Source organism: Epinephelus moara, chromosome 18 (assembly GCF_006386435.1).
Source record: "Epinephelus moara isolate mb chromosome 18, YSFRI_EMoa_1.0, whole genome shotgun sequence".
NCBI lineage: Eukaryota > Metazoa > Chordata > Actinopteri > Perciformes > Serranidae > Epinephelus > Epinephelus moara.
Genome location: NC_065523.1, coordinates 14,329,473 through 14,473,097, shown reverse-complemented (window position 1 = coordinate 14,473,097; position 143,625 = coordinate 14,329,473). Strand labels below are relative to the sequence as shown.

The 143,625-nt window shown below is 41.2% G+C and overlaps 9 protein-coding genes across 21 annotated transcripts in view; 3 read left to right on the top strand and 6 right to left on the bottom strand.

The window, feature by feature from the left end:
- Nucleotides 1-24,657, bottom strand: part of asic2 (acid-sensing (proton-gated) ion channel 2) — a 540,319-nt gene extending 515,662 nt beyond the window's left edge. The window contains exons 1-2 of the mRNA XM_050069916.1: nt 24,452-24,657; nt 23,079-23,700 (exon numbers count right to left, since the gene is read on the bottom strand). Coding sequence (XP_049925873.1) covers nt 23,079-23,654 — 576 coding nt within the window. The 5' untranslated portion in view covers nt 23,655-23,700; nt 24,452-24,657. The remainder of the gene's footprint in view (nt 1-23,078; nt 23,701-24,451) is intronic.
- A 15,661-nt stretch (nt 24,658-40,318) lies between these two features.
- hrob (homologous recombination factor with OB-fold) lies at nt 40,319-55,444 on the bottom strand. 2 transcript variants are annotated; one of them, XM_050070076.1, is made up of 10 exons: nt 54,950-55,442; nt 54,703-54,753; nt 53,560-54,555; nt 53,223-53,306; nt 51,104-51,238; nt 48,634-48,742; nt 45,848-45,933; nt 45,615-45,737; nt 45,261-45,483; nt 40,325-40,778 (listed from the first exon to the last, which is right to left on the bottom strand). In XM_050070076.1, the coding sequence occupies exons 1-10, from the start codon at nt 54,959-54,961 to the stop codon at nt 40,723-40,725; spliced, it is 1,875 nt and encodes a 624-aa protein (XP_049926033.1). In that variant the 5' UTR covers nt 54,962-55,442; the 3' UTR covers nt 40,325-40,722. The 2 variants fall into 2 exon arrangements, with proteins under 2 accessions (XP_049926034.1, XP_049926033.1); XM_050070077.1 differs by lacking the exon at nt 51,104-51,238 and having other exon boundaries at nt 40,319-40,778; nt 54,950-55,444.
- A 15,886-nt stretch (nt 55,445-71,330) lies between these two features.
- Nucleotides 71,331-76,085, top strand: asb16 (ankyrin repeat and SOCS box containing 16). Of its 2 annotated transcripts, none has more exons than XM_050068600.1 (7): nt 71,331-71,495; nt 72,450-72,791; nt 72,866-73,133; nt 73,428-73,836; nt 73,983-74,066; nt 75,489-75,599; nt 75,688-76,085. In XM_050068600.1, the coding sequence occupies exons 2-7, from the start codon at nt 72,455-72,457 to the stop codon at nt 75,871-75,873; spliced, it is 1,395 nt and encodes a 464-aa protein (XP_049924557.1). In that variant the 5' UTR covers nt 71,331-71,495; nt 72,450-72,454; the 3' UTR covers nt 75,874-76,085. The 2 variants fall into 2 exon arrangements, with proteins under 2 accessions (XP_049924557.1, XP_049924556.1); XM_050068599.1 differs by having other exon boundaries at nt 72,416-72,791.
- A 563-nt stretch (nt 76,086-76,648) lies between these two features.
- Nucleotides 76,649-84,122, top strand: tmub2 (transmembrane and ubiquitin-like domain containing 2). Its single transcript, XM_050068604.1, has 3 exons — nt 76,649-76,798; nt 78,358-79,022; nt 79,444-84,122. Exons 2-3 carry the CDS (start codon nt 78,373-78,375, stop codon nt 79,835-79,837), a joined length of 1,044 nt encoding a protein of 347 aa, XP_049924561.1. The 5' UTR covers nt 76,649-76,798; nt 78,358-78,372; the 3' UTR covers nt 79,838-84,122.
- On the bottom strand, nt 82,792-92,142 carry atxn7l3a (ataxin 7 like 3a). Of its 2 annotated transcripts, XM_050068602.1 has the most exons (14): nt 91,916-92,142; nt 90,907-90,949; nt 90,686-90,785; nt 90,412-90,544; nt 90,144-90,315; nt 89,950-90,047; nt 89,828-89,850; nt 89,672-89,717; nt 89,075-89,112; nt 88,894-88,962; nt 88,724-88,767; nt 88,093-88,164; nt 85,465-85,601; nt 82,792-85,237 (listed from the first exon to the last, which is right to left on the bottom strand). In XM_050068602.1, exons 3-14 carry the CDS (start codon nt 90,734-90,736, stop codon nt 85,029-85,031), a joined length of 1,092 nt encoding a protein of 363 aa, XP_049924559.1. In that variant the 5' UTR covers nt 90,737-90,785; nt 90,907-90,949; nt 91,916-92,142; the 3' UTR covers nt 82,792-85,028. The 2 variants fall into 2 exon arrangements, with proteins under 2 accessions (XP_049924559.1, XP_049924560.1); XM_050068603.1 differs by lacking the exon at nt 88,093-88,164.
- Nucleotides 92,143-94,609: 2,467 nt separating this feature from the next.
- ubtf (upstream binding transcription factor) lies at nt 94,610-104,569 on the bottom strand. Of its 9 annotated transcripts, none has more exons than XM_050069888.1 (21): nt 104,194-104,569; nt 101,738-101,811; nt 101,232-101,404; nt 101,044-101,127; nt 100,795-100,950; nt 100,638-100,702; nt 100,408-100,534; nt 100,212-100,322; nt 99,959-100,092; nt 99,723-99,864; nt 99,592-99,633; nt 99,375-99,482; nt 99,073-99,228; nt 98,817-98,963; nt 98,490-98,600; nt 98,314-98,402; nt 98,026-98,215; nt 97,888-97,935; nt 97,740-97,793; nt 97,520-97,636; nt 94,610-97,423 (listed from the first exon to the last, which is right to left on the bottom strand). In XM_050069888.1, the coding sequence occupies exons 2-21, from the start codon at nt 101,787-101,789 to the stop codon at nt 97,295-97,297; spliced, it is 2,235 nt and encodes a 744-aa protein (XP_049925845.1). In that variant the 5' UTR covers nt 101,790-101,811; nt 104,194-104,569; the 3' UTR covers nt 94,610-97,294. The 9 variants fall into 9 exon arrangements, with proteins under 9 accessions (XP_049925845.1, XP_049925848.1, XP_049925847.1 ...); XM_050069891.1 differs by having other exon boundaries at nt 101,753-101,811; XM_050069890.1 differs by lacking the exon at nt 104,194-104,569 and adding an exon at nt 103,946-104,158.
- A 1,544-nt stretch (nt 104,570-106,113) lies between these two features.
- slc4a1a (solute carrier family 4 member 1a (Diego blood group)) lies at nt 106,114-118,451 on the bottom strand. 2 transcript variants are annotated; one of them, XM_050069883.1, is made up of 21 exons: nt 118,324-118,451; nt 117,029-117,097; nt 116,734-116,789; nt 115,159-115,256; nt 114,729-114,775; nt 114,460-114,625; nt 114,217-114,352; nt 114,036-114,105; nt 113,911-113,953; nt 113,644-113,828; nt 113,321-113,528; nt 111,810-112,013; nt 111,548-111,696; nt 111,254-111,448; nt 110,892-111,137; nt 110,703-110,792; nt 108,942-109,108; nt 108,609-108,850; nt 108,346-108,515; nt 107,240-107,413; nt 106,114-107,131 (listed from the first exon to the last, which is right to left on the bottom strand). In XM_050069883.1, the coding sequence occupies exons 2-21, from the start codon at nt 117,050-117,052 to the stop codon at nt 107,054-107,056; spliced, it is 2,748 nt and encodes a 915-aa protein (XP_049925840.1). In that variant the 5' UTR covers nt 117,053-117,097; nt 118,324-118,451; the 3' UTR covers nt 106,114-107,053. The 2 variants fall into 2 exon arrangements, with proteins under 2 accessions (XP_049925840.1, XP_049925839.1); XM_050069882.1 differs by having other exon boundaries at nt 118,304-118,443.
- A 153-nt stretch (nt 118,452-118,604) lies between these two features.
- Nucleotides 118,605-140,686, top strand: si:ch211-214j24.15 (GTPase IMAP family member 8). Its single transcript, XM_050069881.1, has 6 exons — nt 118,605-118,717; nt 131,812-132,085; nt 132,606-133,292; nt 135,879-136,589; nt 136,759-137,400; nt 139,521-140,686. The coding sequence occupies exons 2-6, from the start codon at nt 132,061-132,063 to the stop codon at nt 140,228-140,230; spliced, it is 2,775 nt and encodes a 924-aa protein (XP_049925838.1). The 5' UTR covers nt 118,605-118,717; nt 131,812-132,060; the 3' UTR covers nt 140,231-140,686.
- LOC126405887 (migration and invasion enhancer 1-like) lies at nt 123,160-126,432 on the bottom strand. The gene is made up of 4 exons (XM_050069895.1): nt 126,296-126,432; nt 125,983-126,080; nt 125,742-125,818; nt 123,160-124,169 (listed from the first exon to the last, which is right to left on the bottom strand). The coding sequence occupies exons 1-4, from the start codon at nt 126,358-126,360 to the stop codon at nt 124,086-124,088; spliced, it is 324 nt and encodes a 107-aa protein (XP_049925852.1). The 5' UTR covers nt 126,361-126,432; the 3' UTR covers nt 123,160-124,085.
- Nucleotides 140,687-143,625: the final 2,939 nt, after the last annotated feature.

Sequence of the window (143,625 nt, the reverse complement as noted above, 5' to 3'; positions counted from 1 at the left end):
TGCATGCAGCTCTTCAGTAGATTGAGATTTTAACACTTTAAATAGTCAAATTTGTAGTTAAATTGCAATGATTGGACAAAATTGCAAGGTCGTGCAGAATTCCAAGGGATTGGCTAAATTTGCATTATTGCTGCTGCACTCTACTGAGTGCACTTCTCAGTGCACTTCTTAAGGCTCATACAGTCCTTAGTGATGACTGCCATGCAGCCAGCAGGCCACATAGTCACGTGTATCTATCAGCAATGTAAAACAATCAATAACAGCAACTTCTGAAAAATGTGTTGTGTTCATGTGTACAGAGATGAATCTCCCCTAAAATTTCAACTGTTAGTCGGCCAATGTATCTGACCTGATACCTTAAAACAGCATCAAACATAACTATTACAAATCTGTCAATTTTAAGACAATAACAATAGCTGACTTCCAAAACTTACTTTGAAAGTTTTTGTATTCTTACACACATATAGTTACTGGGACTGCTCAGCGGGGGACGGAATAATCACATCAACACACATCCGGCCAAAAATTAAGTAGCAGCAGAATAATTGTTGCTAAGTTGCTAAGTCATCACCTGGTCAAATACAACAACAAAAAAATCAGACTAATGACTGGTCACTAATATGTACACTGATGGCCAAGTTTAACAACAACTCAAAAATTCAAAATTTAACCATGTAAATGCACAGTGGAATATACACTATACTGTAGTTTATTATATATAGACATGTTTAAAGTCAAAATGTTATCTTAGTCCTCTGTAGCTGAAAGTGGGATGACAGACAGAGTTAGGAAAACTAGATTTACCGGCCCCCGGTAGTACGCCTCCATGCACCAGCCAAGTTGCACTTACAGATTGCATCTATGTCTGTGAAACATGGATGCTTCAGCGAGACATCTTCCCCCTGGGCAACACAGACGATCTATACAATCAGCACAGTTTCAAGGTGATGAGAGTCACCAGTGTCTGACCAAATGTTTCCCCTTCTGTTCCTGAGATATGACACTGAATAATGGCCAGAAAACATTATGATGTCACAGTTAAGTTGACCTTTGACCTTTAGGATATAAAACGTCACCACTTCATCATTATCTCTACTAGACATTTCGTGAAATTTTGTCATTATTAGCGAATGAATTCTTGAGTTATGGCCAAAACGTGTTTTTAGAGGTCACAGTGACCTTGACCTTTGATCTTCAACCACCAAATTCTAATCACTTCGTTGCTGAGTTCAAGTGGATGGTTGTGCCAAATTTGGAAAATTCCCTCTAGGTGTTCTTGAGACATTGCGTTCACAGGTAGGGGTCAGAGGGATGGGCAACCCGAAAACATAATGCCTCTGGCCGTGGCTATCGCCAGCACGGAGGGATAAAATTCCAGGAACTTGCCAAGTCTTTGGAAAAATGGGAATGAGAGAAATATTGCATTGCCCAGTATCAGCTGCGCTCATTTCTGACTGGCCATATTCATCTTGTCTCTGCTGAGAGATAATGTTTTCTTATACAGAGCACCAATTACTTCAAATAATTTCATCTACAATGATTTAAGAGCAGATTCAAGATGGAAAATATGAACAGAAACAGATTATAATGTGCTAATCCACTGCCCCACACTAATTACTGTGCACACCATAAAAAAAATTAAAGGCAGCCCTGTGGTCTCTGTTTTCTCCTTCACACCACACACTATGTTCTCTGTGATGGGCTATCTGTGCTTTGTTTTTTCTTGTTGTTTTTCAGATCATTTTATGGGCATTCCTGCTTTATTTTTGATAGCAAGAGAGAAAGAGGAAAGGCAGAGGAGAGAGTGGGGATGACATACAGGAAAGGGTCCCAGCAGCTACGGTAAAGACTCAGTCTTAATGGTACACGCCCTACCTGGTGAGCTACCAGAGCACCCAGGCTCTCGGATGGTTTGACAGAGAATTGCTGCAAATTAGTGTCTCATTAAACGCGATGAGCTTTACCGAGACTTAGCTTATGACCCGTGAGAAAGAGGAGGTGGACAGGGCTGACACCCACTGCACTAACAAAGGAAAGCTCACAGCTGGCACACGCACACAGAAGTTGGGATAATGTATGAACGGTTGTGTGATCTGCTTCAAGGGAAAATATTAGTTTGTGTTCAGTCATGTTGTGGTTGTATTTAGGGAACGTGTACAGGTGTTTTTATGTATGTCTTTGAGTCATTCAGGTCACGTACACCTCAGTACATTCGTAACAAAGTGTATTGAAAATATGACATTAAATATCTGGTCAGATCATATTCTTCAGTCTGATCATTACTGGGTTTAGCACACATTTTGCTTATCTTAGACTGTAATTAATTTAACATTTAAAGGCCTCGGCTTTTAACAGATAAAAAAGTTTTATAGAGTAATGTGTTTATTTTCACATAATAATAAAAGTGCCAAGGCCTTTAAGACTAGTTCTGAATCCCTTTTAATGAATGAGTTAACCAACAATAGACAATCAGTTAAGTAATTTATCAAGCAAAATGCCAAATATTTACTGCTACCACCTTCTAAAGAGAGAGAAATTCTGCTCGTCTGTTTTATAACACCATAAATTGAGCACTTTGGCATTTTTAGATTGTTTGCAGGTACTGCTGCCAAAAGTAGCTGTTAAAATAAAATAAAAAAAGAGAAGAAAAACACACACGAGAAGCTGTGATGGTGTGAACATGCTGATACAGGTACAAGTCAGAGGATCAAATACAATCCATGAATTCCAATTTCGGTGATGTATCTATGATTTTCACAGCTAATCAGACGCCAAAACATCACACAGTCGCCAGGATTTTAGAAATACTGAAATATATATTCAAATTTTATTTTGCAACATGAAAAACAAATGCAGTTTCAAAGCCCTCTCCATACTATCAGGAATACTGAATATTGAAACTTTCACAATCATCTACTTATTCTTGTTGCCTGAAAGTTTTTAAATTTGAATAATCATGTCTAGAAATACTGGAATGTGCATTTGGAAAACCTAGTATGTGTACAAAGTTTAAAATTGCAGGATGTAAGGGTGTGTGTCCACATAACATTTTCTCTGGCAGAAAAGCGCTGGCATGGTGCGCCATTATAAAAGGAATTCAAAGTGTTCTTTAATGACATACTACACGTAGGTTTTGTCTCTAAAACAACAATATTTTGACATTAAGGTTAGCCAGGTAGCTAAGGTAACGCCATGTTCACACGTACAGTAACAACTATTGTCCAGCTGATCCGGGCTTTTTTTTCGTCTTTGTTGTGATAGAGTCATACAGCTCAGGATAGACAGTAGCTACAGTAACAGCAGTGACGACATCAGCACCTTTCTGAAAAGTTCAGTTAAAAGGTTTTCACCTTGAAGCACTTGCCACGCAAGAAAGCCAGAGCACTCTGACTAAAGATGCTGGGCACAGCACTTTTTGTGTAGTCAGTTGTATAAGGTCACATATTCTATCACTTCATTGGGAACAATTGAAAAAAGATGCTGGAGGATGCAGCAGGTCCTAAAATTTCTTCCCCATTCTGATGCTCGGTTTGAACTTCAGCATGTCGTCCTGATGCCTAAATGCATTGAGTTGCTGCCACATGATTGGCTGATCAGCTATTTGTATTGACAAGCAGTTGAACAGGTGTACCTAATTAAGTTTATTAGGTACTTTATTAGATTAATTCATTAGTCAATCAGCAGAAAATTAATCAGCAACTATTTCTGTAAAAAAATTCATTGTTCTAGTCACCTTTTCAACTAAAATTGCCAAATATTCAGCCAAATATATATGTGATAGGATCTTTGGGTTTTAGACTCGAGACAAGATGTCACCTTGAACTCTGGTCAATTATAAAGGTTAATTTTTAGTATTTTCTATCCTATCCAGCATTCCTTATGATACACACTTCACAGCATACACAGTTGCCAACTGAATTTCCACACACTCACATACTGCGCCTCGTTCTCTCTCCGTTTGTCACACAAACAACCTCACAAAATTTCACAGTCTCTCCATCTTCTCCGCTCATCCTGCCCTTATCAAGAAGTCAGCCAGGCGTGAGACGGCACCACTTTGGGTGTCAGCGGCCTTCTTCAAGCCCGCAGTAACATAAACGCACACGTTCAAACTGAGCACCCTGCTCTATTCCTCCACCCCTGCCCGCCCGCCTGCTCGCCCGCCTGCCAGCCGTCTTCACGCTGAGTAAATGTCCGTGTAGATACCAGATCAAACACTGCCTCTGCTGCTCGCCTGCTGTCAGTACATATTCATAACAAGTCAAACACTACAACCGCCGACCTCTTCGCATCACGGCTGATGCTGACAATGAGCTGGCACATTTGCTTCACAGGGATGCACTCATCTCGTCAGAAACACCAGCCGGTATCACCGCCAGCGGTACGGGAAGTGTTGTTGTAGCATGACATGATAGAGACAGTTACTAATGGTACTAGTCGCCCTACGGTGCCGCATGTTGTATCTCAGGATGGAGTTTGGATCCAGATCCGTGGACATCCAAGCAACCACTCGTTGAATAATAAATGGGGAGGGAAAGCGAGGCGGCAACTGCCAAAGCAGAACTGAGTGTGAATGCTGAGGAGGGAAAGTAAAGAAGGCAGGACTGACACAAACTTAGCAAGATATTATTAGACTGAGAAAGACTGATAGAGGTAAAAAGAAACAAAGCACGAGGTGAGCGCAGTATAAAGGGAGGTAAACAAGTCAACACATTTGTTTACACTGCCGTTCTGCCGCTCATGTATGTGCATTTTGCAGAAGAAGGACTATTTTGGCACGTTTCGACTGCTACTGAGGTACTGACAAATGTTTTCTTTGAAATAAAAGTTTCACCATTGAAAAAGATTAAAATCTTGAAGTTATGATGCAGAGTTGTAAGAAAGGATTAGGCTTGGTGAAATATTCATCCAAATGAGCTCTCAAAGGATTCTCAAAGTGCTGGTGAATCCACAAAAGCGCACACTGGCCCATTAAACGGAAGGTCACAAGTTCAGATTTATGCGAGACGGCATATCAAACACCGTCTGAGATCAGATCCTTTTGTGTTTTTCGCCAGGTTGCTCAGTAAACACGGGAGCATATTGTCGGGCAGTTGCTTCAAATTCTGTGTCATCTTTTCCCTCTAAGTGAGGAAATGGGGACATGCTGCGTTCTGCCTGTGATATCAACTTGTGGTTTCATATGTCTGTGTTGTTTATCTCCGGTGTCCCCATGGAAACAAGGTTTATGTAGCTGGTCTGTGCTTTTTTCTTTTGTTTTTTTTGTTTTTGTTTTTACAGATTGTTCACCTGGAGGTAAGGTCTGGGAAAACAGTAGTAGAGAAGTGGACTGAAGAGACTGAGGATATAATAATACAGGGTCTACTCATTCAGCGGTTTCTAATTATACAGGCAAACATTAAGCACACTGTTGTTCATGCAGGCTTTGTTTTATTTCCTCCACATTGCAGCTGCTAAACCAGAGAGGAGAGCAGTGAAGGAGGCTGGAAGTGAGACATTACGCGGTCTCAGCAGAGCAAAATTTAAATTTTTAAAACAGCCATAAACATCAAGTTTTGGGGTCAGAGCAAGAGGCGAAGAAAAAAGACGTGTTTTTTTGCTCGGGACAAATTTCTGACAGACGGACCAGATTTCAACACAGCCACGAGACACGTTACATGCTGGTTACATTCACACGCCCACATGCACACTTTTGATTGATAGCAGTAATTTTACTTTGCCTCTCTGTGGCTTGTCAGAAAGCTTAATCGGATATGTAGTGTAACTGACTGAAGGAGAAGTAGACAAGGCAGATTTAGGAAAAGTGCTTCAGAAAATAAATCACAAGGCCTAACTCTAAATCACTAAGTAGCTAAGAGAGGGTGTTGAATTTGGATCTGTCTTTTAAATTAAAAATTAATTTTTTATCACTCCGAGGCAGCGGAACACGTTAATAGCACGACACTGACATATGATTACTTTGAGTTGATATAGTATGGTATGAAACAGCTGTCTAACAAAACCATCACACACACAGCAGCACTAGCAATCACATCGCCACGTGACGATTACTGTTTACTCTATTTTTAGCTTTGTTTTGGGTCTCCACTGACTCCTGAGAGAAATATCTGGTCCTTAACTCCCAAATGCTCCACTATGTTCACCAGCTAGTCGCTAACTGTGTCTTTCTGCTGTTTGGCACAAGGCAGTGTGTGTACAGTGGTTTCTTCAAGCTGAGAACAGCTGCCTGCTGCCACTGCTGAAAATGAGGTTAATAAGAGAAATGAGAGGGAACCAAACCACAGCAAATCTGTGGGCCAGAAAACCAAAACAATGAGCTGAAAGATGCGTAAGTGCTCTGTAGATCTGAGGGAAGCCTGTGTAGCCTGGGGACCAAACAAATCTGCAAGCTCTTGTTTTATTTTCTCTGGCAGATGTGTGTGATCAACCCTCCCGTTTAGACAGATTTCAAGCCGACCTGGCCGGTTTGGGCCAGTCATAACTGTTTATGGGGCGGTTTTGAGACGATGACTGACAGCTTGGACTTTCTATATCCAGTTATGACGTGAAAGGTACGTTGTAGGTGGGTGCGTTGAATGTTGAAAGCCATGTCAAGGTATGCCTGGTACATGCATTGTCTTCTTTCAAAATACATTTCAGTTTTCACAAGAAATTTACAGTTTACATACAGTCTCTTTCAAAATAAAGGCACTACGTCAGTAAAACACTGCGGATTGATATTTTTTCTCCTTCAACAACTAACACACATGGCTGCATTTAGGCAAGAAAAATAACTTTATAATCTCACAAGAAGTAAACTCCACTTTCCCGGGTGAAAGTCGGTGTTTGCTGGACCCATCCACCACCCCTCCAGCCTTAAAGGCACTGTATGTAAGAATGTGGCCAAAACGGTTACTGCACTCAAATTCAAAATACTGCTGTGAGTCGTGTCCGCCCCCCCTCCCCTACAGATTCGAAGTTGCTGGACAGCGGCACGCTGGAGACTTATTTGTTTGCCCACGGGCGGCTGCCGTGGTAGGGCCGCGTCACCGCGTCCTTGATCTTCGGTTTTCCAGCGGACTGTTCGAGCAAGTCCAGCTTCTCTGCTGCTAACGCTGCTGCCGGGATACAGCTGAGGAGAAGCCGGCTGCTAATGCTATGTATCGGGACACCGCTAACGCTGCTGCCGGGATACAGCTGAGGAGAAGCCGGCTGCTAATGCTATGTATCGGGACACTGCTAATGCTGCTGCCGGCATACAGCTGAGGAGGAGCCGGCTGCTAATGCTATGTACCGGGACACTGCTAATGCTGCTAGCCGTGCTGCTGTAGCATGACTGGTAGACGGCGGTGGGTGGCGCAAAAGGCCAAAACACAAATTCAAAACATAAACATGATTTGCGGACTGTAAAAATGTTTTTTAAATGCGAATATTCTGGCTGTACTATTGTTGTCGGTGAGATCAGTATGTTATATGAACATTATTCCTTATTCTCTGTGACATATTAGGAGGATTTTATGACTATTTGCTTTAGATTTCTTACATATAGCTCCTTTAACTTTTATTCGTGTCCCGCTGCATTTCCCCCTGATGCCTAGGCTGACCAAACGTCCTCTTTTGCCCGGACATGTCCACTTTTCACGTCCCGTCCGGGGCGTCCGGGNTGTTCAGGACAGACAATAGGATTTTATTTATTTTTACACTACATTTTCACTGAAAGCCGACTGAATCCGACCCGAGCCCGAATACAATTTATAGCTACATTTTTGACCAAACCCTGCCGAATACAATTTATAGCTACATTTTTGACCAAACCCTGCCCGACCTGTCGGGTACCGTCGGGCTCGGTTCGCCACACTCTAGTGTGTGTATGTGTCCCCTATAGGGGCCTATCTGAATTTCTGTCTTTGAGAGATATTATTTTGTAATATAACTGAATTTTCTATCCATACATATAAATTTTAAATATATTAACATTATAAGGCATCTCTGAGTAAACTGCGAGTATCATTTAAGTAGGCTATGTCGTGGCCGGCCTAGTGTCCTCTTTTTTGGAAATCAAAATATGGTCACCCTACTGATGCCGCCCAGCGCCATTAAACTATAACGGCTACTGGCTGCGTATCATGTCGACATTAAACCTTTTTTGTCAGTGTCTGACACCACGACTCATTGCCCAAGCGACCGGATTTCGATGACTTCGGAGTGAGACCAGGTTGCTATGGAGCCCTAGCACTGTACGCAAAATACTTAATTAAGTAATTTTTGGCTAGCGCACCCTTACACACAGGATACTATGGTGAGCATAGAGCTAGCTTAGTAAAGAAGAGCACCGCTTTCTGAAGTAAAACTTTCTGCTGAAGTACTATTTTCAAATTCTGATGGCAAAAATGGCAACACTTAACAGACATATTCATGGTACATTAATATTCATGGTACATCATCACAGCTCATCTCTGCATGATATTACATGTTTAAATTTGTCCTTATCTCTTTTCTACGTCAAGTTTCTTTGCTCTGATTGGTTGTAGTTCTAGCCAATTGCATTCAGAGCCATTTTAGTCCACAGCCATTGATAACACATCTTGGAAATCGAAAATGAACTGAGAGGTTCCAGACTTACTCACATTTGTGATTTGGCTGACGTCAGCCTAGAGTTCATCACTATCAGCATTACACATTTTTTCATATGAATATATTTAATAGTGCAGCCTCAAATCATAAACTATTCAAGACTATACAGACGAATCTTTCTGTTTCTACCTCTGTGAAATTGTTACACAGTATATAGTTATGAATTAATGATCAGGAAGCAGCAATGTTCATTTTACAATAAAGCAGTGTAGGCTATGTGTGCAAGATGCTGCAATCTATATGTTCTCATGCATCTGTTGCTAACGTTAACAAGCAAGTCAAATGGCCTAATGGTACATGATGAAGTCAGCTGACTGCACAGCTCAAGTAGCATTTAAATATACTTATGTTATTCTACAATGACTGGCAGAGGCCAAAATACAATAAAAAGAAAGACCCGGGTCAAACAGAAATAACCGAGACAGAGAATCAACCCGATATTGGCCTCGTGGGGCCAATGTCTGTGACTTTAAGTCATGCTGTCCTGCACACAAGCGTCATTTTGACAAAAAGAACGCACATTGTCCTGACACCAACGTGAGATCTTTCCAGCAGGACGGCGGCCGTACCTGGAGACAGGGAGGGCGCCGGCCCTGGCAGGTGGAGCTGCTGAAGGGATATCTTGACATTTAAAGTTTTCGTCTGGTATTTCAACAGACTGAGAAGTCACACTGCGAGGTGAAATAAAATGTGCCTGTTTTGCAAATTACAGCACCTCTTCAGATATTTGCTGCATTCTTCCAACAAGAAGGCATCATAGACAAGCAACCTCTAAACTCTTAACAATGTGAAGCACCCTCACATTTTGGGGAATGTGAAGTTTGTTTATGAATAAAACACAGAAAAATGTGAACTTGTACATTCAACTGCAGAAGTCCTTAGTCCCAAAATGTGACAAGTGCTGAGTGAAGATAACAAAAGACACTCCAACTCAACATATCAAGGTATCCATTTAAGCAGTGGTCACTTTTCATTAAAGCCGCCTAAATCTCTTTACCTCAGCAAACAGCCCCACGAGGCCCAGAGCGCGCAGCTCTCAGGTGAGTCTGAACGCTGAGATCAAAAGAGCTCCTGGGCAGCTTGCAGAGATTAAAGAGAGAAAGACAGGTGGACAAAAAGGGAGTCTAAAAGAGTCTGTCAGTCTGTTTAAGGAGGTTGTGTGATTTTGTTTCCCCCCCCAACATCAGCCAGTCACTTTTGAGCATCTAGCACTCAGTTAGATGTTGAGTAAACTCTTATGTTCGGGTAGCTTATCCAGAAACCTGACAGAGCCGAAAACCTCTAACACTCTGCAGCTGCAAGAAGCATACAAATGTAATGCCAACACACAGGCACCCACCCACACCAACATTTTCTGCTGACATCCAAAAACCATTTTGTGAATTTCTCACCAAAACATTAATTTGCTATGATTTGCTCCGGCCTATCATTCAGACTTTTTATCACATGTAATTCAGCAGAATCAATTTTGGAATAAGTCCTCAGTTAAAGCTATTACAGTTTCAACAGAGGAAAAAATAATAGTTACAGTTTGGGGGTGGAAGTGCAACCTAGTAGTTTCATTTCTGAATGCACTCATACTTCAAATCGTCTAGCTGAACAGCCTCAGAGCCGGTCGCTTTGTTCTCATTATGCCCAAAGATGCTGACCTCACTGTCTGCAGGGGTAGGTAAACAAAAAGGGGGTTTCCTAAGCAGATCAATAAAGCACAGAATAATCATTATCATGCAAGACACAATGTTTCTTGGAAGCTAACTACTGATGCTGACAGGCAACAGCTCCCAATTTTCACTTTGCAGCATCCAGACAGACCAAGAAAATTCAAGTTAACTAGCCAGTTGACCTTTGATTTTATAACCATTAGTCAATATCTGTTGAAAGCAACCGACAGCTTATGTATTGAGCAGCCGCAACACACACACACGCAGAACAAATGAAGACTGACTGCATGTGACAGCACATTACAACACAAACCCACACACATAAAAATATAAACATACCCTCAAGCACATTAAAAACACACACCCGTGAACGAGCGCACACATAGACAGACACACACTTGAGTCTCCTCCTCCTCCTCCTCCTCCTCTCGTGGCTGTGATGAAGTAGGTCTCCAGACAGGCTGCTGAGGTAATGGGCCGTACTCTGCTCCTCTCTTCCAGCTTCCTCTTCTCTCTTTGCAGGCGTGAATGCAAGCCAACATCAAGCCATGACTTCCTGTCCGGACTTCTCTGATCCTCCGTCACTGACACAGCTCTCTATCTCTGCCATAAACCTCTCGTTTTCTGTCTTGCTTAAGAGACCGCTGGATAATTAACTAGGCCATGAAGTGGAACATATATATCAGGGATACTACACGTTCGAGACAGCGGCTGATTTGGCCTTTTTTTTTTTTTTATGGATTTGTATTGACTATACGAAGCCCAATTTATTTCCAAACCACCGTTCAATCACGCTGCACTGCGCTGACTGCACAGTGACGTGAATGCACAAAGTAATTTAAAGCATTCCAGCAAAAGGGTGGTTTTATGTCTATTTCTGCGGCACTCTGAAGGTGACCCACACCTCGTGAGAGTTGCAAACTGCATTTGAACTTGACATTTTGTTAATATTGGGTGTAAAGAAAGTGTGTGTAAGTGTCGTCCACAGTTTCTACTGCTATAGCAGATCCATAGAAACAAGCTGTGTCTACAAATATTTAACGTTACAGTGCATGCTAAGAGTGGCTACTGTTCACATTTGACCTGATAGCAGTATCAGTTACAGTGCCTGGAAATCAGTGCCGATGCCCGAACAAGCTGCAAGAGTGACGTAGTAAACTAAAACACAGTTTTGCTACTCTGCTCTTTTGTAAGCACACATAGAGCTGATCTTTCATCTCTGTCGTCTGTCTGCTTGTGTGTATAAGGGGTGGGAATCACCAGAAGCCCCACGATACGATATTATCACGATACTTCACAATACAATATTATTGCGATTTTAAAAGTGTTGTGACATGCCCAGTATTGCAATATATTACAATTATTACCTTTTTTCAGCTGCAACTTATGTCACCAAAGAAAACTTTTGTCTCTCTTACTTCGATCATTTAATTGCAGCAAATTGTATCTCGTGGACTGAAAATGCAATTGATTTTATTATTCTAATAGGCTACCAAAAGAGTCATTTGTATTTGTAATATCAAAAATTTAAGTAATGAAAAAAAAAACAATACTTAATATTGCCAAACAAAAATATCGCCATACTATACAGTATTGACTCCCCACCTAGTGTGTTTGTATGTCTGTGTGTGTGTGTGTGTGTGTGTGTGTGTGTGTGTTTGTGTGTACCTGCTTGTCTACCAGTGACACTAGGCTATTACTAAAATAATGTAGAAAAGAAAAACGACCAGACACCAGAACTATCGCAGCAGATCGGCGTTGCAGCAATAGTTTTGGCCAACAGAACAGCCGTGGAGCTCTGTGGCCGACCTCCAGGTTTCGAGGCACTTTGTGGCACTTCTGCTTCCTGTGTTAACTCAGCGTTCTCACCCAGATATGCTCTCAGGTACCAACATTTGGCACCGATTGATTTAACGTGAACTGGTACTCAGGAGTAAGACATAATTTGGTACCGAACCCTGGTGCATACTGTGGCTATTTAGCTGTGAAACATGTATGAGTTCCTGGATATTCATTGTGCATACCTCAGAATCTCAGTACTTTTTTGGGACTGACTGATATGCGAGTATCGAAACCTTCCAAAAGCACCAAAAGTTGGTGTCCAGTCTCAGGTCAGATTTGTGTTCTTCACTCTAAATGATGATCTCATCTGTCCAGGTCAATTTAAAGCTTATTTCTCATGTAGATAACCATCTAACTGCATCTTCACGATTTTCTATTTGCTATTTAGCATGTCAGCCTCACCATCCCGCACCAAGGGCCCACTTAGAGAGGCATTATGGTACTGGGTATTATCAATCCACATGACGAGGGCTTTCCCTGTGCATATTCGTTTTCTGTCTCCATCATTAGCAGCCATAAACGTTGAGGAGAAAACGTTTTTCATTGAGAGAAAATTAATTTCTTTTTGCTGTCATGATTTCAATGTGCACACAGCAGCAGCCTCAGGTAGCCGACAGGATACCATGAGACAAAAGATCATGACGGGATTAAAGGGGGAAAAAAGAAATAGAATTAACGTATTTTTATTTTTTTTTATTTTTCCTTAATGTCATGTCTGAAAATACCCAAAATGAACACTGTGAGCAGACTAACTGATTACTATAAGCTAATTATTTCAACAGTATATCCTGTCCAAGCTTTTTGATCCATGTAAATGGTTAATTTTTGTTTTTTCTTACCCTTTGAGTTACAGAATGGCTGCTTGTGTGTTGTTACATAAGAAAGCATTTTTATATTTCTCAGAGTGATACATTAAAATTTTTTTAAAAGAAATTTAAATATTGTAGTGGCACAGATATCGAAACTTTCAAATTATGCCCAGCCCCCCATCAGTCTAAAGCGAATTCAATCAAAACACAGAGAAAGAGGAGCCCTGCATTCATTGTTAAACTGTTTTGTTCCTATACTTCCTGGGAAGCTCAGGTCAGGGCGAAAGAAAACCTTTTCTGCATTGTGTACTATGTTAGCTCCCAACTACGTCGAGTCTGCAACATCATTTGACATTTCCCTTTCAATATTAAAGCTCTGAAAATGAATGAAGAACTTCAGAGTTTTGCTGTTGGACCGGAAAACAAGCTGCATTACTCTGTTTCAACACGTCAACCAAATTAATCACTTCATTAATCACTGCGCCAATAATCTTCAGCACAGCCCCAAAATCACTATCAGTTGTTTGAGGGTGAGGAAAACCCTTCAGGGGAAAATTACTGCTCCTTTAAGCCTCACCACAACACACACTTTATCATCAGCCTACCATAATCCACCACTGCAGACAGCTGCAGTGTCTACCACATAAGCGCCGTCCACACTGAGCTGTCTGTCTGTGGCTGCACTCCAGCTTTTCTTCCGAGCTGGTTAAATAGCACAGGTTGCCGCTGCCTCTCCAGGGCGTTTTAGAGAGGCGGGCTTGTGGGTGGCAGTGGTGCTTTCCATGCCCTTTAAGAGACTCAGACATCATGCCTGCCGGGACTGTAAAATGCCATGGTAATGCCACATTAGTGATTAATACAGTGCATCCACTAAAACCTAATGTGATGCATTGGGTTTTTCAAATGTTGAGAAATTAATCTGAAAGTGATAAAATGCAGTTGTAGCGGCCAGAGGAGGAGGAGGAGGAGGGGAGGAGGACAGATTAGAAAGCACAATCCTCCCCGATGGGTGACTGACAGTAGTCTTGTGGTGCTCTGCTGGCGAAAGCGAAGAGAATCAAGCCATGCAATAATCAGCCAGTGGAGTGCTCAGGCCACAGGTTGTGTGTAATGGCTAATTACTGTTGCTGTAAACAGCCAGCACCATTACATTTGCTGCGCTGTCCCAACAAGGCTCTGGTCAGAGGAATAAACGAGTGGCTAATTAGTGTCTGTGTGATACAGAGCGCAGGGTCTGGCTGATATCAGGTTTCACATTAAGGCTGAGAGTGTGTGATAGGGTCCTCCCTGGCCTGCAGTGCTCTAGGGGTATTTATACATATAAGCGAAGCACACAGAGAGCGCAGGCCGGGCACACTGAGCTGATTCACTCTGGCAGACACTGATGTGGCTTGTCAGTGTGATCAATCAGCATCTAATGGTGGTTGTAATCACACACGACAAAACAAACACAGGCAAGAGGAAGTCCACTAATTACCATATACGAGATCCACTCACACTGATATCATTACACCTTCTTAAGGCTGGGCCATATGAATAAAATCAAAATTACAATAAGGTTTACTACAGGAAAATATTCAGCTGAAGTAATAAGGCACCCACATCCTGCCACATCTCATGATTAATTTAGTCATGGCGGCCTAAATGATTGTATCACATGACATCTGGCCTTTGCTCTTTTCCTCAGAAGGATAATGATTTATTAAATCAAAGTGTATTAATTTTCTATTATATTAGCAGGGTTTTTTTTACATGCGAGGTGGCCAACATCTGCTATTAATCACTGGGAAAACCCCGGATTTCTTTTTTTTTTTTATATATATATGTGCGAACCAAAATGTCTCTGAAACACACAGTATTCCAAACTGCCAAGTACCGAAAGTTGGCTCTGTACAGCTGGTCACATCCATAATATTTTTCACATATTCTATAATCAGATAGTTCCTGATTTAAACCACAATTAGGTGAAGTTCTTATGTGTCTGCTTGTGGTAAGACAACATTTACTTTTATGAGAACTGGCTGCTTCTTCCATTAAATGAAAAGAACTGTTAGTAGAAACCCTGTATTTTTTAAATTGAGGTGGTTCATTACAAACTGCAAGGGAACTCAGAGAGTGCAGTCCTCTGCCAAGGCCACATGTCCTATCTCGGAGAAGTAAACAATAATTTGAGTATCTGCACGGTGATTCAGATCTGTTCCAAAATTGTAACGGGGTCATCCTTGGCCCAAGCTACACCCTTCCACCAAGTTTCATGGTCTGTTGTTTTTCTATAATCCTGCAGACAAACAAAAAAGGGACAAACTGAGCCAAAAACATAACCTTCTTGGCGGAGGCAATGACACACATACATCGGAAAAAAGGCTTTGAGACTGTAAAACAATGAGGAGGCCCAGAATACAATACCAACTAATCAATTTTACAGATATCTACAAATAAGAATTTATTTAAAAAGTAAGCAGAGAAAGAGCATACAGGACATTCATCCTGTTGAAACATATTATGAGTAGCTATTATGGAAACCACAGAAACACGATGAGCAAACAGACGAAATTCTACAAGGCAAACAGGAAAAAAAACAACCAATATCATGAAGAACAAATAGGAAAAGTTGGAAACACGAATAACAGATACAGAATAAGAACACATGTTCACTGAAATTCACAATTCCTTATTTTGGAGAGACTTCGCTTGGAAATTAAACATGAGATACTTCTTGACCCCAGAAATTATCTCAAAGTATAAGAGATCAAGCTCTCAATGCTGGAGGAACTATTTAAGTAATTTCTACTAGTGTAAATTATTAAATACATATTGGTTTATGTTGATGGAAGAGATTTTTAAAAACAACTGTATTTAAAAGCAGAGCATATCATTTTGGGAAAACCCCCAAATGAAAAAGCAGAAGCAGGCGAGAAATAGCTATTTAGAATCTTGAGAATCACAGCACTGAAACAGATGGCCAGAGGGTGGGGGTTTCCAAAATGGAAACGTATGTTTCAAGATCTTGGGTTAAAATTAATAGCTTTCTGACAGAAACGGCTTTCTGGCAGCAAGCCTTCAAAGCAAACTTCTCAGTATACGTTCTGCTGCTCCCAGAGTGTGGTGCTCTGAAGAACCAAACAGTAATTGTGTTCTAAAAGTGCTCCTTTGTGTAAGTGTGTAAGTGTGTGAGAGAAGGAGAGTTTGCCTTGCAGGCTTTCTGACAGAAATTTCCTGGTTACGGTTAGGAAAAAAAAAATCCTGGTTTGGGTTAAAATTGATAGATTTCTGACAGAAAGGGCTTTCTGGCAGAACGTCTTCAAGGCAAGTAAAGTTCAAAGTGACTAACAAAATAAGGAATATGGAAGATGTGTTTGAGAAAAGGTGGCTTATAAAAGATGGGAGACTGTAACTATACTTTTGTTGTATTTAATGTATAAAAATTTGTACAGTGTATGAGATATTAGAACTTATTAGTTATTATCTTCTACTATTAGTTAGCCCACACCTCTTTAACTGTTCAGCTTTTTTCCCTATTGTTATTAAACTGTGAATGTATGGCTGTTTATATATTTCATATTTTTCCTTATTTATTTTTCCTTTAACACTGACCAAAAGTTTAATTTGTAATGAATTGAAAACTAAAAAGCAAATAAGCTGTGTATATATGAACATGGGCTTGAAAAATAAAGTATTAAGAAATAATGAATAAATAAGACAAAACAAAAATGTCGAAAATAGCCTGACCAGTGCTGCATTTTAAGGCTGCGTCAAAAGATAATTAAGAGTTTTAAAAACTAAAACTAACTTCTTTTTTTTTTTCATAATAGGCCTATCAGCATTTCTGATAAGTATTCCCTGAATTTAATTATTCCAAACTGTGACCATCAACTGGTCATTCAGCAGTTGGAAAATGTAAATGTTGTCTTTGTGAATGTTTCTAAAACTTCTTTAAACATTTAATTATCATTTACACAGTGCAATTTCTCATTAGGTTTACTAGGTTCAATAATTTAAACATGAGAATTTGGTTAAGACAAACAATAAATAAACAAAGCTGCTTATCACACCTTATGATAGCAAGTAAGAAAGTAACTTACTTTATTTATGAAGTTCCTTTTGGGAGCAAAACATCACAAAGTGCTTCACAAAAGAATTCAGGCAACCAACATTAATACAGACATAAATATAGGTGAATATAAGTCTGATGGGCTCTTGAGCTACACAATGCTAACTGGGATGGAGCAGTACTCTGACCACTCAGCATCCTTACAGAGACGCTGTATTGAAAGAAACTCAAAACAGGGTGAAAGCAGCTTTTGTATTGTTCAGCAGAAGGATGCAGCATTTAGTAAGAGGTATGCTCTCCCTGTTGGCATCCTTGAAAAAAATAAGTGCCAAAGTGCTTATTTAGGAGCAATCATGTCAGAAGGGTTACAGACGTGCTCACATATGAACTTAAATGAACAATATAAGCAGTCGGTACGTTTGAAAAATGCTAAAAAGCTATCCAAGGCTGCACATAATACATGCATATAGGTGGAATTATGCACACTGATGCTGCTGTTTCTCTTTTGTGCAGCGCTCTGCTCCAGTTCCATCAGTCACATCACACCGACTCCTGTGTCCCACAATCCTCCCTACGGTCATTCATCACAATGTCAGTCAAACGCTGACTCGGGTCCCTGGAGTGTCATGGTAATGTCGTTCCGCCGTGCGTGCGCGAGTGTGTGTACTCATTCATGTATGCGTATATTTTGATGTGTACGCGTTTGTCTGAATGCATGTGTCTGTGTGCGTTCATGCATGTGTTTTTTCTATTTTTGGGGGCCCTTTCTTGTTTTTTTTCTTTCCTCTCAGAAGGCGCCGGAGATATGAAGGTGTGTCGCTGCAGTGACAGAGAGAGAAGAGACAGAGCGAGTCGACAGAGAGTAGTGGGGAGAAGTCAGGAGGAGCTCAGCAGCAGCAACAGGCAGAGGGCAAAGAGGATGACAGTGCCTTCTAGTAGCCTCACTGTCAACATGATTATCTTTGAACCCAGCTTCAGGTCAAAGGCGTGTCACACAACATGCAAGACGGTTACTAAGGGGAGTCCAGCAGAGACTCATTGGGCTGCACCGGCAAGGCTAGCTTTGCATTAACTCCCTGAAGATTCAGCAGAATGAAATTATGAAAATGTTCTCCTGGCAGACTTTGCTGCGGCTCACTGAAATATGGATCAAAACTCCTGGGGATGCATCCGTCTCAAGGCATGACTAGAAAATCACTACAGCCAACATGTGATGCACCATTGTTGTTTTTCCAATTAGCGCCTGTGCATCGAGTATCTCTCAGGATGAAACATGGAGATATCAATCCAACAGACACAGACCTAGATGCTTTAATGTCTTAGATTACACACAGCCGAGGCGCAATAATGCTTTTGATGTGGTCTGTTAATGACAACCCAGTCTTCTCTCTACAAAATGAAGACCTCATCAAAGCAGATCCGATCCCACAGGCAGTTCTATATAGTGCTGTGTGCATTGTGCATGCTTCACTGGTCACTTCTGAGGCCAACAACAGACAAAACATCTCGTTAATACAGATCTGTGTCCGCTGCAATCTGTACAAGCTTTCAACAGAAAGTCAGGCTGCTAGTTAGCCAACTGCCCATTACGTGACTGTGTGCCCTGTTACTTATAGAACGAAGGAACTGAAGCAAAACATAAAAGCTGATTGCGGCTTTGGTTACATTTTTCTACTGTACCAGGAAGTCATTGGTTTTCACTCATTTCTAAACAGTGAAAAACAAACAAAGTGAAACCAACATTCTGGTGCCATTCCACAGGTTAGACCCAGTGCTGGACCACAGGGTGCACAGCTTCAATGGGAATGCAGCCAGTTTTAGCCAAAGTAGGATGGAAGAACTATAGAGACTGGTTGTCAGTGGGTGCGTTCATAAATCCAATCTGACGCTCTACACTAAAATGAGAGTGCTGTTGTTCTAAGAAATAAGGCACTACGTTTCTATAGATGAATTAACATCAGTCACAATTTAGTTTCACCAGGGTTGATGCTACGGTTGTGACAATAACCACATTGCAGCAATACCGGGACTCCATTTCCTCAGACAGAGTGCCCAGTATACGTTCTGCTGCTCCGAGAGTGTGGTGCTCTGAAGAACCAAACAGTAATTGTGTTCTAACAGTGCTCCCAATGCGTCATTTGTGTATGTGTGTATGTGTGTAAGTGTGCAAGAGAGGGAGAGTTTGCCTTGCAAGCTTTCTGACAATTTCTTGGTTAAGATTAAGGGGAAAAAAAATCCTGGTTTGGGTCAAAATTAAAAGATTTCTGACAGAAACGGCTTTCTGGCAGCAAGCCTTCAAGCTGTTTTTTTAACAGCAGGAATATGTTGCTTTTCTGTGAGGCTTCAACAGAACAGTATATGTGTTCTAACAGCGCTCCTAATGCATCCTTTGTGTATGTGTGTAATTGTTTGAGAGAGGGAGAGTTTGCCTTGCAGGCTTTCTGACAGAAATTTCCTGGTTACCGTCAGAAAAAAAATCCTGGTTTGGGTTAAAATGAATTGATTTCTGACAGAAAGGGCTTTCTGGCAGAACGTCCTCAAGGCAAACTTCTCCAATGTGCTACGGCGCAGAGATCCAAAGACAGAAAATCAATATGTGGAGGTGGATGTTTATAAAATATGAGTGTGTGGGAAACCATGGGATTTGCTGCTTCCTCTCTGTCATATATAATAGTAAACTGAATTTCATTTGTTTTTTATTTTTTACATCAGGCAAAACAAGACATTTGAAGATGGAATCTTGCTTTGAAAAAGTAGATTGTAGAATAACAGATAATGAAAAAACTGTTTATTAATTAGTCTTATTGATTTAATCTTTGTCAATCACAATTTGCCTCACAGGGCTTTACAGCATTGACACTGAAAATCTCTTTTACAAGAGAGACCTGGCCAAGGTAGAGGATAATCAAAACACATTAAAACTGCAACAAATACAGCATATAATACAAAAATCCACAAAAACAACAACAACAACTACTCAAACATAGCGGCCTCTCAAGGAAAACAAGCACAACTCTGTCACCACAATCTTTAAGATGCTCCTAAATTCGTCAATTGTTTTTAGTTTTAGATCTTTTTGAAAACTGTTCCGTGTGCAAGGTGCACAGTAGGAGAATGCAGTTTTCCTCAGATCTGTTAAAACTCTGGGTACAGAAAGGTATCAAGTCTTTTATATTTCCTCACAATAAGTGGAACAGAGCACCGTACAAATTATCCATCTGCCAATATGGCCTTGTACTTATCTGATATCAGTGCTCTGATTTCCAAAATCTGTACACAATGAACATAACAGATAGTATACACACTACACCTTGTAGGACTATAACCATAGAAACAGTTGCATCCATAACAGAAATGTCACTCTGTTACACCAGCCTACAGCCATGGTCTAATATGCATCACATCAATTTCAGGAGGAGAAATCTGCCACTTACTGATATCTTTTGCTTATCAGTTTACCAGCTCTAAATCAGGACTTTCTGTATTTAAATTAAAGGAGCTCATGAAATAAGAGGTGTGAAAAGGTAGTACGCAATACCCTGATGTGTCAGTGCTGCTCTAAATTTGAACTAAATAAGGTTCTCACTTCAAATAACAGTGTTTCTGTATTCCCAGCTTCCAAAAGGTGTTGATTACAGATCTAAATCTAGCCTTTGGGTTTAAATTATTTTTAACTTTTGTTACTTGTAAATGTTGATAGTTGCACCAATTTCAATTTAATAAGGGTTTGATGAGACCTGGAATGCCACCAAACCCCACCCCTCGTGATAGTGTCATTATTATTGTGAGGGAATGCAATGCAGTCTTTTTAAAATCAATCTACACTTGAACTGCATTAGCAGGCAATAATAATGCAACACAGACAAACCTAATGCAGACTCGGTGCTCGATGTGATGGATTACACAACTCAAGAGTCTGCAAACAGTCTTAAACAGCAAAATTAAAAAAAACTCCTGAAAAACATTTTAAAATGGTCTGCAGAAATGTTATGTATACATGATTTGTGATAGTGGGGTAAACCTTACAGAAGTACCAGCAGCATAATCCTTCACAACACTTTCCAAAAGGCGTCTCAGGAGCCTTTTAACATCCTGTTTGTTACTGAAGAAATGACCAACAGGCTTTTCATTCATGAGGGAAGTTTTCTCAGCAGAGAAACTGAGTTATGTGCTATTAAAGCTTTACTATTCAGAGCTTTCCATAAGCGCTGGCAGCCGGCCAAACAGCCAACTACTCATTTAAGTCCAGCTGGCTGCTTTATTATATTAATATTTAATTAGAATAAAATTGTTTTGTCTAACAAGTTGCTATCCGTTTGGATTGTAAAAATTCAGATTTATCTGACATTATGAACTGCAAGCTGCCAGATGGGCAAAGTATTACCTTTTTTAGCGACCAAGTGTGTCACCCCTATCGTGAATTTGCCAAAGTCACTTATCTGATCACGGCTGACTGACATTTTTTTTTAATTATTCATTAGTGTGTACAGCACAGGGGTCAAAAAGTGACAAAGCAGTGATCCAAGAAAGTTATTAATAACTTCAAGTGACACTGCATGCAATAGTCCACCTTCACCCTCTATTTCTCTGTCTCTTTATCAATCAAACTCACACACACACACACACACACACACACACACACACACACACACACACAAACACACACACCTGCACTCTGTCCTTGTCTCAGTCCTGACAATTGTGCAACTATAACACAGTTGGCAGTTTGCAGGTCGATTCAGGTGGTTGATTAAGGCATATTTTTGCATCGTCACCCCCTCCCAGACCCAAACAATGACATCATCGTGATAATGATGTTTCTCCGTGGACATCGTTATATGCCAGTTCGGAAGACACTGCCCAACCCTAATACGTGGTTAGAATTATTAATAGCTATTTAAAGACTGTGTGGTATAACATGCACAAGAAGCCTAATTCTCCTTCACAATAATTCAATACATGCAAATGTATTAAAATATGCAATGATTAAGATCAGTGTACATGATTACATAGTGTCATTACAATGTGCCAGGGGCCACCAAATTTGGGCATTTACAGCCAGAATCCTTCTCCATGGGGGGTATACTCCCGGACCCCCCTAGCTGGCTACTTTTCCCACTGGCTTCATATCCTTGTAGAAAGCCCTGACTGTCCTTTTCTCTAGCATTCACATACTGCATGCAGTGTGCACTTCACCTACCCACTGATGGTGTTAGTTAACAATCAGTCTGAAGAAGTCTATGTATGCAACAAGTGGGTGTTCAGAATACTGTTTTGGTGTCAAAACCAACTGGTGCCAGAAATTACTCGCTTTGATCTGCCAAAAAGTAGAATATTTGCTCTAACATGCAGGCCTTAAATCAGTGCAACAAAATGTACTGCATTTCACCAACATAACACCACCTGGTTCCGGTGCATGTAATCAGGTTTTACAAGCACGGTATTGACACAGAACAAATGAAAACAGCAGGCTCAATCGCAGGCCAAATTAGAGAGAGAAATTAACAACAGCAACTATGCAAACAATAATACATACAATTTGACTGCATTTTTTTTAACCAAACAACCCAACAGGTGCACAGTCATCCTTTGAATGCTCTGGTTTCTTGTAAAAAGAAATAAAAGTCCTTAGCAGGAGAAATAAAGAAAGGGATTTGGGGGAATGTACTATTCACTACGGCCCCAGACAAAACAATTACTTTCCTTCAGTGACCAAAACACTGAGGACCTGTTGCAAAGCTGTATATGCCAGTAAGCACAATGCTATTATGTGAAGACTGAGGACAACAACAAGGCAACAGCAGAGAATATATTTGCAGAACAAAGCTTGAGAGCCGACCTGTGCAGCCAAACACGAGAGTCCCAAGGAGAAAGACCCAGCAGGAGAAAACCCAGCGTAGCAGCGTGGGAGGGAAAGAGCAGCTATCAGCATACATCAAGTCATTTTGCTGGCAGGAAAAAAAAAATCATCCATCTCTGGGAGCTTACAAGACTCAAAACACGCAACCTGAACACCTCACAAGCAGAGTCCTCTGAGGGATGCTGCAGACAGGCTTTGACCCCAACAGAGCTGACATTTAAAGAAGACATAAGCGAACTCACGGTTTTGAAGTCGCTGTGGCTGCACTCCTGGCCTTGGTAACGGCAATAGAGCATCATCTCTTTGAGGTCGTGCCCGACCCTCTCGATGAACTCCTTCATGCTGAATGCCTTGGGCTTGTAAGCGGTGAAGTTGGCTTTTTCCTGCAGGAAAGCCAGCACGTCAGGCTCGGCCAGGTGCGGCTGGGGGATTGTCAGGTGCACATCCAGCAGGGCCAGCAGCTCCCCGGCGTGGTACAGATCATTGCGCGTGAGGCGGCTGAAGCGGTAAGCGTTGAGGTTACAAATGGTCACAGCAGGGAAGACCAGGCTGCTCGACACCACGGCATCCAAACTGGTCACATGAGGGTAGGAGAGGAAATAGGCCAAGCGCTCAGCACTCTCCAGGGCTAACAGTCCGAGGCAGGCCAACAGAGCCGCAGCCCAGAGCAAGCGGCGTGCACTGGGCTGACCATAAGGGAAGATGAAGCGCAGGCCGTGCAGCGTGCTGGTGTGAGCGAAGGCCTGCCAGGAGGTGGGGTGCAGGCTGGAGCTCTCTTGGCTCCCCTGACTGCCACAGCTCTCCTTTAGATCCATCATCAGCCCTCCAGCCCCTCAGCCTGGGAGCCCCCCGGTGCACTCACACCTGCACAACACAGAGAGGGAACATCAATAAAAGACCCTACAATCATATTGAGCATATTGATAAAGCAAGAGAGGAGAAAGGAGAGAAGGGGAGGAACACAGAGGCATCAAAGAGCAAAAAGACAAAAAGTATGAGGTAAAAACAGCCCTGCTGCAACACTGACAGAAAGCATGATAAAACACTGCAAAATTAGAGCAAAGCAACAACTGGCAAAGAACAGGAAGTATACACAAGGAGGCAAAGATCTCCACAACCCAAATAAACTACTACGGAGTGTGAGAGACAGAGGAGAAAGATGCTCCCTGAGGGGCATCCCTCTCCTCTCCACCTCCACCTCCACTCTCAATCACTCCCTTGAGCTGAGAGTTACTGTGGCTGCCAGCCTGCCTGTGGCTCCTATTACACCCCCAACACCCACACACACACTCTACCTAAATCCCAAACTGCCTCCCCACCACCACCCCCCGTTCCCCTTCATCCTCTGTCGCCCTCTGTGACTGCTCGATTTCATTGACAAAAATCCCAGAGGTAAGTCCTCTGTGACACCCAGAGCGAGAGGTGAGTCACTTAAGCCGCAAGCCAATCAAAGCTGCCTCTGTGTATTTAACGTCCCGACTCATCTCCATTCAAAAACACACACACACACACGCACTCACGCGGTAACTCTCTCATGCGCGCAAAATGACACACACACATGCGTCCAGGCTTCTCAGGATCTCCCGTGCGCCCAACTAATGACAAACCTAAGCACCTCTGTTGTTCAGCCTAGTGAGAAGACATCCAGCCGGTGTGAGTCTGAGAGCGCACGTGTGTGTTTGTGCGCGTGTGTGTGTGTAAAAGAGAGAGGGAAAGAAAGGGAGAGCCGTTGATGATCAGAGCCACTGGTTAGTCTCGCATGCCGATCCAAACTCCTCCCGTTTTCCTCTGGCCAGATACATCCGCTTTCCCTCCTCTTCCCAGCTCATCTGTGGCGGCGGCGAACAACAGCGGAGCCGGGAGAGACGGGAGGCGCACACACACACCAACACACATGCTCGCACAGTGAGGAGAGAGAGAGGAGAGGAGAGAGGATGGAGAGGAGGGGGGGGGAGGAAGCGAGAAGGGAAGACGGCGCTCTCCTCCTTTGCTCTCTCTCCTCTCCACAGCAAAGTCTCTTACTGAAAATGTTTCCTTCCTCCTCCAACACCGCCACCTTCGCTCCTCTCCCTCATTTGTCTCTCATATTTCCACACATCATCCGTGACCACAAACAGAGTGATGGATGGATGGAAAACGGGAGGTTGTCGGAGAGACAGATAGTACCGTGAGAGGGGGGGGGCACAGTGGTGGGTGCTTGGCTTGGTCGAGGTGGAGGTGGAGGGGGTGCATGTCATGGGAAGTGAAGCAGAAGCGGAGACGGAGGAGCAAAGGAGGTTGAAGGAAGGCATGAGGACAGAAATAAGATAAGAAAACTAAAAAAAAAAGGAGTGAGCGCGCGCCAGTGGAGAAGAAGTGTGGTCACACAGGCTGCGCAGCAATGTCACACAGAGCAAAGTAATTCAGACACATAACGTCACACTCACAGGAGAGCAGAGGGATACAGATGTAAAGGGAATAATAAGTACACAGAGTGTGTTTGTCATGTGTAATGACACACTGAAGCTGTGCACCTATATCAGGCATATCAGTGTGAGCAGCAGTGTGTTTATCAATCATGAGTCAGTGTGGGAGGAGATGAAAGGAGACAGTGCGGTGTGAGAGTGTTAATAGGTGATAAAGGAGAAGTGAAATCTGCTTCAATGTGTATTTGGGTGAAATTAAAACAGGCAGGGTGTCGACAGTATCTCTGACAATAACTCTGTTTATCACTTCATTATTTCAGCTGGAAGTTAAAAGCTTAATAAACTGAATTATGGCAGATATGTAGAAAAAAAACATGTTTGATAATGAGCCCTTAAATTTATCAAGCACAAAGTGAAGATTGAATCAATAAGTAGACTCACAGACTCAGATGGAAGTTCAGGGTTTTTAATCAGGCAAAGGCTGGTATGCTGGGAGTCAGTCACACAGGCAAAAAGGGTCAGGAAGGCTAGGGAGACACTAGAACTCTCATTCAAGGGTAAAGACAATCTGGCAGCAAACAAGCGGAAGACAGGGACTTAAATAAACTAAGACAAGGGAGGAAATGAGACACAGGTGAAACACATTAGGGCGGGGCAAGTAATCACAGAGGAGGGAAACTTGACAGGACGTGGGATCTGAAACAAGATAGACAGTGGTTACCAAAATAAAACAGGAAACACAAGGATGACAAATGAACATGAATCTAGGTAACTTGATGGGTCATGACAAAATTAACTCTCTTTACCAACCCAGAAGTCCGGTCTCACTCTGAAGTCGTCGAAATCTGGCGCTGGGGCAGTGACTTGTGGCGTCAGAAACCAACGAAAAAAAGACGTCCTTTAATGTCGGTTTGATATGTGGCGGGTTGCCGTTATAGTTTAATGGTTCCCAGCATCATGAGTGGGAAACGCGGCAGGACAAGGAGGAAAGTTAAGGCGCCGAAAGTCCAAGGGGTGGTGGATGGGTCCAACAAACAGCAACTTTGAAAATAGTGTTCACGTCCCACAAGATGCTAAAGCCAAACCTTGTTCTTTTTTTCTTAACCCCAACCAGGTGTGTTTGTTGTTGAAGGAAAAAAAATTCAATATGCATTGTTGTACCGACGTAGTGTGTTCATTTTGAAAGAGACTGTAAATTTCTTGTGAAAATGGAAGTGTATTTTGAAAGACAACAATGCACGTAACAGGCAGAACTTGACACGGTGTCCCAGAACGTCACCAACCAACGCACCAATGGTACCTTGCACATCATATGTGGACATGGAGAGTCCATGACCAAATGTCAATATGTGACAAGATCGGAGTGAGTTTGTGTTGAACCCAGAGGGGGCATTCCACCAGTTTCCGGCAGAAAACCATGGCCTCAGATTTGGAGGTGCTGACTCTCATCCCAACCGCTTCACACTCAGCTGCAAACCACCCCAGTGCATGGGGGTCACGGTGTGATGAAACCAACAGAACCTCATCATGTGCAAAAAGCAGGGATGCAATTCTGAGGTCCCAAAACCGGACCTTTCCTCCCCCCAGCTGCGCCTCAAGATCCTGTCCATGAATATCACGAGCAGTGACAGCATGAAATGGATCGGTGGTTTGGTGCCACTTCTGCAGTTATGTAGTCGCTGCAGCGGACTGTCGAGGTGAAGAGGGAGCTGAGCAGGAAGGCAAAGCTTTTGATTTACTGGTCCATCTATGTCCCAACCCTCACCTATGGTCATGAGCTCTGGGTAGTGACCGAAAGAATGAGATCACGGATAGAGGCAGCCGAAATGAGTTTCCTCCGTGGGGTGGCTGGGCTTGGACATCCGGAGGGAGCTCAGAGTAGAGCCGCTGCTCCTTTGTGTTGAAACGGGTCAGTTGAGGTGGTTCGGGCATCTGATCTGGTGCCTCCCGTGAGAGGTGTTCCAGGCATGTCCCACTGGTAGGAGGGCCACCAGTTACCCTGCATGTCTTTGGGAGGGAGGGAGCCGGAGCACCTGGAGAAAACCCACGCTGACATGGGGAGAGTGTGCAAACTGCCCCACCCTGGGTTTAAACCAGAAACCCTCTTGCTGTGAGGTGCCAATGCCAACCACTGCACCACCTCCCTGAAATATCCACTATACCTACAACTTTTAATACACATGCACACATGCATATACTGTACATAACCACCTACTTTATGTATATTTAGTAATCTATTACATTAATCATTCAATATTTCTGCCAGCATCCTTGCACTATTGTATTATTGTTTGTTGTCTGTTTTTGTTCACTGTTGCTTTTTGTATTCATATATGCATCCATTTTCAGCCACGTGTATGTACACAATAGTTCTATGTTTATTTTAACCTATTTTGTTCAGCTGTATGTCTATTTCTATCTTCCTGGAAATTGTTCTCGGAGCATGGAGCACACTGAGTACACAAAAAACCCTTGTACTGTATGTGTACATGTACTTGGCCAATAAAACTGAATGTGATCATTTTTTGTCACCAGTAAAAAAGAATAAATACAAAAGGAAAACCCGATCATTATTTATGTCAACAAATTGAATTCCAGTAAAATTTGATGTATGGGATATTCTATACTGCTATTTTCATGTTACTTAAATGCCAGCAAAGGCTCTGATACACTGTGATGAGGTAAAATCAGCCAATCGATTCTCTCTGGAGAGAAAGCCATTAGAGTCATAATTTGAACATATAATCAGGGATGGTTGAATTACAAAGGAAGCCACCCTGCACATACACACACACACACACACACACACACACACACACATTTTGCCGTATCATGTTGAGATTAAGTATGATTATGTTTAAACAAAGGTCATGTGGATTATTATCATGGACACTGCATGCATTACACCTGCTCCATTTGCAACCACACTCACTCCCGTCTTCTGTAACAGCCTAGGTTACAGGTCATTCCAACATGCCACCATTACATCCATTAATCTGATATCTTCAAACACAGCAACAAGCAGGCCTTTTCACAATAGAAACCTGGAATTAACAAATATAACACATCGCAACTCAAATTAAAAATTCAGATTCACCTCTGGTAAAATGTCAACGTGCTGTCAACTGTGAACATCATTTTTCTCAATATGATTAGGCAATCACTGTTTAATTAAGGGATTAAAAGGTAAGGGGTAGCCACGTGACATAGTCTTCAGATCTCTCAGATAAAACCTTTCATCATCAAACACAAGTCTGGGGAGTGCAAAGTTTAATTAAGTCTTGCTATTGCCATCCATCTCTCCAACAACTCTCTAATAATGATAAAAAAAATTCATGTAAACTAAAGATTGAACAGCAGTTAATAAATCAATTGTTGCTCATTGTCTTCTAAATAAATGTATCTATTAATGGTTAGGTGGAAAAGAGTCTTAAAGCAGTATGACCTAAACAATATACAGACAATCTTTCATGAGCTTGAAGGTCTCCAAACTAAACTGAAACTGGCAGACAATTCAGACGGTGGTGGCTGGAAGTGATTTGTTAGAGAATAAAAGCAAATCAGAAAGAACGGAAGACTAATGTACAGTATGTAAATGAACCTCACAATAAAACTGAATTATGATGATGAATAATGAACAAGGACATTTAACTTCCATCTACCATCTTTGTTTAACTGAACAATAGTCAAAATGTGTGAAAATGTGTATGACTTTTTTTTGTTTATTGTTTAGTTGAATATAAAGGCATATTGTAAAATCTAAAAATGTCTGACTGACCAGACTGTAAAAGTAAAAATTATCCAGCACTTGGGCAGTGACTTATTCAACACTTATCCAGTTCCCACACCAAATTCTGAAGCGTTCAGAGCATTTCAACCAAAATTATACTGATTCAGAACCTGAAAAGTTGGTTTTCAGCTACTCAAAACTGCACCAAGGTTTCAAGAATCCTGAACTGAACCGGTTCAAGACCCAGGCTAATCTGGTGTTAAAGGGGGTAAAAGTGTGACTGACTTTTTTTTTTACCCAGGAATATCACACCTCCCCTAACTTTGTTTTGGAAGTCCAGGCCAAACAATACGGAAATTTTATTTAATGATTGTTTATGATGAATCTGTACTTACCGTAAAACTTCAGTTAATAGCCCAGGCTATTATTTGCTTAAATCACTTAACTCAACAGGCGTCTTTATGGGACAGGCCTTTAATTCCTCTCAAATAATCAAAATTGTTTATTTGAACCAGTATGGAGATAACTTGTATCAAAATTAGGCTTCGAATAATATTTATGTGTTACGTTATGGCACTCGTTTTACAGAACTTGAGGATAACAGTACCCAGCATACTGACACAACACCACTTTATCCTGCTAAAACAATATTCATATAATGGATTCATTTTTATTTAATTATGTTTTTATTGAAGGATAATTGAAAATCAATCAAAATTACAATTGAAACAATATTTTTCCTTCCATCTCCCACCCATCCCGCCCGCCTCTACCTTAAAAGTCCATGGAGGTACAGGTTCAATACACAATGACATTGATTCCACGTAGAAAAACAAAGTATGGTAGAAATAAAAGGAGGAAAGTAAATAAAAAAAAGGAAAGGAGAAAAGAGGAGAAGGTCTTTTGAACAACAGTGCATGAAAGTAAATGGCAATAATGTACAATTACATAGTGTTTCTCTCCTAATCAGGAGGGAGTGTTAAGGCTATTGAAATACCCCATCAGGCATTGACTTTTAGTATAAAAACGGTCTTCAGAACCCCTAAGAGTGAATTTTATCTTCTCAAGTTCTCAAGTCTCAGAAAAAATACCAGGTCTTTCAGCCAGACAGAGAATGATGGGGGGGGGTTAGGGGAATTCCATTTTAACAAAATACGGCAACGAGATAATAGAGACGCATATGCCACTATATCGGCCTGTCCGGCAGTCAGAGTAGTAAGGTCCTCTGGAGCCCCAAACAATGCCATCAGAATGCAGGGTTGTAAATCCCTTTTTAAAATTTCAGACAGACATATAAATGTTGGCCCAGAAGCTGTTTAATTTGGGACAAAGATAGAACATATGGGCAAGGTCTGCAGGGGTGTTACTGCATGGATCGCATCTATTGTCAACACTTGGGTAGATCTCTGCAAGGCTTGCCTTACTAAAGTGGATATGGAGCAGGGCCTTGAATTGTATGAGCCCTAGGCGTGCTCAGGATGATGATGAATATATCCTCTTAATGGCTGAATCCCAGAAATCGTCCATAAGTTTTGATCCCAGTTCAGTCTCCCAAGATAGTTTTGTTCTGAAAGAGTATGTGTATTATCCAGTGACATAAGATGATTATATATTTGTGAAATAATACCCTTTTGGTTGGGCAAAATCCCCAAACATTTGTCCCAAGGTAACTTAAAAGGTGCATGATCTGTCCAATTAGGCATCCAGGGCAGAAGGTTTTTACTCACAGAGTCAGTGATATCCAAACGCAGATGTATTGCGTAGCCAATCCAGGGGCCAATATCAATCTGAGATTAGCTAAAAGACAAAAAAGCCCTGTGTTTCTCCGACCCTTGTCTTACCATATTTTAGGGTAGCACTGTCTGTGTCTTCTGGGAGGACAGGCAGTGGCAGAGGATGAGTGTGGGGCTCTCACCTCAGCCACAAACCCTGCATGTCCCTCGTCAACCTTTGGATCTTTGCCAGTGTCATAAAGATTTGCTTTCTTCGGCATGTGCACATATCAGTTCATGTATTTTTGTCTGTTTCACTTGCTTCACTTGTCACTCATCAAAGGGCATCTTGAGCAATTCCAAAGACTTACTCAAGAGGGATCCACCCCTTTATTGCGGTTATTTCCAAATCCCAAATTTGAACTGGGAATGTCTGGAATTCGAAACCTCCTGCGGATGCTTCGTAGAGTTTTGTTTGGATGTTCCAGGCCAAGACCACTTTGCACTTTTTCACATATTGGGAAGATGGGAACTGAGTTTGAACAGAACTAATTTGAAAATACCGAAAAAGGTTGTGTCCAGATAGAGCATGTTTGTTTGTTTGTTTGTTTGAAAGCGAGAGAAAGCACCAGATTCATAGAGTTATGAAAAAGTCTTTTGTTTTGGTGGACCCTTAAGGCCCCAACATACTCGGGTGGAACGTACGCGGAACGGACTCCGCGAGGAATGTCCGCAGTCATTTGGGCTTTCATAGTCAAGCGCACTTCCGTGTTGTAGTTTCCTGTAAAAATGTCCATGAAAAATCCCCGCGATGTGAAAAATACATGCTGAGCAGTCACTGGCAGTGTTGCCAACTTAGCGACTTTGTCGCTATATTTAGCGACTTTTCAGACCCCTCTAGCGACTCTTTTTCAAAAAAGCGACTAGCGACAAATCCAGCGACTTTTTCTGATGTTATTGAAGACTTCTGGAGACTCTGTTGTGAGAGCACGTATCAGTCTTGTTCTTCTCAACGAGCAGCGGGTGCTGCCGTGGGCTGCTCTCTCGCCCCAAAGCACTGACATACGGCCCAGTCCTCCCTCTCAGCTGCAGTCAGAGCAGGAGACGTTAACCCCTCCACGTCCAGACTGCAAGTGAATCGCGCATGCGCGGAACCGCCGCTGGCTGAGGGCGGGATGTAAATGTAAAATTGTCTTTGTCTAATATAGATGCCGCTGGCTGAGGGCGGGATGTAAATGTAAAATTGTCTTTGTCTAATATAGATCACTGAAAGAAGGTTCATTTGTAGTTCTAAACATATTCAGGGTGTTTTTTTTACACAGTTTTTGTCTCTCCCATGACGTTTTTCCTCTCTCCTACAGCGTCCATTACAATTACTTGCATATGGACAATTATGCAAATTAGGCGATGACGTCATTTAGCGACTTTTAGCGACTTTTAGGACAGCCAATAGCTACTTTTCTTACTGAGGAGTTGGCAACACTGGTCACTGGTTCGCGGAGCGGAGTCCACGCGGTCGTAAAATCTGAGCTTTGCGCGAACAGGGCTTGCGGATGTCCGGTTTGAGTCCGCGCGGACCTCAGCGGAGTCCGTTCCGCGTACGTTCCGCGCGAGTATGTTTGGGCCTTTATGCACTAACGAAATTTACTGGGTAATCCAGGAACGGACACATATTCTGACTTTCTGACAGCTTCAGAGGAAGGGAGTCTCCATTTGTTTTTTCGTCATGCTGATAAATCTGAATGAATTATGGTCCTCTCTGGTACTCGTGGTTTCAGTATAATGAACTGAACTGAGCTAATGATGTTTAGTATCCCCATATTGACAAAAGATTCAGCATTTATAACTAACGTTAGCTCAAGTGGGCAGTCAACAATCCGGTTTTATACATCCAAAGAACTTCTATAGAAACAAACTGCTTGGCAGACCAGGCCTCTAATTGAGACAGGCCTTTATTTGTCTAAGTAGGCCCGTTTCCACTGAAGAAGTTCCTGGTACTATTTGGGGGGCAGGAACTACTACAGGAACGTCCTCCCGCTCGTCCCTCTCAACTGCCGTGTCTCCACTGAGAGAGCGGAGTAGGAGGAAGGTTCCTGTAAAGTTTCCACTGAGAGAGCGGAGTAGGAGGAAGGTTCCTGTAAAGTTACCAGGCTCTGTATGTGACGTAATTGTTGCGCGACCATTTTGACCGGGGCGACGTAGGGGCGTAGGGACGCTGTTAGCCATTAGCGGTGTCTGTAATAACTCCGGTCACGGTCCGTGAAAAAAATATTTTTTCCTGCGGATGTCTTAGTTACAACATGATTGAGCTAACTGGAGTAGTTTCATGTCGTATCCGACAACGGGAGGCTTTTAACAGATGATGTCCTGNCACCAAGTAATCCCCAAGCCCCAGCCAGGAGTTTCTCGGGGCTATTCTGAGTACCTACTCCGAGGCAGGGACTTGTTTAGCCCCTGTAAAAGTTCCGGAACTCTGTCCTTCGGGGGTGGTTCCTGCGGTGGAGACACGCACCAACGGCCCGGCCCCGTAAAATTACCCCGAAGTTCCTGCGGTGGAAATGGGCCTAGTGTGTAACCACACCAGGCCAGTAAAAGAGACTGGGCGTTTAAATGGGACTAAGCTTTTGACTGAAGTTTTACAGTATATTAGGTACTGTCCGTGTTCTTATACACAGTATAAGAGGCTATGTCTAATATGCATCGTGGGGTATCTGCTCACCACTTTGCACTTTCAGACTCAGTTCGACAATTTGCAACAACACAGAAACCCTAACGGGAAGTAAAGACTGAAGAGTATTTTATTTTCATTCTTCTGTCAAGCATACACACTCATTTACACACACACAAGCCTGCACACACGCACACACTTACAGTCGATCACACAGTCTTTCTCCCAAATGAAATTTGCTGTGGTCTCAGACAGCTGCAGGGTTTGCTGGTTTCTTAACAACTTAATTAAGCAAATCTCCCCTTTTTCCACCGAGGTAATGAGCGTAGTTTTACAGGGATTAAACAGTCTCCAGGGTTGAAAATAAGGCTTTATGCTTTAGCAATCTTATCTGCCTTTATCCATCCAGCCAATTTTCCATCCACAGGATTATTATAGGCGGAAGCCTTGTTAGCCTTACCATATTCTTCTCTTTTTAATTTGCAAGGTATTAATGCTAAAACGCTTAGTGCAACACTCTGAAATATGAGTCTGAGTTTATTCTTACGGTGGCGGAGTAAAGGCATACATTTGCCTTCTTGACTTAGATTAACACTGACAGCAGATAATCAGTCATACAGTTAAGAGGTGTCAAAGCAAATGTATGCATGCAGATGACAAATTAAAGGAAAACCCATCAAAGGGTCTTAGTAAGCCCACCATGTGCTACATAATCTTGGCAAAGTCTGTTAAATTACAGGATGCATGAACATCAGTCTTGCATAAAACATTCCTTCATGAGGCGTTTGGTAGATGATGTCCAACATGTGGTGTGGAAATTTCCCATAGGTGTTAGGTTGGTTCACGATCTGGAGACTGTGAGGGCCAAAGCAATTTACATTATTTTCATACTCATGGAACAGTTCAGTGACCCCTGCTGCGCTGTGTGGAAACATCTGCATTAACGTTGTTTCTCAATTCATTTATTCAAGGTTTTTCCTTTAATGCGTCACCCATCTGCATGTAAATATGCACTGTATGTAAATATGCACTGTAAATTATATGTACAGTATAGAATGCTTTCACAAAACTGCAGTGCAATGCTAATTTGAAAACCTTCGATTGAACATCATGTTTCCTGTTATTAGGGATACGTCCATTCTTGACCTTGGAAACAGCAGTAAACAAAACAATCTTGCTTTAAGATCCATTCAGCAGCTGTTCTGGAGCCTTCCCATATCTCATGTTCTTAACAACAGATGGGAGTTTGCCCAGTTGTCATGGAACTGTAGTTAAGATTCCCAATTCTTCTGAGCATTGTACCTTTGACTTTCCCCATCCACTTTGTCTTAAAATTCCTCCGTCTTAACCTTTGAAAGATGGACCTTTTTTTATAAACATGAATTTGATAAGATCAGCAAGTAAATGGACCGTGAACTTTTGTGAAGTGCTGTTTCTGAAGTCAAGACTGACCTTTACACCTAAACATTCAAACCTAACAAAAAATGTCCTTTAAGAGCATAGAGAGGAAAAAAAAGGAAATTTGAACAAATTCTTTGACAACTGACCAAACTCCATTTGCAGGGAAAGATCATGTCATATCATCGAAAGCTCCAGAACTGCTACTAAACTGACCCTGAGATGAGGTGTTTCTTACATTATTAAACTTTTACTTCTGGATCCATGTCCAGGGCGGCAGTAGCTCAGTCCATAGGGGACTTGGGTTGGGAACCGGAGACTCACTGGTTCAAGTCACCATCCAGACCAAGGGCCAGTCCCAATACCCCCCCTTAGCCCTACCCCTTGGCCCTACCCCTACATTTGCGCATTCCCACGAGGGATAGGGGTGTCCCAATTCCTTTTTGCGTGTAGGGGTAGGGGGCATAACGAGGGGTAGTGGGTGTGAAACTAGCCCTTCGGAGCGAGGGATTTCAGATGCTGACCAGCGAGGGGTAGACGTCACCATGGCTACCACCAAGCAAGAAAAAAGTTCATACATAGCTAACATTACAGTCAACAGGTTGCTTGTTAGCTAGCTAGCTAGCTTGCACTATCTGTCATCTGTCCTGTTCTATTGTTCTATTGGGATTGGGCCCAAATATGGGACTGGTAGCTAGAGAGGTGTCAGTTCACCTCCTGGGCACTGCCGAGGTGCCCTCCCTCTGAAATCTCTCCATTTAATGCATGTATAGGTCCTGTTTGTGCATCTGTGTGTGTATGACAACAGAGTGAAAAAAATGAATTTCCCCTCAGGCATTAATAAAGTGTATACAATTAAATGTCTCAGATTTTTGTTTATCCAACACCTACCATGTTTTGTGCCTGAGCTTAATAAGGTTATATTACACTATACTTGTTACTGGCCCTATTGTTATTAGTGTAAATAACATTCTTTGTTTGTTAGGGTCAGTTTCTATGAATAGGCTGTGCTGCCTCTCTTTCATAGCTTCTATTGTAACAAGCACGTTCGAGTTTTTTTACCATGAGGATAGATTGCATTTTGCTCTCAGCCACAACACTAGAGGCTGAACATGTTAAAAAAAGGCCAGTGTTGGATATATTTTAGAGCTCTTTATCCAAATCTCTGAGAGTTAACAGTACTTTACATCAGAGATGAGAAAGTTCTCTTTCCTCCTGGGACCCTAAACCCGAGTAAACCACAGATAAGAATCTTTATTTTTAAATCTTTAAATTTTTTGGGTCAGTAGGCACTTCTTATACTATGAGCATGACGGGACTGAAAGAGTAATTACACTTTAGGACTATCTTAATGGATTATGAAAAATAATAGGCTCTTACACGAGAGATAATTAGGATGTATAAGTACCCGAGTTGGCAAGACTGGGCGCAGTTGATTGTTACCTCTGGCGGGAGGCGATTGAAGTTGAAGGGCAAATTATTCCAGAGTGTGAGCAGTAGCTGCAGACTTGCTGGAACCGAGCCCCCACCTCCTCCCCTTTTGTGAAGGTCTTAATTGGTTGATGTGCAGATAAAGGAAGGAGCGACCCCGTCTGCACATAAAGATAGACAGTTTCAAAGAGACTTGTTCTGGTCAAATTAAGTTCCCCTCCAATTAAGAGTTTTATCATCAGGTCTCTTAACTGTCTCTCATAAGCTCGTGAACTTGACTAATGATGTCCACCAGGACCTGAACTGCCAACGAGGATGTTAAATGCTACCCCCTGCTGGTATTAGGACTACTGTAAAATGTATGGATGTAAAATGTACTTCAGTGTATTGCAGTGGTTCCCAACTTTCCTGGCTTGTCACCCATTAGAATTCATATCTACCCCTTACTGTTTATTCTACATATTACTCTGTACTGCTTTTTGCACCTCTGGTTAAAAGCTGAACTGCATTTCATTGTCTCAGTACTTGTACTCTGTGCAATAGGAATAAAGTTGAATCTAATCCATCTAATCTAATGGCCTGAGCGAGAGTAGTTTAATTAAAGAGTGTTTTTTTCTATCTCCGATTGTTTAATTTTAAGAGCCCTGAAGAGGAGGACACTATCAGCATTCCTCATGAAAATGATTATATCACAGACAATTTAGAAAATCATAATATTGTGTAGCATAATATTTTTCTCTTATCTTTCTCTTTAATTATCTGGTACAGTGGCTCCCAACATCACTCTGAAGTGTTGTGAAATAAGAATAGGGAAGCAAAAAATATATTTATTTAAAAAAAAAAAAAAGGTATTCTTTCATCCAATTTTAAAAACTTTGTGAATTTCTGGACACCATAGCGTCTGCGCCACTGGTTTCCAGACTATAGTATGTGTACCACTGGTGGTACGTGATCTCCCTCTAGTGGTACAACGAGGAATCTCCAAACTATTTTTAAAAATTCAATATATTATTATTAAAATATATAATACTATCAAAGTACAATACTTCATATGAGATGGCTGAAACGTAGTATAAAATAAGTTTTGCCTTTCCTGTAATATTTTGGTTTAGATATCAGCCTGCTATATAAGCCCTGTTTCCACCGACCAGTCCGGTACGGTTCAGTATCAGTTCAGTACGCGTGATTTCCATTTCCACTGTGAAAAGTTGTGTATGGTACCAATGGAACCGGTTCGTACCCTTAACATTTTTGGTCACCCCTCTGTTACCTAGCACACAGATCTGGTACTAAAAGGTGGAGTTGTGACGCTGCTGTCCGTTGATTGGTCAATAGCAGACAGTCACTCTGCTCAGGGCTGAGTTGTGGCTGGTTATGTAAGATTATACTATACTTGTAACTATAAAAATACAGGATGTTTCGCTGCCTCTCGCAGCAGCTGTAGACTGAGGAAAAAAAAAAACTCGATTCACTGGACAGACTGCCGGCAACTTTTAAGGTGGAACTTTAACTTGTGATGTAACTCAATGCACGAGTTAACCATGAATCCATCTGCACACCTTAAATTTCAATGTGACAACTCTGAGCATTCCATTAGTTTTTATTGTGTCTCTTGGATGACATACTTTTAGTCATTAGTTAATCTTCAAGACTTTAAAAATATATACATTCATTTCAACCAGATTATGTGAACTGCATATATTCTAATCCTCATTTGGAGAAAAAAAAAAGCATCGCAGAGCGTCGGTCCTGTGGGCTGCGCTCCGGAGAATGGCCCAAATGCACAAACCCCCTATTTTTACATATCCCACCGAGAGCACTGCAGCCTGTTTTATTTTGCTCTGAAAATATCGGCATGCAACTTTGTTCTGTGGATGATATACAAGGTGCAGACTTCCATTTATGTCACCGGTCATGAGGAAAAACACTGAGGACGAAGCAGTGAGTGACAGTAACACTGCCCACATTTAGGGGTACCGTTTGCAGTGGAAACACTAAATGGACCTAGGGTCTAGGTACCATGTCTGAAGGGTTTCTTTTGGTTCCAAAGATACCATACTAAAAGTGTTTGGTGGAAACGGGGCTATGGTCATGTTCATGAACTTAGCACATGCATACGTCCATGATTAGTTACGAGCTAAACTGATGGTGAGATAGTGCGCAGAGGTAAAATGAACAGCTTAAAAACACTGCAACTGTGGCTCCAAGCGAAAACTACTACGAAGAGAAGTGTGGATCTTGAGAATATTTCGAGTGACTAGTGACTTCCTAAAGAGCACCTGTGAAGTCTCCACAGCCCCTGTTGAGGGGCTGCCCCTCACAGTGTATGATAAGTGTGTAGAAGAGTTAAATTGACAGTTCTAGTGCTATCTTGTTCTACAGCGTGGGTAAGCTGACAACAGTCAACAATATATAGTCTTCTAATTTGGAATAAACCTGCCTCCTGCATAAACTGTCCATAGCTAAATAGGGTAGGCCTACACTTGTGTATGTTAACGTCAGTCATAGTGGTGGGTGCAGGAGAGCCTGGTATTTCCTGAGGTGGTTGGCAGTGTAAAACTTTGAGAATTCTAAGCCTCTAAAGAGGCAGACGTAGCTTTGATTTAAGGGTTCACAAGCCAAAAAGGTCAGGAACCACTGATCTAGTGGTCTTTGGATTTTATCGCAAAGATCACTTGTGGGGCTCCGACCCCCCCTCCAGTTGGGAACCACTTATCCACTCTGTACACAGTGCAGTCTTTAAGTATTTGGAAAGTGACAGATGTCTTGCTGCTTTGGCTCCTTGTTCGCCAGTACATTGGATTTGAAACGAATCGGTGCATGTGAGGCTCCAGTACTGACTTCAACTTCACATTTGAGGAGGCTGACATCAATACTGGGTTAACAATTTTGGATCTTCTCACCCCATATGGATGCAAGCACTACAAATCAAGGCTGGTCGACCCAAATTAAAGCAGGTTTGTGCTGCTTAAAATTGCAATGTATCTTTCTACAAGCAGTGTCCTGGTTACTCTGTATAGTCCACTGAACAAACTCAACACTTTCCATTTATCTGCAGTATAAAAGTAGTTTCACTGAAAACTGTTCAGTGACAGGTTTGGATTATCCACAGTAACCAGAAAACTGTTTTTGGAAAGTCATCCTGCTGCTGTGCTTTGAGCACCAAATATAAAGTAAAGTAAAACCAAACCTATCTGGAGGGCTAGATACCACAAGGGGTAAGTTTGAAATTTGGGTGTACAATCCTTTTAAGGGGGTTCAAATGCATACTGAGGTAACAGTGATGGACTAGCTGCTCTTTTTGTGAAGTTTCCCCAGTTCTGGAAGCAGTGGGAGAATTACAATGCTACGATTACGACGCTGTTTGCCCCGTATGGATGTAAACACCATTAAATTCAAGCTGAAAGTCAGCACATTAACCACAAAGTCATTGAACACTGTAATGTAAGCTCAAATGTGCTGGAGTACAGAGCCAGAACAACAGAAAATGTGTCACTGTCCAATACTTAGAGACTGTACTGTAAACTGTATTTATTTCAGACAAACTAGGAGCAAAAAGCATTTGGGATAACTGAAAATGCAACCTATTTCATCATCCCCATTCTCTCTCTTCTGAACATAAACCAGGCAATTTAAGCAGCTGCATTATACACCAAACGACAAAGAGGCAGAGGATTAACCTGAATCTTTTACAGTGAGGCAGAGTAGTGGAGGAGTCTGGATCCTATTGGGAAAGCCTCCATAAGAGCCTGTTAGTCACAGTGAGACTCCACCCTGATGCTCCAGCTCTCTCCTCTCTGGGTAAACACTTTTTTTTTTTGGTCAAGCAATCCACATGGGATTCTGAAACTACCTCCCTGCAATCCCTGCCCAAAAAACCTCCGATACACCTCTTAATGCATGGCAAACAAGCCAGGTCACACAGTGTATCTACTCCACTCCCCGACTCGGAGGAACAGACAAGACTGAGAATGAAGGGCAAGAACAAAAACTAACAAAGAAGCCTCACTTTGCTTTCATTTCACATGATTAGCGAATCAATGCTGTGTAGATTAGCTGTTTATTTCAAGGTCACTGAAGTAAAGTGCAACAATGGGTAAGAATGAAAGAGAAGTGAGGGCCTTGAATCCTTAAAACACAAACGCAGACAATCCCAGACTAATTATATTCCTTACGAGAATATAAGACGTGAAGCTGAAATCAAACAGAGCTGATTTTTGAAGCTTTTGTAATTAATTAATGAGCATGTGTTGGCTGTGAGAGACTGCTTCTTGTAACACATCAATCATCAGCGATGCACAGAATGACACAGTGACAACAAATTAATTCAAGACTTCTCTGTGGTTTTTATGAACTGATATCAAACAAAAAAAAAGTCTTTACAACATTTACACATTTTCACAAGTTCATCAGCGTTCAGACTTTTATGATTTTAAAGAGGTGATGTCAGGAAAGCAAAGGATAATGTCTTTACAGTTGGTTAGTCAGGATATAACCCCAGTCCGTGTGGACAGTCTGTACAGAAGGGTTGCTGATGTTACATCAGAGGCTGTATGTGTCCTCAGGTAACTCTCCCAGGAGTTCATCCAGGTCATCATCTGCAGGACAGACACACACAGATACTGTATGTAAGAACATGAAATGATGTGTAATGCACATTAAATCCACTCCAATTCAACTGGTAGAAAAAGAAATTATTACCTGCCTGGATTAGTGTTGAAAAAGTAAAGTTTTCATGTAAATATGTAATCCTAATAGGGCTGTGTATCGGCAAGAAGCTGGCGATACGATCTGTATCATGATACAAGGGTTACAATTCAACATATTGTGATATTAAAAGATATTAAAGTTAAAATCTAACTTTTAAATTGTCAATGCTAACAGTGTGCCCTTTATGACTGTTTAATATGCCTGTGTTCTTTGTGTTTATGCTAGCAATATGTCGTGTCGGAGTGGAAGAGTTTACAACACTGCAATCTGGTGGTCGGAAGTTGAAACACCACAAAATAAATCCTTGCCACCAACCTTTGCTTGTAACCAATTAATTTCAAATCAGTAGTGTTTTTGAGAATTGATACAGTATCACAAAACATAATATTATAGTACTTAAGTGTATCATATTTCCTTATACCTTTGACGTCCTTTGCTGTCCTACAGTTTATTGGAACAGCAGACAGTCCAGACAGAAAATTTAGCATTGTGTTAGTTCACGCAGGACACGATGTCAAGCTCAGCTCACATCCCAGCTACATCAGTTGATCTCAAACAGCCCAATCAACTGATGAAGCAGCTGATTGATGGAAGGGAGTCAGCTGATAGATCACATGACTCCTTTCTATGCAACTGATTGGCAAATCTCATTCAGGGCGCCCTATTTAAACTGCTCTGGCCTGCCTACTGTTGCTGCTTCCTCTGCGAGCTGCTTTGCAACCTGCCTCCACCCCAGCTCCTGCTTTTCATGCTGTGTCTGACTTTTAGTGTCTGACTTTTATATGTCATCTCTGTTCGTCATTGATGCTGCTCTGTTCTGTTCCCGGGGGGGTCTTTCCTGCTGCTCTCTCTACCTTAAGGCTTTCCACGTAAGCGGAAGGAAGGGCGGAGAGGTTTGCTCTCTCAGCCTTATGGCTTTACATGCAGGCACATGGAAGGGCAGAGAGGTGTGCTCTCTCTGCCTTAGGCTTTCCACCTAGACTCATAGAGGAGGCTTTCTGCGTAGGCCAGGGGAAAGGCAGAGAGGCCGCAGAGCAGAGGCATATCGCCACATATAATACTGCAAATGGAAATAAAGTTTTCTTTGACTAAGTGCTCCTGGCTGAAATAAGGGAAGAGAGGTCCCCGGCTGGAAATGAACTATGTGGGTGAGCCTTAATCATTCATCTGTTTGTTGACAGTTCAATGTTGTTTTGTGTATGGAATAAAAAGCACAGGTGTACAGAATATTTATCTGAAAGATACTCATTGACCTATACAAGTGCTCAGCTTTGAAAATCACTATGAACTGCAACAGAGTTCAGTTACAAGAGCTGTGCACAGTCCATGCAGAGAGCAGAAATGAGAAAAGGGAGCAGCTAAGAGTAGTGTAAAAAAAAGATTAGTCACTTGTTCAGAAGACTTATTAGCTCAGTTAACTGTTTGGATCAATTTATCAAATGAACAAAAACTTTTTTTTTTGAAGAAGAAGAAGAAGTCTACACTGATGCTTTCTGCTACCCTGGAAATCCAGAGTTCTCGCGAGAGCACAATTTGAATTTGCTCGGCGAGTCACTCTGGCAATCAGTAATGATGCTCATTACCTATGCCCATGAAACCGAGCTGCACCAATCACATCGGTGTATCTGATATAGGCGGGCCAGAGGCGAGCTAAACAGATGACGACAGCGCTGCGACGACGAAGTCCGGAATCAGTCAGTAAACATTGCAAGATGGCTACGGATGAACACCAGTTGTTTGAAACGGCTTTGGCCGCTACAATGAACGAGTTAGACTTGGCTTTTTCTCTATAAGAGGAACAGAAGACGGCACTCGAACTCGACTGGATACGGCAAGAGTCTAATCTACCAGTTAGCTCCGCTGGTAGCTAAGCTCTGGATACGTCACCTCGTGTATTGTTCTGATTGGTCGTAGTGTTATCCAACTGTGTACAGTGATATTTTCACATGCATGCTTGGTGCCGCCCCTCGAGTTGGGCCATTTTCATTACTCATGGCCAGACCCTAAATCTTTCTAGATTTGGGTCTGGATTTCCAGGCTAGCTTTCTGCCTGAAAACACACCAAATAATGAAATTATTTGATGGAAGAAAAAATAAGTGATACCTTTTTCACTCTCATTGACTTTGCTAACAGAAATGTGAAAAAAGAAATGCACTGCATCAACACTTACCAAAAACATTTCACACACACACACACACTAATGGCACTGGCCTGACCATTGGGAGCAATTTGTGGTTCAGTGTCTTGCCCATGGAAATTTCTACAAGTGGACAAGCCACTCGACATCCTGAGCCACAGCCACTACTGTAGGCTGTTCAGCTCAGCTCCACATATTCAGGCTTTGGCTTAACTTTAATCAGTGTAACTCACTGACTTTGAGCAAGTTAGTGTTTCATAATAAAATGGAGATAGACAAGTTTTTTGCTTTAAAGATGTAGTTTGTAACTTTTATGTAAAAAACAACTTTTTGTCATATTTCTCTGAAACTTTTAACATATCCACACAGCACTAAATGAGACAGATAATCGGTGGGGGGTGGGGGGGATCATATTCCTCAGCCTACTCTGTTGCCAGCCAGTCAGAGCACAGGATTCTCTAATGCAGCTGTCAATCATATCAATTACTGCTCGTAAACTGCTGTCAAACTGTCAAACTACACAGCTCTGATCAAGTATAAAAAGAGATTCTGTCACTGCATTGCCATGTCATTTAGTTTTTAATTTATTTACCGGTATATTTTTATATTTATTTAATTTTAGTGCACTGGTTTAGCTGTAAAAGTTGGTCAGACCCATGGACGGTGCTTGGTACTCCATCGACTGTTTGCATTGTCGTGGTCAGGTCACAAACTCTCATGTTACACCTAAACTGTACACTAAAATATTTCTGAAAATATCTGAGGCAAGAAACAGGCAATGCAGTAACAGTATCTTGATTCATATTTGATCAGCGCTGCCTTGTTTGACAGTTTGATTGCAGTTCACGAGCAGTGATTGACAGCTGTGTTAGACACTCCTTAGCTCTGATTGGTTGTTCTTTGTGCGCTGTGGTAGATTCTAGTGAATGCCATTAGAGGCAGAAGGAAGATGAGGAGGGACATGATTGTTTTCATAGACAATTTCAGCAAGTATGACGCAAAGTTATTTTCATAAAAGTTACCAACTGTAGCTCTAACTTACTGTGATAACTAAATGTAATGGCTATAAAATAATGACATGATCAGTGTTTTAATTGGTTCTCTGTAAGCGCTGCTTTCACTGTGTAAGTCTGCCATCTGATACGATCTCCCAGGAAAAACAAGGCTCGATATACGGCATAAAGGAAGAGCGTCAACCATTGTGCAACAAAAACAGGAAAAAGACAGCACTTTTGTTTTTCCTGGAAGCTATCGGTAGCTACCCTCAGTTACTATCAACGTAAGTTCTCTGCAGTTACTTTCCGCAGTAGTAGAAATAGCAGACGGTGGAAAACCCGAAGTAACTGTGGAAGATCTACCCAGCAAAAGAGGAAGAGCCCTGTTGCTAGGCTCCAAAGAAAATGGAAAGCGATCCCATTGTCTTTGCGACAACAGCGTTAACAATAATACCACTTGGAAACAGTACGGGGAGTGGCAGTTGAAAAGTTGTTTCCATGTTAACTTCTTTTTGGATTTTATTTATTCAATAAAAAAAACTACTTTTAATCTGTTTTTTGTTTGCTGCTTTACCAAGTGAATTTCCCTCCATGGGATCTATAAAGTCTTATCTTATTTTTCTGATATGTCTGAGTGGAATTTCTGATTATGATTCATCGTCTGGGGATATTGATTGTCTGCTCAAAATTTAATGGCAGTTCATTTAGCGAAAGTGTTTGGAATATTTGACTCTGGACGAGTATTTGACTGATGGAGTGACATTTAGGTCCCCGGAGCCATTTCACTGTTGTGGTCCAAAAACCTGAGCTTGGCTCGTCTCCATGTTTTATAATTATTAAATGAATAGTTATGAGTTGGCTGCTGATCAGACTAATCGTGTTATTTAATAAAACAGATTCAGACTCTGCTCCTTTGAATTGTGACCCATCATGAGCATCTTTTTTGGTAGTTTACTGACTGAAAAATAAAACAGAAAAAAGCTGATTAATCAAACTGAAAATGGTTAGTCGCAGCTTTCGTGCAGAACTATGCAATCAGACACGTCTTTGTTTTGCTGCTGTTAGATTGGGTTTGGGTCAGCGAGTCAAATGTTAATGTCTCGATACGTTGCCAGACGGTGTTGCTGTTTTATTCAGCAAAACTTAATTTTACTGAAGTCTGACACTTGGCAACCCCAGGATGTGACTGGAATTAATCTCTCTCATCACAAGTGTTATTACATATTAGAGGCCCCACCTGCACCCCAGCCTGAGTCCTGTGGTGCTGCAGCAGGCTCTTGGGGGCCTCTGCTGGAGTCGGCTCTAGTGTCTCTTGTGTCTTGAGGGTCTTCGCCTCTCTCGGAGCATTTCCCCCCCTCTTGTCCCTCGTCATCGTCCTCGTCAAACACCAGCTGCATCTGAGACACGGGCTCCCTGAGGATGGCGGTGGGAGGCCGAGGGGGTGAAAGCAACATTGACTCCTGTATAAAAAAAAAAAAGAAAAACGTTTTGAGGGGACAGCTGACAGGTTGACGGAGCATTTCTGGATGACAGATTTCATATTTGTTGGACTGTGCTATTCTTGTTTTCGGCTGACGGTTGTGGTGCTCACCAGGACGAGCGGGGGAAGCTGAGTGGAGGACAGACTGACTCCATCGGGGGAGTAGATCCTCAGCAGGTTATTAGGTGTCACATTCAGGTAATGGTTTCGATGGGAGGGGGAAAACACACCCACCTGTCCACAGAGCAAGCCATGAACAGATCTGTCACACCTATACATATATAATAACCAAAACACTAAACTGGAGTTACCATCATTAAAATTTAAAGAGAGGTGAGTCTCACTTGTTTGAGCAGGAGTACAGCGCCGACCTTCAGCTCCTCCACTCGGTCCTCTAGGAGACGCCGATGCACTGTTCCCTGAATCTCCCCTTCAGCCAAAAACATTATGAACACAACAACCAGAAAAATTAACAATGTCATTTATAAACAAAGAATGTTTGCAAGTCCAAGATCTTCTTAACTACGCTCCACTGACTGTACTCCTCTCATAATACAGGTTAATGGGGGAGAAACATAAAATCGCATTAAAATAAACATTTGTTAAGACTTGCAAAAATAAATAAAGCATTTTATCTAATATTTAAAGACCCTCTCCAGTGAAAATCAAGTTTTAAACCACGTTAAATGTCCATATGATGTTTTTATATGATACAAGACATATCTGGGGCAATCTAAGCAGTAAACACTACAGCTGAGCATTTTCACCTTGAAACTGCAGTGTACAAAAGCAGCGATGTCACAAGAAATTACATTTCAGTACCAAGTCGATGCTGAAATTCTGAAAACGTGAGGGAGCTTGTTTTTCTCCATTACCATAGGTGCCATAGGTACTGGGGATGCAAGTGTTTTAGCTTGCCGTTAAATGACGGGAGGACGAAGAAGAACACCTATTAGCACAAAAGAACAACAACGCATGGAAGATGGAGACAAGTGCAGCTATGGCGACAGCTCCGCCTGGACTCCTCAAAAAGTGTTTTTTTTTCCTGAGGCCAGCCAATTTTGTCTATTCTCTGCAATGATATCACTGCAAACTGACACCATGCTACAGATGCCAGCAGTGTGACAGGGTGCAGAGCGTCTATTCTACGCTCAGAGCGTTTTGGCATTTTTTCCGTTGTAGCCATCCAATGAGTGAGGAGGAGCGGGGCAAACAGCTTACCACAAGGACCAACCATCACGTCTTAAATGTACAAGTGCTGGAAGAGAAATATGTTGATGTACAGTATATATTAATATATGCACAAAATGTCACAAACGTACACAGGATAGCATTTAGCATTCAAGGCGGATAATCAGGGATTAAAATTAAGTATAAATTAAATGTAAATGTTTTAATAAAAGGAGTGTATGTCTAGATTTATTGTTTTGTTTTTACCTTGGTAGTGAATCTGATGTCGAGAATCATGGAATGTCGCTGGTATTGGTATAAAGAACTAAATTTCTTGTATCGTGACATGCCTGTAGTGACAGTGTCAAAAGCACGGATTCTGACGTCCAGGGTTTGTGACATCACAAACCTAAGGAACCAATCCTGTCAGCTTTCTGGGTGGAGCTTCCATAAAGCTACAGCAAAACAAGGGGTATCAGAGGAGAAGCAGGTGTAGCTACTCTTGGTATCCTCCAAGTTTCAATTTCACTCAAACTTGTCAGAGGTGGCGACTGGGAACACGGTTTATCTAACATTAGAAACACAATATTAGTTGTTTGATAACAGTTTACATATGTTTTATTCATTGCAGTTTACAAACAGAGGTTTGTTTGTTTAATGAGCGTTGTGGAAGGTCATCAGATATATTTGAGCTGCAGGCCATCGGCTTAGGGGTGTGACTAATTTGCATATTCAGAACTCCACGAATATTAAATGCAACAAAAATGTTAGAGTTATATTTAAACCATTTTAAGGCATGAAGGGATTTTTTTCAGAGAGAAAATTTCCAAATATGTAATTTAAATGAGAGCAGATACATATTTGGGTTTAATCCATTTAAAATTTAAAGCACCTTTACCATCTTTAATTCAACATTTTCCTTTTAAAAGTGTACTCCGCTGATTTAGCATTGTACTCCTGTAAACTATCACACTCACAAAGTTAGGAAAAAAGGATCAGAATCAATGCAGCAGAACCAGAAAGGGTGTTGCTGCAACTAACATTTTTTTTCATTATCAATTAAATGCACAATGTTTTTTCTGTTTATCCATTTCTCCATAAAATATCAGTAAATAGCAAAAAATGTCCACAACTTTCCCAAAAGGACAACTTTACACTGCTTATTCTATCTGACAAACACTCTAAAACCCATAAACTATTAAAACTACAATAATATAAAGGGAGAAAAACAGCAAATTCACACTTTTAAAAAGCAGAAATTGTTAGTATTTGTCTTAATAAACAACTCATTTGGTAATTATTTTTCCCGACGATTGATTAATCGGCTGATCATTTCAACGCCAGCATACATGACCACCGCATGGGGACAGCAGCTTGTGAGAAAACTGCCTGCTGGAGACAAAAGCTTTCAGCAGGTTTAGTGGCACATTACTGACAGAACGCTCCCTCGTGGTGTCACAAGCACTTAAAACCCACCCACTGCTGATGCCAATCTACCGCAATTGAATCACTAATAAGCACTTAAGTCCTGTGTTGAGTACAACATCCACTCCTGAGTGTTAATAATCAGCACACCTCGTGTGGCTGCTCTCTGGGGGCCATGGCAACCAGCTAATCTTAAGATGAGGATCAGACAAAAGGCAGCTCAAGATGGAGCAGCAGAAGGAGAACGGGCAAAGGAGAGAGTAGAGAGGCTTCCTGCTGTCAGGGCAGGAAACATGAGTGTATACTGTATATACATGTGTGTAATCGAGCATGTTACTGCGGCTGAACTCTGCTCTCGCACCATGAGGAGCTCAGTCAGGTGTGCTCCCAACCACCTCTCTCTTTTACTCACCACTACTTAATACACTATTCCAGTTGTTTTTCATGCACATTGTTTTACAAATTGATGCATGTTTCTACAACAGGCCAGTGTATTTATTTTCTGTGTGTGTGGGTGGGTGTGTATGTCCGATACCTGTTGGATCCTTAAACACAGCCTTGGCATCAGCATGTGTGTAGATGATGCTCTTCAGGACGACAGCCATGTTGGGCACTTTGTTTCTCATCAGCTGTTTCAGTGCAGCCTGCATTGATGACAGAAAAAAAGCAAGATGTCAGCTGGTGAATCAAATAAATTAACTCTAGACTTATTTTGGAAGAACTCAGGTTAGGGTTGCAGGCATACCAGCTGCATGGCAGACTTGGGCAGTGTCAAGGTATTACAGTACACTAGGGTATTTAGAAATCCCCAAGGTATGATTTTAAACCTGTTTTACACTGATACAGAGATGCTGTGTTGAGGTGAGGTAGTGCACGTCACTCGCCACCAGAGGTCAGTCTCTACTGGTGGTACAGGCAACTGACTTGAGAAGGATGGTGACTGCGAGTGGTGGGGATAACGTTTCAAGACTATAGGGTGGGGGAAGAAATGATACAGCATAGTGTCACGATATTTTTGTGTGCCGATATTGTATCATCACACATTGCCAAGTATTGATTTTTTTTTTATCATATAAAATAATAATATTACAAATACAAATCAGCTTTTGGTAGCCTACTGGAATAATAAAATCAATTGCTATTCAGCCCACTAGATACATTTCACTGTCATAAAAATAGCTAAAGTGAGATGAAAAGACTGACAACTTTATCTTATTAGATAAAACAGATGTTGAAAAAATTTAATAAATCCGATATATTTTATCGCAATACTCAGCATATCGCAACATATTTAAAATCATAATAATATTGTATCGTGACTTAAGTATCGTGATAATATCACATCGTGGATCCTCTGGTGATTCCCACCCCTAAAGGACTAGTGAAAAATAAAAGTCTCCTAGCTTATCAATTAAATAAGATGAAATAACAAATCATGAAAATATTGATACATATAACTTTAACTATAACTATATGACTACAAAAGCCGTTTTTTTGCCACATGACTTTATTCAGATGCCAGTCTGCCACCACCCCCTGCACATGATTTCTGCTCAGCCCACGATGTGTCGGTGTACGCCGAGGCAACAAGTGTCATCAGGTCATTCTGCAGGAATCTACAGAAGGATGCTTATGTTGTATGTATTCATTATTCTGTGTTGTTTTGTTTGTTTTTTGTTTTAATACACAAATATTGTCATATTCCATATACCCTGGTGACATGTCAAGACGGTATGAAGGCATGAAAAAATAGATACCACCCGAGCCTACTTCACTGTACTGTGGTAGGAAAAATTGACAGTCATCATACCAGGAACATATGCTTATCTATGATGATAACAATCATAATAATAGTGTAATGCTGTACACAGTAAAACCATGACATTTTCTGAGAAGGTTATCAAACCGTGAAAATCTCATACCAATTCAACCCTAACTCAGGTAAGCTTGCATCGATTGCCAGTATTACTGTAGCAGTGTAAACATTTTTAGAGCCGTAATGGTTAATTAACTGATTAACTGAGTGTCAGAAAATAAACTGGCAACAATCAAATGATCTTTTCATCGATTTTTCAAGTTCTAAAATCTAAGGTATTAAGACCTTCTTTATCATATATGACAGTAAATTTAGTGATCACAATGATAAAGACACTACTGCAGATAATTTATTCAGGTTTAGGATGTGTTATATTTGTAATTATCACTGCCCTTGATCTAAAAATTAAAAATGCACATATTAAACATCTTATTATTAGAATATTAATCTGCTAACTTCTTTATTTATTAAGATAGAAACTAAGTGATAATAACTGATAACTTTGTCAAAATATGTTGCTGTATTAAACCTCTCATTATCCCAGCCTCCCATCAGGACAACATCTCCAGGTTTGTCAATAAATAAACAGCAGTAAGCATTATTTACTGTTGGGATCATCCTCACTTTCCGCTGCATTAGATGTAATATGTTGCTGTTCAGTCAACAGACGTGGGGAGGGCTGTGTGTTCATTTGTTTATTCATGCAAACAGGGATTTTTGGGGGAAGCCGAGATTCGTGTAATCAGCTTAACCTGAGTGATCTTAGCCAGCGTCCTGCCAGCGCATGTAAATGAAGCCTGTGTCAACAGCCACGACAGAAACCAACATGTTTCAGCGCTCGCAGCGATTGAACACTGGCGGGTTATTCCACAGAGGTCGACACACGAGGAGAGAGGAATAACAGCAGAGTCTCCATTACTGTGATTGATGAGTGATCGTACTGTTTATAATTACAAAACACCTCTGGCGCAGCTCCTCCATTTGTCCTGATTATGCCGATAGACCTCCAGCAGCGACTCTCAGTCTGTTATGATGGAGGATCGATAATAAAACAGCTGCTTGACCTAAATAAAAACGCAACTTATTGCTTGAACTAGTCTGAAATGTGAAATAGTTTCAGGAAGACTTCATGATTGTCGTTTGTTTATAAAGGAATAACAACAGATGCATTATGGGTGTAGGTAATCACCTTTCGGAGCACCATGACCACACTGTAGGAGTGCAGAAAGCATGAAGGGTTCCTCTCATCCAAGCCCATCTCTGCCTTCATCGCTGCCCAGGCGCCGCCGCTGAACTCATCTTCTTCAGTCTGTGAGCCGGAGCCCTGTAAACCGAGTCAAACGGTTTACACACTCACAAACACTTACAGCTACTGTGCACGACCCAGCTGGAAAATATCAGGTTTTTATCCTCCCTGCCTCTTTACAGTGCTCAGATGGTCACCGCTGCAATCAGATTGTGTGAAACTCCATTTCACACTGCAGCCTGGAACACTTAAATGTCTGGTGTGGAAGGTACAACATCCCAATAAAGCTCCTGATGTACTCCAGATAGAAAACACCCTCGAGTGTTTGGGAAATCAAACCCAACTTCAAGTCATGTCAGAAATATCAAAGCGTGTTGTAATTACTATGTAAAACCCAGAGATTTCTCCAAAGAGCTGTTGTCAACAAGCCTAAACAAAAGTCATGTTGGAAACAATGGAAGTCTTGTCAGCTGCAGACAGGAAAATTATTACTTATTGCTCCTCGGTGCCATATATTGTGTCATTTATTGTTTCTCTTGTCGCAATAACTTGCCAAAAATATAAATTCTGTGAACGCACATCCATCCATTTTCTACGCTTGCTTATCCTGTGCAGCGTTACGGAGAGGTGGAGGCATTTCCAGCATGCACTGGGTGAGAGGAAAAGGAGAGGAGACATTTGAAGCTGAATCAACAGCCTCGCCCACCAGTACAAGACAACCAACTAACACAATGGTAATTTGAACAGGACGACGCTGTAGTGAATAAATAAGAGGCCAAATGTAGCAATAATCCACTCTATTCATTTATTTTAATCATTATAAATGAAGACGTGATTCACCCTACAAGTAACGAGATGTAACCCTAACCCTAACCTTAAAGGCATACTTTGATTTTCAACCTGCTCTGTATCATTTGTGGGTAGTTTCTATAAATGAACTGTGGCAAACTTCCCTCCATCTTTCCAGCACCCAGATCGCCCTGTTCATCTCAAAGCTCAAATCCCCAACAGGTTCTCACTGGCTCTCGTACTTTTGCTCAAACAACAGATTGTACTTCCACATTTTCACATGCCCGCCACCACATCACAGGCTGTGTTTTAGTCGTTCAACATGCCCTTACTGACTTGCCCTCAGGGGAATCCCCACCGCTATTATAAGTGCCGTTCCATTTGTCTGAAAACCTTAAGTGAACTTGGTGAGATCGACCCTTGGAGAGCTGAGACAGCGGGTGAACAACGATGGTCACTCCAGAGGTCTATATCACCCACAGTGCATTGCAGTTATGCATTTGATGCAAGAAAATACATCCATGGTTAGGAGGCAGTAATATACATCAAACTCTGGAAAAATAGGGAAATAAAAAAAAAAAACCAATAATCCGCAGAGGATTAAGTTAGTATTGATTCTAATGGTTACAATGAAATGCAGCGCAAGAGCATAGCAGTGAACAGAGAGAAAGACACCCGCCCCCCGCCCCTCTCATACACAGGTATGGTGTGCGAGTCATGTAGCTGGTGGGCAATCATGTAGCTGCTCCAGCTGCAGCTGTACCGACTCACAAGAGAGAGCAGTGATGATAAAAACACAAAAATAAATCTCTCTTTTGGTTCAGAGAGAGAGAAAACCTTTCAAACTTGAATGTAGGAATTTCCCAGGAGGGCCTGAAGGCAACACTGAGTGTAGTTCAATGTGAAGTTGACTGGCAGCAACTATCAGGAAGAGAAGCTGTGGGAGTTTCTACTTACGTTAGAGCTGAAACAATTAGTTGATTACCTGAGCAACAGAAAAATATTCTTATTATAATGGTCAAGTTTCTTCACCCTGGATATCTGCTGGTTTTCTTGGTGCTCTAAGATAAACAACTAAACATTTGGATTTTGGAGTGTCGATTGTACAAAACAAAACGTTTAAAAATGTCAGCTCGAGCTTTGGGAAATTCATGTTACAGAACAAAAACAACTGATCAAGAAAGGGATCACCTTAAGACCATAAAAATCCATTTCATGTTAAAACATGTTATTGTTTATTGTACATGTCTCTGTCTGTGTTTGTGTTTATTACCTGGCTTGGTGACCGGGCCACAACACCATGAGCTGGAATCTGAGGGACAGAAACCACGATGTCATCCAGGCTCTGACCCTGCGGCTGAGAGAGAGAAATTGAATTATTACCGTGACCATGGTGGAAAAACAAACACATAACTGATAACTGTCATTTCATTAGAGCTTAGGTGACAAAACCACAGAGCTGCAGCGTAATTTCTGAACACGAGGGTGTGATTATATGATTTCACAGCTCTGGTGCTTTAATTTTCAAAGGAGGGATATCAACACGCTGCAACCAGGCAGATACGAACAGGAATTTCAGATGCAGAGAATCAGCGCTGGATGAGACTAACCTGCTGCGGCAGGAATCCAGCGGGGCCGGGGAAGCGTCGCATCCTTGGCCGATGAGGCTCGGAGCGAGGCCTCTTTTTAGGAAGCTTATTAGAAGCTGACACCAACTGGACCAGGCGGTTGGTGAGGACTGGTGTGTGTAGGGGATGAGGGCTCAGAGTGGAGGAGCTCACAGACGGGGTGGAAGAAGGCGCTGGGGAGACTGTCTGAAAGAGGGTGCGGTCCTGAGGGGAGGGTTTAGGAGTTGTAAATGGTCTCTGTGGCTGCTGGGGCCTGTTTAGTGTCCTGGGAATGGGGCTAGGGGCAGCAGAGGACGCAGTAAGACCAGGGAAAACAGTAGGACTCTGTGGAGGGGCTGAAATGAAAGCAGGATGGGGATTTGGAGATCGCAGAAGGGGTGTGGAGGAAATCTGAGGCTGTAAGTTATGACTAGATGAAGCCTGGCGTGCAGTGCTGACGTCCCTCAGGGTCCGATTAGGTTGTGTCTGAATCCCTCCACAGGTCGGGGGTCGCAGCGTTTTGGCTGAAGATGCAAGCGCAACCTCGGGCGCAGGTGGGGCTGGAGCAGGAGGCTGCCCCATCTGGCGGTCACACTCATCCAGATCTGCCAGGTCAACATCCCAATCATCAAAATCATCCTGAGCCGTGCAGGGCTTTGGTGGTCCCTCGGTGTTGGCATGACTCTGTTGTGATGCCAAATTAGGCTGAGAATTATTCAGTGTGGGGGGAAGGGGCTGAGCAGAGGAGGAGGAGGAGGAGGAGGAGGAGAGCTGTCTCAAACCCAGAGCAACAGTTTGTCCAGCAGCCGTGTGCGTGCTGCTTCTTGATGCTGTGCCATTACACAAGATGGCTGATCTCGCTCCAGTTTGCTGAGGGCAATTTTTCTCCGGCTCTCTGTGAGCGGCAGAGGAAGCCCGGAGCGTGCAAGATGACACAGCAGCTGCCACATCGGCTGGTCCAGAGGCTGAGCGGACAACCCAGTCTGTCCCGAGCAGGTCCTGGGAAACACACACACACACACACACACACACACACACATACAGAGTGTGTGAGAGAGGGGGAACAGAAGGAGAGTCATTATTATACAGAGAGGGAGCACTGACAGTTGAGTAAGATCAGGTGTGTTTGAATCTGCTGGGGGTCACCTCATCATCAAAGTCCTCGCCAATGCTGAACAGGCCATTTAATTTGCACGTCTGTAACAGAGTTAACACACAGAATAAATGTCCTCACACCATTGTCAGTTTTAAACGTCCAGGTGCTATTTCGCAGATGAAACCCACGAAGCATGTCATGAACTCATGAATTATCTATGGACACTAAACGTCTCGCTAGCATACGTTAGCCTGGTTAGCTCAGATTGTTTTTAGTTGGCTGGATTTGTTCACTCACCATCGCAGTCATGAGATATCGCGAGGAAAGCCGTATTTTATCCGTTTGGACACCAAACTTACTGAGACATAGAGTGCCGTTCAGTTACTTCGTGTCCGTGTAATTTGTTGTTTTGTCCCCATACCCTTTAATTTAACAAGCAAACGCTGCTAACCAGCGAGCTACATGAAAACTTTAGGTGGGCTTTGCTGCCATGTTTGCTGCTACTAACCGCGCCGCCACGTTCAAATGCGACGTAATGACGTAGCAGGTACTTACAAAGAGTGTTAACAGAGAGCGAGATGATAGTAAGTAAGTATCTTCGTATTTGGTTGATTTTTAGCCGAGGTACACCGAGATTTAGTCAGTATGTCTTCGGTTCAATCGCTGTTTCTTAAACCAGTGAACATATAAGCGACTGCAAAGCTACTTTTGTGTGGGGGTTTCGCCTTTTATCCCACCAAATGGTCAAGTAAAGATGGCATCCGCTGAAGCTTGTTCAGTTGTCCATCTTGTCTCATAAAAATTGAACGAGGAAGTCGAGAGCCAGAGAGCTCCCTTTCAAAGTAAGAGTTTTGTGTTTTAAAATAAAGTGGGTTGGCTGCAGCAGTCAAGAAGAGCTGAACTACAAAAACATACAAATACAATCGATATTGTGATCTGAAAAGAGGTGTGGGGTCCTCCCCAAGGTAAACACTGAAATTCCTGCATTCTGCTGAATATTTATGCATCATTTTGTGCCTTTTCTGTATCAATTTATAGTGGAAATCAGGGGCGAAAATATAGACAGTATAGACAGTGCTGTTGCGCTGGGGGCCATGGGATGGAGGGGCCCGATTGCCACCTGGATATACGCCAAAGTGCAAACAAGGACTTATGTTGAATCAAAAATGGTGTGATTTTCTATATATGCCCTCAAAAACGCAAACCCATCTCCATTATGGTTTTCTGTTTCTCTAAAATACTATCAGTCTATAACAAAATGATATGCTCATTCTACAATAACTATGAAAAAATATATAATTTAACAATAAAAAAAACAATTTAGGTAGACTAAGGATGCCTTATTTTCTTTTTATAGATTTTGTCATATACAGATATGTAAATATGATTGCTGGGTATATTTTGATGTTGTCCAAAAAAAAAATATCGATATGATTTACAGTAGCTAGTTTCGGTGCAAAATCTCTCAAGACTGACAAACTGGGCACATCTTCAAGTGGATATAAGATAAAAGCGCCAATAAGACACACTGTTGGTAAAATATATATACGACTAAAACTCAGTGTGTGTGTGTGTGTGTGTGTGTGTGTGTGTTTGCCTCCTAACTAGTAACTAGGGCGCACTAGGGCCCTTCATAATAGTGTACACTAGGGCGCAACTGCCTTATGCCACTGGGGGAAATGCCTTTAATTTCATCAAAATAAAAGTCCTTTGCTAATTGATGGGGGCATGTCCCTTGCATCTCCCCAAACATTTACACCTATAAACAAATAGCCTTAATACTGAGCATATTAGTGAATGTTACACGGTCATATTTCTGCTATTTTGCCCACAACTAATTTTGAATATAATGCCAATGGCCACAAACACTGGAATTATTACAGTACTGCAATTTGTGCATGTATGGTATGTAATGATTCATTAAAATATTCACCATGTATTAATTTGATTAAGAAAGTTAAGTATAATTAAGTATAAGAAAATGGACGCAAACATGTTTTTTGTGATTTTATTGCCATTAATTGGGAAAGACTCCACTAAATACCTGAAGTTCAGAATCCTTTGGATTTCTGTCATCTGAATCCACTAAAGAAATTGACAAACATGCTCCTTGGAAACTGTCAAAAGTTAAGGGCAGACATGTACTCGGGATAAATTCAGAGTTCATATCTCTTTTTAGGGAGGGGAATAAAGCATGGGGAAAAAAATTCTGTCAGACAAGGAAACATGCTGACCAATGTCTGCAGTGTAATTCTTGATCCTGCAGGCAGGTCAGTCCAGTACCTGCACTCTAACTACGAAGCCAAGCTGTTGTAACACCTGCAGAATGTGTCTCATTGTCTTGCTGGAATAAGCAGGGACATTCCTGAAAAGACGTTGTCTGGATGGATGGCAGCATATGTCTCTCCACAACCTGTATGTACCTTTAAGCATTCACAGTGCCTTCACAGATGTACAAATTACCCATGATGCCATGGGCACTAACACAGTCCCAGACCATCACAGATGCTTGCTTTGAACTTTGCGCTGCCAACAGTCTGGATGGTCCTTTCCCTCTGTATCCTGGAGGACATAACGTCCATGATTTCCAAAAACAGTTTGAAATGTGGACTCATCAGACCACAGCACACTTTTCCACTTTGTGTCAGTCCATTTCAGATGAGCTCAGGCCCACAGAAGTCAGCAGCATTTCTGGATGTTGCTGATATATGACTTTCACTCTGCATGGTAGAGTCTTAACTTGCATTTGTAGATGCAGCAACAAACTGTGTTTACAGACTATGGTTTACCAAAGTGTTTCTGAGCCCATGTAGTAATATCCTTTATACAGTCATGTTGGGTTTTAACGCAGTGCTAGCTAAAGGGGTCAAAGGTCACTAAGCTAATATTTTCTGTTACTCTCAAACAGTCTTGTGTGTCTCCTTTTTCACTCATCTTTACAGCTTCACTCTATCACATTGGTCAATATTGACAGACTGTTGCCCAGGTCCTCCTGTTTTCTTACATCTTCCTGGATACTTTGTGGGCGAGGCACAAGCACTGTTTAGAGGCCACCTTGCTGTCAGGTACAGTTCAGTAACATAGAAGTCCAGGAGACACTGTCATCAGAACCTGCAAGAGACTAACCGAGTTTCCATATAAGATAAGCAGAGAAAAATAATTTCTTAAACTTTAATCACCGCTAAGGTTCCATCAGATCTGCATATGTGTGTCCTAAATCGACCAAAACATAAATCTGGCAACCCGAATTCAAAGCCTGCAGGGTGAAGTATCATGTCTTTGAAGCTTTATTTAAAAGGGGGATGAATTGTGTCAAGATTTCCATCAGAGAAGGCTGACATCTCCTGACATCGCTCCTTAAATCAACCCCTGACCACCGTTACATTGCAGTGTTTATCATTGTATTTAGACAGTCTACAAGATTTTAAAGTGCATTGACGAGTTTTTGCAAAAACAAAAACCTCTGTTTTACTTTGTTTTTTTTCTTGTGCAATCAAGGGAATGCAGCCAAACTGATATTGGTTCATTCATTTTAAATGAACTAATTTGCAGTGAGTTAGGAGAAAATATAAAAATGCTGGGTTCAGACTATATAGTGTCTGCCCAGAAAAACAATGAAAAGTTAACAATAAAAAGAAAATGAAAGAAAAAAAAAGGTAGTTGGTGATGGAGGGTAAGGATGTTGTTTTCCATCTTGGTCAAGAGCTGAATCAGTTACACCTGCTGTATGAGATACAAGAAGGTTGCACGATCAGCCACCAGCAGAGTCAAATAGAGACTCCTCCAAAAATCGTGACAGTAGGAAGCCTTTTCCAGCTGCAGTATACCAAATTCCTTTCAGTAAAGACTGACACCGACACACACCCCAGCGAGTCTGTCCGCCATGACACCTCTCCTCCACCACACTGGTCAGACCACTCAGAGCAACATAACATCTATTGGGCATCCTCTGATGTCACCCGTGAAGGAGACAACACTTTCATATCAATACCCTCTTGTCTCGCAATGTCTGTCCTCCCTCTTTGAAGGCCCAGACAGCTTGATAGATCATCCTCCGAAATGCATTGCAACATTATTACTCAGCATGTCACTACTATCATCTGCTCTGCAAATCAACACATTAAGGTGGAAAATGCAAGAATCAACCATTTCTGAAAAGATTACAGAAGGTAAAGATGCGATGTGAGGAAACTTTGCACGTTGTGTCTGTGTGCTCATTCCTTTGCTATGGTTGAGGAAGAGGCCAGCAGAAAGGCTTCATTGCCCTCTTGTGGCGAAAACATACAACACAGATCCAGCTCTATCAGACAACCTCTCAGGAGGCCTTCTATGAGTCTCTGCAGGAGTGCTGTGTGTGAGGATGTCGATCATATGGGGCACATGACAAAGTAAAGAAGAGAAGAAGTGCGTGCAGCTGGAAGGACTAAAGAGAAGAGTCTATTCCTAATACTGTGCTGTACCTGATCAGTTGGAGTTTGATGGCTCGTTTCACAGTTGGAGCAGGCTTAATGGGGTCAAGATTCACCCTTGACAGCTCGACAGGGGGTGGAGACTGAGAGAGAAGCGACAGTAAGACAAGTACACAGTGGGACTGTTAATTTATCTTGAACAAACTGTTTCATAGTGCATGTCAACTTAACAGAACATGTACAGAGATAGTTTTGCTCACCAGGTCAATTTTGGCTTTTACATTCGGTGTCTCGGGCTCAGGAGTGTGCGGTCTCTTGGTGCCTCTTGATATGTCACCTTGAGATGGACTCTGACTGAGTGAGTCACCTGGTGCGACACCTGCAGAGGACTGAGAGCAGGTGCCTTTGGCTGGCTCCTCATCAGCTTTTAACTTCTTAGACGAAGTTTCTGTCTGAGGAGAACACGGTCTCTTTTTGGCCTGTGGAGTCGTGGCTGGTGAGGCAGGTTTGCTGGGCACCCATGGGTGAACAGCTGAGCCGTTAGCCACAGACACCAGTTCCTGTCGAAAATAAGAACTGTGTTTTTTGTTGTTGTGACATTTTTTACATCTCACCACAAGTACTAGTCATATTAAAGGAATGGTTTTGGGAAATACATTTTTCTGCGAAGAATGAGGTGAGGAGATTCAAACTACTCATGTCTGTACAATAAATATAAAGGTACAGAAACACGGAAACAGCTAGCCCAGCTGTCCAAAGGTAATCTGTACAAAATGTTTAAGTGATACAAAAACAGAAGTGTAGAAATGTCTTGTTGGATTTTATGGGGGGGTGTGGGCCAGACTATGCCTTGGTTGGGCACAGTAACTCCCTGGAGTCTTGACATCACAATAATGTTGCCAGGAAATGACTGCGCCTGACCAAGTAGTAAATATAGAAAATTATCTCTTGTTTTAAGTGAGCTTTTGCAAAGTAACCTGACCTCCTGTCTCTGTGGTTAGTCTACACCTTCACTCTATTATCCAAAAACACTATAAACTTAATACACTTTCAGTTCCACAAACAGATTTTGCGATTTGCATTTAAAATCTGTCAGTGACACATCTGTAGAATGCTTTGAGCCTAGAAACTACTTTTTAAAATCAAGAGGATCCTTATGCTTCAATTATTTTTTTAATAATTTATTGTAGTATCTGTGAACTAGTGTTCCACTTGACCAGCTTTGTCCAGCCTGCATTTGATTAAACCAGTTGTCGTGATGAGCCTCTGCAGCTCTGAGATCATCATGAAACTCTCCACAGAAACATCTGTAGATGGAGTTTAAAGTTGTCAGTTTGTCTGCTGCTCACTTTCCCATTCTGTCTCCTCAACAGGACCATTTGTAGTAAAGGTGACACAGACCTCCTATCAGGTGGAGGAGAACCACAACATCACACTGGAATTCATGTTCACAGCCAAAACTGATGGCTCCCTCGACTCCATTTCTATCTTCTGTGAACTGTTAAGTTGTTTCTGGGAGCTTAGAGGTTAAAAGCTTACAAATGATACTTGATAAGCTTTTAAAGCTTTTTAGTGCCACCTGCTACTACTTTTTAACACACTCACACACCGATGGAATCATCATCGGGAGCAATTTGGGGTTCAGTACCTCGCCCTTTGACATGCAGACTGGAGGAGCCGGCGATCGAACCACTGATCTTCTGATTGGTGGACGACCCGCGTTACCTCTGAGCCACAGCCACCCCAAACAACACTTCCTGATGGCAGAGGCCCCCCGGGCAAGACAATGCGCCATGCCACTCCGTAAAAAAAACGGTCAGGAATGGCCCGAGGAACGTGACAAAGAGCTCCAGGTATTGACTTGGCCTGCAAATTCCCCAGTTCTCAGTTCGACTGAGCATCTGTGGGACATACCAATACCCCAGACATTCTGCCCATCCACAGTGAGGCTTCTACGGATTGGACATAGCTCTGACATGTCAAGGTATGGACAAAGGAAGTCTGGGGATGCCCCGTAGTGTCTGGCACCAGAGTCTTCACAGCAGATCCTTCGAGTCCTGTGGGTTGCAAGATGACATACCAGCATGTCCCAAGGATGCTCAATCACATTTGGATCTGGGTAATTTAGAGGTCAGGTCAAGGCCTCAAGCTCTTTGTCATGTCCTTCGGGCTATTCCTGAGCAGTTTCTTTGGTGTGGCATGGTGCATTGTCCTACTGGGGGGCCACTGCCATCGACCAGTGCCTTTGCCATGAGGGGGTTTACTTGGTCTGCAACGGTGGTGGGGTGGGTGGAGCATGTCAAGTAGCATCCACATGAATGCCAGGATCCAAGGTCTCCCAGCAGAACATTGCACTGTAACAAGATAATCAATGTTATTTACGTCACCTGTCAGTGGTTTTAATGTTTTGGTTGATGGGTGTATGTGCTGAACTGCGCCACAAAACAGTGATTCCACGTCACAGCGCTGCTGTTGTTATACAGAGCAAGACGGACTTAACGGACGTGGGTTCAAGTGGGTGCTTTGCCAGTACAACTCATGAGATTGACTAGTACAGTTAGGACTATTGTTAATTTATAATGGTAGAAATAACTACACCTTTCAAAAGCCAATAATATGCGTACAGTACAGATTAAGCACAAAACAAGGACATACAACTATGTGTTTTGCACATTTCTGTTTCTTATGTTTATTGTGTGGGGAAAAAATTCTGACTACAGACCAGAGAACACTTTGGTCTTCATTCTCAGCCCCTCTAAGTTAATGTATGAATGTGTTGATGTTGGTGGTCTCATTACCAGTGGTGTGCACAGGGCGGTCGCCCCCCCTCGTGGCCCAATTGTTGAAAAACGCATGCTAAAGTGCCCTCTTGGGAGCCAAAAAGCGCGCTAAAATGCCCTCCTGGGAGCCAAAACACACGCTAAAGTGCCCTCTTGGGAGCCAAAACGCACGCTAAAGTGCCCTCCTGGGCGCCAAAACGTGTGCTAAAGTGCCCTCTTGGCAGCCAAAATGCCCTCCTGGGAGCCAAAACGTACGCTAAAGTGCCCTCTTGGCAGCCAAAATGCTCTCCTGGGAGCCAAAACGCGCGCTAAAGTGCCCTCCTGGGAGCCAAAAGGCACGCTAAAGTGCCCTCTTGGCAGCCAAAATGCCCTCCTGGGAGCCAAAACGTGTACTAAACTGCCCTCTTGGCAGCCAAAATGCCCTACTGGCAGCCAAAACGCACGCTAAAGTGCCCTCTTGGCAGCCAAAATGCCCTCCTGGGAGCCAAAACGCACACTAAAGTGCCCTCTTTGGAGCCCAAAAACACATTAAATTGCCTTCTTGTCTGGTTAAAACATGATAAACTGCCCTCCTGGGTGGTAAAAACGCATGCTAGTGCCCTCCTGGTTGGCAAAACACACTAAACTGCCTTCTTGGGTGGTTAAAACATGATAAACTGCCCTCTTTGGTGGTAAAAACATTACTGTTGCAATGACTTTTATGTTGGGCCCTTTTTTGATCTATATTGAGCCAGAACTATATCTCACAGAACCAGTTTGGATTATCTGGTGCTAATATGGTGTTAAAATGCACTAGAATACAGGAAATGGCATCTACTTAATTGAAAATTTTCTGGGGGACAGACTGACTAATATTGTACAGACTAATATTAAGTGAGGGGTCTTAATTCAATGTCTTCATTTATGTACGGCAGCTACACAGTGGACATCAAGTTCATGTCCTCAGTGTTGTTTCTGGGAGTTTAGGGGCTAAAAGTTTATAGATTACACTTGATGAGCTTTAAAACTGATTCTGATGTTTTCATACTCAGTTTAACTATTTTAGACAACAAAGTCATCACAGTGCTTTGTATTAAATAGCATAATAATCCTTCAGTTAGTTAAACATAAAGAAAAGTTTGTATTAAACATCGTTAGATTAGTGGAGAGCAGAGAGTTTCCCATCATGCTCTACGGGCAGTGGGGAGAAGCTGCTTCTGAAAACAGCAGCTGCCTTCAGTTCATGTTTTTATTAAGCTAACTCAGAGAAACTCAGAGGAAGACTTGAAGTAGCACTGACAACATGAACTGAAGAGGAAATTCAATACCACACCGTGACTCTACTTGGTAGGACCGCCCTTCGTTATGTGTCGCAAGTTCACCCTAAGGACAATTTAAATATGCTGTTTGTATGACTGCTGCATTCACACAGATGATTCAACCGCGGGGTAAAGAAGTTAACAAAACGACACTGGTTTTGGTTTTGGTCCTCAGCTGAGGGCCTGGATCAATTTATTGTATTTGGTTTTGGTCCTCAGCTGAGGGCCTGGATCAATTTATTGTATGTTAACTGTTTTAGTAAGGTTATTGTGAATGGCACTTACACTGCTCCCTTTAAGGTACAGGGTGGGGTTCAACAAGGTTGCCCTCTATCTGTCATTTAGTTTATTCTTGCAATGGAGCCTCTTACTTGTGCTATCAAACAGGATCCCTCTATCTACGGCCTGCTTGTTCCTGGGAGTGGAGGGAGGGAAGCCAAAGTGTCACTGTACATTTGACTATTTTATGCTGTGATAACAAATCTTTTTTAAATAGTCTCAGATGGTGCGATCTCTTCTCTCGTGCCTCTAGAGCTAAACTAAACAGGGCCAAGAGTGAGATTTTATATCTGAATTGGTGGGAGGGTAAATTGGATCTTGGCCTGGGGGAAAAACAGACAGAATAAAACTACTAGGGATTGAGACAGGGAGGGAGATGGAAATGGTAAATTGGGAACAAAGGCTCCCCAGAATAAAAGGGAAACTGCACAGCTGGGAACAAAGAGATCTCACCATCACAGGGAAGACCCTGGTCCTGAAGGCAGAGGTCCTGGCCTCCCTCACCTTTCTTGCAGCCACCTTACTGGTCCCCAGCTTCTTCCTCACCTCCCTGAGAAGAACAATGTTCCAATTTATATGGGGTTCCCAACAGGAATTGCTAAAAAGAGAAATAATGTACAAGCCTCTGAACAAAGGAGGAAAGGCAGTATCTGACTTCTGTGCCAAACTTGATGCTTTGTTTCTTCTTCCAATTGTCAATGCTGTGTTGAGTGATAATGCCAGTCTATGGTGTCATTTTGCAAGACTTTGGGTGGGTCATGGGATTTTGGCTGGAATGGGTAGAAGGATCCCTCTTGAAACCCCCCATGCAGAGATGAGGCCAGCCTTGTATGAAAAACTTTTGACACTTCAAATCTGCAAAATTGGAACAGTCTCAATCAGGAGGTATCAACAGAAAAAACATTGAGAAATGACTTTCTACCCATTCCTTAAGCCTTGTTCCAGTGGGAAGTTTTGTAGAAACAAAATGTACCCAGATCTGGAAAAATGTAAACTGCATATATCACTTTTTAACAGTCAAAAAGATCTGGCCTGGAAGGCGGTTCATGGCTGCCTCCAGACCAGAGCCCTTCTGTACAGAAGGAGATGCACCAGAAGCCCAGTGTGTCCTAGATCAAACTGTCATGTGGATGAATCTGTAATCTCATCATCATCATCTCTTTTGGGCCTGTCCATTTGTGGGGAATTGTTAACACATGGCTTATAGACTTGCACAGGAGTCCTGATGTTGATGATATATTGTATGGTGATATGGACCCAAAAGAAACCGGTAAAGATGTAAAATGGTAACACAGCTGTGATGAACTTATTATATTGTGGAAAACTCAAAATGTTTTATTAGAGAGTTAGTGTGTGATGTAATTTAACAATCTTGTACACTTGTATTTGTACCTCGATCTTTGTGCCTGCTTTAAAGTTTAACGTTGTATTACTAAAAATGTAAATTGGGGGAAAAAGTAATTTAAATGAAAAAGATATATATGCTTTTAAAATGTCTTTTTAGCTATTATCTACTGTAACTGTAAATATCATGTATTGATTCACCTTTGACATTTATTAATAAAGCACCTAAAAATTGAAAAATTGAAACTGAGATGATTCAACCGCAGGGCAAAGAAGTTAACAAAACGCTGTCTGGTTACCACTGGTAACGTTTTTTTATTCTGTTGAAAAGTAGAAGTAAATAAAGGTGTTCAACATGTCTCTTGTTTTAAATGCACTTTTGAAAAGTAGTTACTTACTGGAGCTCAGTTTCCTCTACTCTGACACACTCCCACTGATCCACAGTCGGTCCTGCCGAGTGCTGCTATGTGCTGGTGTATGCAGACACAGACCAAACCATTGTGAGGCAGATGAGGGGGGAGGATGCAATCTTTCTAAAGTTCTAAATGCATCGTGTTGCGTATTTAATTGTCACAAGTGTTTAGCTGATAGGTACAGTGGTTTGTTTACCAGCATACAGTTGATAGGTACAGTGGTTTGTTTACCAGCGTACAGTTGATAGGTACAGTGGTTTGTTTACCAGCGTACAGCTGATAGGTACAGTGGTTTGCTTATATGACATAACAGAAGGCCTTATTTAAAGTGTTGGTGACAAAATTCTGAAAAAAATCTCACATCATTCTACTGATTTTAGGTATTTTATCAAATATTTTAGTGACGTTTGCTTAAAAATAAGATGAAATAGAAAATGTTATGCAAACAGTACAAATTACAACAAGATATTGAATATCACTGTGGGCTTAGCGTTAAACTGATCTGAGCACCATTTAAAATATTTAGCGGCTAACATTCGATACTGAGCTGTTTAACAGTCCCAACAAACTCACTTGGACACTGAAAAGGCTTGGTTCTGTGGTCAAATCCCCTATTAACCCTGTGCAATGCTTCAGTTAGCCCTGTTTTTGGGTTTGCGTGGGAGGGAGCGGACTCTCACCACCTGTCCCAGGTGCAAAGCCTAAACTCCCGTAGCAGTGGCCTCCTAGCGAGGGTGAAGGGACCGCTGGGGTCTCATGATGAACAGAGACAGAGAGAGCAGGACAAGTCATGAGAATACTGTTGCTATGGGACAGTGACAGGAATAAGGGGTGAAAAAAAGAAAAAGACAGCAGCCTATTGATATAAAACAGCATTGTCTTTCCTTGCCTGCAATTTAAATCAGTGGCCTTTCTCACTCCCTTTAAAATATGATGAGACATAGTAGGTGGAGCTTTTTATGGTCATGGCATGGTGTTAACCATAGCTAGCTAACCATAACCTAAGATTCCCATTGATCACGTTACATGAATCTTGAAACATCATCGCACAAACTTACGGAAGTGTATTGCATTCACCTGACAAATAAAGAAAAATCTGTTTTATTGAGTAATTTTTTCTGTTTTTCTGAGTAATTTTTTTTATTTTTCTGTTTTTCGGTGTAATTTTTTTCTGTTTTTCGCATTAATTTTGTTTCTGTTTTTCATGGTATTTTTTTTGTTTTTTGGGGTAATTTTTTCTGTTTTTCTGAGTATTTTTATTATTAAGTTAAGAGAGCAATAGAACAACAGATGCTTTCATTCCTTTCTTGAGAGCTCGATACAACAGATGCTTTCATTCCTTTCTTGAGAGCTCGATATAATGGAAGCAAACATGACCTGCTTGTTAAGTCATATAGATGGTGTTGTTATTAGTTTGTCGACTTTACGCAGGCACCGGTCACTTGCAGGTGCCAGGTGGGAGCTTCTCGCGAGATTTTGAAGTATCTCGTCTCCTCGTTCAGGAAAAAAAATTACCATGAAAAACAGAAAAAAATTACCACAAAAAAAAAAACAAACAGAAAAAAATACCCTGAAAAACAGAAAAATAAATAAATTACTCAGAAAAACAGAAAAAAATACTCAGAAAAACAGGGTTTTTTTTATTTGTCAAGTGAATGCAAAACGCCTCCGTACAAACTAACCTAAATATAAGCTAATGTTTAGCAATATGTTTCAGAATTAATTCATAATTCGGTAACGCTTTAGATTACAGCCCGCAATTTACACCGTAACTATCGGGTAGTTACGGTGTAATCTGTTGTACTAACATTGTACCAGTGTAGTACGTACCAATACATATATGTAGGTACAGGGGAATAAGATGTTAAGTTATGGAATAAGGGGCTAACAATTCATGAATTTACAGAGAATTTATATTATAGGTTTTTTTAACTACTTAGGTACCTATTCTATCATAACAGGGTATGTGCGACCTGCTGATCAATAATATGGATGTTTGGGGGGAATTTACAGAGAACTTATAGGCTACAGTAGGTCTTTTTAATTACAGGGTACTTATTCTATTATTACAGGGTACAGTATGACAATAAAACTGAAAAATCAGAGAGACGATGGAGTGATGACTTCTGCAGCAAGTAATAAATCAGATATGATTTTATTTCAAAATGACCTAATTACAAACAAACAGGCAATCTACATTATTCCTTTATATCTCTAGCAGGTAGCCTATACAACTACAGGGTACATCTGTGCGTTTACTTCGGAACAAAGGTCAGGTGACATGTTGTCATGGGTACTGTTGGCTTCTGAAGACCGTCTCAGCTGTCGCTCACCTCACCAGCATTACATTACTGGACACTCGTTTATTGCTTCCTGACTCTGCTTGCCGGAAGAATTCACCCACCCTAGATGTGACTCACTTGTGTTTTGGTGTAAACACGTTGACAATTTTGAAGTCATTAAAATGCTGAAGGTCTTCTCCCTGGCAATTCTGTTCGTCCGGCATTACACCTTTTTCCAGCTCTGTGCACGCTCTCCTTTCATTCCAGGAAATAAATACAAATATAGCACGATAAAACACAATGCATATGGTTGATATGCTTTACTGACAGCTTACTCTCTCTCTCTCTCTCTCTATATATATATATAACTTTAATTCTTTATTTCTTAGTTTTTCTTGCATTGCTTCATTTCGTCATTTTGTCCTTTTTCATCTTCCTTTCCACTCCTGATGAAGATGACAGGGTTGAGGTTGAGACGAGGGGAAAGAAGCTGGTGCACCTTGGCCATATGTTGAACCTATAAAGAAAAACTGTTAGTTTCAGTCTCTTGACCATAATTTATAGTCTGAGATATCTGGATTTCTGACACCATGATGTCTCCCAGGGAGTGAGAAGCCATACTGTTGGCCACACAGCCGCAAAGCCATCATTGCTGGCACTGTGATATAAATATAATATTAATGGTCTACGTAAGGCTATACAAGAAATACTGTATAGCTAACTAAAATCAGCACCTAATTTCTAGTTTGTCAACAGACCATTACAAATATGTAGCACAATAATAATGGAAAAGTTGCAGTTAATTTCCAATTACCGTGTGGAACAAGCTTGCAACAACAGTAGTCATCTAGCAATAAGCCATGAAACCAGAAGCATGAGTAACTTTCCCTTTTATTTCATTTTACTGACAAAACCTAAATGCAGCATAGGACATGTTTGATATGCTGCTAATCGGCAGCAAAGCAATAATAAGTGTATTTAAGTTCAAAGGAGGAAAGTTTAGCCAGCACAGCAACACTAAAGTTAGCCTCTGATTTGTAGCTTCCGATTCCCAGTTAAGTGAAAGACATTATTAATGGTTCATTCTCCGTTTTTGCACCACTTACACTTATTAAAGAGTGTTACATATCATAGCAAAAGCCTTAAAACACAGTTTCAGAATCATGAAACCTTTATTTTGCTTATGAAAACAGAAGAAGGGTGATTTTGCCGATATTTCTCCATCAACCACATTAGACCAGGTCCAGATCAAATAACACTATACTTAGACTTATTTTTACCTTTTGAAATACGATCACACAATATCTCTTAAGAATACATTGTCAAATCTGTTTAATGTGGTCTGGGTGGGGACAAAAGCAGTGAAATCGCCTTTTTTTCAGTTTTCCCCAAAAGAATAAAGGTTTCACAAATGTTAAACTGTGTTTTAATGAGTTTCTGGAGTCTCATTGTTATCTAGTTCAAATTTGACAAGTGTAAGTATAGTGGTTTTTAATCTGGACTTGGCCTAATGTGGTTTAGCAGTAGACTGGTCAGTGAAATTGTCCTTTGTTTGGTTTTTACAAATAGAATAAGTTTCACAAATCTGAAACTGTGTTTTAGTGAGTCTTAAGCCCTATTCGCACGGGATTAGTATTACCTGGGGACGTCTGGTTATTTGTAAATTACCCCCCTATGTCTGTGTTTCTTGCGGTGCATTCGCACGGGATAAGCGAAGTCTGTATTTTACTCAAATTTACTGACATTACGGCCCGGATATGATGTCAAAGCTGTTGTTGTCGGGTAACGGGCCGTCAGGGCGTTTGTATTAAGCCTGTTGAAAGACAGAAAAGTGTTCCTTACCGCATGCTGCTACGCATGTCATCCATCTCAATATCTTCCGAAATTTCGCTCTCCTGATGGATCTAAACTTGCTGTTTCTGCGAATGGGTCTCCATACTGTGTACCGAGATGATGAGACTCCTGCATTTGCACCTAAAATGCTGTCAAAACTGTCATTCATAATTTCCACCGCAGCCTCCATAATTCAACCGGGAAAGAAGTAGAAAAAAGGCGCGCAATAAAAACAACAACAACTTAAATACCCCCCAGTCACTGAGATGCAGATTCGCACGGGACTAGTATTATCACGGGACATCTATGTTTGGCGAAATATAGTAGGTATATTCCCGTTCTTGGGAAGTCCGGACTCTCGCGCGGACTTGCCAAGTCCGAACTTGCCAAGTCCACAAGTCCGAACTGCTGAACTTGAGTATTGAGAAATGGCTAGTACTACATCCATGAGTACTCTTGCCTTATTATTATATATTATGCCTTATTGGCATTGCTTTTTATCGTTTTTCCTAACCAAATCTGTGTCACTTAACACTTAATCTTGATATTTCTTTGTGATGTTTCATATCATGGGCCCACAAATATGAATCCATATCTCATAATTATCAGACTTTTGATTACCCGCTGTGAAACAACATGACCCTCATCTATTTGAAATGTCGTTCTTCTGAGGTTATTTTGCAAAAAGTATCGCAAAATTAGTGCGATAAGTAACTTAATACTCTACTCAGAGAGTAATGTGGTAAATTAACTGATTACTTTCAAATGAAGGTAACTAGTAATATATAATATTACACTTTGAGAGTAATTTGCCCAACACTGACAATATACACAACCCCCATTTCCAATAAAGTCGGGACCCCGTGTAAAGCGTGAATAAAAACAGGATGCTACTTTGACCTCCATTCAATTAAACACAGTCCAAAGACAAGATAGGCTATTTAATGTTCAACCTAGTAAACATTATATTTTTATGAATATACACTCTTTATGAAGTTGATGGTTGCAACAAGTTCCAAAAAAGTTGGTACAGGAGCATGTTTACCACTGTGTTACATCACTTTTTTTTTTTTCATCAACACTCCATTAGCATGTGAGAACTGCGAACACTAATTCCTGCAGTTTTGAAAGTGAAATTGTCTCCTATTCTCGCTTGATATACGACTTCAGTTGCCAGACAGTCTGAGGTCTCCATTGCCATATTTTGCACTTTATAATGCACCACACATTTTCAACAGGAATCAGGTCTAGACTGCAGGCAGGTCAGTCTAGTACCTACACTCTTTTACTACAAAGCCAAGCTGTAACACGTGCAGAATGTGTCTCATTGTCTTGCAGGAATAAGCATGGATGTTCCTGAAAAAGATGTCTGGATGGCAGCATATGTTGCTCCAAAACCTGAATGTACCTTTCAGCATTCATGGTGCCTTCACAGATGTGCAAGTTAGCCAAAGCACAAGTACCTCAAAACTGTAGTTGAGTAGGTACTTTCCACCACCGATATGTGCCACAACAAACCATATCACCATCAAAACTGAGCGGACACCCAGCAGACCCATCACACCTGTGACATACCAAAGCCAAGCAATAATTTCATTTCCTTCACATCTTCTGGCTGTTCCACTGGGCCACTGCAGCACTCTAAACTGGGTAGCTGGTCAACACCTCTGCAGACACCACATGGCCCAGGACAGGTACTTGACTTTCCGTTGTAAGATGCAACACTTAGATATCTTTATTTCTACAGATCCTGTTTAACAAAGGTTAAAAATGACATTTTACATCCAGATTATCCTAAAATGATGCAAATGATTTCAACAGTACATCACATTAAGAATGATCTCGCAAAGCTATTTCCTCATTTGACCTGCAATAACAGCTGGATTGGGATGTACATCTTGACATTTGTTGGTTCTTTGGTTTAGAGTCACACTTTCTGGGGTATACATCCAGGATCAATACTGCCATCTGGTGGCTATTTTGGGTAATACAAGTGTCAGCTTGCATTCTGATCTAATAATAACTTGTGCTGAAGTTGTATGTGAGCAACAAGCGTGTGACTCCATAAAGGTGTCCATAAAGGAAGGGCATTTAATTTGAGTTGAAATATTTGACCTAAAAGGGAAACAAGGCTGGTTTAAATCATGAACGTTTTTACTTGACTTCTGCGTGGACCTTTGTGACTCACTACAGCTCCAGTGAAGGGTAAGTAGAAGCTGTGGGTTCACATTTCTTTGACCAGTGCTTTAGAGCTCAAGATCGTGTTCATCTGTCTGGATTGCTTTGGTGTGAGTTGCAGAGTGTTGGAGATGTCAGCCATAGAGATGTCTGCCTTGTCTCCAATTTAATGGTACGAGTTGGCACTTGGCTTGTGGTGCTCAAAGCGGCCAAAAACAAAACAAAACAAACAAACGAACAAAGAAAAAACATGTAAAAAAAAACCTCAACAGCAATGTCTCTTTGCAGAAATCATGACCAGGTTATGCAGGATAATCGATAGACCTTGTTGGAAACAGTTTCACATCAACCTGGTCTCACTCCGAAATCCTCAAAATCCAGCACTTGGGCATTGGCTTGGGGCGTCAGACACTGTCAGAGAAACCCGTCCTTTCACGTTGGCATGATACATGGCTGGTCACCGTTATAGTTTAACCGGCAAAATCTGAGAGGGGCGGGTGGGAGTTGTCGTGGATGGGTCCAGCAAACACCGACCGACTTTAACCCGGGAGAGCGGTGTGTAGATGCTTCCTTTTGTGGGTGATACAGTTGGCAGGTGTAGTTCAGTAGAAAGAAAATAGTTCCTACATGAAACTGCTTCCAACAAAGTCTGTGGATTATCTCGAGTAACTGGGTTGTGATTTCTGGAAAGAGACATTGCTGTTGGGCAAAGGGACACCTGACGACAAGATGTGGGGGTAAAAATAGGAAATGGGATTGGGCAGTACAAATCGAGTGCCATCTACTTCCATTATATGAGAGAAGGTAGACATCTCTATAGCCGATATCTCCAACACTTTGCAACTTGGAAAAATAATGGATATTTGATTTTGGGGTGAACTGTCCCTTTAATGTGTGGACCTACAGGACCATAATAAAACCTATCCTCTAACCCATCTTATTTGTAGAACTTTCTGAACTTCCTGGTGGGCTCTCTTTAAGGTGCCATGTCAAAGGAATCATTTCCGTTCACTGCTACCTCACTGCGCTCTCTGAGACTGGAGCAGGAGCTTCAGGAGTGGGAGGATGCTCGGAGAGCTTTGGCTCACAGGAGAGCCATGACCAGGGCCCCGCTGCCCCGGGCCCCCAGGCCTCCTCCCAGGCAACAGCGGCTCCAAGAGGTCCGGGCCCCTCCAGCTCAGGTCCGGTGCAGAGACACAGCCATCCACAACACCTTCATGTGCGGGGACATGAAAGGAGTGTATGCGGTGCTGAAGGATCCTGGGATGGTCAACGCCCTGATGGAGACGGTGCATGAGGAAATGGTGTGGGCTCCAGAGATGGGTATGAAACCTCTTACTTATAACCTCATGCAACATTTTACACTCTTTCTCACAGCCTTTCTGTTCCTCTGTCAGGCATGTGGACGCTGAGCTCCAAGGTGAAGCAGTCTTCAGCGTTACGTCTGGCTGCCAGCAGAGGACACGCAGGATGTGTGGAGGAACTGCTGTTTCGAGGGGCCGAGGTGAACGCCGACCCTGGAGGAAAAACGGCCCTCCATGATGCTTGTATGGGCGGTCATGCTGTCTGTGTCCAGCTGCTGCTTTCTCATGGAGCAGATCCTGATATGCTGGCTGAAGATGGCAGTGCTCCTCTTCACCTCTGCACCTCCGCCCAGTCATTCCAGTGAGAGATAGAGGAGCTGACAACTACTATATATTAATATCAATAATCTCTATCAGGCCCAGTTTCACCACTGAGGAACTGAAGCTTCAAGTTAATCTTCTCTTATACTGCAAAAATGTTCATCTTTAAATTTCCTCCTTATGTGGTCATAAAAGTCTAATTTGGAAACCTAATTTTCTTATAATAAGACAAAATGAGAATTTTTCCAAATCAAAAGATCTTTAACTTTAATGTTAGAGAGAAAGGACTGGATGTTTTCATGATGTAGATACAGATGTGTGCCTTTTGTTCCAGGTGTGCTGAGCTGCTAATAGAAGGAGGTGCAGAAGTCAGTGTGAGGATGAAGGAGTCGAGAGTCACACCTCTGCACGTGGCCGCCCGGCGAGGCCTTGAGGAGCATGTGGAGCTCCTCCTCAGCCACGGAGCAGATGTGTTAGCCACAAATCAAGAAGGGGAGACCCCTCTGAACGCTGCCTGCTCAGGCGCCGAGAAGCCCTCTGAGGCTGGCCGCTATTTACGTGTGGTTCAAAGGCTGCTGGGTGCAGGAGCTGATCCCAGAACTGCTGGCAGGAAGCAGCACACCCCCCTGCACAATGCCTGTGCAAACTGCAGCCCAAGGATTGTAGACGTCCTCCTTCAGCATGGAGCCAAGTCAGACGTTGCCAACTGTGCAGGATACACACCAATGGACTATCTGATACAGGTAACTCATCAGGGCTGGGTGGAATTCAGGGTTAGAGTTATGTGAAACAGCTAACATGTGACGTTTAGAATCTAATGAATCAAATAGATGTTTTTACTTTTTAAGCTCATGCAGTAGGATAAACAGTTTTCTGCTTGCTCCTGAAGGTGGTTGAAGATTACCCGGACCAGCAACCGGAAGCAATAGCACAGTCACTTCTGAATCATGGAGCTCAGCCTGTTTCCCCAAAGGTTAGATAAAACAACCACACTGAGAGAATGTGATACTGACACATGGAAAATTAGTTTAGTTCTAATGCACAACCGGTCGACAGCTGAGTAAATGGCCAAAGAAATTACTGAATTCATCACATTCTACAATTCACAATGTGACATAAGAATATCTTTATCCTGAGGCCACAGGTTGTGACAACCAATCAAAAGCCAAATTCAACCATTAACTGATAAAAAAATAAATGTCCAAATCTGTAGAATATAAATACAAACAGGAAAAAAAGAAACTGCAAAAATTGCCCCCAAACTGTAATATATTGCTCGAGATCTCTAGTAATGAAGACAAGGGCAACACAACAGTTACCAAAAGTGTGGACTCGAGTCACACAACTTGGACTTGATCCAGACTCTCTGGTCACAAATTTGATGACCTTAGACATGATAAAATCAAAAAAGACTTTTAACCTGACTTGGACTTTAACACTAATGACTAGTGACTTCACTTGGACTTGAGCTTTTTGACTTGACATACTTGACAACTTCCCCCAAAGACCACAGATTAAAAAGTATGCTATTCAAAAAGTGTGCCATAAATCAGCTATTTCCCTTCATTTCCTGAATCAGCTAATGTTAATGCTAATTATTCCCAGCGAGTCGACACTATTCTCCATATCCACTTTGCTTTAACGATCCAACAGCATCCAGAGCCATGAAGAGCTAACGTTAGGTTACTGAGTGTCAGCTGGAAAAAATGATACCAAAATTTGCATACAGAAACTACATGGTGGTCAACAAAATGCGCATAAAAAATTACAGACGGAGACACAACAACATCCAGCTTTGTTCAACATTTGAAGTTGCACAATATTAGCATAGTTAGCAAGCTAATGATTAGCTAATAGCTAGATAAGTAACTTTTTAACAAACTTGTTGTAACAAATAAACACATTTTTTAAGCCATTCATGATTTTTATAAATTTAACATACTTCTCTGTTGTTTAAATGGCATTACATTTTGTAAAGAGCGCATTAGCCTATGAGTTGTTTGGAACTTGAAACGCAAAGTTTAAAACTCCAAACTTGACTTGGAACTTGTCAGTCTTAACTTGAAAACTTACAAAGCAATGACTTGGTCCCACCTCTGCCAATTACTTTTAAGGAAATATGACGTAAATTGTCGAACATTTCACAAAATATCAAATCAATATTTTAATGAAATACTAAGTGTTAAAATAGTGAAAACAATAAATCAATGAGTCCAAAAAATATCAAAATACCAAGCATAAAAATGTTCTGGCACATATAGTGCTGTTGATATAAGGTTAGGCAGACAACCCCTATAATATTTCCTCTATTACAAGTAGTTTGACTCAATAGTGTTTTAAAATTCTCTCAAGAAAATGTGGAGTGTGATGATATGAATCTCTCTGTCCTCTACAGATGCTGAAGCAGTGTGTCCTGTCTCCCGCCACTCTGGAGGTCATGCTGAACTCATACATATCCATCCCTCCCTGTGAGTGGATGGACTCTCTGTCCAATGAGATATATGAGGTGAGCAGACTGTAAATCACATCTTCTCTTCTTTTTTAAACCATCCAGTTCTCTAAAGTGGTTTTTGTTTGTCCTTTTGCTGCCTCAGGAGCACCAGTCGTTCTTCGACTTGGTGCGTCAGCAGAGCGGTCAGCCTCGCTCTCTGCAGCATCTCTGTCGATGTGCTTTACGCCTGTGCCTCGGAGCCCGATGTTTCCCAGTGGTCAGTAAACTGGACATTCCCAGCTCTGTGAGGGACTACCTGCTGCTGTGTACCGACGGGATGCTCCAGTGATGTCATAATGTACAGACATTTTTAACAGTATGGTGTCTCTTTGGAAACTAGATTAATTTTAGAGTACAATAACCTAGTTTTTTTAAACTAACACTTGTTTTATTCATCATGAAATACTTTCAGATTGAGTTTCTGTAAGAAAATACAAATAAATAGAACTTTAACTTCTGTTGGATTATTATTGGTTTACTTTTTATTTGTTCATATTGTACTGTTTGGTTGGTACCATTGATTAAATCAGAATCAGAAATGCTTTATTGATCCCCAAGGGGAAACTGTGATTTGTTAGAGTCACTCAACTGTAAAGAATAAAGACTTATAATAAGTAAGAATAAGACTATGAAATAGTTTAGTCTATTTCCTTTGACTTTTTAATAAGTGTTCAATTTTTAAATGACTGATAACCTGAAAGATTTTAATACAAAAACAAAACAAATATTACAAAAATACTCTGACCCATAAAAATACACAGTATGTCCTCACCTCTATGTTTTGTGTGTGTCCTACAAAATGACAGCACCCTCAAATGTGGCTGCAATAAGCACTGTGACAACCAACCCCTGTCTCCCCTACCTAAAGCTGTCAGATAAATGTAATGAAGTGCACAGTACATTATTTCCCTCTGAAATCCAGTGATGTTGAAAATGGCATGAAAATAAAAGACTCAAGTCAGTGACTGGGTTTCCAAATCACCAGCATAGTAAACACCACACCATTACATACTCTATGTACAGTAATGATTGTGTGAGCAGGAGGAGCAACAGGCGTGACCCGTCTCCAAAACAAGCGCTCCCCGCTGCCCGGCGATGACGTCACGCCGCCTCTCGTCGCTTGTGTGTTTATTATGTGGTTTTTAAGGAGCAGCTGCTAACTAACTAGCATTGAGCCTCGCCTTCAAACATGCTCTGATTTACACAGCTGGCAGGTAAGCTCGTCTAATACCAACACCATAAAGACACACAGACGCTTCATACGACCTCTGTGTTCAGTTTGAAAACTATGGCGACGAAAATAAAACCGAGCAGCGACTCGTAAACAGTCGAAGGTCGTGTTTTTTTTTAGCTAGCAAGGTAGGCTAGCTCGGAAGCTAACTTAGCTCGCCAACTAGCAACACAAACTACAGTTTCACGCGCTAGCGGCGCACAAGATTAGGTTATATAACGACGTGTTTTTAATTAAATGGCGTGTATTATGACTAACATGGGATAAGAAGTCACTGTTGACACGTCTTTGAACAGCTGGGTGTTCAGAGGTAGCTTCACAGCTACAATAAACAGCTGTTGACCAGCCCTGATAGCTGCTGCGGATCTTACATGTTGAGTTACTTTGATCATAAATAGCGCTAATGACTTGTACACATGGTGGTATGTCGGTAAAGCCTTGTCATTAAAACATGTATATGTGGCTACTGAGCTATTAAATAGTGTGTTTACATGTTGAGAACCCCGAGAACTGTGTAAAAGCTAATGGTGTTATTGTGTAAAGTAGCTTTATCCGGATGTGCAAGGGCTTAGTTCACTCAATGTAGAATATTAATGTAATATTGCTGCAAGGTCAGAGCTTTTTAAAGATGATTATAATTTCATTTTGACACAAGTGTATCACTTTTCCAGTCTTAAACAGAAACAGGAACTTAAGTTTTCCTCTGTCACCACACATAGGCCATGGGTGGGGACCTAAGTGGAATCTTCTACCTTCCGGCACATGTAATCTTATATAATGACACACACATACACATATCTTATATAATTTTGTATAATGACATATATATTAAGTAGAGATGAAAAACACCAAACATTCCCGACTAGTTTTCTTCATCACATGTGATGGCAAAATAAATATCTTTGGGTTTTGAGTGCTGGTTAGTCACCATAGGCCTTGTTATTGTACTGTCTGACAATATTATTTGATCAATAAATTAGTAAGAAGTGCAGCCCTTATATAATGTCATGATGAAGTAAAATTCAATTGCAGAAACTGCTTAGAAATAAGAAATAGATAAGAAATGTCTGTTATGAATAAATCCAGGTACTTTGTCACACTTCATAATCCTTTAAATCAAATACTGTCATAGAGCAGTCCTGCTTATTGATTAACACTATTTCCCACAATAGCCAAAGACAGGTAGAGATAATAAAGGGATAATAAACAGTAATGCATATGTCTATCAGTGAGATATTTATATTGAGTCACGGTATGCAAATTTTATCTTCCAACCCTACTGTTTTTTTGTTTTGTTTTGTTTTTGGTGGAATCAAAATTACTTCACAAATATATATTTGTGGGAATGAGACAAAGCCAGATTATGTTCCTATAAAGTAAACTAAAGTTTGTTCAGATGTTCCCATCACATGAAAGTATGTTATGTTGGACTACACTTGGATAGTCCTTAATATTTTGCTTAATGTTACTACATTGTAAACCTCTGTGAGGCAGATTTGTGATTTAGGGCTTTGTCAATAAACTTGCTGTCCCTTGTCTCAGGTTTGGAGGACAGAGATGGCAGTGTGTGCACTGACCATGCTGGATGGGATGGAGGAGGAGGTCACGGCAGCAGGCGGTGTGTTGCTCCTGGTCCTGGCCCTCGTCTTTGCTTGGCTCTCAACTCACGTGGCCGACCGGGGAGACCACATCCTGGGCACCATCCTCACCGTGGGCGCTCACGCCTCTCTGATAGGACTGGGAGGCCACGACAGCTACAGCGGAGGGTCTCCCAGCGCCGACACTCCCGAACAGCAGACACCTCCGCCCTCTCAGGAGAACAAGCCGGATGACGGCGAGCCGGGGACTGAGAGAGGAGAGGGGGAGGGGACTGAGGGAGCTGAGGGGGTTAGGACGGATCTCCTGCTGGACATACAGAGCAAACAACCACAGGCTGGAAGATTGCATACATCAGATGAGGAGGAGGATGAGGAGGAGGAGGATGATGATGATGATGATGATGATGATGAGGAGGAGGAACTGGAGGAGGAAGACAAAAAGATTATAAAGCATATTCCAGTGTTGTCCAGCACCATCTCCCCCACTACCACCATCCCCACCACTACCACTACTACTGCCACTTCCATCTCTGTCCGTCTCAAGTATTTAAATGACACGGAGGAGGTAGCTGTGGTGGAGCCACAGGATACAGTGGGAGTACTGAAAAGGTAAACAACCCCAAACATCCACCTGCAGACTTCAAGCATAGATTGTTGAATGGGTTGTTTCACATTTTAGGAAAAAAATCTTCTTTCCTTGTTACAGAGAGTTAGATAGATACCACATTCACGTCTGTATTGTAAGTATGAAGCTACAGTGAGCAGTCGGTTAGCTTAGCTTAGCATAAAGACTGGTAAAAGGAGGAGACAGCTTTAGAATTGCTGAGCTGAGGTAAAAAAAAATCTACTTATCAATTTTTGTTACCTTTGGACGGAGCCTGGCTCACTGTTGCCTGCTGTTTTCAGTCTTTACTGTAAGCTGCACTATGCCAAGCGATCTTCTCTCTGAACTCTCTGAAAAAAGCAAATAAGCGCATTTCCCTGCACTATTTTTTAACGGCTCTTCCTTCTTGTCTCTCTTCTTCTCCAGTAAATACTTCTCAGGTCGGGAACATCAAATAAAACTCATCTACCAAGGCCAGTTGCTGCAGGACCCCAAGAAGACTCTGTTTTCCCTAAACATCACACACAACAGCGTGATCCACTGCCACATCTCCCAGGCCCTGCACGAGGCTACTCCAGAGGAAGGGGCTCAGCCTGGGGCCGGAGCAGGAGTCGGGCCTGGGGTCTCTGGAGGATTCAGGGCTGCGGGTGTGGCCATCAGCACCAGCAGCCTGGTGGTGCCTGTGTTCGTGGTGATACTGGCTGTGGTGTGGTACTTCCGCATCAACTACAGGCAGTTCTTCACCGCCCCTGCGACCATCTCCCTAGTGGGAGTCACTGTGTTCTTCAGCTTTCTGATATTTGGGATGCACAGCCGCTAAAAAGGCAGAGAGAGGGCACACACTTACAGCTGAATGTTGTGAGGTAAAATAAAAATAACTACAGCAGTGGGTGGCGCCTGGAAAGACGGACTTATCAAAACAGGGCTTTGTGCAGATTCCATAGCTGATTGGATCCCTGCAGAGCGTGTGTGTGTGTGTGTGTGTGTGTGTGTGTGTGTGTGTGTGTGTGTGTGTGTGTGTGGGTGAGCCTGTTTGTGCATGTACCAAGATAAAAACAGATGAGTGATTGTACAGTATATGTGGAGTAAATAATAATCTGCAGTGAGTCAAGTTCAGGTGAAACTGAACCGTACTTTAGCTCCTCTCCAAACATGACTTAGTGGTCCACACCATGTTTAAACACTCTGGCTTTATCTCGTCCACTCTTGTATTGTCGCTAAAGATTCATGATGCTTTTTTTTTTTGTTTGTCTTTGTTTTTTAGGCCGCTGTTTGTGTTTTAAAAACGTAAAAATAACTGATAGATGCAAGAATCTTTTGGAACCACTCACTGTTGTGCTGTGTGTGCCAGTTTATCTACCATTACGTTGTGTTATTTGAATGAGTCGATCTCTATGTAAGCAAATACAGACTGTGCAGTTGCCTCTGTGCTAGGCTGACAATTCCCGACATTTTGTTGCTCAGAAACTGCTTTTTAGAAATAGGCTAATTTAAATAATCACTAGACATGAAAATAGACACTTTTTGAGAAGATATTGTAAATATATTGTGTATTTTCTGTAAATAAAATGATAGAATGAATCAGATGAACCTGCATCTGGCACTTAAAGATTTGGAGGGGGACATTGAACCCTCCTGATTATGCTGGACTGCTCTGGCTTCAGTGATGTCTCAAATTAAAGCATTTCAAACCAAACTTGTTTCAACATCTGTTTGCAGTCTACAGAAGTCAGCCTCTGGATACCCGTTGTGTTTCTTTATTTATATACAAACATCAGTACGCATGGCAGAGAAGAAAAAGAATCACATTATGATCGTACAGGACAGTCATTCACACACGCACCACTTTGTGCTTGTGCATGAAAGAAATATTCACAACACCACATTCTTTGTTATTGCACTCGTACTGCACACAGATACACAAAGAGCCACGAGAGAACATCAGCTGTTCGCTTTATCTAGGAAAAGTGGCTGAAGAATCTAAATCACACAGTTCATTTATCTTTAGTGCACATCACAAGACTTTACTTGAAAATATTTAAAAGGGCACGGTCAAAGTTACTGCAGACTGTGAAGGTGTTAACTGGACAGGAAATGAAATCAGGCTTTTACAGATGTCACGCTCATGACATTTGAGACAAATAACTGAATGCACTTGACTGTAGGGACTGTACAAAAATTATTTGGGTGTGGAGGGGGGTGGGTCCTTCCTGTGGTAGGTCATTACTGATGTTATCTTTGAATCCTGCTCTTGACAGAAAATAAAAGGGAAGACTCTTCCCCCAATACCTGGGGAATAAAACATTAAAAAGACAAATGTTTTCAGCTACTAAATGAGTGAATCGGGCTCAGGCAGCACTAGGGCTGCAACGGTACAGCAGTTTTAAGATATACTGTGTTATGAAAATTGATGGTTATCACATTGTGCCATTTGTTTATCAATGGTTTAGGAAAAAAGAGGCAACCAGCCAGAGAATCTAACCTGCACATTCACATTTCCTTTTCTCTTTGACTTCCTGCCAGACTTTACACATATTGCCATTTAAAAAATAGTTTAACATTTCAATCATATTAAATCACTAATCACACTATAGAAATCTCATACCATTGCAACCCTAGGTGACACAATTATCTATTCTGTTCCCCGAAACCGACTTATTTGTCAGCAGCTAGTTCATTTTGCTACCGAAAATAAAGACTTGATAGAAGAATGAAATAATAAGTCAGAAGAATTCCATACTCTCAACTTTCAGACCACCCACCCTTCAAAAAGAAAGACAGAAACAGACGAACATAAGGGTTGGATTATCCACAGAAAAATACCCCCCTAAACTAGTTCATACATTGTATTGTCAGACTATGTCGGGAGGCAAACGCTTTTATAGTTGCCTTGAAAGGCCAAGTTTGAAGGTGGATTAAAGGCCGTCCGTCACAGTGAGACGCTACAGCTCCTAAACTGGGAGATAACAGTGGATTCATGGTCGCACTGACTTTCACATTAAAAGTGACAGAAATGGTTGAAAGAAGAGTGATAAGAAGAGAGTGATAAGACCAAACTCGGGCTCCTTTCTCAACTTCGCACAACTGACCAATCACGACATGATGTGAGGGTGATTGTCAGATCATCAGTTTCAGAAAGTTGTTGTAATTCTGATGTAGGGAAGGTGTGGAGGGAGGGGGGTTCAGAAGATACTCAACCATTCAATTAGCACTTCTGATGGAGTACACCTGCACCATAATCCTCTCCCTTTTTTCTGAAGTCCTCTACCCCCAAATCATTTTCATACAGTCCCTAAGTTTTACAGCAGCCAAGTCCTGATTTCAACAAACAAAATACATCATCCTCATACTCCACAATGCACCTCTGACTGTACATTAATATCTGAACTGTAAAGTCTTTAAGCTTAAAAAGAAGAGAAACAAAATGCCCCTCTAAGACATCAACTGTGAAAAGTTGCAAGTACAAGATGAGTGAAACAGTTCATCTGACTTGTATGCATTCATCTTATAACTTTTACATTGTTGGTTAAAGGCTTACAGACTTAGAACTCATGATCGTGACTAACAAGCAGAACCGCAGCACTGGTCTACTTAATGTGTGTGATCTATAAGCAGAAACTAACAAGAGTTTTGTACCAAGGAAAGAAAGTTAGGCTGGATACATGATTATTTTTCCATCTCAAACATCATACATACACATCCTGTACATGTGCCCCCAAAGCCTACTGGCTCGTCAAATATCAAAATCTGCATTTACACACAAATAGTATACACTTTATAGGCAGTGACAAATAAAAACTTTAATATATTGTTGATGTAAACAAAAAGAAGTTAAATATTTCAAAATGGCACACATACTTTCACAATCACATTCTATGATGCATAGTTTTATGAAAATAGAAATAGATCACACACATTCCCTCTAACCCCACACACACACACTACGCGAAAAAGTGACGTTCACACTGAAGCAAGTCAGCATACAAAGGCGCACACACACACACACACACACAACTGTGCAATACAATGCTAGAATTAAAAAGCCACCGATGAGTACTCCAGTAAACGCGTGTCAAGTGCTGAACTGAAAGCATGTCTCCTCAAAATAGAGTTAAATGAACACAGAGCCAAAAGAGAGACAGGTCGCAGGACCACCAACAATGACAGAGTACCTGAGGGTTTCAGAGAGACAATTTCAAGAGTTCTCAGCCGACTACAAGCAACAAAAAGCTCATAAATAAGCAGTATGCATTTTCAGAAAAGGATAAACAAATAAAGACTCGTAATGAGCCTTTTTAGAGCAGACATTTTGTCCTGTGATGGCAGGAAAAGCACATGTGCAATTAATTCCTTAATGATAGCTGTGCTGCATTGAAGTGCATCAGTAAACCCTGCCACTGAGCAGGGCCCTGAAATTAGGACAGCTAAATGGAGTGCAGCACCTTTAATAATATTAATTACACCCACAAGTTCCCTGCTATGTCATGTCATAACGGCCGCTGTGAAAATGGACATTTGTGGTGTCTTTTTAAAGATAAACTGCACAGGATTTCCTAAAAGAATGTAGAGACTCATACAAAAGTAATCACTCTCAATCATTGTTTGTGACCCACTTAAAGTGTATGGTGGAATTTATACGTCTGCACTGAATTGACGCTGTATCCACAGCGTAGGCTTTGCAACTTAGAGCTTCGTCGCTAGGCTAATTTATATAATGTTAAATGCCATAGGCTTGTGCTAATAACGTTAGCATCTTATATTTGTTTGGAAAATGTGTTAAGTATAAGACAGTTGTTTTGTGAGCTGTAATGGAGCTGAATTTTGTAACATTACCTTTGTTGAATGTTGCTGTTGTCTCGGCTTCATATGAGTAGAGGAAAAGTCTGCTAGCAGCTAGGCTAATTTATACAATGTAAAATTCCACAGGCTTGTGCTAAAAACATTAGCATGTTGTATTTGGGGGGAAAATGTGTCCAGATAAAGACAAGTGTTTGTCTGTGAGTGCTGCGAGTTATAGTGAAGCTGATTTGCGTACTTGTGTTTGAAATTGTCTCTATTAAGCCATGTTTCATGTGTGTTTCGAATCAACTAAACTTTACAGCACTTCACAGAAACCCAGCTGCAGACTAGTGTTTCGGAGGTGTAACTGCAGAGTGACACAAACACACCACCGCACAAGTATAGATGCCCACAACGGCGTAGCTACAGCGTAGGGTGTGCCGCACAAGTATAAATCCCACTTATGGCGGTGCATTTATCTGCACAGACCCTGCCCGCTGCCTATAGTTTCTTATTTTGTAATATTTGAGACATGCCTAGGCATGGCACTGAGTGAGGACAGTGCTTTGAAAATAGGTAGGGGCCAGGTGCCAGACCATAGACACAATCCAATACCTCTGGGATAAACTGGAACACCGACTGTGGGCCAGACCTGATCACCCAACATCTGTGGCCAACCTCACTAAGGCTAAATGGGAATGACATATTCAACAATCACGTACTGGATGGGTGTAATGTTCGTGTGCACACATGCCTTTGGCCGTATAATGTGACAGTGTAAATTGAAATACCTGCCTGGACACAATGACGGCAACTAAGGTGACTTCATCGGCACATGGATACAATATCTGATTCACTGCTGGAGGCTTCATGAGGACGCAACGCTGTCAAGACACTGCCTCCTATCTTAGGGTGACAGTAGCTTTCTGTGTCAATCAAACTGTCGGACATTACTGGAATAAGCAGAAGGTAAAGTCTGCTTTGAGGTGCAATTTTTCCAATGAGTTCCCCCAGATACTCTGACTGGACTCTGAACCACATCATTTTAAACACTGTGTTCACACTACAGAAGGAGCAATGTTAATATAATTCACTTTCTTGTCAAGGCTGTATGAGTAAGAACTACTAAGTCAAGTTTCGTCCCACCATGTCCAGGCCTGTAAATGCAGGTATGAACGGAGGGACTTAATAGAGGAGGTGAGAGCTGCTCTGACACACAGGGCTGACACACGCTAGTTTAAGTCATCATAGATACTGGAAATAGAAAGTGCTGAGAGTTTAGGCCTCTTTTTTTTGGTCGATAAGCTGATATTACTCTGAGAGCTGCTGCTGCTGCTGCCTCCAGTCAGACTGCCTCCTCCACTTCCTCCTCCTCCACTGTTCAAACCGAGAGACGTCCTCTTCTTCTTCTTAGGCCTCCTGGAATCTGAATGGTTGGTGCCTGTGAAAGGGACAGAAAATGTTGTAATTGTCTTTACGTTTTATCAAAACTTTACAGAGTCACAATCAGCTCTAACAGTCAAGTATGTCCACACATACAAGGAATTTGACTCCCGTGTTTTGTTGCTCTTAGTGTATGAAGACGGACAACAAAGCTGGAAGAAAGGACATAAACATCTAACTTCTATGTACAGATATAAATATAATACAGTAAGAATGTACTCTTACTGGCTTTGGATGAGGCAGAGTCAGTGGGTGAAATATCAGGTGAGTCCTCCCACTGCAGGCGGCTCATCAGCGTCTGTCCATCTGGAATGTCAAAATTGTCGCTCTCAACCACAGCGTCTGCATCGAGCAGCGACGGCCTGTTACATAAAAACCCATACAGAGACACGGCTGGTTAGACTGGTAAGGACAAAACTCAGACTGGCCACACAGTGACAACAGTGTAAAATTAATGGCTCCAGTTCTTGATTATCATTGGCTGAATTGCATTTGAGGCCGTTGTAAAATACTTTATAAACACACAGCTGTGACTGCATTACAATTTCAGTATTGCTGCGCCAATTAGTCACCTACTGTCACATGGGACAGTGGGCTTAAAGGGTAACTAATGTTTTTTTCAACCTGGGCCCTATTTTCCGATCTACTTTTGTCTAAATTAGTAATAGGATGTTCGATATTTGACATTTCTCTAGTACGAAGCTAGGGCTGACCTGCCTGTAGCCCGTGAGCGCGTTATATTAAATAATAGGGCACTCAGACAGTGTCAAACAATGTCAAAATACGTCCACCAAAAGTGCTCTTTTTCCCACACAGATAGGCTCGCTCCAGTTGGTCAAAATCGGGTAAAAGTTCAGCCATGACTACTCCAAACAGAGTAACTCCTGGCATTTGTAAGGTCACTCCAGCGGTAACTTCCTGCAACAACTCAAATCTCGCGAGACGTGAGATTTCAGAGCCAGACTTTCACTCTCTGAGTGAGTGTTTTGACTTGCCACAACAAACATGTCTGAATTTTCACCCGATTTTGACCAGCTGGATCTGGATGAGCCATTTGAATTTCGATGACCGCCTGAATTAATTTGAACACGGAGTACACGGACGCAGAACTCATTGAAATTGAAGAGCAGACGAGGAGAGAGAGGGGAGCAGCAACAGGCAGAGGAAGATGTCCGAATCCAGCTAAAGGTAAACACAGACATTCATTTCTCCTTTCTGTTATGTTGTCGGATAATTATACTAACAATCCGAGCCTATCTGTGTGAAAAAAATGCACTTTTAGTGGACGTGTTTTGACGTTGTTTGACGCTGTCTGAGTGCCCTATTATTTAATGTAGCGCATGCTCACGGGCTGCAGACAGGTCAGCCCTAGCTTCGTACTGGAGAAATGTCAAATATTGAACATCCTATCACTCATTTTGACAAAAGTAGATCGGAAAATAGGGCCCAGGTTGAAAAAAACATTAGTTCCCCTTTAAGAGGGCAACCTCGAACTGACGCCAGAAACGAGAACAGTCAGAAATACATAATGCTGTCATTAAATGAAGGCACAAAAACACCAAGAAGATGCTGCGAAAAAACAAAGAGAGCCGGGGATTTCTGTTTGGGCAGCCAGTTTCCTTTTGCTTCATTAAAGAAATATCTGTTGCTGCTGCCGCCCAATCCATCGGCCTTTTATTTCCATCCAAAACCAGACAAAATACACTAACGCTCTATGGCAAGTTAAGGATGTGACTTTAGGTACCTTGCATGTTTTTATTTGTATCCTATTATGCTCACTTTTTTTTTAGTGTAGCATGGTTACTCAGCAAGATGGTAGAAACATATGTGGTTATAATCAGACTGCAACATGATGAAACCTTGAATTTCTTTCTCCTAACATTTAGCATACCAGAGCCCATGGGGGTGAACTTCTTTGGCTTTGTGTTGCCATGAATTTGTAAAGCAGCCGCAACTTTCTACTGCATCTGAGTGTTGCTTGGCGACCATACTGCTTAATGCAGCTGAAGAACTCTGCTTGGCAGAAGAATGATCATTTGTTATCAAGAAATTATTGCATTTTGTTGCTCTGTGTTTATGAAACACTGTCAGATCTATTTAGTAAAATTATGGCCCCATGCCGTTTATTGCTTCAACAGAATCATATGCTGATTGGCATGGGTGCTCTTCCACTGCAATCTTGGAACCCATCAGCTATCGGTCTGATAAGAATAAGCCTCTGGGAGCACAGGCAAATATTTCAGGGATTCCGGTCCAGCCAGCAGCTATCCAGGACAAGATCTCCTCTTCCGTGTGACAATCATTTCGGCTATTATCTATTGACATATATCTGTATGAATGCAGATGAAATTTTGTTTTAAAAAAGCTAGTAAAAAGCTAAATTGTCAATAGCTGATGAGTAGGAAAATGCCTTCCACCTCTTTTGCTTCCCACATGGACTGTCTACCTGCTGCTCCAACGTGATTGGTAACAGAAACCAGAACACTTTTGATTACCAGAATCTTGCACCATTGCCTAAAGATTCTGTATACATATGCAGATACCTGTTTAAAGAGATAACCTCCACTGAAACCCAAAATGTGTTCGGAAAATGACTAATGGTGATGTATGACCTTGATAATAAAAGGTCATCAGCTGCAGCTTCTGTTCGTAGTCACAACTCTGCCTTTGTAGAAAAGGCACCCCTGTACCAGAGTGTTCATAACACTGACCAGCAGCACTGTGCTGTTCCTGTCTCCATCAGAAAACAGTGAGCTGTATCAGCAAACACCTGCACCATGAGGGTCAAAACACTCATCCAAACATGACTTTTGTTAAGTGCACTTGAGGTTGAGGGGGGGTAAGGACACTCACGCGGACGGCCCCAGTAGGAAGACCCTGACGGCCCTCCTCTGTTCGTCCGTGTGCTGGGGACATCGCTGAGACCTGGTGGGACACAAGGTGGCATTATACATCCCTGACACAGTTACATGCATCACCCTGCCTGCATACACACAGCCACAGGGAGCCAGGGAGGTGGGATGGAACTGCTGCGAACACTATCAGTGACCAATCAGAGGGGGCGTAACAGTAATGAGGTGTTAAAGGTTGTGAAAAGTTAGAGGTTGGTCACTGACAGGGTCCTGCGTGGTCTAATTAAAAACATCTCAATATTTGGTGTTTTAATTTTTGTGGAGAAAAACAAGTCAAATCACTGGTCCAGGAAAAAAAGTTTTAACAATAAAATGCAATGAGCTGCCACTTGTGTTCCCCTGTCCCAACATACACATGGATGAAGACATTTAGTTTTCATGGCAAAGTTTCACAGAAGGGACTAAAAGACACGGACCTCAAAATTTAGATACAGTAACATCTGGACACCAACATGAGGCCAGGTGTTACAGTACCTGAAACTATCCTGCATCATCCCAGATATCAGCACCACAAAAGCAGTTAACTGTTTTCCACTAGTTTCTCTATGTGCCGGTAGATTAACAGCAGTTACCTGGTACACATCTTCTTGGTGTGCTCAGAGATCACCCCACATTGCTGGAGAGACAAACACAATATTAACGATCAACATCTGTTTAATTAAAACGGGAGAGCAGTAAAAACAATTGTTTATCATAAACAATAACAATTAAAAAGATCAATATGGCTACTATGGCTACTCACCGTTGTTAAAAGGGATCTGACTTCATCCGGGCCTAAACTTTCATAACTGATGCCAGTATTATAGTTATACTGAAACAAAAGACAGACCAAGAACCACTGTCAATACTTTGCACTGTACACTACAATACAAAGCTGATTTTGAGGTCTTAAAGGCAACATGAACAAAGGGAGGATTTTTCACCTTGTAAGGCTCTAAACTGATGCTGCTCCCAAGTTCACCTGGAGAGAAAACATAACTATTGATGCTCTTTATTTATACAACACCCACCATTAAAACTATTAAAGCCTCATTCGAATTGGACTTCCAGTCACAACCCATTAAATGATCCATAAAGTCCCTGTAAAGCTTTTTACTTTTCGGTTTTGTAATGTCAAAATATTCCTTTTCATCAACAGCACATGAATTTTCACAACAGAATTCTCAAATAAATTGTTTAATATATAATTGCACACTATTATCAAAGTCTTTGTGTTACAAGTTTCTTCCAACAATCCCAAATGTTGGCTGCAAATTTGCAGAACGCTTGTAGTCTCCACTGCTAACTTATAGTCTTTATGTATTCACCCAACATTGTTTTGTGCTGACATTTTGGCCCTGGATCAGTACATCTAAAAGGTGCACCTTTTGCTTTCATAATCTCTACTTCCTGTGACTGAGGAAACAGAAAGCACAGGACGTACTGATCTGTAAGATGATACTATGACAAACATTGACACCACATTCAGAGGTTGCATGGATCAAAACTTTACCAACACACTAAATATCTGATAAACTTACCATTTTTGTGTTTTAAAGATTTGGATCTTCTTGGAGAATTTTGACTCTGCACAAAGAAAACCACTCAGATTAGATTAACCTTATTATACACAATGAAACACACATAAAATGTACTCTTATGCCGAATGAAAAAGGGGAAAAGAAATACAAAAATACCTTATCTGACTTTCTCTTCTTGGCTGTAAAATGGAAATAAGATGTTTGTTTATTATGCGGAGGCAACCTGGAGTTTCACTTTATTATTCTCCCTACACATTGGAAATAAAAGTTAAACTCACCTTTCTTTTCTGCCCCGTAGGACCAGTCGTTATCATTGAGGTCATCATTGTCTTCCTGATCACTCTCTGATTTGCTCATGTTGTTATTGCTGGCTAGCCTGTTAAAATATATAAAAAAACAACAACAAAACAATCAAACAATCCGATCATACCCATTTTGGATAAGTACACCAATCAGTCCTTTGCTTACTGACCTGCGATTGGCAATGCGACTGCTGTTGCGTCCCATGCCGAGACACTTCTCCAAGTGCGGGGCAAAGCGAGAAGCTGCTATCAGTCTTTTGCAGTTTGGGCACTCACACTCTTTGTTTTTCCACTGATTGTACACTTGGCCAAATATGTCCACTCCTGGCTGGTCTATGATTTCTGAAAGAGTAATTAAAGGCAAATACTGTAAGGAAACACATCAAATGCAAATATGAGAAAAAATGGAACACACAAACTGGAAGCCACGGCACCAACCGAACTCCTTCATGCTCTCTTGGTCTGTTTCATCCAAGAAGAAGTAGCCCTGTTTCACAGCACGATGGACTTCAAAACACAGGCCCAAACAGGCATCTTCCACCAGCTCAGAGTAGATGTCATGGGCCAAGGCCTAAAATAATAATAATAATAATGATAATAATAATTTAAAACCAAATTCAAATTGGATGCCATGTACAACAGATAAAATACACAACATCTATTTGTGGGTGACACTTACAGGAAGAATTACAAATGATATATATTCCCTCACCTCCAGCCTGGTGTTGTCTGGGCCTGACAGGGGCATATCCTCCATTTTCATTTGAAAATCTGTGTGGGAAATCTTGACTGCAAGGTAACGAAATGCTGACCTGAGGATTTAGAACATAAAAAACAAACTCACAATCATGAGACAATCAGCACGGTCAACAGATAAGAGACAGAAATCCGATCTGTCATCGAAGGTCAATAAAACTCACTTAAAATACTTACTTTTAAAACAGACAATGAAACTTGTGGCAGATGTGTCTTCACCCTGTTGAAGAGAAGAAAATGTATACATTAATGGATAGCAAACATGACAGATATAAGTACAGATAAATAGAGAGAGGAAAGTAAAAACAGAAACTAAGAGCAAGTTAAAACAAAATTACAGTAAAGTGACAGCTACACATTACAGGTGATGTGAATAACAGCAGCAGAGTCAAAACGTTTAATGTATGTACACCAAACTTATATATGATATGATTAAGTATGGATGCTTCATGTTTGTCTACATTAATATAGATTTAAACTAAAAATATAAGACAGTAGATAATGTAATGGAACAGTATTACATATTAACATAATATAGTATAATACAGTATGGGATATAAGATATAAAGTACAGTTAAATATAGTATAACATAATATACAGTACAGTACAACAATATAACCAAAGAATATTATTTTGCTGTATAGTAGGCCTATGGTATAGTAAAGTATAGTACAGTATGGTATGCTAGCTATACAGATGTTGGGCAATAACCATAATTTTCTTCAATTAAAATTAAGACAAAGTACAATTACACCGTATTGGATGCCAGATACATCAAGTTATATAGAGTAATACGTATATATTCTTTAATAAAGGTTAATACAGTAAAACAGGACCCAACGCTAACGTTACATCATAGTACGTCACATGTGGTTACCTGAGGAGAGACACCTCTTTATTTACATTATAAACACTTCATGAATATCTACATTTAAACATATAACAGCCATGTGAACAGCCTGACAGCAGGACACAAAGACAGTAGTATACACGCAGGTAATGACAGTTAAGAAACTCAGCTGTTTAACGTTAACTAACATTACTTTTTACTGTTAGCATTTGCTAGCTAGCTCTGCTGTACTTTAAACTTGAGCTAAAGAAGGCTTTATGGCGTGTCGATACTCGGATACAATGTGGCGACGTTATGTTTCTAATAACTGCACCGGAAAAAATGTTTCCTCTTACCCTGACATGCCGAAAACTCCGTGAGAACAGGCAGTTTCTCCGAGGGAGGCAACATTACCGTGTCAGTCCACATTGACATACGTTAATAAGAAGCTTCGTCTGGAATAACATCCGTCATTTTATCACAGGTAAAGGAAAAAATCCTGGGTTAAAATGTTTGTTGTCGCCGGTGTCAGTTAAATTAACGTTACAAACCCGCCTGACACCGAGGAGGCCGATAGGGAAGGACCAATCTCCAAAACAGAACAAACGACTTCCGGTTTACACCTCGAAAATAAAAGCATTGATTCCTGAGCTGTCAAATAATGACAGGCCAATGCACCTAATGCAAACCAGTTTTATTAACTTAAATAAAAGTAGCAGTGAAATGATGTAGAAACAAAAAAATCTGTTACAAGGACAAGTCTCACATTCAAGATTCGACCTCAGTGAAAACTATTAGCAGATACTATTCTCCTGAGACATAAACTTTTGTTTGATATGCATTTCTAAATTCTCCTAGCTATTTGGGATCAGTAGTACCCGATAAGAATAAAAAAACTAATCATCGTGAATGACTGAGAATGACTGAGTCTCATTGTCCTCAAAAGAGACAATAATAAAGTCCCAATGTCTCCAAATGGGTTCTTCCTAATTGACAGTGTCTTAGCATTACTGTTGCTTAAATTGGTCAGATTTGTTGCCAGACTGACTTGTTGGACATTATACCATCTTGGATTAGTGTATTGTGCTCTCGCTACCACTAGATGGCACATAAAAGTGTCCAAGAACAAGGACAACAGGTCTAAGTTAAGTAGAATAAAGTATAAGGTCAAGTAAATCCAAAATTTGATGTCCTCATATGAGGATACAGGGTCTCAGGAGGATATGTACATAAGGAGAAAAGAAGAAAAGGAAAACGTAGCCTACTTGTTTGGCGTAATAGTCCACTTCATTGTTAGTGTAGGTGTGAGACTGTGGTTCAGGTGTAGTAGCCATCACTGAGGTGTGTTACTCAGATATGATATAGTGACATTATGTTTCTAATTGCAGTGGGAAAAAAATGTTTCCTCTTACCCTGTCATGCCAGTGTGCTACAACACAAAAAGACACAGAACTTCCCTTTACCAGTTTAATGGCAAGTTAGTAAATGAGTGTGTGGTCAACAAGGGAGACATAGGCTGGACCTACACAAGAAAAACTGAGAGCAATCAGACTACACACTGAATGTGATTGCCACTGCCATTACTGTAATAATAATAACTATCATATTGTATAAGTTGATCATATGTTTTGTTTGTTAAGGTGAAAAATAAATTGTCAGATAAATTTAGTTGACTGAAAAGTACAGTATTTCTTTCTGAAATGTAGTGGAGTAGATGTGTAAAGTTAGTAAACACCCAATTAAAATAGTCTACAAGTAGGCTTCCTCAAAATTGTAGTTAAGTACAGTACCTGAGTAACTGTATTTTCTACCTCTGGTCATTATCAGTGGTGAAATATAATTTCTTATTTTGTTTGCATTTAGCCAAAATGTTCGTAGACCAGCCAATAAAATGACGCAGCTCAGCCCTGTTGATGATTTTATTTTGAAGGTACAAGCAGCGTGTTTCCGGTGTCACTGACAGACTTGACGCAGGTCGCAGGTTTCACCATCCACTTAAGACATTAATAAAGGAACATTACATGTTCTCATGTTATCTGGGATCATATAGTTGAGCCTGAGTGGTTGAATGAGGTCATCTCTAACAACAATACGCACTATCCGGCCAAAAGTATGTGGACACCCATGAAACTAGTTTAATGCCTTTATGTTGTTATTCCTTCAGTTTGTGTTTCCCAGCCTACACTACATTGTGTCTTAAAAATCCATTTAATGAATAATTTCTGATTTTGTTTGGTGTTTTTGCAGTGATGATTGATTGATACTATAAAATACCATAGCTGTTATGATGTAAAATCTGGCATTAGGGTCCATCTTAATAGCGTGCACTGGGGCCCATCCTAACTACAGTACACCACTGCACTCGTGACAAGGGGTCACATATAGGCAATACTTTGTTCTAAGGGGACACAACCCAAAAAACTTTGAGAATAATGCTTAATTAAACTGTCAATAGTATTCCAGCAAAGACAAACGTAACACAGAGATTTTGAGTTAGGGAGGGTAACGGGGCCCCGCAACCTCTTTTTGGCCAGGTTAATGTGGCCATTTGAACGGTTGACTATAAGTTGGAGTAACACTAGGACAGTGGCTAATGATTATAGACTAATTTATTGATTATATAGTCAATTATATGTGAAATATTTGGTCTATATTAGAAATAGTGGAAAATGGCATCACCATTTCCCCTAGTGCAAGTTGACCAATTCAAATAGTTGTTTACTGAAAGGCCAGGACCAAAAGCCATTCATTTTTAATCATTTAACACAGAGAAGTCAGAATATTTAACATTTTAAAAGCAAGAAGTGGCAAATTTTGTTAATTTTTGCTTGATAAATGACTTAAATAGATAATAAAATGAGTTACTAATTGTTTCAGCTCCAAAGCACATTATTGTCCAAAATATCATTGTATGATGTGGCATTATGATTTCCTTTCAGTGAAAACAAAGAGGTCTAGACAAACCATAAAAAATAGCCCCAGGTGTGTCCACATACTGCAGTGATCCCCGCCCTGCTTGTGTAAGCTTAAAACAGAACACGCAGACTTCTGTTAAAGATCTTTTTTTTTTTTAATTTGCCCAAATACTTGAACTACAAGGACATAAGAACACCCTCAGCTATAGAAAACATCAAATTTCGTCAAATGATCAGCAGTACAAACTTGTAAAGCTTTACTGTCTTAGATATCTCTATAAACCAACAGAAGGGAGAGAAGATACAACTAAAACAGGTGAATGAAACCAAAAACTCTCCCTGCGTGAGTGAAAAACTCACTGGCCTCAGAAATCACAGATGAGGGTTTGCCAAATTAAAGCACTAACAAAAAACGATAAGCACTCAATACAAAAACAGTATTTACAGGGAAAATTACAACCGTTTTTTTTAACCCCAGTTCCCCTGGCAACTCAGTTCCCCAAATCCCTTTTACAAACTCCCGTTGATCAACATCAGCAATTGCTTTTCCTTTTCCCCTCCCCGAATTATTTAAATAGTCCACGCTGGTTTTTGTTTCAGACAGTGATGAGATTCATAATGGTCAAAATCAGTCCATTACTAACAGATTATTAAGTTGCCATGTACTCATCTGTCTGTGGACCCAAAACGACAGTCATTAGTCTGTTTTCAGGTAACCAATGACACGACAGCGCCGAGCAGAAAAATTACTGAAGACCTTTGGAAAAAAAAAAAAAAAATTAAAAGATTTAACAATATCTACATTCATGGTGTTGGTATGACGTCCCCACACAGGCACAAACATGCACGCTGCAGTCACATCATGGTATGCAACAGAAACAGTAAAAACAGCACACATTAAAGCAAAGAAACACACACTCACACCCTCATATATACACAGTTCTGTGCAGGCATGCACACAAACTCACACAGAGGGACAGATTTACATTAAGTGCACACTTTTTTTTGGGATTAAGCATTAGACTGAAACCCGTATGGATTACAGTCAATACCAATAAAAATTCAAAACTTTTTTTTTTTTTTTTTATGAAAACCCTTCAGTTCGACAGCCACAAAATGATTCCAGATGGATCAGAACACAACAATAAAAACAAACATTTTTAACGACTCAAATAAACCGTAAACGTAAAACGACAGTTCAGGAGGAGACACATACACCGACTGTGTGACGCATTCTTTAAAAACACAGTCAGATTGAGCTCTACATGAGGACAACAAGTGATGTCCCTCCAACGACAAACTGCTCCGGTCACACAGTAAACACTGTGTGTTACTGTCGGGCCAGAATTAACCGAGTCAAACAGAATTGTTCCAGACTGATGGATTAATGAGAACAACACGTCAGTTAAGTTTGATACATGACATATTTGAATGACAGACACATGGCGATGGATACAACAGCGCCTATACAAAGTATTCACCACCACTGGATCTTATGTTTTACATCTCTGAGGCAGAGTGGATGCAAGTAGGCTTTTCTGACCCTCATCAACACAACAAACCTTCACAAACTGACCTAAATTAAGTCCCTTTAAAACATAAATTAAGTGATTACAAAAGTTTTGACAGGTTAAATGGAGGTAACTTGTGTTAAATTAACCGTGGCCAGTAAATAAACTGTATCTGGAGGCTACAAAAGCATATTAATGGAACAGAATAGCAGTCGGACAATAAGTAAAAATAAAAATGTAAAGAATAGGGCCAGTTTTGCAAAAAGAAATGGGGTGAAAATGCAGTGTCCACATGTGTAAAGACTGATCCACAGACTCCAGGGTGTAACTGCTGCCAAAGATGAGTCTACTAACCATTTAGAGGTGAATACTTATGTAATCATTTTTTTTTTACTTGCACGTAATTTAGATACATCTGCAGAGATTTTCTTGTAACATTACTGGAAAATCCTCTGTGTGACTTCTCCTTAAATATTGCTGAATAAGGGGTCATTTTACACCACTGAGTAACAAATCATCCACTTTGGTTCGACGTTGTAAAACAAAAAAACATGAAGTCCAAGAGGGGGTGAACACTTTATACAGGCACTGTTACCTTTATCAATGAGAACATGGGTTAGTAACAAGTACTGAAATTTTCCAGCAACAGAGACATTCATAATGGCTTGATTTTTTTCCTGAAAAAATACCACCTCTTTAAGAACCAAAATGATAAAAATCTACATCATAAATTGAGAATAGAGAACAAACGTGACAATGAACTGGGAAGAAAAAAAATTAAAGGAAACATTCTGAAGAGTGCAATTTTTCAGTACCCTGCACACCCCCCTCCCCCCCTCTCGCTCCCTAAAGTGATCCGCCATACTATGTTCTTTGGCTCTATGAAGCCTGTTCACAACTCATGCCACCTTTAACTAATTACCAGAATGACAACAGAAACATTGGAGGGTAATCGATTACCCTCGACATTAAAACTTGTACGTCAAGATTGAAACCACATCAGAAATGTTCATGACATCACCAAACCAGTGGGATGCTGTTTTTGGCATAACGTCAGCGGCCTGTGCTGTGAGATGACCGTCACACCAGGGAGGGAATGGAACTGATTTTGGACATACGGGCAGGGTGCCTCCATGAGTAGACCACCAATGCAGCAACATAAAAGTGGGTGAGTGTCAAGTGGATGAGGTGATGCAGGGGCTCCCTCTGGTGGTGGGAGGAGAGCAGGGTTGGCACAGTGGCAGAGCTCCCTTGACTCTTGGCTCAGCTCAGCGCTGCTCAGTTCATCTCACGGAGACGTCGGCCCATTTCAGTCCGAATCCGAGTCCGATGACCCCTGTGAATTTGAATCGCTGCTGCTGTCCTCCGACTTGTTCTCCTTGTCTTCCGCCTCATCGTCATCGTCGTCGTCTTCATCATCGTCATCATCCTCCTCCTTCTTTAAACAAACAATTAAAAAAAACAATATTTAGCACAATCAGCTTCCACTTCCTGTCATTACCCCTGCGTACTGGCAAAGACAGATGCAACTCACGTCATCGTCGTCATCCTCCTCATCCTCGCTGGACGAGTCTGCCTCAGAGGAAGCCTTCTCCCGTTCGTCATCATCTTCATCCTCGTCCTCATCCTCGTCCTCCTCTTCCTCTGTGTCCTGTGGGAGAGAGATTTTCAGGCATGGCTGACACACATCACTACACGACATCACTACGGCTGATACATCAGACAAGAAGAAGAATGAGAGAGACTGCGCTTACAGATTTCTTGGCCTTCGCCTTGGGGCCTCCTGGTTTTGCTGTAGTTCTTCTTTTCTGATAACATCAAACAGATAAACAGTTTTAAATTACAGTTTTAGAAACACGGTGCAGTTTCTTATCCAGCTTGTGACTGAAATAACTGACTTACTTGTGAGTTATATTCTTTGTAAGTGTTTCTCTCTTGCGAGGACAAGCTCTGTGGAGGAAGGAAAGTGTATGTTAGATAAGTCAGGGGTCCAACAAGTCTTGACAGAATGTCCCCTTTCCCCAATCAACCACTTCTTACAGCGAGCCACTGCTCCAGTTGGACTTTATACTGTCTCTGCTTCTCCTCTGCGATCTTCTTGTAGCGGTCTTTCTCCTTCAGTGGTAACCTCTGCCAACGGCTGCCGATCTCAGTCATCCGCTCCTTCATCGGGAGGTGATTCAGCTCTCCGTTGGACAGCATCTCCTGAGAGAACTTCTGATATCCGTTTCTAGAGAGTCAAAAGCAAGCGAAAAATCCCAACTTAGAGGTTTCAGTACAACACACAACAGGCAGCACAGACAGGTAGGGGAGATGTGACAGACTTACGATGGTGGTTTCTTGGGTTCACCCTCAAACTTCATCTTCTTCCCTGAGGCAATGGCGGCAGCGGGTGAGCGCATCTCGCACAGGTCTCTCTGTAAAGGAGAAGTCGACTGTTAGCTCTCACTGGTAGTGTGAACACACCGTGGAGTTCTGCTGGACGTCACTGAACTGACACTAACCTCATATCGTTTCTGGTCCTCTGCTGCCTTTTTGATCCACATTATTTTCTCTTTCTTCTCCATGGTGCTCCAGGTGGCTTCCATTGCTTTCTGTGCCTTTGGCCGGTCACTCTGCAAAGCAAAGGCTCACGTTAAATGCACTTGCAGCGAGAGTTTCACATGTATTTTCTTGAACTTTACCGATCTGCCAAAAATACACTGAGCACGGATTTCTCTGCCTTTTTAGGACATGTACTCTTTGTATCACCTGTTAAACCAGTGTTTATAGTGTAATGGGCCAAAACAAAGCTACCACTTTGTATTCTTGAGAGCAGAAGTCATGCGTACCTTAAATCTGGCCAGGTAGTCTCCTATGACGCTCTGCTGCCAGATGTCCTGGGCAGTCTTAGGTGGGTCCGGCAGACGACTGCGATCCTCCTTCTCCTTCTTCTCTGACTCTGCCTTCAGGACTGTTTCTAGACGTTTATACTTCTCCTGAATGATCAAGACAATTAGATCATTACATGATATTTTGAAAATTAGATTACAAATTGTACATATCAGTATGATTTGCCACCTGTGATCTGCTCTACTATTACATTACCTTCTTCTTGTCTGGCAGCTCATTCCACATGCGAGCCAGGAGTCTCGTGAGCTCACTGTCAGAAAGGTCCGGCCGCTCCTGTTGCAGTTTCTGACGCTTCTCCTCGGAGAAGATGAACATGGCTGAAATTGGTCTCTTGGGTTTCTCTGGATTGGCCTACAGGTTACGGAGAAAGTGAACATCAGAAAAGGGTGCTCTACTTTCTTACTTGGGTGAAATTATATTGTAGTGATCAAAGTGGTAACCAAAAATGACACCCAGCACTGAAAAAAGCAGTTTGAAGAGTGTATATTTGATCTTACCTTTGCTTTTGAGGCCTTCTTTTTGGCAGCAGGACTGCTGGCTCCACCCTTTTTAAAACCTATCTTCTCCTCAGACAAAACCCGAGTCTGCTCCTCCTCTGACAAACTCTACACATCCATACAGAACAGAATATACATGTGAGAAATTCACACTTATATGAGAACACTGATTGCTGCAACAAAAAAGTGCTGAAGTAGAAACCAAAATATAACTTACACTGAGAAATCTGTTCATTTCAATTTCATACTCCTTCTTCCTCTGAAAAAGAGCAATTATAAGACTTTTAGAAAAAAAAAAACGAAAGTACTCGTGTTTTTAATTATCACACTTGATGATTCTGGACTCACCTGTTCACAGCGTTTCTGGTAGGCATCCTTCTCATTCTGTTTCAGCAGCTTCCACCGCTGGCTACACATCACCATACGCTCTGTGCTGGGTACATCCTTCATGCTCGACATCAGCTCCGCACAGAACATTGAGTAACCATTTCTGAAAGCACAAACACATTATATTTAAATAACTCACTCGCAGGGCCGCGGCCTACAACCAGCATTGTACAGATGTGTCAGCAGTGTTGACTCACGGAGGTGGTTTGTCCGGTCGGCCATCAGATTTGTCTTTGAGGTGCCTCTCGGCCTTGGTCAGGGTGGACTTGACGATATCCTCATTGGTCATGTTCAACTCTGGGTGCTGCTGGATGTACTCCCTCATCGTCCCCTGAAATATTGCAAACACAGTGTCAAACTAAAGCAAGATGGACTGGATGTCATCATTGCTCTTAATACCACAACAGCCCTTGCATTTCAAAAACACACCACGCGGTGCTGTAGTCTTACCTCGTACAGTTTCTGCTGCTCAAGGGACTTGGCGATCCATTTGAGTCTCTTCTTGTCAGACAGCTGCGTCCACTGTTTGCCAAGACTGTCCTTAATGTCTTTGGTGGTCGCCTGGTGTCAAACAGGGAGAGTTAACATCTTTCAAATCGTACAATTGTGCATTTTGCATGTTTGTGTTGTAAATGCCAAAACATACGTCTGGGCGTGTCTTGAGAAAGGCCTTCTTTTCATGGTTATACCACAGCTGCTGGGGCGTCTTGGGCTTCTCTGGTGCATTTGAACCTTTCTTGGTCATGCTCTCCATAAGATCTGGGTGTTGTTCTCTGCATTTACACAACAGTTAAGCACAATTACCATCTTTAATATGCTGCAGGTGTATGACTAATATCCCCACTGTTCATAAATAATAGTAATAGGTAACCTCACCTGAACCTCATCATGCTGTGCACAAATGCTTCTTTGTCTCTTAGGAAGTCGTCAACATACTTTTTCTGTAGCCATGAAAAGATTTCTGTTAGAAATGAGTGAGTTGAGAACAATTATCAAATTTATTTTAGCTGTGGCTCAGGTGCTTTTGACTGACCTTCTTTTTGTCAGGAAGCTCCCTGTATTTCTTGGAGAGGATTTTCGTTAGGTCTAAGTTGCTCATCTCAGGGTGCAACTTTGCGTATTTGGCCCTCTTTTCCATGAAGAAGCGAAAGTATGGAGTCAAAGGCTTCTTGGGGAAATCTGGGTGTTTCTGTATATGATGAAGAAAAATAAATAAAAGTGTGAATTTTATTCATAACTGCTAGTTCTTCATTAGTCGATGAAACTGTGTGTTTTAACCCACCTTTATTTTTTTGCCCTTGTAAGGGTTCTTGATGTAGTCTTGGGCATCAAATATCAGCTCTGTTAGAGTCCGAAATTTACGAATCTGTGGTTCAGGCAGACAAAAAAGGTATTACAAATCTAACTTTCGAACAACCAATACAAATACTACATTACTCTAACACACTATACAATCTTAAAGTGGCTCACCTCTTTTGAAACCTCCTGCCACTTCTGCTTACACATCTCTGCTGTGAAGGAATTGAAAGCCACCTTCTGCCAGTCCAGGTGGGACTCTGATGTTTTATATTTAGTGAGGTCCTTTTGTGGCAGGGCAACTTTCATGGCCTCCAGCAGTTTTAAGAGGTCCTCCTGTGCCCACACTGTGATGACAACCAAAAGGAAGTTAAAGACATGCTAATCTGTCTACTAAATCACAAAACTAACTATAATACAATTTTGTGTGTCTAAAATGATGTCCAATTATCATTCTCATGAGAAAAGACATCCCTATGTTCATACAGTGACTGTTACGTATGCAATACTCATATTCTGGTATGTTTTAGTTTCAAAGGGTGTCACTATTATATTTTCTGCAATGACCTATGAAGAGCATTAATAAAATATATATGACATATAATATAATATACTAAGTTGTACAAAGCAGATGTATTATTGTGAATGTGTTATGGATGATCAATAAATGGTTTCCATACTTGTTAAAATCCCACCTTTGTCTTGGGTAGTTGCCTCCATTTCTCCATTCATTTGAGGGTGTGCTGTTTTGTATCTACAAAAGCAAAAAAAAAAAAAAAAATCACATATCTATAACCATAGCATTAATCATTAAAAAACACTGTAAATCGTAACAACTAGGTTCAGAAAATGCACCTAAAACCAAAAATGTTTTTTTTTACGTCAATGTTAATTTCATATGTATATTATTCGTAAATGTTAAAAATTGTGATATGTTGGTGATATAAGAGTAAATCTGAGATGTTTCCATGTGGTGGAATTTAAATTTGCCTCGACATAATGGTTTATGTCCATTACACCGCCCCTTAAACGTTTACGCTACATGGTGAGACATAGGCTATTGCTTGTGACGGCTTCAAATCTCAAATAACACTGCGGAGGGCTCCAACTAGCACAACTAGCTACGACAACAGGAGTCTCCGTCGAGCAAATTTCGCCAGCCGGAATTTAACGCATTAGTACTGTCCTTTAATCCACAACAAAAGTATCGTGAACACACAGGCGCGACCATTTTCTCGCCCGGTCCGCTCGGTAATGGAGGATTTTGTGTCGGAGCGGAGGTTGGGGAGGATCCACGGAAGGAGGAAGCGAATGGACGTGGACAGACATGCAGCTGTAGGCGACCAGCTGACCACGGACGGGGGATCTGCTTTCGGTCTCCGACATGGGGGAATGGTGGCTTGGAAGCACTGCAGCCAAATGCGCCACTCGGTGGAGGCGCCTCATCACCGATGGATGCGGATCTAGCTCCGCCATAACGACCCTATAGTCTTCTCTTCACACGCACTCGCACTGGAGCACCGAAATCGACATAATGTTTTCTTACAGTTATTAAAAGTGTTTAAAGTGTGACAACAGTCAGTTTTATCCGGTTTCCTGTGTTGAATACTGGGACTTTACAGCAAAACCCAGTGCATTCTTCAGCGAGGCGTAGCCGAGCTGTGCTCCAATGATGGCGGCTGCTCGTTGTTCATCGTGTCCTTGATGGCCCCAGCTCACTGTGGTGTCCACCGTGTGACCTAGCTACACTCAAACCATCGATACCTACATTTATGTAACTAAAGAGCTGCCAAAACGCGAACCCGGAGTCGCTAGAGCATTTAATATTACTCGAATTTAATGTAAAATACAACATGTGTGGATGAGGAAAAAACTGGAAGCTGAGGCATTATGGCCAAGGGCAACTTGGTACACCAAATGAAGCTTAAATTAGACTTTTCTTTACTAATTTGACAGCCATATATTTTTAAAATGCTAGCATTTAATTTAAAACGTTAAGCTTGAATGCATTTAATTAGAATACCCTGTTTCCTGGAGGCAGACCTGGCTTTACGTTTCTGTTTACAACAAATAATTAAAAACCGTTAACTGTTATAATTATAGCCACCATTTTACTTTGTTACATTTATGACAGACTCAACCGCGAAAAAAAACCACACATTGTAACAAATTATAATGTCGGAGATGAATCTGATGGTGGTGGGTTGGAGAGACTTGCGGAGGCGCAGGAAGAAAGAAGAAAATGATTTAAAAAAATTGGTCAAACGTTACATCCTTTAGCTTAGTTTCCGATTTAGTTTAATATTAGGATAGCTGTTACCGGTTTCGGCTACATTATCACGCGGTTTAACAGTACCGACATTTTTATCTTACAGCTCAAAGGAAACATGTTAACATCCGAGGCTGAGTGGCTTCTCTGGCGCGACAAACAGCTCCAGGTCCGCCATGCTTCAGCTCTGCTCTACAAGGAAACCTACCGTGACAAGGTCCAATGGCGCACTGCAAACACAGAAATACGGAGCTTAAACCTAAAGCCAGGGCGTTGCAGACTCCCTTCCCTCGATCCAAAAAGCGCATAAGCGAGGACAAGAAGGCGGGTTCACCGAGCTCGGTAGGTCGTCGGTGGTGCTGGGCTAGTCGGTGAGAGAGAGAGGGGGTGAGAGAGGGCGAGTCTCTGCACGGTGAGATATTAAACCGAGATCCCTGATGGCTAACCGAGAGAGGCGGCTGGCTGTTCCGCCAACAGCCGCATGGAGGTCTCGGCGCGGAAACCACCGTCGATTCCCCCACGCAAATAACCCGGTTACAGCCCAAACAGACGAGTTTCGATGACGGGAATTAGCATACACAAGTCGCTCGGTGTAATTTTGAGTAAACACCACAGTTACCTCCGGGTCTTATATCCAGTTTCTTCCCCGCTGTTGAGGACAAGAAATTCGGCTATGGCCGACCTCGTCTGTACCCTGCCTCAGCCGTTGGTTTACCTCGCTACTACAAAGACTCCACCGACCGAGCCGCTTTGTAGGAAAACAAAACCTTAAATGTTGGGTTTGCGGGTTTTTTAACGCTCATTCCGGCTTGTTTCTCGCGCACTCTCACCGTATTATGAAACCGAGCGGCTGTTTTGTTGGCTTACCTGTCTCTCGGCTCGAGCCTCGGTGTCGTTGTGGAGGAAGAAGGGGAGGGTTGAACGATAGCCAGCACTGCGCCGTCGGTCCTGGGCTCCAGTCCCCGCAGAGATGGTCCTTCCCCCCCGCCTCCATCTCACTCGCCGTCTCCCTCCACTCAACGCGCAGCAGCTCCTCTCTCTCCATCCAACCATTTCGCTACGCGGAGACATCCATTTTTTCCGACCTCGCACCGTTGTTTCTGAACCCAACCAAGGGCGATTATTTTTTACTCCCGTAGGCCGGCCATGTCTGATCTGCAGCCGAAGTTTGCACCCCGAATGTTTGATCAGTTGCATTAAAGTTGCGCTAATGGTTGTCTTATTAACGTGCAACCAGCTCATCTTACAATTAACTTAATATTATTAACATTTATTTTTAAAAGTTTACCCACTAATTTTCTCTCATCAATGTCAGATTTCCACTTCAGACAGAAGTGTCCTAAAGGTCTTCAAAGCAGCCTCCATGCATTTTCACATTGCTCGATTCCTCTTTTAGCAAATACTAAGAGGCTGTTTGACAGCTTCATTTTGGCCCAGCATGTTGTTTCTTTTCAACTCCACCTTGTGTGTTTGTGGGCGGAACCCCCGGCCGTCCAATCCAGTCAGGCCGATTCAGGGGAAAACAAATGACTTTCAGGCACTCGGCCTTGTTAAACTGTGCTGCGTTCCCTTGCTGTCGGAAATATTGCCATCATCGCACAGGATCAGGCACAGACCTGAAAGTTGACTGCATATGTGAGACCCAAAGTTTTCAAATAAATAAAAAGACATAGCCTAATGAACAAATGTATAATATAAAATATGACCATATATTGGTAAATGATCCAAAGCACTCATCTAATTGATCATATTTTGATCTATTTTCACCCAATTTTAATTTTTGTAAATAAGTAAATTCCACTGTTTGCTCATTCGGATCAAAGCATTAACCACCTGTACGTTCTACCCTGTTTGTCTTAAATGACAGTGAAAGACTTTAAGATGAAAGTAGCTTTTTGAATTCAAATAATAAGAAACCACTCAAATGAAATAAAGCTAACTTGTCAAAGTATTTTGAAAGTAAGCAAAATTATATAACTTTAATAATAATGAGCAGCACTTTAAATGGTATTGCATTTCACAATTTCATTCTTAATAAAGTCTAACTTATTCACACTTCAGCTCTGCATATGACACACTTTCATGTGTTTCTGCAAAGCATTTGTATGATTGAAGCTTCCTAGTCTGTTTTGTAATCCTTAATCTTTACTTAATGTCATATCACATTTAATAAAATGTGGTAATAGTAGTAGCAGGTGGGTATATGCAGGTGTACAGGGTATACCCACCTCTTGTTTGGCCATTTACAGTACACCAAAAAAACAGTGGAGCATATGGGAGAGTATACCCACTTCATCCTCTGTAACATACCCATCTACCCAGAAATACACCCACCTTCCTATCACCCTACTTCCAGCCCCTTTGCTTGGACCAAACCCATCTTTGAACTCGGCCTTCATTTTGAAATCAACACCTGTAAAGTTTCATGACTGCATCTTGCACGGTTGTGATGTTATCTTGTTGACAAAGTTTGTCCACAGACAGACAGACATCTAAACACCTGGTAAAATTGTACATGTCATGACACAGCACAGAAAAATGTCATGCTGCTTAATTTCTTTCCTCAGGACTGGAGTATTTACATCTGCGTTATTGGTGTTTTCTAAGTGGGAGTGCCGAGAAGTTGGAGATTACTTGATAACCTTGAAGGCAGCATGCAGCTAAGTGGCAGGCGTCTTGCTTCAAGTGAACACCCCTCTCCTGTCACTTGTAAGATAAAAACGATAGAAGTTAGTTGTGAGTGATGTGAAATACTGTATCTTCCAATGCATTCATGGAAACGTGCACTTTAATGGATGTTTTTATTTTTAATAAAGTGAAAATCCTTCCAATCCAATCAAGCATTTACTGTACAGTGTTTCAAGCACACAAACACATGAACAGGCACAATAAGGCACATTTACAAATAAGTTGTTCCCTGATTATATGCAACAATTTTCTCAAAAAAAAGAAAGAAAAACATTTAATCATCCACTATCTACCTATTATTAATCCTATTTTATAATCATGGAAGCAAGTACACACTTAAAATCAGATATAAGTGCATTACACATATTTTTATACAAATTCTAAACAGGTCAGCTAAACAGAAAGCAAACGTTCAGTTCAGTAAACCATACATCAAAAATTATCAATGAGACAAACTCGAGTAACTCAATTTAAAACAAAGGAAATGCTAATGTATGGGACAAAGGCAGGTGGGACAATCCCATGGAAATTCATTATATGTGCACGTGTAAAGACCTGAATAGATAAAAAGTTGCTTAACTTAAATAATGAACATTAAGTCAGGTAGAATCACATGCACAGATCTACAATGCAGCATCACTGCTAGTCACTTTAAAGCTCGTGTAGTTATGCACTAAAAGAAAAAAAATCTTAAAAATGGATTTCCCTCACGTCTTAAGGGAAAATACTTCTCATTTAAATAAATCAATTTTTTTTTTCCTGGACAAAACATGATGTTGCATATCTTGATGACAATATGGACTGTATTATTGGTTCTCTGTTGTGGTTCAGGGTCTCACACACACAGACTCAGCTGCGGAAATGATGTATGTTTTCTAGAAATGAGAGGTAATTTCCTTTAAAGATAAATAATAATAACAGAACAGAAAAGTTTGCAACTGTGTACGTTTACAAATACATATTGTGAAAGACACCTGATGTGAAATTGTCACATAATTACTGGCAGTTTGTGAATGAAACATCAATGATATGGTGTTGTTTATGGCAGAGGGGACTCATTGTACACATCTACCCCAGGTTCCTCCTCAAACGTCACTTTGGCATCATCTGCGTCCAGCTGCAACACAAACATATCTGGTTACAACTGAGAAACCTACACATCAAATAACATGACAATGTGTGCCTGAGATTGTAGTGAATGTAACAAATACAAAGAGGTACTTACGCATTTCATCTCAAACTTAGAGAAGAGTGTGCCAGTCATGACCATGCGTAGAGGGACGGTGAGAATGAGAACAAAAGGCAGCGCCAGAGAGAAGGGACTAATCTTCACCATCCACAGGACAGCCAGGCACATGAGCTGGATCAGAGTGAAGAGATGCATCCGCAATGTGCTCACCTGCATCAGGGACAACAGATAAAAGTGTTAGCAGGGGAGCACAGTGCCAAACACTAACATGGAAATGTACAAAATACTAGTTTCTGTTTACAGGGAGATTGTCATAGATTAAAAAAAACCCCACTGAAATATAAGGACAAAGTGACAGTCCTGTGCATGAAAGGTTTACCAAATGGGTCTACAGAGCATAGGTTTAGGGGTCAGGGGTCCATGAGATACAAAATGGCCACAGGGTGAAAAAAAAAACCTACCGTCAAAATATGTCAAACAACTACAAAGAGATGGAAAATGACAAAAAAGAGACTCAAAAAGACCAAAAAAGATACGAAATGACCACACAGAGTCACTATATGAAAATCAGAAGATGTGGAAAAAGCACAAAAAAAGCTCGGAACAACCTCAAATCAACTACAAACGACCACAAGAAGAAATGAAAGGACAGCAGTAAGTCTCAAAACTAACCAAAAACAGTTAAATGATCATAAACAGATGCAAAATGAAAAAAAGAAATTCAAGAAACCACAATAGCATACAAACAAACAACAAAAAGATGTGAAACGACTACAAAGTGGTGAAAAATAACCACAAAGACACGCAAAATGACCAAAAAAGACATTAAAGAACAGCAGTGAGACTTAAAACAACCAAAAAAATGATGTGAAAGATCTACAAACAGATTCTATACAACCACAAAGAGGCACCCAATGCCCATAATGTTGAATTTAAACCTCCCTGGCTCACTAGCAACAATATACAATAAGATTATTCTAAAGATATCTCGAGCAATGAAGTCTTTACAGTACTTTACTGTTATTGCAAACATGTGAAACTAACTTTGCATTTTCAAAATGACTCATTTCCAGACATAAAGGTCTCTCAACTGAAAATATCTAAATGTTTACACTTAAAGTGTGTTTGAGGAGGCTGCGTACCCTGGTAGCGTAGGCATCAGGGGGATGGTATTTCTTTGGTGTAATCAACAGAAGCATCCTGTCCCACATCTGGATTCCACTCAGAGAGGTGATACCCATGTAGAGAAAGATGCCGAACAAGGCTGTCATCGGAATCATCTTCAGAATAGGTTCCATGAAAATAGAAACACCTGGAAGTCACAGAAATTGGATGAATAAAGGGAAATGGTAGTTTATTCTGAGACTGCTGTGTCCGCACCAGTACTGTGGATGGCTGTACCTACCAACCATGATGGCCACAAGGATGCCACTGATCCTCTGCTCTATCACCTTCTCAATCTCTGGTTTGGGGCCTTTGCTCATGACAGTGAGTGCGTTGGCGTGGGTGACAGATCGCACAGTGGCAGCACTAAGCCAGGGCACTCCAAAGATAGAGGAGATGCCCCCCATGGTGACCAGGAGGAGAAGATCAAAATGGAAACCGGATCCTTTCACCATCTTCCTTTCAGGTTTGCTTACAATCAGCCTGGTAATACACAGAGAGAAAGAAATTTACCAAAAATCTCATCTTAATTTCAGTATTTCAATCTTATTTTATTGTTTATGGTGTCACCTACGTAGTAATCTGTGACTCCAGGAAGATAAGAATGAAGACAAGCAATGCTGGTATACAGCAGGCAGCCATCATCCAGATGGGGAAAGGCTGTTTATGTCCGATGGGGTTGATGAACCAGCCTCTGGCTTTGGGGTTGCTCACCTGAACGCCCTTTGGCACAACTAGTTTCTGCAAAGGGTGGAAAAAGTTAGCGCATTAGAACATAGTTTGAGTTAAGTCAAATAATAAAAGAGGACTGTAACAAGGAACATAAACTCTATCTTCCTTTTTATGTACATGGAGTGAGTTTTCAGAGATGTTTAAAAGACATGATGATTAGTTCTGTTGAATGAATGTTGGTGATACACAAGCAGTGGACATATAACTGATTTTTTTGCCTATTGGTGTTTACTCGCTTTATGACAATCTCCAACTGAAGGTCATACTCTACATAACTTTCTATTTACCAGTGTGTCCTTGATTATAACCATTAATCAGCGAAGTATGTTATGTTATCCATAGTCAAGATCTGGACCAAAGTGCACATTTGTATTTACACACATGATGTGAAATGCTACAAGAAATGCCATGATCCGTTGTCACTTTAAATATAAAATATTACAATACAATGAAATAAAATATACAATAGAAGACATAAAGAGAATAAAAAAATGTTTTCAGTAAAATAAAAAAATCAAATAATTCTCCGAACATTTGAAATAAAAGACCCACCAGGCTCAGAATCATTGACCTTAAATGTGCTCCAAACCATTAAACAATAACTGGCATAGAAAGCCATCTTAATGTGGATGATTTGTCAGTTACCTATACTGTACAGAAAACAAAACATTTAGATATACTGTATCTGAATGCACATTACGTTCGGTTTAAAGGGACAGTTCACCCCCAAATCGAAAATTCACATTTTTCCTCTTACCTGTAGTGCTGTGTATCAGTTTAGATTGTTTTGGTGTGAGTTGCTGAGTGTTGGAGGCATTGGCTGTAGAAATGTCTGCTTTCTCCTCAATATAATGGAACTAGATGGAACTTGGCTTGTGGTGTGTTTAGTGCCAAGAAAGACATTTGAAAAACTTAAAAGTAACATCGCTCACCAGAAATCACAACCCAGTTACTCAAGATAAGCTACAGATCTTGTTGTGAGCAGTTTCATGTAGAAACTATTCTCTCTTTACCAAACTACAACCCCACCAACAAAATCACTGTGAAGAAGGAAGTGTGCATCTACAGCTAGCTCACCGAGCACCACTGAGCTAGCTATCATTACAGCAGGACGCCAATAATGCTTACATCTCGCGCTGTCTCAAGTAAGAGTCTCTTGTCCATGATACACGTCTCCTTCTGCACGGTGGTTTGGTTGTTGGGTGTAGTTCGATAGAAAGAGAATATAGTTCCTATGTGAAACTTCTTACAAGAAAGGTCTGTGGATTATCTTAAGTAACTGGGTCATGTTCTCTGGAAAGAGATATTCCTGTCGAGTTTTTCAAATGTATTTTTGGCACTTTGAGCACAACCCGAGTGCCATCTAGTTCCATTATGTTGGAGGGATGTCCGACATCTCCAGTCTGATATCTCCAACACTCTGCAACTCACACTGAAACAATCTAGATTGATGACTAGCACTGCAGGTGAGAGAAAAATATATATTTTTGATTATGGGATGAGCTTTCCCTTTAAGATTTTTTTTATTTGTTTTTAGCAAAAATACGAGCACTGTTAAAACTTACTTGAGAGACGATTTAACTCACCACAACACCACACCTACCTGAGTGTAAGCATCCTGAATGCTGATATCCACAGCGATCATTAAGAAAATAGCAATGGGGACACCGAAATCTCCAATCAAACGACGGAGCTAATGAGACAGAGAGGAGAGGATACGCCACAGGTCAATATCACAGAATACTACAGAAACTTTAAAAAACCATCTCTGGACATAGAAAGATGATCTTACTGGGCCGGGGAAGTAATGACCATTCTTGAACATGCGGAGGAAGTACGCAATGAAGAAGCAACCAAACATCAAGCACATAGACAGCAGGGCAGTGTTGGGGTAGGCCGTTTCATTGCTCAGCCTAGAATCGGTCATGTTGCCATCGGAATTCTTGTCCATAAACTGCTCATTGGCTGAGTGGAAAGGGTTGTCCATTGAGTCGTTCAGATGTTTGTAGTTCAGAATCAGAGGGTGAGCTTTGAAGATCTGAGCAAGAGGAGATGAGAGGTAAGAGGAAGTTACATAAGAGACAACACATGAGGTGATTACAGGGAAATGGAGTCTGTGATGTGACATGGATGAAAATGATGAGGTGAGGAAACCTTGATAAGTTTATTGAAGGTCTCATAGATGAAGATGAGAGAGATGAGGATGGAGAAGATTTCCTGAGTGAAGCGGGAGATGAATCTGACCAGGAAACTGCCTTCCACAGCCACAATGATGACCACGATCACTATCAGCCACATCCCCACCCAGACACGGCCTACAATGTACTCAATGTGCTGGGACTTGCAGAACTAGTATGGAATAAAGAAAGGGAAGGTAGATGCTAATGAAGAAAAAATATCTAATTAAAGATTAAGATTGAGTTTTGAAATCCGTTCAACCATACGTACAACATAAAAAGCTTCCTCAAACACAAGCAGTGGTCCGGAGAATCCGATGACAAGGACAGGCTGGGCGGCGATGAAACAGAAGATGACACCCTGGATGCTGGTGGAGATCATAAGCTCTGATACGCCCATCATTCTGTCTGTTTTGTCAGCTAGAGTCAGACAACAGAGAAAATTATTATTCATATAAAAAGTCAGTTAACTCCTGCAAATTAACTGAGACAGAGAAAACAAACACGTCTCTCCATCTGAAACTCTCTTTTACCCAGAAGTCCTCCGAAAGTGATGGCTGGGGACAGGGCAGCGAAGTAGATGAAGATGACGGCAGCGAGGACCTGAGGGTTCAGAGCATCTGTGTAGTCACTGATGTAGTGGCGGTAACGGCGCTTGATGTCCTTCACCATCCCACCGAAGGGATAGCCTGTGCGGGCCAGGGGGTCCTCTCGCGGCTCCTGTGGAGCTTTATCAACTGGACAAACAAATCAGACTGACATTAATATTTATAACGCTAGATGTGCCTTTTTCTATACCTTCACAGTATGGTCCAAGTCAACTTTGACTTGGTCTAAGAATCCCCCCATAACAAGTATCTATACAGCAGCAATCAAAGCAGTGGTAGCAGTATTGAGAGACCAGATCAATGAACTCTTGGACAAAAAGTCTTGCTTCTATAACCTCAGTCACTAAAATGGCAGCTCAGGTACCTTCATAGTCATAAGACCCACCCAGCCCCTCTTTTGATCTCTGTTGATTGGCTGGGATTTGATGGTTTTTAAGTCATAATATATCGTAGGCAACTGCACTTGCTTGAGTTTCTTGAAGACGTTTCACGTCTGATCCAAGAAGCTCCTTGAGTTCTGGAACTGCAGAAGCTTCTTGGATCAGAGGCGAAACGTCTTCAAGAAACTCAAGCAAGTGCAGTTGCCTACAATATAGCACTTATGAGTACCATGACCTGGATGACTGAGAATCTTCACCAACATGTTTTTAAGTAATTTATTTTGAGGGGTTTTGTTGTAACGTTGCAGGTATCAGTGACTCAGTGGGAACCTGGGCAAATGTGGTGGGAACACAGGCAGTTCTTGTGACAGTGTTAGGGGTCCCTGTTGAACTCTGTCACTACTGTCCCATCAAAAAAAAAAAACCACAGACATGGCATGTACAGTTTTCAAGATTCACAAAAGCCATCTTCCTTGACTTGACCCACACTGGTGGATCCAAAATCCATTTCAATGGATACCGGTCAAACTTGATCTAGAATGGCAACAGTGTACGAAAATATGTAGAGCCTGCATGGAAGTATAATGTTTTTTAAATATAATAGTCATATTTTAGGCTAAAAGAATGGTATTTCGGGTGTTTTTACTGCCGTCAAATGTTAAAACAGGTCAAGTTTGACCCGCACAGTATGTACGGGGGTTAGATTGTTTTTGAAGCATTTTTTAATTTCTCCAGCAAGGCTCCAATTGCCTATCTGTTCTGATTTTATTGTTCTCTATGTGTAAGTGAATACATTTTAAAGGTGCTGTATGTTAATGATAACGTTGATGTTCTCCAAATTAAGACCACATTTCCCATAAAACCTTGTTGGTTCCAAAACAGCACAATCCTTCTTTTTAATGCCATGTGCCCTGTCATGTTTAAGGACTGAAGGGTTGAGACTAATTTGAAAAATATTATTGTATTTCAGTTAAAGGGATGAATTTATGTAACAATTGTAGTGAGGTGCTGAAAATATGTGTTGAACACTTTGTAAGTATAAGGAACAGTGCTAACCTTTGACCCTGTCACCAAAGGCAAGACGGCTGTCAAGGGGACGGACTCTGTCAGTCAGCATCCTCCTCTGGAAATTGATGATTGGGTCAAGCATCGCCTTATCTTGGATCTCAGTGGGAGGGATCACGATGCTGCAGTCCATGAAGTCGGCGATGGCGTTGGTCAGATCCTTGTCAGTCTGAGCCAAGAAGGCCTCCAGACAGAACACCTGTGAGACCAGAAAGCTTTTACTCACCTGCACTAAAAGTGGGCTTCTTTTCATCAGTGTGTGATCTCATTGCTAAAGCTACATGCTACTGAGCTATTATTTTCCTCTCTCTTACCCAGTCAGCCATTAAAGCACCCATGGCACGGCCACATTCACTGTAGTCTATCCCGCTCTGGCTGGGCCCCACCAGCGCAAAGACGAAACGAACAGGGACAGGAGACTCCAGCGAGGACTCCATCACAACAGAGTCCCTCAGCCTCACAAAAGCCACCACTGGTTTCTGCAGGGTGTCCAATACACCTATCGAAAACACTCTTTTAGCCATATCTGTTCAGAATCCCACATGAGGACACACAACTGCATCTGAGTCACATAAACATACCTGAGAGGACAATTGAGGCCTCCATGTTGTCAGAGGTGTCTCTCTGCAGAAATATTGGTGCAGTAAATGTCAAATCTGTTATGTTATTACATGGAAATGGACAAAACTGTATTAAAAATGTATACCTTCTTGGTGACAGAAAAGGTCTGCATCTCAATGTCTCCAGTGGGACCAACCTCAGCTCCTGCAGACTGACTGGAAGGACAAATAAAAGGAGCATAAGATGTATGCTGTAAACATTTCTATGACCAACATCTTGTGGAAATAAACAGAAAAATAGTGTGTCTTGTGCGTCCTCTGGGTTACCTGCGTCTTAAGAGCAGAGCTCTCAGCAGGTCATCACGATCAGAGAGGCGAATCTCATTCATGTTCAGAAGCTCATCAACCATCTTCTCAGCCACAGCAGACAGACTGCTGGCATTCAGGTCGAGGATGACAGCACCTGAGTTCATTTGAGTTGCTTTTAATTAATTCATCAAACTAAAACAAAGCTGTATTTTATCGTAATATAGGCACTGAATTCCAATTCATTGACAGTTCCAATGTCACCTGTGACCATGGCCTTGCGGAGCTGGATCAGGCTCTTGAAGGTGAGATGGGACACATGAGCAGGACCCCATTTTCCTGTGGCAGGGTTAAAGTTCTCCTCGTAGCCCACCCAGCGGCCGGTCTCCTGCCAGGTGCTGCCCTGGAGCTCATTCAGCTCCACATAGGCCTGTAGTAATACAGTGTGGTAAGTTAACAAACACACCAGAAGATAATGCTGGTTTACATTAGTGAACTTTTATATCTGATAAGCGTGAAGTATGTCAACTAACCTGAGCATCCCCTCTTGTGGTGGCATTGGTGTTCAGATTCAGATAAGCTGAAATAAAGAGACAGAAAACAGTTTGTGGGGGAAGAATTCAGATCCTGTGCTGAAATGTACTTAAAGTATCAAAAGTAAAAGCGCTCATTGTGCAGTAAAATGTTCCCTGTCAATGTTTTATTATGATCATCGTATGTTTGTCGAATAGCTGTTCTGTGAGAACCATATATCTCTAAAAAGTCAACTTCTCATCGTGTCAGAAAAAAAGCTCTGTTTTCAGCTTTGTGACAATGGTTTTAAAGAGATGTGGTGGAGTGGAGGTAGAGTACAAGTACTCTGAATTTGAACTAAAGTACAGTGCTTGTGTCAATGCACTTAGCTGCATTCCACCACTGGAGTTATATGATTTGTGCACAGATTGCCTGAGAGGGGAAACCTACCCTCTGAAACACTGGGGATGACAAAGGCCTCCATGGCTCGCTCATTCTCCTCCTCCTGCATCCTCCCCTCCAGGTCATAGATCTGGCCTGGTGGAGTCCTGGTGGTATAGAGAAACAGAAATAGCTATAAAGACTAGGGATGAGCATGAGTGCTTCTTAACGACATCTGCTTATTTAAATAGCAAATGGACCTGCAGTTGTATCACACCCTTCTTGTCTTCCAACCACTCAAAGTGCTTTTATACTACATGTCACATTCATGTTACCATACAGGATGCTACCTTCAACTCAGCCCTGATAGGGAGAGGAAATTTGGGATATTATTTTGGAACATGCACTCCCATAAGTCACTTATAAGCCTGTAATTGTGGATAGCAAGTGACTTAAAGTCCATCCAGTTACAGGTCTCAGTTTAGACTGATCAAATTTCCCTGACAATTTTTGCTATTAGTGCTATTCTCTTCTTGGCCACAAGAGGGCACGACTGATTAACATATATTATTTCACCACTAACTGCTTGTGTGACTGGGTTTTGTGCCCTGAGTTTAGACTCCAGGGCATATTTACCACAAACTGTATAAAAGTATCTCTTCCCTTCGAGGATTGGCTCAGCCTTACCTCACCCAGGGCCCTCAATGTTGATTTCACATCACATGGAAGTTATTCAACACTTTCTGAATTGTAAATAATCATTCAAGTCAAGATCAAAGTTATAAATATGTCTGTGAATTTCATTTTTTTTTTCTAAAGGCAAACATACTGAAAAGCAAAATCAGCCAGTCCATGTCTATCATTCAAAGTAGCTTTACCCTGATTTTATTCTAATTTTGATTAATATTTCATAGTTATCAGATAGATTGAATGCTTGCAGGTAATAAGCATGGGAATAGACCTGACTTGAGCATACCCCTGGCTTAGACCTGCATCTGTTAAGTTTTAATTGGCCACTTGGGGGCAGTACAAACAAGCTGTTGACATAACATTATCGCCTTTAACAGTTGTTATGGTGAGCATGTTAGCAAACAGTTAGCTGTTTACACTCAGTGAACACATTAGCGTTATTTGTATAAGTATTCTGGGCCGTCTGATGAATGTAAATCAAATTTTCTCTCTGGTTTTTAGCTCTGTGTTTGGTCTCCACCAACTTTGATTATATCAGAGTCTTTAGCTGCTACATGTACCACTTTGTTCATGAGCCAGCCTGATGAGTGGTGGGATGGGAGTGTAAAGTGGGTTCATCAGAACTTATTCACTTAAAGAAAATAACAAAACATTAAAGTTACGGCCCACCAAACCAAAACAACAAGAGCTAAAATGTCATTGTTACAACTATTGATCAAAGCAGCTTAACTACTATAGCCTACCTACTACAACTTAAAAAATATATATATAATCACGGGATTGGAGGGACTAGTTTGCACACCTTGTGAGCACTGCCTGACATGCACAGTTCAGGGCAAGACAGACCTATTAGCTTTGTTTTATAAGAAACATGATGCAGAATCCCAGAGTACAGTCACAGTACATATTCAGGTAACGTACTGCTTAAACAGAGAGTGCAAAATGCGGACTCACAGTCTCACTGGAGAGGGGAGGGCTGAGTCGTTGTCTTCATAGGACATGTCACTGCCCTAGTCAAGAGGAAAGTTAAAGAAGAAGTCATAGAAGAAAGTTGGATGAAAATTGTTCGATAAAGGGAAAATATATATTGTTGCAGGAATAACCGAATACATCAAACTCCAAACTCTCCATCCTGACCAATTTCATAAGATCTTTTTCCTCTTTGAGATGTTGCACGATATTTTGTACCAATTGTAATGCTGCATGTTGTACTGTTACACTGTTAGATGTTAAAGGAAGCATGACTAACCTCAAAAGTGAAATGGTTATCCATTGATGTTTTTCAGATGTTGAACTCTCAGCTACTTGTATGCATTCCCTAAGACAGAAAAAGTGATAGAACATAAAAAAAACATGTAATGACCATATGAGATACAACACAATTAGAAATAAGTGTCTCATTTGGGACCATTAAAATGAAAGCTCTTCTTTAACTGGTGATTTGTAAGTTGTGAGTTTTGACATAATGCAAAGAGATGCAACTACATCTTCCAAAGCACACAATTTGCAATAAATACATGTCATATTTTTGTAGCAATCGTAGTAAAAGTATCGTTTATTTTGTTGTCAACTAGGCTAAGCCACTACAGAGACCGGTAAGGCCTGCTTTGGGCCTTTTTAAGGCAACTTTGATGAAGATGCCGTCATCTACCGCCACACAACCGCTCTGCGTCTGCCTGCAGAGCCGCAGCTCAGGACATATAGTGAACCAGCTGGTGAGAATGTGAGCTTCGTTATATTTTCAAAAGAAGATGTACACAGCCTTATCTTTGGGTTACACCCTTCTTTAACCGCAGACCTCTGTTCTCTTCAGTAATAGTACAGTAAAAACTTTTAAGTGCAGCTACTGTAACAGCCAGTAATAGAAAACTGTTACAATCAGACTCAAATACTCTAAATTAACAGTATATTTCTCAGAATGTAGCATAGCATGTTGTTTTTACTTGACTGCATTTCAATTTCACAAACAACTGAACAAACCTAACTTTTTTTCCCCCAAACTGCAGTTGAAAATATTTCTCATCAGATAGCCTAAATAGAGGCCAGTCGACTTCACATTTACTTTACACATGCACAACATTGAGTAGGACATTCACAACCATTTCTTGGTACCAATTCTTCACATGTAACACTGAGAATAGACAGATATTTTAGCCCAAAGCTAAAATAAGCAGGTGCAATATTCCTAAAAGTGCAATGAATTCAGAAAATCCAAAGCTGACAATGCCACTTGAGCTTGACCTCAAATAAGTAAAAATGTTTGAATTGTTTTTAAACAAAATGTGCCCAGCAAACATTATAAAGATTAATATTCTTTTCTGAGAAAATAATTTTAGCTCAAGAAAATAATTTCATCTAAACTCCCGTCCTTATTTTACAAGCATGGCAAAGCCATTAAAGGTTAGAGTACGCTCCTCTCCTATCAAGGTGCATTCAGATATCCATTCATTTTGACCTTTACTCTCCAGTCCAGTAGTACCACAAAGTTCATCAGACCCCTGTCCAAAGAAAGCCACACCCCTACCTGCACGCAGGTACTCCCACCTGGTCTCCAGCACTCGAAACAGCAGATCTCTGTTCTGTCAGCCCACACGAGCCTGCTGATAAAGTGAGCCAGGACAAACGAAAAGATGAGTACAGAAAGAGGACGAGAAGAGCGGGAACACCCATATGAAACTACGTCGACCCTAAGAGGTGCCGTACCTCACAACCCCTCTGGTTGCTGAGCAACATGGTGGGGGGTTGCGGGAGATAAGGCCTGCATGACAGACAAACAGCCCTATCGGTCAGGGACACCTTGAGACAGGGATATCCCAACCCTAATTAGCCCGCTCCGCCCTACCAGCATGAAGCGGGTCCGAGCCTGGACAGAGGTCTTAAGAGGAACCTGTTTGGACCAGCGGGCCTGACCTCGTCCTGTGTGAGGGCCACACAGAAGGTAAAGGGGCTAAAAAAAGGGGGCAACATACACTATCAGAAAGACAGCATCTTAGTACGTCATCTTGTTTACGTGCTGGGGATTCCCTGATGATGAGGTGGGGGAGTTCCTCTGATGTGATTATCTTGAGGAAAGTCATGTGATAAACATATCAAACCTTTTTTCAATACTGCCCTCATGCTCACTTGGTTTGTCTTGTGTGCAGTACAAGTGGCAGCAACAGGGTTTGCCATCTTCTGCAGCTGCTCGTGGTCCAACCCAGTGTGATGTCAGATACTGACACAGGGTTGCTGCGCAGACTGGTGGAGGGAAAAAAACATCAGAGACAGATTATTATAATAACAACAACAAACAACCTACAACTAAAAAAACATAAAACTTTAAAAAACTTGGTTGTCATTACAGTTTCTGAAAGGGTGCTGCATGTTTGGAAATATCATTTCCTGGACTGTGACAGTTCAACCTGATCAAATTGCAAAATACTTAGAATCATTTCATTGGATCAGATGAGTTTCATAAGAGGGTGCAACTCATGCAATAATATAAGGAATATGGCACAAAGTTAAAGGCCAAATCTCTCGTGATCTCCCTCGGGGCAGGGAAGGTCTTCAACAGGATTGCATGGCCTTATCTGTTGGGTGTCCTCTCAAAATTTTATTTAGATGACAGTTTTATTAAATAGACATCTCCTCTATATGCTGCCCCTCGTGCCTCAGTTATCACAAATGGCCTGAAGTGCTCTGAGTTTGCAGTGGGCCGTAACTCCAGACAAGGTTGCCCAGCCTTGCCCCTTTTGTTTGCCCTACCCATGAAGCCCTTGGCAGAGGTCATTAGGAGAGACCTGTTAGTAACAGGCATAGATGTGGGTCCTGTGTTGCATGCAAGTTCCCTTTACGCAGACGACATCATGCTTTATCCTACCAACCCTGAGGCTTCTATTGCGAGAGCAGTTGAGATAATTAGATACACCAGCCAATTTTAGGTCACAAGATTACTCTAAGTCGTAGGTAATGCCTCTGACTCCTAATGTATCCTGGTCCCCTACATATTACGCCCTCCTTCTCTGGTAGTTGTACAAAGCTAACCTCATGCCCCTAATTCACTAGATTAAAGAGGACCTGGCCTGCTGGACAGCCTTGGTGACTTCCACAGTTCTTGTACCCCCTTGAAATGATCCCGACTCTCAACAAAAACACTTTGTAAACAGCTCTCTGTCCTCCTTTCTCTGGAGAAATATGCAGGCTAGGTTGAAACTTACTACAACGCAATGCTCTCTCGAAGGGGTCTACTGGTGCTGGATGTTAAATGCTGCCACATACCACATACCTCCGTTTGTTTAGATGACCCCAAGTCTACTTGGCATACTTTGGAGGCAGCACCTGTGGCCCCTGTTTCTCTCTGTAACATTTTATTTGCTTCTTTTTGATTACGTTTAAGACTCTTTGTGGCCTGGATCCAGATTACTTTTAAGACCTGTACCTTCCCTTAGCTTCTACGCTACTTAATTATAACAGTTCATCCACAACTACAGTGATGTTGGCTGGAAAAGCCAATTAATTAATTATAAATCATTTGATTATAAGAGTGGATACTTTTACATAATTGAAAAAAATAAAGTGAAAATATTTTGTGAAACAGCCATAAATGTAGTGATATTTTTTCAGAGGTACACAATAGAGATAACACATATCAAATATAAAATAGGTAAGTGCCGATGTCAGTGTTTATTTCAGCACACTATGTAGACAAAACTAACTAATAAGCAGGAAGTGGAGCTCACTTTTTTGACTGAGGTAATAATACAAACACTTAATTTTCTTTAAAAGAGGTAAATAACTGATAATGTAGAGGAGGATCTCTTAAGGTCTCTTGTGGACAAAAGCCTCCATTCTGTCTGTGACATCAAATACAATATCCCTGATAACTGATTTCAGCCTCCAGTCACCACAAGGCCACATGTGCCTTTTGTAATATGCATGTAGTCATATGTGCTGAGTAAGTCTGCTGTGTGGAGATCTTGTGCAAGTCATGTGAAATCTGAAAGAAAAATACAGTTTTCTATCACAATGGAGAAAATCTTGATTGTGTTTATCTCTGGCAGATGTTGCTTTTTGGTTACTGCAGACTTTTCATTGTGGGCCCCAACTTTATCTCACTTAACATCTATTCCACTTTGTCATCAAACCTTAAGTGTGTGTGATTTGACTCCTTGTGGCCAGAGAATGAGCCTGAGTCATGAGTTTGATGCAAGAAATTCGTGCTAGGAAAGAAGAAGTAACACCTGACTGCATAAGTCCTGAAACTAATAAGGAATGCAGGGAGGAACTAATGAGTTAATGTTGTTTGTTAGAGATGTTTAGGTCATTACAGGAAAAATGCACACACTGTTCTCTCATAAAATAAAGTGTCACCTTTGGCAGACACTGACCTGAAATTACCTGTTCTCTGTCACTGGTTTTCCATGTATTTGGTCACAAACCCAAGTATCAGACAAATAACAATTTGACCTGATAAAGAGGTGCTAAATGAAGGTCAGAGTGTCAAAATGATTCTACTTACCACACTGTGAAAATACATACATATAAGCCACAGTGAGGGACGGTGGGCCCCCGGCTGGAGACACTGTGGCACAGGCCTGTTATCTGCTGTGTCCATGTGTCTCAACATACAGCATACAGACACTCCCAGTCTTCATATAGCCATTTGAATGCATTATTTGGGGAGTTTTGTTTAATGTACAGAATTGCAAATTGAGCAAATTGAGATATAAAGACAATTTGAAATCTTGTTTTACACAGTGCAAGATTTGAAAAAGGTATAAAATAACAGACAATATAACATGTGGGGTTCCTTATAACGATGCAGTTTGAAAGGATATAACATGACACATCTGTAACATAGGCATCAGGCATGTGGATGAAATAGGATTTGGACTTCTTACCTAGTTTTTAAGGAAAAAGGATATGAGGGAAGCGGCTGAAATGCATCATGTCAGTATTTGGAGTTGATTATGACAGCTGCGGAGTCAAATTTAAAATGCTATTGTCAAACAACGACAGAAAACCAAATTAACATAGCTGCAGTGCGTGTAAAAAGCATTCACTCAATATAAGTTTTGTCGTCTTACAATGTTGAATCAAAGCAGATATGGCTTTTTTCACACTGATCAGCAGAAAAAGACATATTTCTTCTTCAGTGATGCAAATTAAATAAATACAAAATACATGTTTGCCTTACTATTTGCTCGCCTTTAATAGGAGGATTTAGAAGTCACATAATTAGTTGCATATAACTGTAGAAATACACCTGTATCTGTAAGGTCCAAATCGAATACTTATACAGGCACTGTGCATTTTCAAAACTCTAATTGGCAGACTAACGACAGCAGCACAGATGGGCTCTATCAGCATTACAACAAGCAGGCTGTTATCACTGAGAGCCAGAGCTAGCACCAAAGACCCACCTAGTCACAGTGTATTACTCAGCTACACAACCTGCCTTCCATTAACAAGCAGTACACACACTGTGGGTCAGTGTGACTTCGCTTCAGCTAACTAAAAGAATTGACCAGCACTTTGACAATTCAAGTCAGAATACTAATCAGTGCTCACTTTTTGTAGACTCATAATTTACCTATATATTGTATCTATCACTCTAATGTTTGTGTTCAATGGTAGCTGACTCGCCACCTTTACAAAAATAAAATATTCTCATTAACTGTATAAAAAGTTATTTGTAGCAGACAATATTGTGAGAACACTCAGCAGGGTGGTCGCAGCTTTCCAGACTGCTCCACACAAATGTCTTCATTTGAATTCCCTCCGTGCATTTGACTTCAGTGTGACACTCGTGTGCTTTGAGCGAGGAAATGCCAGAGGCCACAAACTGAAGGTGGCAGTCTTTGTTGATTTTGGCGCCCCTCAGTGTAAATAAGGCAGAAACACTGCATGACTTCATAATTTGTTTTTTGCTCTGCGTGATAGTCAGGTTTTTCCTCACTGTCTGCATCCCTAATTACAGCAAAGCATTTCCCCAGATGTAAACTACATAGATTGTTTAAAAAATGTTGAGTTAGTTTTACAAATGTTTAGGTTTACTTCTGTGTAGGTGCACAGACGACAAATATCTGCTGTTTATGTTCAGTGTTCTTCGACTCGAGCAACTGTTGCCATGCAGGTTGATAACATAACAAAGCACAACCAGTTTTCAACTCGTGCCTCCCAAAGGAGAAGCATTATATTAAGGCTGCACACCATCACCACACCCAGTTAGGAATTCTTAGATAAGAACATGTTGCTTAAAACTTTACATGCAGTTATAGCTAATTATAGAGCACTTACAAAAAGATTGTGTAATAGCTCTTTTGTGTCTGTGTGTAATCATACAGTATGCTTATAATTAAAAAAAACCCGTGATGTCATGAAAGTGACAAACAATAGTACTTAAAGAACCCATTAGCTTTATTTAAAGTTTGCAGCTTTGACATCAGAGTGAACAATGCGACATGATTAGTGGAAAATGAGCCAGCATGGAACTGAGAGTGAGCTGACAGACCAGTGGGCGGTGGTCTTCAGAAGCACTGACGATCGCTCTAGTACCTAATCAATTTAAATTACAGAGGAGCTAATCATACAAAAAAAAAAATACAAAAAATAAAACTAAAAATACTGACAGCAGAAATTTAAAACTATCCCAATTTGATACGTATACAGAAAGACAACAATTGTACGCTTAGTTTTGCATTCAGCAACCACACCTGACATAACATTGCTTCACTATCCACAACTTTTACAGTAATAAGTGTCTGAAATAGCCAGAGTCTTAGAAAAATGCTTTAGTAGCACATTATTAGCATAGAGCGGTACAGAGGCAGAAACCAAGAGGCAGTCTCCCTTCAAAAAATGACGTGCAACTACTGTGCACGGTCCTTGCATTCAATGAAAACTGGTAATTGCATGTAGGATCAGTAAACAAAAACTTAAAGAAGAAACCCAAAACAATTCGGCAATTAGAGAAGTACAGGCAATGAAGTTATAGGAAACCCTTCAGCAACATCTTCTCCCCGCCTCAGCTCTCATAATAAGGGACTTCCAGGAGTGGATTCATCATACTATAACCTTTAACCTTTTAGGCTACAGTAATCATTAACAGCCTGGAGAACCACAATAAGACCAGAGAGGGGGAGCCAGACGTTTGGCGATCTGCATCAAACAGAGCAGCTAGTGGGCCTAGTGCATCTCTGATGGGTTTGTATACAGCAAGGTTTTATCCCAGCCCGTTTTTAAGCAGGGCTGAGAGTAGACCGCAGGTGGCATTGGCAGTATACAGTCACACTGGCCCGTCTTCATGCTGCAGGACTGAGGGAGGTTTACATGATGACACAGGGTACACGGCTTTTGGTGATCTTATTCGGTGGTTTGCCATCGTAGGCGTCCTGGACTGCATTCAAGATCTGTGGCAGGACAACACATAAATCAGACAGTGTTATTGTTGTGATTTAAATGCGCTGAAACAAGTATCCTGATGCTTTGCATGGCTGAAAGTGAATTTATTACCAACTCCGTGGTGGTTCTAAAGTGAGGCGCAGCTTCAGTAGTGTGGAATAAACAGTGACGTCTTTAGGCCTGGGTGTCCTGAATGTTTTATGAAGAGCCCCGGACTTCTCAGACTGTTTTAGCAAGTTACCTTGAGTTACCGTCCCTGCTGAGGGAGCTCATTCAGCGGCTCTGCAGACACGTCTCTCCCCTCTCGCTGTGCGCACACGGGAGTCAGTAGTTATGTTTCCATCCAAAAGTGATTCGAATCATGGGGAAATGTGCATTAAAAGAAATACGAATCCTGTGTGTTTCCATTAAATGTATGGACTTTGGTGAAAACTACAAACTCGTGCTAGTTTTCCGCAGAACCGGAAACAAAAACAAGTCTTGCATCCTTCTTCTTCTTCTACGTTTTCTGGCAGTTGGCAACCAGCTTGTAAATGCATTACCGCCTTCCTGACCTGGAGTGTGTATATCACCATGGAGAGAGGTGCGCTACGTCAGACTTAATTCAAACATAACTGCTTCCATCCCGCGTTTTGCGAATCAACATTTTTTCGAATCAACCAAAACCCGGCTAAAGCGAACGTATTTTAGTTTGTGCGAATCATACGAATAATAATTAGAATTTTTGGCGTTTCCATCATAATTTTCTGATGCGATACTTCAAGATGCGCATCTAAACAGGCTGATGGAAACATGGCTAATGTCGTAAAGTGATTAAACATTTGGTAATGTAAACCTATGTGACGCTCGCGGCTCAACAAAAACTACATGTGTGTGAATGTGCAATAGTACTGGTAGCATAACAGCCTGTCACACGTTGCAGAGTGATGACTAGAGGAGAAATGGCATAAAAAGTTCCAGATGGGGAAAATAACAACTTAATTATTTAGGATTTTGCTAAAAGCGAAGCAAATCACGTGTTGGTTTACACATGTAGAACCCAGGGGACATTTTTTGGATTTGGAAACTGTTTAAATGTGCAATATGTGGTAGATATTATTTTGTTGAACTATTATTTTTGTATACAGAATCTGAATCTCACTCTGAGTTACTGTTGTTGTTCACAAACTAAAGAAATGAGAGATCATTTTTGTTCAGTTTTTACTGACTATCTGAAGGCAAACGGTTTGGTTAACATGTAAAAATATATCACCTGTTTGTTGCAATACTACGTTCTTACATCAGTAATAAACTATATATATATTTTGATGTATTCGTCGTATAATTATCGCAAAAATACCTTGAAATGTCGTGATATTATTTTAGGGCCTTATCACCCACCCATGCCAGTATATTATTTTATACATACAATATATCATATCATTAGATTATTATTGTATTAATGTAAAAGCAGGGTTTAATTCTTGTAGTAAGTTGGTGTTGAGCTCATTTGTACTGTAACTAATGATTATCATAATTATTTCCTCTACTGATCACGTGATGGTTTGTAAAGGGCCTGTTGAGCCTGTAAATCTACTCACATCATCTTCATATGGGAACCCTCCTGTCTCAAGCTTGGAGAAGATCAGCTGACCGTTGATGACAACCTCAAAGCTGCCTGCAAAGTAATAAAAATAATACTTAAGTTATCATCACCCTTCATGCTGCCTAGATGATCTTTGCCTTTAATGACACATCCCTTCACATTAACGACTAATATCATAAACAACAGGTCACAGTTTAGTTCTTGGCTTAATAACAACGTGATTACCAATAACTTACTCTGTCTTCCCACGAAGCCTGACACATCCGCATCAGGAAACTCCTCCTTGACACCCGATTGGAGATCCCGATAGCGGGGTTCATACCCTCATTTACCACTACAAGGGGAAAATACATCTATTTTAAAAGCAGAATCCGTATGTCGGTCAGTGAGCGTTAGCCGGAGCTAGCTGCGAGCTAATCATGCTAACAGCTAATCCGTAGTAACAGTCGTCTTTAAAGTTGGATTTACGGCACGGACACAGACACAAACACACACGGGTAGCCAAACCTTACACACAGTGACAGTGAGTATAATAAAATATGTAATTACCAGTATTCGACTACAATTTTCACCCCCTTCGTAGGTGTTTTTGTCTTTTCACCGTTGTCAGCCATGGTTGCGTAGAGTTATGTGTGATTTACTGTGTTCGCTGCTTTTGTAACACAGAGCCAGGCGGAGGGGCGGGGTTTACACATCGAGACAGCTGACACTAATCACACCGGAACCAAATGTGAGGAAAATTTCCATTTACAGTATAAAAGGAATAAACTTTGTTTTTTTGTTTACTCAAAATAGGCCTACAGCTCAGAGCTAACACCATGGTTACATTATGAGACATGGGCACCTGAGCATAGTGAGGCAAAGGGCCCCACCACCTCTCATACATGACAGCAAGACAGGCAGACTTTGTGGTAGTGTTGCATGTCTTTGTAATCGTTAGGCATCTTTTTGTGGTTTTGTGCGTCCCCGTGGTCATTTTGTGTCTAATGGAGGTAATTTCATCTCTCTTTCACAGTCATTTTGTTTGTCTTTGTGGTGGTTTTGCCCGTTTTTGCATGTCTTTGTAGTCTCTTTGTGTCTCTGTTGTCATTTTGAGTCTCTTCCTGGATGTTATGTGTTAATTTAAGTGATATCTTGCAAATTTAGTCTTGTGGATGCCCCTGACACTTTGGGCCCGGGGCCTGTGCACCGTAGGCCCACTCATACCCCTTTTCCACCAACATGGAACCAGTTCCGTTCCAGGTCCTGCACCTAATTATGAATCGTTCTGGGCATTTTCACCAAAAATAAAGTGGTTCAGAACTGAAACGTTGCTTCTCAGCTGGAACCAAAAAACAGCAGTATTTCTTGACAGTAGCCTAAGTGTGAACTGTGACGACATCAGTGGGCCTGTCATGGAAAGAGAGGATTGAGAGAGCTACAACAGAGTCAGAACAAAAAGAGCGTGCAGTGACCTTATTAATAGTTGGTCCATGTTTGTTTTTGGGTGCAAACAAATATCTGTAATGACAAAGAAGCTCACAGGTTTTCAGTGTCATCCGTGATTTTGCCACTACTTCCAATGTACATTGTGCAATGCCCTCCTTCAATGACACATCAGTTATTACAATGATTCTACTACAAAATGATGGAAACACGAGCTGGTTCACTAGATGGCACCAAGGCTCCAAGAATCTTGAAGGGAACCAGTTCAAGAACTAGTGATGGGCAAAGCAGTTCTTTAGATGTTACTGAATCACTAGAATCAGTTCATTAAAAAGATTCGTTCAAAAGATTCGTTCACCGAATCGTTCAGTGCTTGGCGGGAGAAGCCCTGACTGTGTACTGCGTAGTCCGACTCAGTCTCTCTCTGTTGCTGCTGCTGCGTCTGCCCTGCACTGGTGAGTCTCATTACTGGCCAGCCTAATGTTTTAAGTTTGTTTATCTGGAAACTAAGTCTGTTAAAACAATGGGGAGGTGTGTGATTGTGTTCATATGGCTTGACTCCTGGCTACATTAGCCGTTAGCATGGAGAAAACGGTCCCTATGAAAGTGTATGGTTGAGAAGAAATTATTTGAATCACTCAGGGATCAGGGTTACGTCGTTCACCGTGTGATTCGTTCACCGAGTGATTAGTTCACCGAGTGATTTGTTCACAGAGTGATTTGCCACGCAGTACGCAGTCCCTCCCTGCACCCTGGCTGCCTCGCGACTCGCAAGTGATTCATCGTTCGCATGGACCAAATCTGCAGTTCCACTCCCGGCCTGCACGCTTCGCTGCTGAGCCCAACTGAACTGAGAAATGAACGAATCAGTTCTAGAAGTGATTCAGTTCAGTATGTACACTAAACAGATTCGTTCTTTTGAACGATTCCTTCGCGAACGACACAACACTATCAAGAACTAGTATGGTGGAAAAGGGGTATCAATGTAGGTCCACTCACAAAGCGGCAATATTAGATGAAATGGGATGAAAACATGTTGTCCATCAATGGCTGAAATGTATTTTACGACAAGGATGTCTGATCATTGTTGGAAAGTAACTACATTTACTCAAGAACTGTACTGAAGTACAATTCTGCAGAAGCTGACTTGTGCTTTACTTAAGTATTTCTTTTCTTGGCTACTTAATACTTCTCGTCTATGTTTCAAAAAGAAATACTGTACACTACACACTACCTCTGAGATTAAGATTTTAGCAGCAAATGTAATTATAAGCTTAGATATAGTATAAACATATAATTAAAAATCAAAACAGTGGCTCTGACTTTTTTGGCTTCTGATCCCTTACAAAAAAATCAACCCTTTTTCCTCCTCCCTCTCCCATTAATTATTTCGTGACCCCTCAGATTTATCTTGTGACTCTTTGAAAGGCCAAACTCTTAAACTGGGAACAACTGGACTAATCTAGCTAACTGTAATAAACAGGTAAAACTAGCTCCACCTGCAGCAGCTACAACAGTAAAATGCTGCCTATATGCATCAGTATTAACAAACTAATAATGTCAGATATATTAATGTATCAGTCACAGGAGACATTTTTTCCCCAGAAGAAGAACGTTTTCTTCTGATAGCCGTCTTTAAGTATATATATAGACGATCATACTTATGTACTTTTACTTAAGTAGGAAATGTAGGACTTTTACTTGTAGGGAAGTATCACACAGATTAGTCTGATAATCAGTTCTCTGGCTGCATTACTGGAAGTGAAAAGCATATTTTGATGATATATTACTGAAAGTACATCTGAGTTCATTTAAATGAAATTTACATTTTTACCACTGTGTTGTTTTCAAGAGTAAAAAGAATTGTTGTCATGAGTGTATTATTTTGAAAGGCATCAGCGGAAGCTTGGTCCTTTATTCTTTTATTCTAACTACATAAGTCAGCATGATCATTTATTGGGCTGGGCCACATAGCAGTGGTGGCAGAAGTTTTCAGATTGTTTACTTATGCAAAAGTATTGATACCACACAATAAAAAAACTCCAACACAAGTAAAAGTCCTGCTTTTTTACTTGAATAACTGCACCATGACACATTTCACCAAATGAATGTATGTTTATGGCTTCCTCTTAGTTTCCTACAGCGTGAACCGTTTCTATTCTCCCCCAGCTCCTCCACCCTAACCAAGCCATTATCGACCAGGAAACATGCACAGTCACTGCAAGTCAATTGATTTTAATAGCAGATTTGTGCTGGAATTTGCACACCTAAAATAACACGCAAGACAAAATGTACTGTGTCAGACTATTATCATTTTAGATGTGCTCACATGGCGTCATCCCTAAATAAAGTTGTGTCTAATCACATTACTACACAAATGACTCACACAAAACTTACTTTGACTCCAGCATCCTTCGGTTTCCAGTGGAAGGAGAAGTGTTCAGATCTTTTACAGTACTAAAATGTAAAAACAACTGTTGCAAGTAAAAGTCCTGCATTCAAAATCATACTTAAGTAAAAGTAAAAAAGTATTAGCATCAATATACTATATATCGGTGGAGCCGATTTTAATTACTGTATACTGATGGGTATCTTAACCTATAATAATATATAATAATGTATTGATTGATTTACATTTTCTATGAATAATCTTAATCCACAAAGTAACTAAAACTGTCAAAATAAATACCTTAAAATTGTACTTAAGTGAAGTACTTGAGTGAAAGAGCTTAGTTATATTCCACCACTGTTTGTATCTAAGTAAATAATGAAGCAGAAGAATTATTAAGCGCTATAAGAAACTGAAATATGAAATTTGCTGTACAAACAACAACTTTACAAAATATGACCCAGAATAACTGTCATGTTTAAGCTCACATAATTCAATAAAAGCAGCAATAACACAATGTAATGATACACCAGTACAAGAAAAAGTCTCACATCAGAAATGTCACCTGAAAGTATGTAAGTATTATTAGGAAAATGTGCCTAAAGTATAAAAAGTAAAAGTAATGGTAATGTAGGAAAATATGTCTCAAAGTGTTATAGTAATATATATATTTTTCAATTCCTCACCCAACCCATTCCAAAGATCTACACCACAGACTGAAACACACATACTCTTCTTGGTTGTATGAACACAATATTTTAAATTAAAAATTTAAATTAAATTTGCCCCTTTACTTATAATCCCCCTCCCTGTTACGAAACATAATTTGGATGTTAACCGGGAGTGAATGATTCCTTGCCTTGAACATGATTATTGCAGTTTAAAATGTAATCAAATCCCACAGTTTCAAAGTATGTGATTTCAAATTTAATTTAAAATAGTGTGTTCCTATGTTCCCTATACCCCACATTATGTACAATCCTCATTGCTGTCTTTTGTAATATGTATAGTGCTTGTAGGTTGGTTTTATAGGTGTTACCCCAGACTTCCACACAGTAGGTTAGATGTGGTAGTACCAGTGAGGTATACAGGATGTTCAGTGTTTTATGGTCCAGGAATGTGTCTTACTTTATTAATATTAAACCACTGTTTTAGTGAATCCATTTCTGTTGTGACCACCTCCAAAAGCTGCTGCAGGTTTTCCCCTGAACAAAGGATGTTAGTATCATCCGCAAATAGGACAAATTTTAACCTTCTTGATGTTCTATTGATGTCATTGATGTACAAGATGAACAGCTTCAGACCCAACACTGACCCCTGTGGGACTCCACAAGTAATGCCTAACAGATCAGATTTATAATCACCCATTTGTACGAATTGCTGCCTGCTGTTAATGTAGGTTTTTAGCCAATTCAACACCACCCCCCTTATACCATACCTTTCTATTTTTTTAAACAATATATCATGATTAATGGTGTTGAATGCTTTCTGCAGATCTATAAATACTCCTATTGCATATTTCTTGTTATCTATATAATTGGTTATTTCTTCTGTTAATTCCATCAATGCTAGAGATGTGGATCTTTCGGTTCTGAACCCGTATTGACGGCCGGTTAATAGATGGTGTGTTTCATTGAAGTTATCCAACCTTTTGGAAAATATTTTGCCCATTTGTGAATGACAATACCATCAATTACCTTATTTACTAGCATCATACTGATTGCATTGAAATCAGTAGATGTTTTGTTTCTGCACTTGTTGACTATATCTTTGATTTCTTTTGCTTCTACTGGCTTGAGATACATTGAATTTGAATTACATGCTATGTCTCTCTCCACTGCATTTCCCTGTTTTAACTATCTATCATTTATTGTTTTGGCTAAATTTGTGTATGAAATCTTAATCTGTAAAGTATCTAGCAACAAAACAGTCATATGTTTCGGAGTGTGGAGAAGTAGAAGATTAAAATAGAAAAGGAAATCCTTAAGGGAAGTACAAATAACTCAAATTGGTTAAAAGTTTTGACCCCACAAAAGCTGCAGTGATCATTACACATCAAAACCACTGGCATTTTTCATATTTACAGTCCTGTATCTTTTCTGATTATGTATGTATTTTTCTTATGTAATGTCGAATGGTTGTAAAGTCACTTGAAAACACTTTAATGCTTGTTGGATTATACATTATCTTTACTATAGGTCTGTGTTTGGTAAATGATAAATGCTGCACACGCTCTTTGTGTTTCTCTCAGAGTGGACTGTCGACCTGCTGCTGAGAGGTGGGGCTCTGACTGTCCACTGCAGGTCTGTCTGATTACTCATTACAGACAACCTTCAGACTCATAAACGCATAAAAACCCAGACTTCTCCTACAAGATCACTCCTTCAACAGGAAGCTCTGTCGACAGTTTTCACAAAGGGACACGGGAGCACAGACGTGATTTGGGAATAATGATGTCTGGTTTAAAGCCTATGTCTTTTTAGATGGTCCAGAATGTGAGATGGCAACCAGCGGGCAGTCAACATGTGAGTTTAATTCTTAATGTCTTATAATATCTGTGTGACATCCATGATGTATTGATTTTAATTTTAAACAACTTCAATATTTAATTTAGTATCATAAAGTAGAAAGAAAATCAGCAAATATTCACACTTTAGCTTGAACCACTGAATATTTTAACACTTTTGGCATTTTTTAAAATGACTTCAGTGATTAATTATCAAAAGTGTTGCTGCTTTTTTTGTCAAAAACATTCAAAGACAAATATATATATATATATATATACATATACATCAATATTTAAATTAGGAGGCTGCAACCAGTGAATTTGTGCTTTTAAAAATTACTCAAACATTAAATTATCACAGTTGTCATGCCTAATTTTCTGTGAAGTGACAAATGGATTCATTGACTGATTATTTCATATTAATACATGTTGCTTGTGTTTGCTCAATGAGAATCTGTCATTCCATTTGACCAATAAAACTGATTTTAGGCAATGTGGCTTTCTTATTAATCTCTTCTGTGTGTTCATATCTTTGTCAGGGGACGGCTGGTGCACATCACAGTTGAAGATTATCCTTCTTGGTGGCAGAAACTCTGGAAAGAGCTCACTGGGGAACTTAATCCTGGGCAGAGAGGAGTTTGTCACCAAAGAGAGGACCTCCTGCTGCCGGAGGCTGCGTGTGGTGGCGGGACGATGGCTCACTGTGGTGGACACTCCCGGCTGGTGGTGCGACTTCAGCGCTCAGGACACATCAGAGCTGGTGAAGAGGGAGATTGTCAGCAGCGTCTCTGTGTGCTCACCAGGCCCACATGTATTTCTTATCACAATCAAGGCCAGCTCAGGCTTCTCAGAGAAGCGTCGCAGGGCTGTGGAGGAGCACGTGACCCTGCTGGGTGAGAACGTGTGGAGTCACTGCATGGTTGTCTTCATCTCTGCCAACAGGGCTGAACACACAGACGCTGAAGAGCTGGTACAGAGGGGGGGAAAGGCCCTCGGCTGGCTCAGTGAGAAGTGCAGTCAGAGGTGTCACAGTGTTATCTTGAGCGATAATACTGAAGTCACCGAGCTGCTGGAAAACATACAGAAACTTGTCACAGGAAATGAAAACAGAGTGTTTGAAATGCAGGAACACATTTTACAGGCGACTGCAGAGGAGAAGAGGAGAGTGGAGGAGAGGGCTCAGCAGAGGTTTGTGAGGATGAAGACACACAGATGTCTCATGAGAGGTGAGTTCATCAGAATCTTTTAAATGTATCGCTTATGTTTTGCTGTTAAAGAGATCATCTCCACTGCTCTTGTTGTTTGTACACTGAACTTCACAGACACATCCTGTCACACACAATGTGGAGTACTATACTGTCTTTAGATTTATCTGCTTGAGGTTGGAGTCGGCCCTAATTTGTATAGCTGCAACAAATCACATGAAAAGAAAGAAAAGAAATAAAACAATGTGCAACTTTCTGACTCCCCTATCCTGCTTGTGGCACTTATCCTTAAGCCCATTGGTTCCTACTAAAGCATACATTTTTAGAAAGAAGAAATCATAAATACATAGTTTCATTTATTAAAAAAAGCAAATGAACTCCCTAAAATGGCTGGACACTGTAGCTTTTAGCAAACGTGAGTCACACAGGAATAAATTGGGTATAGTTTGGAACTACTTTCAGCAGTGGATTAATCCACATTTGGAGCTCTATTGGTGACTAATTGGGGCAGCAGGGTGGTGTATGTGGGACTGAGTCAAAATAAACTACAACCTGTGTTTATAGTAATAAAGGAACATTTCACTGAGTGTAACAGTGTGGCTCATTGATGTGTTTTTAGTATATCAGACTTCGATATACACACAATACTTGTCGGCAGAAGCTTTCGGTGTTGGTTTAGTTTTTGTTTTTCATGGGATTTGTTTTAACACTTTTTCAATTATTCCAATGTGAAAGAGGTCCTAACATTGAAATATCGTAATTTAAATGCTGTTGAAACAAAAAGTTGAATTGTTTATGCAAATTTAGCCTGAGTTATTTTGGAGAATATTCAAGGACGTAATGAAAATGTAAAACCAAAAATTGATGTAGGCTATTTACAGCTTAGTTTTCGTAGAGAGTTTACGCTGTAAGCTACGCAGATCATGACCTACGCTGTTGTGAGCATTTATACTTGTGCGGTGGTGTGTCTGCGTCACTCTGCAGTTACACCTCCAAAACAACAGTCAATGGTTTTGGTTTCTGTGAACTGCTGTAAAGTTTAGTTGATTCAAAACACACCCAAAAACACACATTAAACATGGCTTAATAACGATAATTTCAAACAAAAGTACACAAATCAGCTTCACTACAACTCACAGGATTCACAGACACTTGGTTTATCTGGACACATTTTACCTACAAATACAACATGCTAATGTTTTAGCACAAGCCTTTGGCATTTAACATTGGATAATTGAGCTATGGCAAAGCCACGCCCCCCTCCACTCACTTGGACAAACTATCAACATTCAGTGACCGGGCGCTATGGCAGGTGTCACGGTACACGGCATTTCGCAGGAGGCAATTGATGATTTTTGGGGACATAATGATCAGATGTCATTGAGAAGTAACCAAAAGGGCCTAAACTGTGCACTGGAGGGATATATTCATCATTTTACTGAGCAGGTCGATGAAAAGCTTAAATTACAAGCCAAAATTTACAGGTCATAGTGTACGCTTGTGAACCACATCTCGTTGCCGTAGCCATCAAAGACAACAAGTTCAAGTGCAACTGAAGTTAACCAAGAGTGTCTCTCTGTTAGGTTGGTGCTACAGTATTTACACTGAATCATTCAGCATAACGTTTGCCAACCTTTGTTATCTCTGCGATTACAGATAAGTTAATGAAGCTAAGCTCCAGAAGTTAACGTTAGCTTAACTAGAGCCCTTTGGTCAACAGCTAACAATGATGTACGATCACCAAAGTACAAAACTAGAACAAAATAGGCTAATGAACTCCCAGCAAACAAGCTGACATGATGAACAACGCAGCTAGGAGCTAACGTTAGGCTAACTTTAGCTAACGTTAGCTAAAGATGTTAAAGATAACTTTATATTTCTTTCCAGCAAAGTGACAATATGTTGCCTCAAACACAATGTTGACTTACCTTAAAACAGATGTAGACATCATTGTTAATCTTATTCACGTTGAGTTGATGTTGTGGTCTAATGTTACCACACAACTTTATCCAAAGGAGACACCTTTCTCGGTTGATATGTGGTTTAGGAAAGGGTAAAAAATACACCTCGTCGCCCAGCCTCTCAGGATACCTTGTGTCAGAGTTGCATGTACCCCATGCACACCGTTTGACCATTTTTAAACTTCAAAATTCCGAAAAAGCTCATAAAACCGAACAAAACTGACTTTCTGTAATGCATTTCAATGAACGTCCAGGCAGAGAATGTCCGAGTGTATGGGAATGGCTATACGCACTGTGTGTAAATTATGTTTTATGAACACTGAAATATGTCTGGAAAGACAATCCATATACAGTATGATGCTGAGTGAATATTAAAATGGACAATGTTAACAGTGCAGTGAATGACATGTGACATAAATAAACATAACTGAGGAAGATTCAGCAAAGACAAGCCACGTCTCCGGTGTCATCCTCTGTTTTCTTTTGTTTCAGTTATTCATACAACTGTATACTGGTGCTGCAACCCGGTACCAGTAACACTAGCTGGAAAATGTATTGAATAGAAGTCCAAAGAAAAATAACCTAAACACTTAAACCACCAAGCCAAACCTCTCTCTGGTCCATATTTCCTTTTTAATTCTTTCAGAGAGGCTGTGGCCCATTACTGATATCCAGATTGTGTTGGTGGGAGCAAAGGGTTCTGGGAAAACTTCCACTCTGAACACAATCCTGAGCAGAGAGAGCAGCCAGCCAGTGAGAAGAACAGCTCGGTGCCTGGTTGGGAAAGGAGTGGTGTTTGGGAGACAGGTGACAGTGGTGGACACACCAGGCTGGTGGATGAACTACTTCTGTGATGAGAGCCCCGTGTTCGACCGGAGGGAGCTGGTGCTCAGTTTGTCTCTGTGTCCTCCGGGGCCTCACGTCTTCCTGCTGGTGATCCGTGTGGACAGATCCTTCACTGAAACCTACAGGAGGGCGGTGCAGGAGCACCTCCAGCTGATCAGTGAGCACATCTGGTGCCGTGTCATCGTGCTGTTCAGTTTCGGGGACTGGCTGGCAGGCACCACCACCGAGCAGTGCATCGAGAGTGAGGGAGAGCCTCTGCAGTGGCTCGTTGAAAGATGTGACAACAGGTATCACGTCCTGAACAATAAAACTAAAGGGGATGGATTTCAAGTCAGAGAGCTGATTGGGAAGATTGAGGAAATGTTAGCCAACTGCAACAATGGCCTGCATTATGAAATGAAGAGGGAAGTGATGGAACAGCTGGAGGGGAAGACGAGAAGAGAGGAGGAGAGAGCCAGGGAGAGACTGATGAGGAAGGAGGAACAAAGGCAGATGGCGAGGTCTCAGCTGGGTGAGTTAGATACATTTAAAAGTGATAAACAATGTCAGCATGATCTTGTTGTGCTTATCTAATAAACTATATTTAATTTAGCTGTGGAGATGTTGTTCTCTGTGTGGATTTCTTGGATGTAATTCAAGCAGAAGGAGTTTGTTTGATTTGTAAAACTTCTCTCCAACAGAGAAGCTCAAACCTCCTCCAGATCTGAGACTGGTGCTTGTTGGTGGCAGGAAAACAGGCAAGAGCTCATGTGGAGACACCATCCTGAGCACAGAGTGCCTCCACACTGAAACCACTTCCTGCTCTGAAAAGCGAGCCAAAATCTGCGGCAAGATGGTGGCAGTGCTGGACACACCGGGCTGCTTCTCTGTGACCTCTGACCTCCTTGACGCATCCTGTGCCATCCTCCTGGTTGTCAATGTGAGCTCCTCATTCAGAGATACCCACATGGAGGCCATGGAGAAACATCTGGAGGCAGGAGGAGGCCAGATGTGGAGCAGAGCTGTGGTACTGTTCAGCCATGGCGATTGGCTAGGCGACACAAGCATAGAGCAACGCATTGAGAGTGAAGGAGAGGCGCTGCAGAGGCTGGTTGAGAAGTGCGGGAACAGATATCACGTCCTGGATAACAAGCACCGAGGTGACGGAGCTCAGGTTAAAGAGCTGATTGAACTGATAGACGAGATGCTGGTTGGAGAAAGGTTAGCTGTGTTGCACAGAGGTGATCACATGTGGAGAAGTGTTTCATCACAGGACGCAGTGACGCCGTGTAAAACTGATTTAAAGATGCTGACGAGCTGCAGTCATCAGCTGTCCCATGACTGTAAGTAAACCTAATGCGCTTGTGTTTTTCCCCAGCATGTCACACAGTTTCATTTGCACTGAGGTTTGTAATGATATGATTCTTTTAAAGCAGTGGTTCCCAACCTGGGGGTAGGGAGCCCCCAAAGGGAAGGGTTTTGAGACAATTAACAGGAAAGAAATTAGAATATTATTAATTACAGTTCACTAATCTCATCACAGCTGGTGAATTCCAGCAACAAAGGGAGGAGGACTCTAACACGAACAAGCACACATAACGTAATCAGGTAGGATGGAGGGAAATTTACCTGAGGACAGGAACTGGAACAGAATCAGTTTCACGTGGCTGGAACACAAACTCATAAGACACAATAACTGTCTGGTAGAGTGAGTGGAGATGGGCTACAGGTAGTGATGGCCAAATGAGGCCTCATGAACCACTGTCTTTATTTTCTGAAGCCACCAGATGGCGCTGTCTGTTTAACAAAGGTTTGAAAGCACACTTCATTGCCTTTATCTTTAAACCAAGAGCGCCATCTGGTGGGGTCAGAAAATAAAGAAAGTGGTTCATGAGGCTTCATTTGGCCATCACTAGCTGCAGGTGGGAACGCAGATGTTGTCTGTGTCTGAAATTCCAAAATAACATGCTTTTTAGTGTGCTGAAACAGTATGTGAGATTATTTTTAGTTTATCTGAAACCCTAGTATGACACCAATAGTACATGAATTGGTGAAATGTTATAGGATGCAAACACTGGACACTACAGTGGCATAAATGTCCCACAGTGCAATGTAACGGACGACATTCAAGACAGAATACAGCTCTGTAATGTCAATAACACTTCAATTTAAGTGAAAACATAAGAATTCACTTGCCATGTGTAAAATATTTTGTATATAATAGTCCTTATTACTTTTAAATTGACAGTATTTTTAAATTAATGGTAGAGAGGAGACTGGGGCGGATTCCATCAAGACATGTGTCTCCAATTGGTAAGAAGGCTCTTAGGAATTGATGCAGTATTTATAGCTCAGTGTGTCCGAAAAGATACATATGACTGTTTAATTACATGAAAGTATGTTTAACAATAGCACCCATATTGAGTGTGTAGTGCATTGTATGTATGTATAGTATTTCAGATGTATGTGTGGGACAGGTGGGAAAGTCTGAGAGCATCTAGTGGACAAATGGGTCTGAAGACAGGGACAGACAGACTTTGTGACAGATCTTTGCTTTTTTTGAGTGAATTGCTGCATAATCTTATGTGCTCAAGCCTGTAAAAATTACTTGAACCATCAGTTATACTATTATGTTAACTTGCAAAACACATATGCAACCACTGATGATTAGTAACAAGTCAGTCGACAGTACATATTTTTAGGAAATCAAAAGCCACTGTTTTAAAGCATCTGCTCTCATAGTTTTACATGTTCATAGTTAAAACAGGAGGGCATTTTTTTTAAGATCATTCCCATTACAGCTTTAAACTCCAGATTAAAAAGACAAACATCGTGTACTGACACATCAACCATATTCCCTTTTTACACAAACACTTAACATCAATGCACGAATAATTATTTTAAATAAAATACAACTAAGATTTATGTTAAAAAATAAGAACAGTATGGGTCAAAAACACATAAAAAAAAATGAAGCCTATTAAATATTTACTAATGAACTCCAGTTTGTACATCTGCCAACATTGCACTGATATATTAATGATAAACTGATATAAGCTAATTATATGTATTTATTTTACTTAATTTGACTGGGGCAATGCACATTAATTAACAGTGTTATACATGTGCCACAGAGTAAACATTACATTAAATTAGTTATTGAAATTGGATGTAATTATACACAAGATTATGCACTATACAGAACAGCATTATGGTATATTATTTGGTATTAATGAAAACATACAACACTGTAACATACACAACACAGAGTAAGCAACACATACAGGAAATCTAAAAGTCCTATCAGGTGTAACATGGGGAGGGATCAAATCAAAACCTGGTTTATGGTGTAGACAGTGAGGTAGCAGCATCTGTTACCGAGAGATAAACTGATTTTTATCTCTGACGGTTGGTATTTTTGTGGCTCGCATGAATTCACAGCACCATGTTATCTCTTTTACAGTGACTGAGTCAGCCAAACCCACCACTCTAACATCAGTGAGCTGCTCAGGAGGCCCAGATAATGGTGGACAGATAGTGGCACTACCAGCAGGAAGAGGACAGACTGGACCCTCCATCTGGGACAGACACAGCTTCATGTCTTCTTTGCTCTCTGGCAAGAAATCACTGAGGTGGACTATAAATCTGCCAGTCTGGTCTCCTGATGAATTTCTTCACCTGAGACTGAACGGTGAAAGCAGTCATCCAACAACAATGCTTCTGGTTTTACCTCGCACACAACACAGGATGCTTGGAGATGGAAATGGCATCAGTGTGAAGTCCCTCTGCCACCCTGCACTGAGAGAGCGGACTCTCAGGAGGCTCTCTGAATCCGAAAGTCTGCAGGCGCTGATTGACCGGTGGGACGGCAGCAGCCTGGAGGAGCTAGAGGCCTTCATTGACTCGTACTTTGAGATGATTTGGGAGCAAACCATGGGGTCATGTCAGGAACCTGAATGTCCCGCTGCAGAACAGGATACTGTCGTGGAGGAGAAGGGCGGACAGGAGCAAACGCTCAAATCCATTGATAGGAAACTTTCAAAGCTGGAGCTCCTTGAGGAGATCAGGAGGGATCTGTCTGAGCTGAGGGCGAGTCTGGACAACAGCTGGAAGGTCGTACAGGAACTGAGAGAGAAAAGTAAACAGGATGATGATGATGATGATAGATGTTGATACAAAGAGTAAACTGTTTTCTCATACAGTAAAAATTATTCAACATGTGTTTTTCTGACTATGACTTAAAAAATGAACTATCATTTACTTTTGTTGAAGTTGTAATGTTTTTTCTCCACAAGGGGGAGCTGTTGTATAAGAGTACAATATGTGGCTGCTGAAGCATCACACGAGCAGTGGTGGGGGAAGTTGTCACATTTTACTCAAGTAAAAGTAGCAGTACACAGTCTACGTAAAAGCGCAGAAATATTAGCATCAGAGTTTACTTAAAATACCACAAGTAAAAGTACTCATTATGCAGAATGGCCCATTTCAGAAAAATGTATGTTATGGAATGATAATTACTGATGCATTAATGCATACATTATTATAATTTTGCAGCTGTTAAAGGTGGAGTTAACTACTTGACAAACTACCGGGTTGATGTTTAATTTCCCCCTGGGGATCAATAAAGTCTCATCCTGTAATAATACATAGTCAATTTATCTGCTTATTACATTGTGTATAATTGCTTACTGTATATATTTTTCGTTTTAAGATTATTATACTGGTTATTATTAAAGGAATTGAGAGAGAAAAGGGGATGACATGCAGCAAAGGGGTATAGGTTGGAACTGAACCCACGGCCCCTGTGGAAGAGACATGGTCCTTAGTGCATGGTGTAGTACCAGGTGAGCTACTGGGTGCCCCATATATATCATTTTTTATCAAATAAAATGTGGTGTAGTAAAAGTATAAGGAAGTAGAAGTGGAAATATTCCAGTAAAATACAGGTACCTTAGAACTGTACTTAAGAGCAGTACTTGAGTAAATAGCTTAAGTAAAGTGGCTTTTATGGTCAGTCACCACATGGCATCTTGGAAGAATGGAAACTGACTTTGCGATGAAAGTCACACATTATATTCAGTATACCCAATATACACTACAGTATGTGGTCAAAGGTTTTTGGACACCTGAACATTACAACCCATACCAAAGCCATGGACATTAATGTGCTGCAGTGACAGTTTCCACTGGTTTCAGGCTTTCAGCCAAAACAAAATTGGTGCAAGAAATCACAAAGTTTCCTTAAAGGTCTCCAAAATCTGTACAGCATATGAGACCCTCTATCTTAAACCCTCAACTTTGGCTTTAGGCTCTGACTTTATTAAAAAAATCTTTAAGAGGACAAAAAGGAAGAAATCTGCTATATAGAGAAATAAGTAATAAGAGTAGAGACAAGGCAAGGCTTTAGCACCAAAGGGTCTGAGGACATAAACGAGGATTAAGAATTCTAAAAAGTGTAGACAGAACTTGTGATCTTATGGAAGTTGTGATTGTAACAAGGCAAGGTCACAAAAGTTGGAAGCACACTGGATCTGTCCAAATAGTTTTGGCCATATAGTGTAAAGATCCTAGATCCTTATAAGCAGATGATGCCCCTAGTGTCTAACGCAAGGAAGTGCATTTCTTTACGGATGCATAGAAACGTAACAGAAACTACCTGTAGCCATGGGAGAGAGGCTAATTTTGTGCGTTTTTCGCCATCCAGTAGTTTGGCATATGCACTTAGAACATCACTGCAACAAAAACAGGACCAATATTGCATGGCAACAAATACGTGAAGATGTTGGCCTGCCAGGTACGTAGCATGTTTTGTGAAATATTTCATTAAAAAGACATATGAACGGATGAACAAGTCATAATGACAACCTGGTTGTATATAACATATAAAATTATTTCAGCAAAATAACATTACTCAGATTCACAATGTGATAAAACGAGATAAACACGATCTTTTTAATTATACAAACCCACTTGACGATTAACACAGGCACCTGAAGTGAAGGGAAAAGCCTGTTAGCTAGTTGGCAGCCTCTTAGCTAAGCTAGCACACTGTCATACGGTCTCTCCGAAATCCTCCACAAAAGGTGATTTTTTTTTTTTTAACGTACTTGAGTTCGTCAAGTTGTCCGTACCAAAATTCCAAAGTTCACATCGTACATGAAGCAAACGTTAAGTGCGGCATGATTATATACAAAGTCAATGCAGAGACACGAATAGATGCAATTTGCGCCGAGCGGCACGAATGATGCGATGCAAATAAAACGAATACACCTAATTCACGCTATTCGCATATTCACGCAATTTGATTTTTTTTTTCAACTTGCGCAAGTATCAGTTTTTAGATCTGGTTGAGATTCTTCTGACACTGCAGAGAATCAGGAATGGAGAACAAACTTATCGTCATTGCCTGTGGGTACCCAGAGCGCTACCACTTAACATCAGTAGCCTACTGTGCAGACAGAACAAAAAAGGAGAGGGCTCGGACATTTACAAGCGAAGCAATGAGACATGTCAAATGCTAACTGATTTAAGTTGGTCTCTTATTGTTGAAAGTAAACGACAGAAGGCATGAAGTGGAAGAATGCTGCTGTGACAATATTAGAAATAATAAAGAGTGTAGCCGTCTTGGTTCATGCTGGTACAGAGCACATAACTTGATTCTAGGTATTGGTCGTATTTTACTATGAAGCAAGTTAGCAGTTAGCTGCTTTACCCAGTTAGTTAGCACAACCATTAGCACGGCTTTTAAGGGCAAATAATAACCAGCTGCAAAATGCTCAAAAACATTCCAGCAGGCCATATTTAAACTAACAACATGAGGCAAAAATTTGCTTCACGTTAGGTGTGAACACACCATAACACTGAAGAAGACACATGGTCCAAATAAAAATGTTAGAACTGACAATGGAGGGGAGGGATGAGGCTGTTTGTTTCTCTGATAAATCACACCATATTTCCTATCAAATGATTCCTGTATCAAAGGCTTGAATGGATCAAAGTAACCTTGTCCATCTGTGCACACAGTCTACATTTGTGCTTCTCCCATTTTACAGCCAACCAGTGGTTTAAAACAGGAAGTCAATCCAGCCAACCATTTTCTTTGCTGAGAAAACAGAGAAACTGTTGCGGCTTCTTTTTTTTTTTCCTTCTTCTAAATTTATCAAGAGCTTTCAAGTGACTCACACACAGAGAGTCATACTACTGCAGAACACAGAGGCTAATAGAGCTCTGGCAGAAAAACCCTGTGAATGTCCTCTGCTGTCAACGCAGAATAAAAATGTATGGTAACACCAGGAGGCAGGTGGCCATTTTATGATGAAGCTAAAGTTGTTTGTTCCAGTTTCCTCATCTGGATGTGAGAGCAGTGAAATACCTGAAATCTGAAAGCATCAATTTTTCAGCTGTGTCTTTGCTGAGGTCAAATGTGTTCATTCCTCCCAAACAATGTCATTGTTTCTCCTTTCATTAAAGCTGCATTAGGCAACTCTGCACATCAGTGGCTCCACATGGCAGCGAGAGATAACCGCTTGAAAAACTGAAACCTCAATAACCAGATATCATGTGAGGTG

Coding starts and splice junctions, on each gene's coding strand:
- hrob (XM_050070076.1), bottom strand. Junction 51,239..53,222: donor TGGCCCGGTCACCAAGCCAG/GTAATAAACACA, acceptor CTCGGTTTACAG/GGCTCCGGCTCACAGACTGA. Junction 45,738..45,847: donor CTGTACTCCTGCTCAAACAA/GTGAGACTCACC, acceptor CTCTGTGGACAG/GTGGGTGTGTTTTCCCCCTC.
- asb16 (XM_050068600.1), top strand. CDS start 72,455: ATGTCAAAGGAATCATTTCCGTTCACTGCTACCTCACTGCGCTCTCTG. Junction 73,134..73,427: donor ACCTCCGCCCAGTCATTCCA/GTGAGAGATAGA, acceptor CTTTTGTTCCAG/GTGTGCTGAGCTGCTAATAG. Junction 74,067..75,488: donor CTCAGCCTGTTTCCCCAAAG/GTTAGATAAAAC, acceptor TGTCCTCTACAG/ATGCTGAAGCAGTGTGTCCT.
- tmub2 (XM_050068604.1), top strand. CDS start 78,373: ATGGCAGTGTGTGCACTGACCATGCTGGATGGGATGGAGGAGGAGGTC. Junction 79,023..79,443: donor ACAGTGGGAGTACTGAAAAG/GTAAACAACCCC, acceptor CTTCTTCTCCAG/TAAATACTTCTCAGGTCGGG.
- atxn7l3a (XM_050068602.1), bottom strand. CDS start 90,736: ATGAAAATGGAGGATATGCCCCTGTCAGGCCCAGACAACACCAGGCTG. Junction 90,545..90,685: donor CAGACAACACCAGGCTGGAG/GTGAGGGAATAT, acceptor TTATTATTTTAG/GCCTTGGCCCATGACATCTA. Junction 85,602..88,092: donor TTCCTACTGGGGCCGTCCGC/GTGAGTGTCCTT, acceptor TTTATGTAACAG/GCCGTCGCTGCTCGATGCAG.
- ubtf (XM_050069885.1), bottom strand. CDS start 102,533: ATGGCGGAGCTAGATCCGCATCCATCGGTGATGAGGCGCCTCCACCGA. Junction 100,703..100,794: donor AGCTTCCTGACAAAAAGAAG/GTCAGTCAAAAG, acceptor TCATGGCTACAG/AAAAAGTATGTTGACGACTT. Junction 98,216..98,313: donor GAACCCAAGAAACCACCATC/GTAAGTCTGTCA, acceptor TTGACTCTCTAG/AAACGGATATCAGAAGTTCT.
- slc4a1a (XM_050069883.1), bottom strand. CDS start 117,052: ATGGATAACCATTTCACTTTTGAG. Junction 116,790..117,028: donor ATAACCATTTCACTTTTGAG/GTTAGTCATGCT, acceptor CCTCTTGACTAG/GGCAGTGACATGTCCTATGA. Junction 114,106..114,216: donor GCTCTGCTCTTAAGACGCAG/GTAACCCAGAGG, acceptor TTGTCCTTCCAG/TCAGTCTGCAGGAGCTGAGG.
- si:ch211-214j24.15 (XM_050069881.1), top strand. CDS start 132,061: ATGGCAACCAGCGGGCAGTCAACAT. Junction 133,293..135,878: donor ACACAGATGTCTCATGAGAG/GTGAGTTCATCA, acceptor TAATTCTTTCAG/AGAGGCTGTGGCCCATTACT. Junction 136,590..136,758: donor GATGGCGAGGTCTCAGCTGG/GTGAGTTAGATA, acceptor TCTCTCCAACAG/AGAAGCTCAAACCTCCTCCA.